Here is a 118,084-nt window from a genome sequence, read left to right on the forward strand (position 1 = left end):
ATAAAATGCGAGTCCCAAATCGTTTGACTCCGCAAACGGCCAGTGCCAGATTAAGATATTTTGATGCCCTAAGCATTTCTAGACCATGGTGCCCCCTAGGGTCATCAAGTTTACATTGAATTTTTTTGGTAAATTGAGTGACGTTGATTGCCGCATTACAGCTGAGAATGGAAATCAGTCACATCATTTTATCACGAAAATTTACAGTGCTGCAGCAGTAACGTTGCAACAGAGTACCTAATGCTGCTGCAGTCGCCATATCTTAGAATGTAATTGAAAACGCGAGTGAAGCGAGCGCGAAATTATTTCGATATAAAAACGCATTTTGATAGACAGTTGTACATTTTTACTTTTAGTATGGAAATCAGTCACATAATTTTATCACGAAAATTGACAGTGCTGTAGCAGTAACGTAGCAACAGAGTAATGGTGCTGCAGTCGCCACCTGAATGTCACCTTCATCATATGTTAGAAAGTGATTGAAAACGCGAGCGAAGCGAGCGCGAAAATTTTTCGATAAAAAAAATGCAATTTGATAGACAGTTGTAGATTTTTACTTTTAGTATGGAAATCAGTTACATCATTTTATCACGAAAATTGACAGTGCTGCAGCAGTTACGTTACAACAGAGTAATGCTGCTGCATTCACCACCCGAATGGCACCTTTATCAGACCTTATAAAGTTATTAAAACGCGAGCGAAGCGAGCGCGAAAATTTTTCGATATAAAAAACACAATTTTATAGACAGTTGTACATTTTTACTTTTAGTCCCAATCAGGCGCGAATCCAGGACTTCATACAGATAAGGGATGGGACAGTTTTTTATTGGCTCGATATTTAAGGGTCTCAGCGAGGTTGTTTGATGCAAGAGAGGTGAAAAGATGCAAGAAAGCAGAGCTTGGAGTTGACCAAGTGAATTGAATTGGCGAAGTATGAGCAAGGCAGAAGGCCCAGCTGCGAAAGAGGAAAGCTTGGATTTGGATCCACGCCCAAGTGTAATTAAAGCAGGAGATCAACTTTGCCGTAAAGTAGAAGGCCTCGCATAAGACCTAACGCCGAACTGCAAAAGAGTGGCTTATAATCACGTCTCTTCTACTGCTCGCTCTTTGGCTTCACTCGAAAGCGCTACTCGTTTAATTTTGTTGTATTATTCAACATAATTATTCAATTTGTTGATATACGTACACTATGCGTACCCTCTCTTCTAAACTTAGAGTTAATTTGGCAAAATCCTTCCTCGGTGGCTTATTCATGACAAAACGTATTAAATTCAGCGCCATCTGTTAGTTTACCAGGGTACTCTATAGTGGTAGCACATATTTGAAAAAAGTTTGCCCCTCCTTCCTAAGTAGCGCCATAAGATTCAGGGGCAAACTTAAGTCAATCAAGTGTTTTGGCTACCCCCCCCTTTTAGGGGTTGAATTTTTATAGCCTAAAACCTGGCCGGGGATTTTCTCGACAGATTAGTAAAGTTTCCATCAAAATCCATTCAGCCGTTTTCACGTGATGCGCGTTCAAATAAACAGACAAACAGATAAACAGATAAACAGATAAACAGATAAACAGACAAACAGACAAAAATTCTAAAAACTTTTGGAACGTGTTCTGTTATCGATTCTAAGTATCCCCAGCCAACTTTTTTTCAAATATCTTCCATGTACAGACTTTCGACCGTCTTCAGCTTTATTATATGTATAGAAGATAGATTCAGGATGTATACCGTGTAATATTGAGCAGTTGGTTTATAATATACATATTATGATATTAACCTTGAATAGGACAGGACATGACAATAGGAACCAGAAATAGGTATAGTTGGTCAAACCATTTGTCAGTAAATAAAAACAAAAAACTATATTCATCCTTTTCCTTGGGTGCTAGTACTAGTGTAAGTCAAAGATAGTATGATGATTCTCTCTGTCTATGTTTGAAATGAGACATTCCTTTGACAAACTATGTACAGTAAAAAATAGTTGTGAATATCTTGTACATTTTTATTACAATATTAGTCAAGATAATGAAATATAGCTGGTCAAGCAAATCTTGTCATTAAAAAAAGGCGCGAAACACAAATTTTCTATGGGACGATATCCCTTCGCGCCTACATTTTTCAAATTTGCCGCCTCTTTCTACTGCCAAGATCTGATTGACCAGCTGTAGGTATTTTTACGTAATAAGATATTTTAATTTCACGTAATGTCCGCATCTAATTTATATATGTGCACGGTAAACAAACAAATGAATGATAAGAAAAGACAGACAGTGTTACTGAGCGGGAGGTGGGGCGAGGGGCGAAGTATAGGTAGGCTATGATAGGCTCTCGAGCGCCGCGCCGGCGACTGACGGACCAGCGCGGCGTATGTATGAATTTCGCGCCTTTTTAACTAGATTTTACTATTACAATGCAAGCTACACGCAGAAATTTCTTACTTTCCATAATATGGCTGCGTATATTATTTTATAGTAATAGACTTATTTTTACAGACTCTAATTCAATATTAGATCTTATAGGACAAAAAACGCATATTAATTCTAGAGCATATATCTTATTCTTCTAGCTTTTTAGCTTGCCTATTAACTTAAAAAATGAGATATGTTGTTGTGGATTTTTTAAACTTTAATTCAATATCGACAAAATAATAAGCTAATTTGTAGTTTGACAAAGAAGCACGTTAAAAAAATTTCTAATAATTTTACATTATAAAGCGTCATACATATTATAAACAATGGAACTTAAACATTGCACTTTAATTCAATATTAAAAAATCATTACTAAAAATATATAAATACCTAATTTATATCTAACGCTCGTTCTAACTTTTCATCATATATTGCAAATATGCTTAAAAATATGTCCCATATCAGATAAGTATCACTTTTTCAACTTTAGAATTATCAAAACTTATAGTGCAAAAATCCGGTCCCACTATTGAGCTATTACTCACGAGGAGGTCCGCTCATTCAAATAAAAAAATTGTATTATGTAAATATTAAAAAAAAAAAGTTACATGTAACCTTAGTTTGTAAACTTTAGTTAGTAATGAGTTGGAATAAAAGGCTTTTTTATTTTTATTTTATCGTTCGAGAAATAGGGCCCTGTAGTGATAAAGTGATAAGACTCTAATAGGTATCTGTTCTTTTAACAATTTGTTTTCAGATATTGTCAAATTATTTATGTCTATACCTACAGCACAAGGGGAGGAATGTTTCAGACAGAAGTTACATTTAAAATAAAAATCGGTCAAGTGCGTGTCAGACTCGTGTTTTAGGGTTCCTGAGGAACATCACAGCCATCAGTTCATCACACACGTTTGACCAACCATTGCAACTGTTGGTCAGTGGGGAGATACTTCCCCTCATAAAAACTTTGTTTTTTTTTCCTTTAGCTCCCAAGAGTGTTTAAAATAAAATGTATTTGTTGACGTTACATGTCAGTCTTTGGGTCACAGACTTACAATAAAGTTGGTCAAGCAAATCTTGTCAGTAGAAAAAGGCGACAAATCTAAAAAATGTAGGCGCAACACTTTATAATAGTTTTATAGAGTTAGACCAAGAATAGTCTGCAGCGGATTCGATAGCCCACGCAGTGAAAGTGTTATTATAAACGCCAAACTTCTAAGAAATTATGACGTATAAATGACACTTGCACTGCGTGGGCTATCAAATCCGCTGCAGACTTTTTTCGGACCGACTCTAACAGTTTGTATATGTCGGCGGCCGATCGTAATGTTCCTGTGTAATGATTTGACGATAGTCACAATAAACCAATATATAGGTAGGATAGGTTCGTTAGGTTGCTTCAGATGCCCGAAGGGCAAGCTGTCCAGAAATGGGAGCCCTCAGTCGAGCCAGGGAACGAGTCAAAGGTTTTCACGTCTCACGATATGCCTAGGAATTTCACGATATGCCTGATCTTACGATGCTATGGTTTACTAGAGTACAGGAGCTAGTGCTGCACTCTGGCGGCAGAACATTGCAGTAATAACCCCTATTGGAAAATATTTCTTTTTTTTTCTTAGCTTAGCCTCACTGCTGGGCAAAGGCACAAAATCCGGAGTTATGGAGAACCAGGGGAAAATATGTTATAAAAATATTATATTGAAGAGAAAGACAAATTCGTACCTACTTCGAATTTGATAATTCGCGTGCTTTGAATTTGAGCTGATGGAGATGGCGCTGTAGGTAAAACGCCGTACAATCTGCTGTGGCTTTATATCAAAGAATAAAGTAATTATACTTGGTCAAGCAGATCTTGTCAGTAGAAAAAGGCGGCAAATTTGAATTTCGCGCCTTTTTCTACTGGCAAGATTTGCTTGACCATCTATATATAAATATCTCTAATGAAAGTAACGTAAGCCGTTAGGACTGAATGACTGTGTACTAGAATACTGTGGAGGGAAAAGTGCATGGACCATCGGCCTTTAGTAGGGTAGTCTGCAAACAGACAGCAGCATTCAGAAAGGCACCTGGTGACACACATATGTGGCGCATTGCTTTGACTTACGAGGAAATTAATACATTTTGTATATGGGGACTGTGAACGTGTTTAACATCGGAGGGACCTGAGGGCCTACGCGAACCACTTTCGACTTGTTGCCTCCTTGTCACACTCATGTACGAATTTACAAGGGCGACAGAGAGGCAACACGTCGAACGTGGTTCGCGGTAGGCGCCCTGATGCGATCGAACTGAAGTGTTCAATCGTCAAATACAGGTATTTGAATAGGCACAGGTCCCGTGGCTAATCGACCAAATTCCGTTCCGGCCAGAGGCGTCCCCGGCCCTAACGCGTGACGATTTTGAGTCGACACTCCACGGTGGCGTGGCCACCGTCATATTACAAGCTTTCATTTGTACTGCCGGCTTAGCCAAGGTTACAATCGCCTTCGCTTCGACAGCGAAAAGCATTATGCCTCTCTATCACTCTTCCATATAAATGCGACAGTGACAGTTGCGTTTCGATCGCTACGGAGCGTAAGCGATTGGCATCCTGGCTACGCGGCCTGGCCGCGTAGCCAAGATGCCAATCGCTTACGCTCCGTAGCGATCGAAACGCAACTGTCACTGTCACACTAATATGGAAGAGTGATAGAGAGACATAATGCTTTTCGTTGTCGAAGCGATAGCGATTGTAACCTTGGCTAGGCCGGCTGTTTAGATTTCGAGAGGTTTCATTGTTACTCCTAGACGTCCTAGTTGGGATATTCTTTACAATTTACAAGTAATTGGACAGAAACATACCTATATTGTGCACAGATTTTAATTACTAAATGGTGTCAATACGATAGAGATCGGCAGAAGACGATGAATGCCATAATCACCACGCTTGGCAGGCGGGTTGGCGATCGCAGTCGAGTACACCGAATTTGAGGGACGCTGCTGCCCGTCCACCGGTGGTCTTGGACGTGGTTTTTAAGGACATACCCGGTTAAAGTATGTACTTTCATAACTCAGGTCTTCTTCGTTCATTCCCGGCATTTTGCCAGGGCTCATGGAAGCCTGGTCAGGCGTGGCTCACTCCGCGATTTCGTCGCTTTGCATCCGTACATCCATTAAAAGTACATCCCTTCCACCCCAATTTTGGGGAAAGCCATAAGCCGCGAGTGGCGCTGTCGCCACCTAGCGGCCATATCTGTGCTGATCGTAACAGACGCGTTTTGTTAGAGAGTGAGTCTTCTGTACCTAGTATACTATTATTTATTCTGTGGCCTGGTGCTCTGCTTGGCAGCTAATGCCATGATTCAACGTAGGCACTAGTTTTTACGAAAGCGACTGCCATCTGAACTGTCAACCCAGAGGAGAAACTTGGCCTTATTGGGATAAGTCCGGTTTTCTCACAATGTTTTCCTTCACCAAAAAGCAACTGATAAATATCGAATGATATTTCGTACATAAGTTCTGAAAAACTCATTGGTACAAACCGGGGCTTGAACCCGCGACCACCGGATTGAAAGTCGCACGTCGCACCGCACCGCTCTTACCTCTAGGCCACCAGCGCTTTTAGGGATAAGTAAAAGCTACAGTGCCTAGCTAATTAAAAGGGGTAGTAATAAATGGTCATTTTAAGAAACATGATTCTTTTTTAATAACAGATGAGATGACAGACATCAATCAGATGATAGAGTCGAAAAGTGGCAGACCACTTTCTTGGCTGACTGTACCTAACGTAAACAAATGAATGTTACCTAAACATGGGGGCCACTTTTTGGGGGTAAATAAGAAAGTTAAAAAACATTTTTTACTATACTTATCGTGTTAAATTATCAAATAAAAAAGCTTTACTTTATCTCCGAAACTACTGGGTCTAAAATTTTGAAAAGAAATAGCTCTTTACCTATAGATGACATCAGGAAAACCTATTAGAAATGTGCAGTTAAGCGTGAGTCGGACTTAATTTACGGAATACGGAACCCTTGGAACGCGAGTCCGACTCGCACTTGGCCGGTTTTTTTATTTGCCAAACTTGTTAGGTAATTGTTAGGTAATTTGTTACTTGATGTTAGATGTTACATTTTAATTAAGTAGGTACTTACTAGAGTTATGGATTTAGTACTTGTGGGAATACAATTCAATAAGAACATAGATAGGTACAGTCAGTGTAAAAATATGGGTGTAGACAATTTACTCAGAAATATGTCTCATCTATAGGGGACATATTTTTGAGTATGATTCGTGCACCCATATTTTTATACATGACTGTACACCTATGCACATTACAGAATCTAAACTAACGAAAGACAAAGAATGAAACGTAACCCGTCGATTGTTCGAATCTTACATGACACAACTCTACATATGTACTTATTTGTAGATCCCTTAATAAGAGCGCGTCAGATATTTTTGGGCATATTGTGATAGGCGAGATAATATTGAAGTTCACCTACTGCACCAGTTTGCATAATGTTCAGAAGATGTTAAATCAAATAAGAGCTGCGTCCAATTAGCACATCGGCGGTTCGACGAATTAGATACCAAGAAGAGGAGATAGTAGGTGTATGTTGCAGTCAGCAGAGTCGTAAATATTAGAAGATTTATTCTTGGTGCAACTTAAAAGACATGTTGCGGGTTGAGTGGTAATTCTAAGCGTTTTTTTACCTTATACCTAGTTAATTTTTGAGCTTGGTTTGAGCGTGTCAATCATGATCATGACAAAGTCGCACCTATTCTATCAGTAACTGTTGTCAGCTTGTCAAGATAATAATAAATACTTAATTAAATATTGAGAGGCACTTGACTGCCAAGTTTGCCGTCAACAGTCATTAAAGCACCCCTCGTGAATGAGTGAACGAAAACAAATGCACGCTGATAAAGGTGCACAATGCACAATAACCGCGTAACACCCCGGCCCGGTTCAATGACACACGGTCTCGGTTATTCAACGCAACACCTAGCGCCATCTAGCTGCGCGCCAGCAAAATAATAATTAATATTAGCCACTACTCACGTGAAACTCAAAGATTACGTGACACCTCCTTATTATCCTTTTAGATTGCACATGCACAGGGGAATGAAAGGTTTTGTTGATAAACAGATGGTGAGCATGCGACAGCGTAGGCACGCGGTCCTACGCAAGGGCCCGGGACCGACTGTCCGTTCCGTACGAGCGCGACGCTCCTGCGGTCCCTTTCGTGCTTAGGGCACACGCTCGCGCGCCGTCGACATTGGTTGCACTGCGGGCCAATAGCATCGCGTGCTCCGCCACTTCGCCACTGGCTGGCAATGTTGTGGCGGAAAAAGCGGAGGGGAAAACTACGTATGAATTCGCCTGCGTTGGCCTTCGCTCTCCGTCCTGCCATTCTATTCGTTTCAGCAGTAAATTGACGAGCAAGGCCACACCGCCCATGTCCAGGCACCAATGGGGGTTGCTACACCTCTTGATGGTGAGATCGCGCTCGCTATAGCGGTCCTTGTTAACACTGTGACGTGACTCAAAAACTTAAAAGAAAATATAGCTGGTGTAAGTATTAAGTAAGTAGATTATCTACCTATACCTAATATATTACAATTTATAAGAGTCCATTTAATTAGAGTTCAAAGTTAGGGTAACTCAATGATTTCAGTTACAATATTTCTTATGGAATGGATTCTATTCGGACGTCGCTCCGATGTTTGAGTGAGACAACGCTATGCGGGTATTATAGCGGCATCCCGCTCGCACATCAGAGCGACGTGCGAATCAGATCCAGCAGGCTTAAGCCCCTTGGGACGCCGACGCCAAGACGTATCCAGCGATGGTCTGTCGCCGTTCCCTACCGTAGATAGATAGATCATAGATCTCTGCTGCGTGACGATGATCAGTCTGTTAACCGTGGTTGGTGCAACCGGCCGATAACATTAAATGTTTCATGAACATTCAAGTAACTTTATCTGGAGGAGGTTTTAACAATAAAGTCACGTCTAGGGTTATCAGATGTCAGGAATTTTGGCCACTTGTCAGGAATGCGGCCGGAATACGAAAATGTCAGGAATCATAATGATTAACAGACTTTTCTATTATGTACCACAAAAGCTAGCAACTTCTGCTGCTCACTGTACCTAATATTTATAAATTGTACCTATGTAATAAAGAAACTAGAGCGAGTTTAAGAAACGAAAACTAGTACCACACAGATAAAATGGTACAATGTTCATGCCAAGTTTGATGTAATTTGTTACAACAATTTCGTTTAAAAATGAAAGCGTTACTCATATTGCATGGGAGTGGCGGCGAGTTCTAGTCACTCTTAATGTTAAAGAATAGGTCAAGCTCCTATACACTCAGGCAGACCCCAAAACGTGTGTGAAGGCTTTCATAGATTTAGAATCCATCCGATTCGCGTAAGTCATACATACAGCATACATACATTAGACCAACTATCAGTGGCGGATTTGCAGTGTAGGCCGCCCTAGACCCCTGGCCCTGTAGTATAACATCTAGCCGCCCCTTTCTCCGTACCCGTAGACTGATGCCTGCTTCCGCCCCTAATATCTTGTCGCTCTAGGCCCGGGCCTACTGCCAGTAGGCTACTGGGCTTTATGGCAAATCCGCCACTGTCTACTGTTTCGAACAAAACGAACTACGAATTCACCCTCGCTTCTCTAACGGATATTTGTCACCTGCAGTGACCTGCATAGATGACGCCATGCATTGGTAGTTACATAGTAGTAGGTAAGTTATCACATCGCCGATAATTCTCGGGCTTCTATTCACATGTTGTGTTAATTTGATCCAGGAGTATCATCTAGCATCAATTCTGACACTTTGTACCCATCATAGTGATTTAATTCCCTTTGTACCTACCCATCTACGTGCATTACGTAAATGTAATAGAAGTTGACATTAGACAAACAGGTAAATACCTATCTAAAAAATGAATATAGGTTTAGGTAAATAGGTGTTCACTAAAATCTAAACACGCCCTTACTCTCGCTCGGCGTGCTACAACTGATTTCTTTGAGCAATTTAGTAGCACTAAAAGCAAGCTTAATGTTAATAAGTATTATTAATAATTAACTTATTTTGCTCTACAAAGTCTACTCATAGGTATATGGCGCTAAAATACGTTGACGTGCCCACCCATATGTACTCAACCGCTCGTATACAGTATTTCAAACGCTGTCTACTCCGCCCCTGGTAATCCGTCTCAGTGAAAAAACCGGCCAAGTGCGAGTCGGACTCGCATTCCAAGGGTTCCGTATATTACACAATTATTAACAATGTATTTTTTATGTGAAACGTGAGTGAAATCTCTGTAAAAAATCCGTAGAGGTCGGATCAAAAACTGTAATGAAGTCCGACTCACGCTTGACTGTACATTTCTAATAGATTTTCCTGTCATCTATAGGTATAGACCTATTTTATGTATTTTTTTCAAAATTTTAGACCTAGTAGTTTCGGAGATAAAGGGGGGGAATGGTCATATTTTCCCTATTTTCTTGAATAACTTCTAAACTGTTTATTCGAAAATTATAAAAAATATATATTTGAGATCCTTGCAATAAGCTCTTTCATTTGATATGTAACATGATATAGTTTGAAAATTTTTATTTTTTAATTTTTTCATTTACCTCCCAAAAGTGGCCCCCATGTTTAAAATTCATTTATTTTCGTTACATGTCCGTATTTGGGTCACAAACTTACATATGTGTACCAAATTTCAACTTGATTGGTCCAGTAGTTCCGGAGATCATCGACTGTGACAGACGGACAGACAGACAGACAGACGCACGAGTGATCCTATAAGGGTTCCGTTTTTTCCTTTTGAAGTACGGAACCCTAAAAATGAGAGAAAAGGACTTTAAATATATATAACCACCATAATATATTTACCTGCATAATACCCTCGTGCATTCGCATAATGTTGTTATCTAACCACTCGGACGCTACTTTACCTTTTACATACATAAAGTACTTATTAATTACCTGTATCACGACGGAAGGAAAAGAAATCCATACTGTAGTTCTGTGAAAAGAGCGGTTTCATATTCAACATATAGGTTGTAATTGAAAGCCAATACACGGTGTCAAGACATTGTAACTCAATCACATGACTGTCATGTATGAGTAAGCTTTTCGTAAGGTACACCTAACACTTAGGTATTAATTATTATGAATTCAGCATATTAATGCAAGTATAGGTAGTTAGAAAGTACAATTTGGCATAAATATACAAGTGGACTTCATCTGGGATGTAAAAACGGGACTAATAATGTCGGAATGGGAGCCAGGTTGCTTGAAAAAGATCAAGATAGATACTACCTAGATGTAGGCTTGTTTTAATAAGTTAGTATTTTACTTAAGAGATAAATTTAATATAACTATAATGACTTTGCAGACTATAGCCATGTTTAATTCGCTTTATTGTTATGGATCTCTATGTAAATGAAACAGTTTCACGTAGGCGCTCGACTGCTTAATAGATACTAGGTATAGCTTGGTTTACATACTCCTCACATAAACGGCAGAACGTCTTCCTTGGATCCGGCGTCCTCGTCGCAGACGCACTTCATCTTGCGGCGCTCGGCGCGGTCGACGGCGGCGCCGGCGGTGTGGTTCAGCTCCCACCAGATGGCGCCGCCCAGCACGTTGCGGAAGTACGGCGGCACGCTGCCTTCGCGCAGCAGTTGTCTAGGCACAGAAGGATATTTAGCTGAGTACATACGAGTAGGTACTTACTACTTAGGTCACTCGATAAGTTTTGGGATACAGATAAACTATTCAAGATATTAGCACTATTTATTATATATTTTTTCAAAATACTCTCTTTCATTCTTTGTACAATTCAAGTTCCATTCGTCTAAACCAACTTTGAAAACATTTTTGGCAGTCTTGATCCAATAGGGCAGAATTCGCTAATTCATCGGTTTGTTAGAGCAAACGCGGGATCTAACGACAACAGAGCTTCCTCACTCGAAGATGCTGATGTATAGGATAATATGAACGCTGACCCGAAGTAGGATCCCTAGGATCTTTTCAATGTTTGTATATGTAATTCGTGGGATTTCTCGTACCAACATTTCAGTAGTCGATACGTTTTCTGGAGTTACTGCTGTTTGCGGGCGACCGCTTCATTGGTCACCTTCGAGGTTAGTTTTACACTGTTGCTCGGCATGAAACATAGTCCCGTAATGCTGATTGTAATCGTTACAAACTTAGTTGTTTGGTTAAACCAGATTTAAAATCATAAAATACAATATACCATGTAAATGTTCAGGTTCAGTTCCAACTTACATCTTTTCAAAGAACCGAGGAAAGAACGGTCATAGTAAAATACTTTTTTTAGGGTTCCGTACCCAAAGGGTAAAACGGGACCCTATTACTAAGACTTCGCTGTCCGTCCGTCCGTCTGTCTGTCACCAGGCTGTATCTCACGAACCGTGATAGCTAGACAGTTGAAATTTTCACAGATGATGTATTTCTGTTGCCGCTATAACAACAAATACTAAAAACAGAATAAAATAAAGATTTAAATGGGGCTCCCATACAACAAACGTGATTTTTGACCAAAGTTAAGCAACGTCGGGAGTGGTTCAGTACTTGGATGGGTGACCGTTTTTTTTTGCTTTTTTTTTGTTTTTTTTTTTTGCATTATCGTACGGAAACCTTCGTGCGCGAGTCCGACTCGCACTTGCCCGGTTTTTTTAGATAATTGGCCACTTGTGATGTATTGTTTCAGGTCAATTTTTAATTTTCGTGATGCATCTCAAAACTCATCGAGTGACCTACATATTAGTGCGCAACCCCAGATGTGCATAACAGGAGCAAGGACGATCCTCCTTGATAGATGTGTTTAAACTTATACTACCTATTTGCTCGTTAATTAGTAGGTACCAATAGGTAATATACTCGTACGTGCGACATATCAACTTACACATTTTCCTATCGGTTGTCATGTATATCCGAGGCCTGATAGGTTAAGGCTAATTAATTATAGGTAAATAACCTACCAACAAAACGCCCAGATTGATGTTAGACATAATATCTATCGGGAAAATGAGTATCTAGTTATCCGATGTTTTAAGTCGAAGCTTCTAAAATTTCTGAAACCTGTCATATTTTTGCATATTCATTTTCATTTTCACAATGAAACTTTCCTTAGTTTCCTGTGAAAATTTCTAGAACATTTTCAGCTTTTTGGTAAGTCTCTGCAACTTTGCACATCTTTAGTCTGACAATTAATATCAACCCTTTAGTGGCAACATACTTAATTGCCACCATAATTAAATCAAAAACGCATCAGCCACCCTAGCCAAGGTTACAATCGCTATCGCTTCGATAACGAAAAGCATTATGTCTCTCTATCACTCTTTCATATTAGTGCGACAGTGACAGTTGCGTTTCGATCGCTACGGAACGTAAGCGATCGGCATCTTGGCTACGCGGCCTGTTCTATAAGAATTACGGTTCTAAATCGAATGACTAGAAAGGAATGTCAAATGGTTAAACGGTTAATCTGCGTAGAATTGGTTTACTTACAAATAGAATTGCTCTTCTTTGTTTTCTTCTTCGCGGCGGCGCCAGTATCGTTGCAGTAGCGGGCCCATTTCTACTACCTGCGTTTCTTGAATCAAACTCTCACGTGCCTCCTCGAATTTCTTCACGGAGTCATCCACATCTAAAGCCCAACAGTCAAAACTATAAACACGGTAATGTAAGATACCTATTACTTATAATTTTAACGCATATCTGTCAATCTTACCTGTCCATATGTATAATTTAATATTATACTTAATAGGTATTACCTAGAGTCTGGCTACTGAAATTTTACCTAAAGATTTGGCGGGAAATTCAAAAAATGTTGGACTGGTCACACTTTGTGTAGTAGGAATTATAGTTTTGATACTAGACAATATTTTGATATTATGTGCTCAAGTAAGGTACCTAAGGAAATAAGTTAAATAAACGTTTACGTGCACTCAAAGTCAGCTCACATAATTTCTACCACAATTTAAAGTACAGTCAATGACAAACACATATGTTTACGTTCAAATATTAAGATTTTATAGATATTTTTCAGAACTTTTAGTTTATCCGTTTCTTTATACACTTGTCCTATTTATGAGATTCAGGCATTAATAAATTCACTTACTTAATCAAAGTAATAGGCAAATGTTAGAACTAGTACTTAAAGTATCAAAATATTTATAGAGCACCAACCTCCAAATTTGTTACGTTTGGTTAGGAGTTGTAAACATTGCAGTTTTTCGTTATACAACGCTACACGTCGACTTCGCAGACTGTCGTAATTATTTACGAGCTTAAATAATAGTTGCCGAACCACACTCAGTATAGAACTTATTAATTTTATTTAAAATAAACCCCCTATAAACCGCAAACAATTTGAATGAATGACATCAATTGACAACTGACTTTTAGCTTTTTTTTAAATCATAGACAATTGGTGATACAACAACGAAATATCTGTCAACAATTTTTGGCTAGCCAGACTCTAATCATCCGCCATGTCGATGATGTGTTGAATCTAATGACAGTATAGCTATATCAAACGTGCGACGTTATAGGTACGTACGTAATTTAATTTGCTGCTGTTTTGCTACTCTGTTATCTTAGTACTTCGATAACAAGGACGGCTGAAAGTACCTTCTTCCTGTTCCATTTCATCGAAGTAATCCTTATGCGGCATTGGTTTAGTGGTAATGTCGGCCTTGGCGTTTTTCGCTATCTCAGCCTCCAACTTTTCTTTCAGCTCCATGTATACTCTAGCGGAATGTCATAGTACATAAGTAAATTAAACATAATTTTTAAGAAAAAAAAACCGACTTCTATGGGGGCCGGTGAAAGATTATTGTAGATGGTATACCTACTATGTAGAAAAGGAGGTAAAACCACCCACGTTTCTAGTTCTACTAGCATTTCGCTTCTGTAAGGGTCGTAGTTCTAGCCTAACCTAACCCACTTCTCTGATAGCAGTTCGGTTCTGTGAGGATCGCAGTTCAAACCTAACCTAACCCACTTAACGGCGCATGCGTTGCGGTGTACGGGGGTTTAAGCGGGAGGGGCTAGTAAGATTGGCATCATCATACTTATATACTTACACATTTTATGGTAGGTAATCATAGTGGTTTATTTAGTTAAGGTATCATAGTGGTTTTCCGGGTCAACGTCCGGGTCCGAGTCCGGGTCTGAGTCCGGGTCCGAGTCCGGGTCCGAGCCCGGGTCCGAGTCCAGGTCCGGGTCCGGGTCCGAACCGGATCCGGGTATGAGTCCGGTTCTGGGTCCGAGTCCGGGACCCAGTCCAAGTCAAAATCGAAATTCGTAATCACCAAATGTGTACTATGCGTTGTTGAAGAGTTCTATTCTGGTCATCATCAGCAGTTCCATTTCATCAAATGTGACAGTTTTTAAAGTAAATGCTTGATTTTATGATGAAAATACAAAAAAATCTATGCGTATGCCTTTAATATTTGAGGAGTTCCCTCGATTCCTTATGGTTCCCATCATGAGAACTCGAGCTTGACAAAAATGTGGCTTAAAAACTTAACTTGCTTAACAAACATAACGAAGAGGAAAAATCGCCAAACGTGAACTATGCGTCGTTGAAGAGTTCTGTTCTGATCATCATCAGCAGTTCCACTTCATCAAATGCGACAGTTTTTAATGAAAATGCTTAATTTCCTGATGTAAACACAAAAATCTCTATACGCATGCCTTCAATATTTGAGGAGTTCCCTCGATTTCTTATGGATCCCATCATCAGAACTCGAGCTTGACAAAAATGTGCATTAAAAACTTAACTTGCTTAACAAACATAACGAAGAGGAAAAATCGCGAAACGTGAAGTATGCGTCGTTGAAGAGTTCTGTTCTGATCATCATCAGCAGTTCCACTTCATCAAATGCGACAGTCTTTAATGAAAATGCTTGATTTTTTGATGTAATTACAAAAATCTCTATACGCATGCCTTTAAGATTTGAGGAGTTCTCTCGATTCCTCATGGATCCCATCATCAGAACTCGAGCTTGACAAAAATGTAGCTTAAAAACTGAACTTGCTTAACAAACATAACGAAGAGGACAAATCGCCAACCGTGAACTATGCGTCGTTGAGGAGTTCCGTTCTGGTCATCATCAGCAGTTCCACTTCATCAAATGTCACTTTTTTGGATGTATATGCTTGATTTGATGATAAAAACCCAAAAATCACTATATGTATGCCTTTAAGATTTGAGGAGTTCCCTCGATTCCTCATGGAACCCATCATCAGAACTGGGTTTTAATAGAAACGGGACCAATCTGTATGCATATACATTCAATCAAAAAAAGAATTTTCAAAATCGGTCCAGTAATGACGGATATATGGAGTAACAAACATAAAAAAAAAATAAAAAAAAAAAAAAAAAAAAACATACAACCGAATTGATAACCTCCTCCTTTGGGATTTGGAAGTCGGTTAAAAAGCTAACTAAAATCAGAACGAACAATAAAATCTACGTTAACTGCGGAAGGCACTTCAACGACTTCTAAAGGAACGAAGTCACGGCAGAGGCTAGTACCTATCAGTAAATATATCTATTTAATAATAGTATGAATACCAACAAAAAATACCTCTATTGCTTGTTTAAGTATACTGTATAGATGGTCAAGTAAATCTTGTCAGTAGAAAAAAAGTCAAATTTTCTATGAGACGATATCCCTTCGCGCCTTCATTTTTAAATTTGCCGCCTTTTTCCATTGACAAGACCTGCTTGACGAACATAGTACATATTTATTAATAACTATAGCTGGTGCCCTCAAATTCGACGCGTAGATTTGTATGTTGGTTTTGTGGTAAGTTAAATTCTACATGAGCATCGAACATTAATAATTACCTACATTATGCAGCAAAATATACACGGAGAAAAAAATATTTTACAATATTACCAGATTGTATAGTAGTTATGATTCTGGTGTAGGAAAACAGATTTCAGCCATGTTTAATAGACTCGTATTTTAGACAATATTAGAATATTCTAGTTAAAATATTCTAGTACACTAAAACTCTGATATCGTTTTGGTAACAAACTAATAGTAACAGAGTAAAATATGCATTTAGCATACAACACTTTACAATAATTGCGATGTTTACAATATTTATTAATTCGGTTCACTATCATCTAGTTTAACACACCAATAATAAAAGTGTGTATTACAAAATCTTTGTTTAAGGTCCACCTTATGTAATTAATTTATAGGTACTAGATTTTCTCGTACCTGTTAGCGGATTTTTAATACCCATTACTTACTCGAAATTTCTTGATTACTATGAATATTTTTACTCATAACTAGATACGTTCTCTGTTGTCTAACATACTCTTTTTAATGATAACAATAAAGAGTGGTTCCAGCAACAATAAAAATTGTTGGCATTACAATATTATTGCACACTAAACAAAATATTATTTGCCTGTAAGGAAAAACTGTTCGGTCCACGACATGAGCTAACTGCGGCCCCCCGCACCCCTGCGCCGCCGCACGCAGCGCCCAGAACATTCTGTCATTTTCACCGAAGTCCGGACAGAGTTCATTTCAAGTGTCACCAATAATAAATGAATCAGGTTGCATTCCTGTTTAGATCACCGGTTTTAGCAAAAAAAAGTGTCTGTGTGTAGTGAACAAGTGCGGACGAAGCGAATTGCGGTTTAATTGAAAATTTATACATATGTTGCTAATAGTGATAAGGTTATATTGGAGTGTTCTGTTTGTGTGTTGTGTTTGCTACCAAAATGATCTCTGTGTTAAATTTATGTTATGTACTACTAAAAATAAAACGAATTTAAAAAGAAAAGTTTGTTTTTACTTTACTCATAGTAATTATTAGGATTGAGATTTTTCTGTTTATGTTTCAGGCCACCACACCTATACCACAAACATCATTATTGCGGACTAAGCCAATGTAGGTACTTACTGCCGAGTTAAACAGAATAATGTTAAACACCTTAGGTAAGTCTTCGTCGCAACAAAAGCATGTTAAAGCGAAGACTCACCTAAGATATTTAACCTAATTCTGTTTCACTCGACAGTATATTACAATTTCAGTCCGCAATAATGATTTACTAAACACAAATATAAAACCCGTTAAACTCTACAATATAAATAGTAAACAGAACATACTGTTTATTTCATGCCACAACAATTATATTTAACACAAACATAAATCTGGTATTCTCCAATACTGCATATAGTAATCAGAAATTGTTGATTATTTCAGTCCGCAGTAATGATATTGAACACTAATGAAATATCTGATAAACTCTACCCTGTCCTATAATGATGGCTACAGATAGGTTTTGTATACTACACAAAATTTATTTTCTACGATACTAGGTAAGTGGGTAATAGGAACTAGAAATGATGTTGTAAAGAACCAGAATTTTCTATTATTGTGTAAAAAAAGTCTAGTTGTCACATATAATACAATAAAATCAAGTTAAATTTACAATATTCTGGTAAAGAACACTAGATTTTTTTCTCCGTGTAGCATTAGGGACGGTTAATAATATTTTAATAATTAGGTACACAATGCATGAGATTTCTCTGTCACAACCTACGAAATTTCAAGCTCCAAACTGAAAAAAATTGTTATGTATATATATATATATATATATATACTAGCTGTTGCCCGCGACTTCGTCCGCGTGGAATCTTATCTTCAACATTTTACATCTTTAGTACCTATAATTTTCATATCCAAGCAATGTTGAAATTAAGTACTTTTCTCAAACATGCAATGAAATATTGATGTTATGTTCCTTATAATAGGCTGCGAAGTATGACGTTTCAGGTGCGGCTAGGACAAAAGGTCGTTAATGGAATTTCATAGACATCTTGCAGGCCTAGGCCGGCAAAGTCCTCTTTTTTAATTTTCATTTCACAGATATTTGTGACACAGCATCGTGGCATTCATCCATTAAAAAAAAACTAGAGGCAGTATTTGCTTTATGGTTCGTAATGACACTCTGCCACTACGCCTATAAAAAAAAACAAATAACAATGTTTGCTATAATTTGCAGTTTTATTTGTATAAAATCAACATGAACTTAATAAATAATACATTATATAATTTTAAATTATAAATTAAACTACACAAATAAAAACATTTAAAATATATATTTCATCTAAACGTTAGCGGTAAAAAGGTCTACTCAAACACGCGTAGTTATATTTTTTAAATTGTTATGGAGGTAAAGTTGAAAAATATTCATTCTGTTTTATTGGATTTATGGTGCGTTGTGGATTTTTTGGCTTTAATATGAGTTCCGACGAAATAATGAAATTAATATTAATTGTAATCGTAGGTGTTGGAATTGACAGCGTAAGCAGAATTGATAACTTGCTGCCTCTGCCGCCAAGTAAAAGACGAAGTATGTATAATGGTTGCTTATGGCAATTTTATTATTTGAGAAACTAAGAAAAATGGCTTACAGTTTATTAGAAACAGTTTTGTGGCATATTTTAAATGAATGTAACTACAAATTCGTCAACACTGTGGAAATTATACTTATTTACTCCATGCATAAAGCAACGATGTATGTGAAACATGATATCAACATGAAAGACTATGTAAACTTATGTGACGAAAACGACCGTCAGACGGATACAAGGCGAAAAAAATCAAAGATACATGAAAATATACGGGTAGTAAAAATACACGACTCGTGTAAAACATACGCGTGATAATGATATCGGTACGTGTTGGTTATATTTTGGGTGTAGTTTACTTTTAGTTTTTTCTATAAATAAAACTTGGGTTTCGTGGATTTTTTATTTTATTTATTTCATTGCATGTTTGAGAAAAGCACTATATACTTGGTCAAGCAGATCTTGTCAGTAGAAAAAGGCGGCAAATTTGAAAAATGTAGGCGCGAAGGGATAGCGTCTCGTAGAAAATTTGAATTTCGCGCCTTTTTCTACTGACAAGATTTGCTTGACCATCTATATATACCTCGGCGGGAAATGGGGTTGCCCGCGCTCAGACCTATCCTATATGTCTATATGTCTTCGGCCGGCAACCCCTTTCGTCCCGGCCTCTGTAGTAATGTACTATTTCTTTTTTAGCAAGTTGTATGAAGTTTTAAGTCAAGTGGATTTTGATGTTGGTTGCTGAAATTTTTCTTGTATTCTCATAATAGGTACCTATTTCGCACTTACAAAATTATATATATTTGTAGATTCAAATTCCGCATTCCGCACTTACAAAATATCTGATCTCCATACAAACTTTCAACCCCTTTCTCACCACCTTGGGGGATGATTTTCAAAAATGCTTGAATTAGTTTTCATGTTTTTTTAATTAATTACCTTTTTTCCAAAAAGTTAAAGTTCCTAGCTTAAAATTAAATTTACACCCCAAGACGAATTTTCATCCCCTTTTTAGCCCCCTTAGGGATTGAATTTCCAAGAACGTTGCAATTACTTTTTTTTGTAATCGGCTATTATGCCTTTCTAAGAATTTTCAAAGCATTTGTAATGGATTTAAACTTTGAAACCCATTTTAACCCTGTTAGGATGAATATGAATTTTACAAAACGCTGAAATTACTTTTATTGCATGTCTTCTAATAGTATCCCCAAATACAAAGATTCAAGTCTCGCGCTCGAAAAAATGTTTGATATCTATACAAACTTTCAACCCCTTTTTCACCACCTTAGGGGATGAATATTCAAAAACACTGAAATTAGTTTTCTTGTCTTTTAATAATATATCTTTTGCCGAAGTTTCAAATTCCTAGCTTAAAAGAAAACTTTAACCCCATACAAACTTTCATCCCCTTTTTAACCCCCTTAGGGGTTGAATTTCTCAAAATCGCTTCTTATCTCTTGTACACTTTATAAATGCAATCTGGTGTGCAAATTTCAACTTTCTGGCTTTTGTAGTTTCGGCTCTGCGTTGATGAATCAGTCAGTCAGTCAGTCAGTCAGGACACTTGCATTTATATAGATAGATATAGATAGATATAGATATATATACATATATATATATATATATATATATATATATATATATATATATATGTCTCAACCACCTCAGAAGATTTTCAAAATAATGTTCGGTCCGGATGCAAACTTTCAAGCCTTTTTTTATAACATTTAAACCCCATACAAAACTATCAATCCCTTTTTAACCCTTTTAGGTTTTAGGGACTGAATTTTTAAAACGCTGTAATCGCTTTTCTTGTAATCACTCTTCTTGTCTGCAACGATTTTGATAGCACACGCAGTACAAGTGTTATATTTATATCTAAGTCATAATTTCATAGAAGTTAGACGTTTAAAATAACACTTCCACTGCGCGTGCTATCAATCGTTGCAGACTTATCTTGGTCTAACTTTTAGTTACTAAGCTGTGGGTACGCGAGAACAAGTCAACGAAGAACGTAACGCAACGTAGGTACCAATGAAGTACTCGGACTCCATGACTCGCCGGTAATGCAGCACCGCCCTCCCTCTACTCTACCTGTGTCCCAGCGCCTGCGCGACGTCGTGCACGCGGCACTCGCTCTCCGAGCGCCAGTCGATCACCGGCACGCGCAAGATGTTCTCGCAGTCGGACTCCATGACTCGCCGGTAATATGCAGCGCCGGTCTCCCTCTACTCTACCTGTGTCCCAGCGCCTGCACGACGTCGTGCACGCGGCGCTCGCTCTCCGAGCGCCAGTCGATCACCGGCACGCGCAAGATGTTCTCGCAGTCGGACTCCATGACTCGCCGGTAATGCAGCACCGCTCTCCCTCTACTCTACCTGTGTCCCAGCGCCTGCACGACGTCGTGCACGCGGCGCTCGCTCTCCGAGCGCCAGTCGATCACCGGCGCGCGCAAGATGTTCTCGCAGTCGGACTCCATGACACGCCGATACTTCAGCACCGCCCGCAACAGCTCTCTAGCGCCTTTAAACTGCTTCCGATCACGTTCTCCCCATTGCTTTTCTAAAATTCTAAAAAATAAGCGAATACACAATGTTGTATTTCCGAAATAAAACATTTGTATTTGTAGGACCATCCGACTATATCTCGGCACCCTAGCTTATGAGGTTGCTCCACACAACAAAGTATAATCTTAAATAGAAACAATGTTTTGTACGGAACACTAAAAACCGACTTCTCAACCGAACCGGATCAAGGTGCGGGTCCGGGTCCAGAATCAGGTCGAGGTCTAGGTCCTGGTCTAGGTCCAGGACCAGGTCACGGGTTCAGGTTCAGATAAGAGCCCGGATCAGGGACAGGTCCGACTCCGGGTTTGAGTCCGCCGGGCCCGAGTCATGGGTCCGGGTCCCAGCCCCAGTCCCATCAGTCCAAGTCGAAATCGCCAAACGTGTAGGTACTATGCGTCGTTGAAGAGTTCTGTTCTGATCATCACCTGCAGTTCCACTTTATAGGTCAGGAAATGAATGCTCAAAAAACGTTGTAGAGATTAGGAACACAATTTTTGACTCCGTAACTTTGTTTGGACTAGTTAGGAGGTGAACATATCAAAAGTCCCCGGCTGTAGCCCCGGTGCTGGGGGGTAGAGGGGGGTAAGAAGGTCGAATTTTTCGGTTTTTCATTGATATCTTGGAAACTTTGCGTCTTAGCGACATGACTACTAAGACAAACCGAAAGCTGATAAAATTAGTTACAATTAAGTTTTATCCAGTCAAGTTTATCGATATCTTGAATAGTTTTTGAGATACCCGCTCTTGAAAGTTTATTTAGGGATTTTATTTTATCTTGATATCTACATCAGTGAAGCTGATGGGCCATGTTTGGAGTAGAAAGTATTCCCCGATTCTGGCCCCGCCTCTCAGTGGTCCCCGATCCTGACCCCAAGGCCGAGCCACCGCCCCTGCTGAACCTTAAAAAAAAAAAAAAAAAAAAAAAAAAAAAAAAAAAAAAAAAAAAAAAAAAAAAAAAAAAAAAAAAAAAAAAAAAAAAAAAAAAAAAAAACAATAGGCTTATCGACCCTTTTCTATTGTTCGATCTCGACTCGCGCGCGCTATTGTGTTACCGGGCATACTACCTGCCTGGACCCTTTCCTTAACCCACCGACGTCTCCATTCATGCCTTCTTTATGTGTGTATACTGTAGGTGTTTGTGATAGGTATTTTGCAATAGGTATTAGCGATAGCTATTTGCAATAGGTATTAGCGATAGGTACTTATTTGTGATGCATAGGTACTCTAACTATCAACTCTAATAACCCGCATTATCTTATTACCTCTTGGAGCTATTTCGATTTATAAGGAATACAGTTCTAACCTTCTTCTGACGTAGAATTTACACTAGTAATCCTTTGGCAGCCTAAACTAACCTTAACCTTTTACCAAACCTAACTTATTCTCCGAAAACCTAACCTAAACCTAACTTGACCAAACCTAACTAAAATCAACCTAACTCATTTCAAACTAACCTGCTTTCACCTAGTCTTAAAGTAAACTCGTAGTTACTTGTTTCTTTCTATTATTTAAAAAAATAACGAGGCGTGTGAGGCATTTCTTGTGCACTTGTGTTCATTGTTATAATAGCTTAATTGTTTTATTGATAGACGTCTATTATATTTTATACTGACAATGGATTTATTGTTTCCTATACCTATTCTTTTATAATTTGGGTTTGAGTAAAGAGAACGTCTGTTTAGATGAACTTGTTGATACATGTTACTTTGTGTGATTTAAAAAAAAGAACGAGACATGTCAACTGGTTTCAACATGATTTAGTCTAATACATCAACATTTCTTGTGCGTTGCTATTCATTGTTATAACAGCATAATTGCTTTATTAATAGACGTCTATTATATTTTATGCTGACAATGGATTTATTGTTTCCTATACCTATTCTTTTATAATTTGGGTTTGAGTAAAGAGAACGTCTGTTTAGATGAACTTGTTGAGACATGTTACTTTGTGTGATTAAAAAAAGGAACGAGACGTGTCAACTGGTTTCAACATGATTTAGTCTAATACGTCAACATTTCTTGTGCGTTGCTATTCATTGTTATAACAGCATAATTGCTTTATTGGTAGACATCTATTATATTTTATACCGACAATGGATTTATTGTTTCCTATTATGCTTTTGAATTTGGGTTTTAGTAAAGAGAGCGTATGTATTAGATGAACTTGTTGAGACATGATTTTAACGGTACTGTACCCTGGTCATAGTGACACAGTATAAAAGCCGAAGAGAAATGAGTTTGAGTAAGTATTACCGTCGTGGCAGTCCACTGTATCAGAGCTCCTTGTATCTATTGCAGTATATAGAAATATAGTGTTAATTCAACAGTGAAGTGTTTAAGTGTTTATAGAAAGACCCAACAATGGATGTAAGTATGTCTTTTATTACCGTAACTTACTTTGTTTTGTTTTCACTTGTGTTCTTTGTGTTTTAATTATCAAGATTGTAGACAGTGTGTAAATTATTGTTTTATATTGTTTCAGTTCACTGAAAATACTTTCAAGAACTATTACTACCCGGATAATAATAAAGACGAATCAAGCGATGAAGAGGGTACGCTTGGTTTCAAAGTTAAACAAGCCATCGCAAAGAAACGTTCAGGAAACAATATCGATAGTTTCTTTGAACGACCTAAAAAGCAACCCAAAATTGTGAAACGGTCTTCGAATGTGAGCAAAAGTTCACCAGACGGTGTTGCAAACTTATCATCCGGACAAGACGACGGGGCGTATGCATCACATTTGATTAAAATCGAGATATATGATATGCAAACAATTAAAAACGTCCCACCCATGGAACACTGGAAGCATGCGGACTTCAGATTGAAATATTTTGCGTTGGAAGACGATTTGGAGCTACAAAATACGCGAAATATTATTTATAACATAACAAAGCAATTAGCTTCTAAGGACAGTAGTGTGAAATATTTTATAGATAATAAGAAACAGTGATAGTTATAATTATTAATGATAGTAGTAGCTTAATGATTGTGTTAACGTATTTCTCATTTTTTACCTCTCCTTAAGTACATTTTCCATGTAACAGATTTTTTTGTGTCGTCTCGTTTTTAAGTAACAAAGAATGTTAAGAAATATTTTGTAAATAATAAAATTTAAAAAAAAAAGTATAGTTTAGAATGGTCTTTGTATTATATGAAAAAATAAAAAATCTTATTTAAGTACACGTATTATTTTATTTCACAAAAAATGTTTTAAACATATTCCTTAATATAAGGTCATTACATACAGAATTATCAGAAAACAAACTTAGCATATCTTTCATAGTTTTTCCATGATATTTAAAATACAAATAAACTAAACAATATTCACCACAAACTGAAGTAAAATGGTTTTGAAGAGGTTTATTGTTATAAAACCACTGTCTGGTGTTTCTTTTTAAAAATAAGTTATGGTAACCTGAAGGCTTCTTTCCGAAGGAATCAAAATATTCTCCTATACCAGTAACATCAATGTGTATGGCAACCCAGTGGGAGCCTGGTTTCGTGTCAGGGTCCAAATTACTAACAATAAAGACAGGTAGATCGACCCAAATAGGTATTTTGTTAGCAGCAAAAACATTTGTTTCAAAAAGTGGGTTTAATTTCTTCATACAAAATTGTATCTCATTAGTATCCATAATTACTTAATTAATAACAATTTTGTCTTGATGATGCTGCAAACAATGTCTACAACAAAATAAAGTAAACGAAAGAAAACATTGTATTTATATAATTATGTTTTTCAACTATTATAATCTACAGATACATCACGGTTTTTGTTTATTTCAATAATGTTATCAAATTCTGCATAAACGATACAATTAATGGTGCTAGTTAGAGCCGAATCAAAGCGTACTTCTATCCGAACACTTCCATGTCTAACAAGATTCCAATGTGAAGTTGAACTAGCAGATAAATCTGGGGTTAAATCAAAACATAACAAACAATAACCTCCACCATAATCTGTTCTACTTATTCCATTACCTTCGTTGTGAAAATGAATACCAGTTCCGGAAAATAAGGTGTGATATGCCGCCGCTATTAAACCAGAACTAAATGACGGTTGTAATGTTTTAGAAGGAATTTCATGACCATCTACAAACAAACTAAATGAATTCATATTATAGTTTTGAAAATTAAATGGATTCAAAGCTAAATTTCCATTAAAACCTGAATTTGATACAAATCCAATAATACACCGTTTAGGAATTTGTCCGAGAAATATATTATCCAATGTTTTACCCTGGACCCCTGATGGTATTGTGAGAACCTTAACTTCTGCTCTCGTAATGGGGTACTTCGCAGTCGTTGTTGCCAATACTTTTTGATGGGCTAACAAAACGCTAGGATTAATTTTTGTTCTTCTAACAATGAGACTAGCATCTGTTATTTGTACTTTAAATTTTTTATCTTGATGACATATTAAATTAAACGATTCTTTTGATCGGACTAACTTAATACGCAATTCAACGCCATTTATCAAGAATTTCTCTTGGTTAAATATATCGCCATGCAAATGTCCAATCATTTCCACTTGCTTACTCTCTTTGATAAATTCTAGTCTTTTCTGAAATCCTTTGTTGTTGGCGTCAACGGTATCCATAAAATCTGGGGTATCCTCATACCATAACCCACAAGTAAGATGGGTTTTTTTGGCTGCCGGTCCATAGTTGAGAAGATTTTCCATATAAGCACGGTAAGCATATGTATTGTTTGGGGGTGATATGAGTTTTTGATTTAAATATACATCAAGTTGGTTGAAAAGGGAATGTAGCCAGTTATTGGTGGGTCCAACTCCGGCATCTGCTTTTAATTTTGTCCCATCTTGATTCAACACTTTAGCAGTAATATGTAACATTGTGTGTGATAGATCAATGTAGTCATCTCCTGATCCAGGTACTTGAAATTCAATGGGGCCATCATCACTTAAAGATGAAATTGGTTTGTAATGAATCCAATGTCCGCTTTCAATACTTGTTTGAGTTGATGGAAGGGCAAATATATCTAATTCTGATTTTGCACATTCACATGAATGACTGTGTAGAAATGACATTATTTAACTTGAAAATATATCGTTATTTTTATTATTATTTTTACTTCCTCTTCGTCGCGATGCTTTTCGAGTAATGAGCGGTTCTCTTCTTTTATTCGACATTTTATACCCAGATCCTGACATGAGAGAATCAATTTTTTCATCAGCCTTTCTTTTTAGGTTAGCGCTCGCTTCCTTAAATCGTGATCGAATGGAACTATCCATAGGACGAGAATTTACCATATCAGATAACAGACCAACCCCTGCCCCTAAGGTTTCTTTTCCAATGGTTTTTAAACCGCTAGATAACAAAGGGAGCACTGATCTAAATAGTCCACCCAAAAAACTGCCTATACCATGTCCTCGTTGGTATGGAACTCCCTTATAGACAATACCTATCCCAGAGCCGGCTTGGTGTGAATAATAATGTTCGTAAGGACAAGAGACTGACGATCTGTTGTAAATCATTTTACTCGTTGAAAGTGTAGCTTCACGCAAGAAGATCCAAATTGAAATGGTACTCTGACACCAGTCGTTGTTCTTATATCTATTTCAATTGTATCGAACTCTCTTCGTAAAACTGGTACATAATGAGCGGGTGAGAAGATGTGAGTTTTATAAGCTCCATAAATGAACTTAGTTGGATCTAAAGGTATTATTCTGAGTAATGAAGTAATAACATCTCCGACTACTTGTGGATGTATTATATCAGTATAAACAAATATTTGAGATGGTAAACCTAAATATAAATTTGCGGGGTTTTTTCCTAATGTATTTTGTTTTAAATTTGTTCTCGGTTTAAAACCCAATTGCAGACTTAGTATCGGAGTTGTTATGATAGATGTTATTTCTTTATTTGTTGTTGCTATTCCAACCAGTTTTGTTAATCCATCATATCGAAATTTTACGTTATTTTTTAACTGTGGGTTTTCATTAAACGCTTGAAGAAAATGATCTATATTATCATATGTAGTGGCTGGTATATGAGTTTTTATATCCACTATTTTTGTAGTTTTATCGGTGGGTGATAACACCGTTTTCTTTAAATAAATGATGTTTTCGTGCTCTTGAACATTATACATGGAACAAGGGTATTGAAATTCCACCAACCCAACTACCCATTCTCCATCCAATTTAATGGTCTTTGGTAATTTAGTTAAGAAATGTGCAGTCGTGTTATCCGTGTAGTAATCTGATGAACTATTACTTAACAAAGTTAGATAAAAACTATTTTCACTCATATTTTCTTTAAGTTTGATTCAGGTATCCAAGAATTAAATTTATTAGGATAACCTTGCCACTTAACTAGTATTTCCTTTCTGCCAGCAACTCGACGCGAGCGTATTATTTTATCAATTTTATACTCGTTGGAGGGGAGGTAAGTTACTTTTTGTAATTCTTTAGAATAAAATGTACCAATGATGGGTTCACCTTCTAAATCCTTTATTGTATAAACAACTCGTGGCGATCTGTTAATAATCGAATCAATAATAAATATTTCATCACTCCAATTACTTTCATAACCTTTTTGAAACACATGCTTATATTTAGTGATTCTAACATGATCACCTACATTTAGTTTTTTAGTTTCTGATGAAATTTGCCTATCTTTTTTGCGATCATATAAATTACACCAAACAGTCATAATATTATTAGAGCTAACATCAACTGGGCGCATTTTAATGCTAGAATGATAGCTATGGTTGTAAGAATGTAAAAGATCTTGTAATATATTTGTGTAGTTATATGTATTCTTATGAGTGAAGTAACGCCACATTTTCATTTTAAGTGTTCTTTGAAACCTTTCTACTATACTTGCTTTAATGTCGGGGTTATTAGTGGTATAATAATTAATATTTTTGCTCTTAAAGTAATCTCTAACCGCCCTTGAAACAAATTCTGTACCTTTATCAGATTGGATGTGACGGGGAACAGAGTTGGCTTCAGTAAATATGCTTTCAAAACATTGTTTAACAGTTGCTGAATCCTTCTTCTTCATGGCTCTTGCAAAAGCATATTTACTGAATACATCAATAACACAAAGAATATATTTGTACCCATCATTATATTGACTATAAGTACTCATATCACTTAAATCGGCTTGCCAAAGTTCATTAAAGTTCGAGAGAATGTATTTATTTCTAGTAAATCGTCTATGAGTAGGTTTATGCAGCGTGTACGTATCTTGAGATTGTAACCATTTTTTCACTTCCTCTTTGTTCATTTGACCTTTCATTTCCTTTGATAAATTATTTAAACTGCTATAGCCAGCTGGATTAGAGACATCATAGTAGATTCTGTTAATGTCTAATAAGGAGTCCATCTTTCCCACTCTATTTTCTTTCCGGATCTCTTTTGCTCCCGTGTAGCAAGAGGTGTAGAAGTATTATTATCTTTATCTGTTGAGGCTCTCGTCTTCACAGATGTGGAGGGGGTAAAGGGTTCAATCAAAGGAGTACCTTTAATAAATGCTAAATTTGTGGGATTACCTATGCATGACCTAGGAACTTCGATATCTTTTAAAAGTAAAGCAAACACTTCCCATCCAATTGGCTTAGGACGTTTAAGACATCTAACGGTGTCGCTTACCAAATCAGTAATATTACTATTTTGAATGGTTTGGTTATTTATAACAACTTCACCAGTCTGTTTCCACCAAATTTTCGGTTTACTTGAAACAATGTAATCTAACAACGTTCGAGCTTTTCTTTCATAAGATTTAGGTAATATGTTTATAATTTTTGATGGACTGATTGGCATTAGTTCTTGATTTATTTCACCAGGTGGTGTATTAAACGATGACGGTGTGGCTGCTTCAGTTATATTATCTGTAACTGACTCATTATTTTCATTCTCCTCCTTTTTGTTCACTTTTGTTTTTATAATATCATTACTTTCGTTGATGACTTGATCTAGCCCCTCCATCACGATGGGTATTCTAAACGGTTTTCGATCTGTTTCAATAAAATGTAGAAATCTTTGTAATGCTTGAGAATATAACGTCCACTTTTCGCGATCATTCATTTTACTTTTAAGGATCTTTTGCATCTCTCCATCTAGCCGAGATGAGGAATTTTCGGGTGGACTCTCATTCCGTTTCAGTCTTTCAATAAAATCTGATTCTACTAATAACATTTTTTTTGTGTTTTCCATTTTGCTTATGATAAAGAGTTCACTAAAGCACTTAAAACTGCACCTAAAATAATAGGTAGAAATGCGCCTCCTTTTTGAACTATAACAGTTTTTCTTATTTTATGTTTCCCTTTCGAAACTAATTTTCTTAAAATATCTTTATATTTTTTTAGTTTCGTCTTTTCTTTTTTTTCTAATGGAATTTTCCCATTTAGGACGTTATAAATACACTCACAAATAATGTTGATCTCTTCATCGTCACAAGATTTAAGTAACGCAGTACGATATTTGGGTTTAAGCAACTGCAATGCTTCAAGTAAATGTTTATATGTGTTTACTCTTGCATGCATCATGTAGAACTGACTAAAATATGCTGATTTTTATCATATTTAAACCCCTTTTTAGGTACATACACTGTGCAATGCCCATCGAACGGAAATATTTTTGTTTTGAAACGGCATATGTCATTTGTATTTTGTTTCAGATCAATCATGAGGTAACCATGAGCCTCCTTTGTAGCATCTTTGTAGGCTTCGTCCACAAACTTTGAGTTTTCTGGGTAAACTTGTCGTGACAGGTAGCGTATTTGAGTTTTATCCCTGGGATTTTTAAAAAATACAATGTAGCTTGTATTCAATGAAATATCACGTTGACCTCGACCTTGATGAAATATGTTTTGTGTAATATAAAAAACACTTAAGTTTCTATGATGACTACCTTTCGTAAAAATGTCAACGATTCGTCCATCTGATTCTCTCATCAAATCATCTATAATAAGAAGTTTAGGTTTCTTCCCATCAAAAATTGAAAAATCTGGTATTCCTTGACTATAATTTACATTTTCCAGATTGTAGAGAGGTTGCATTTCATCATAACACCAAATAATTTCATCAAATTCAACATTACATATCTCTTTGGAGTTATTCAAAAAGTTTGTGACAAATTGAGTTTTACCACAGCCACTAGGGCCTGCGACAATGGTGGTGAAAGGATGATAAAAGTGAATCATTATTAAATATCGTAATCTATGTGTATGTGTGTGTGTGTGGGTGAGTGTTGATATGTTAACGGATGGACTTTAAATGGTAATATTCAGAAAGAAGATTACTATTTAAACAACTCAGATATAGTAGAAAAAAACAAAAGGATTACGTAAAAAAATAAATTTATTATATATGATCACACTTTCAACATTAATTTTTTTGTTTCTTATTTACAAAACTTCCTTAAAAGATATAATAAAATAAAATTCATACATTTTTTTTTTTTACATGTTTACAAGTAATATCTTAAAAATATACAATGTACAAACAATAATTTGGAATTCGAATGTTCTGTGTGATTCAATTACAACTTAAAAAACTTTTTAATTATTGCGGTATTTTATAATGACCCCACGCAAGAGTGTCAGAAGAGTTTTCTAATAAGTATCGTTTTGTATCTTCATGCGATAATGATATTTTATTTATTTTTTGAGTGAATATTATATGTTTTATAGACTTAAATCTTAGCATTTGAGCGCGTTGCAAATTTTTATTAAATAAACACGTTTTGTAATTGTCAAGAGTAAATTTTTTTGTAACACATTTATTGACTCCTTTGGCTTTTGATAAAACACCGTATTTTTCAGTTTTCTCATCATTCTCGTCATATTTTTCAACATCTAAGGTATACATTTTAGATCTCAGACCTACGAATTCTTTTAAAATTCTACCATTATTTTCATCTTTGAAAAACCCTAATCGCTTTTTATTAATTAACGGCAAATCATATTTATTGTTAGGAGGATAGTCAGATGTATCAAAATATAAATTAAGGTCTGATTTTATATCTGCGTAATAATTTTCCGTGAAAATTTGATATACTAAGCTATCAGTATCTGTATAAAGAAGCTTAAGATTGTCTGGATATTTGGTTTTCATGTAGCTGTAGTGAAAGTCATACATCAAAGTTTTTGATATATCTAATACGCAAAATCCCAAATAAATCGGTTTATTATAAAATATTCTAGTTTTATTCAACTGAACGGCCACTAAATTCTCAGAGAATATAGATAAACTATGGAACTCGGGTTTCGCTATCAAAGATTGAACCCCCTGCGTTTTTCCTCGATTTTCCCAGTTATTTAATAATTTGACATTTACACGTTTTGCAACATTTTCCATGGTCTTACCGAACACTGAATTATTCATTAGTTTAAAGAAATCTTTTTCAAAATCGGATGATGCCTGTGATCGCATGTGGGTGTTCAAATCTATGTAACTTTTTAACCACATAGACTGCTGAAATTTAAGAATGCGATGGATTTTACTCAATTTCAAACCATTTTTTAAACACTGTTTTAGATTTCTATAGTGAATGACATAATTCGTTTTTTTATTTAAATTAGGAATTAATTTTTTTTCTTTGGAATTACCCAAACAAACGTTTTCAGGACAGAATGGCAAATCTGAATGAGAGTCATGCAACTCGTTAGGGTATTCGAGATCAACTTCTAAAATTAAACCATGATCAGCGTCATCAGATATATTAAAGTCAGTATCTGTATTTACCCATTCAAATTTACCGGTAGGAAGACATTGAGACATAGCCCACCCGTAAAGGTTATTTGCATCAAAGTACATAAGAAATGACGATGGGATATTTTGATTATAATCTGACAAAAAAATATTATTAGCCTTCGCATATCTATTACTACATTGTGATATGCCACCTCGAATATTTTTCGCTATAAAAGCTATTTTATCGATATCAGTTAGGAGTTCTAGTTTTATTTTTGTAGTTCTTAACATTGCATCCCAACTTAATCCCGGAGCAGTATAATAATGAGCGGGGTCTAATCCATACGTCTTAAGACAAAGGTTTCTAAAATTTTCAAATATATCAGTTAGTAATAAAACATCAGTTTTTAAATATAAATCAGAATAATCACCCATATTTTTGCATTGAAAATGAGACCAAACATCTTTTGCGTGATCATAATCCTCCTCTGAGATGTGACTATCAGACAAGGAACTAAAGAAATCATCTTTAGAGGGAAGAGCTGTTAAGTTTAAAGAATCGTATGATGACATGTGTTCATAGGGATATACACCCTTTCGTAATAAGCGTTTAAAATCCTCCTCGCATGAAAAATTCAATTTTAATTCATGAAATTGTTCAGGCAACAAGTTTTTTGCCAATTTGTCAAGACTACTGGACATAAATTTAAGTGAATCAACAAATCTCAATTTAACTGTGCGATTATTTATTTGCAAGTTCTTAGAAAATGAAATGTATTTCTCTTTGTTCTCTGGAATCAGTTCAATGTCGCCTTCCATCAAACCAAGCCCATGCACTATAAAATGACTATCATAGTTACACAAATTATGGAAAAATACAGGTACAAAATTAGGTGCCCTGTATTTTTCAGAACAAAATTTATGTGCCACTCCTTCATAAAGACCAGTATGGTAATTATAGGAAATGACTGAATCCTCGTTTAAATTTTTATCACAAATATAACATGTACTACTCTGAGAAATATGCACATTATTTGCATTAGATAAAGGCAATGGAGTTTTTACAAAAGTATTTCTCCTACAAATGGCCTTTAAGTCTTGTTCCATATACTTCATAAATTCCTGGGTGCAATTTTTGCCTTTATATGTTCTGTACACTGACAATTTATCATTATAAGAACATTTAATATAGTATCCAAAACTATATACCTCATGTTTTTGTATATTTGTTGTTGAGGATGTAGTAGGATTAATTTTACCTGTTTGAATCGGGTTTAGAAAGGCCTCGAAATCAGCATAAATAACAAAAGGTACCCTTAATTTACGTTCATAATTATCGAAAGTAAGTATATTGGAGGAAACGTTTTCATTGAACCAGTTTTTCTTTTTATCCTGTTCTGAAGGTAAATGTGTACAAACATGGAAACAATCGTTTCTTTGATGATTCATTAAATTGTCACGAGTTGTAAAGTTCGACAAACAACCATCACAAATATGTGCGGCATGCTGTGTATTTGATAATTGTTTGGATACTAACCTAGATAAATTTTTGATATAGCAATAATGCCCCTTACTGTCTTTGGATATGTACAATAAGTTCAAGTGGGTAGCTTTTTTGCACTTTGTTAAGTGTAATGGGCCTACTACATCATGTATTTTACTTTTCGAATTGTATTCAAGACCAAAAACGTTTATACTTATATCATTCATTTTTTCAAATTTCTGAATATCTCCAACTTTAAGTGGGAAAGTTAAATTTCCAAAATTTAATTTATTTTTATGCGCTATATACGATTTCGTAGTGTTTGAACGATGACTTGTAGGTGGATACAAGCCTGACAATACAGCCCATCTAAAACATTCATGATCACTATTTTTTACATTAATAACTGCTTTTCTGTTCTGAATATCACGTGGTAATTCGATATAGGAAGAACCACGCAATGGATTAAATTTGTTTACATTGACATCTAGATAGTTAAATTTTACTAAACTCCATCCACTATCTTTTCTCTCAAAGTTAAATAATTTTGTTAATATATCTTTAACAACTGACTCGAAAATCTCATCTTTGTCGCTGCTAACATCAACTACATTGTTACATAATTGGAAATCAAATGTATTATTTACTTGTTTGCTCTCTTGAGTAAAATCCGCATTTAAAATAAAGTTTACTTTTAAAGCATGGTGATCAGTGAGGGAACGATCCAATAATGCAAAGATTTTATCTTTATTTCCTAGTAAAATAGATTCGGGAGTAAATGGTTGGTGAACATTTTCATTTAATAGTATTCTGTAAGTGGCCACCCTATTCTTAAAAGCATTTTCAATTAACTGAACATTAACCCATTCAATGTCAGCCCTTAAAACATTATTTTTGTGAAGATTACTATTTAAATGATTTTTAAAATATCTTTTAGAGACAAACTTATTACACACAGAACATTCAATTTCATGATTATTATTTGTACTCACAATGACATCGGGAACTGGTTCGGGTGATGTTGATGTGACAGGTTCAGCAGCTGCTGGACGGTTTTTCTTCAACAAGAATTCTTCAGTCTCCAAAACTGCAGCTGTCCTTTTTACTCCCCGTCCTATTTGAGAAGATCTATAACAATACAAAATAAACATAAATATCTTAATGTGAGATAAAATAAAAATAATTACTAAAATGGTTGGTTGTATATACTAACGTAAGTCTTTTCGACACTGCTGACAATAGGCCTGCATCATCAAAACTCCATCAATCACATCTGATGACTCAGTATTCCCCTTGGAATTTTTTATATGCCCATCACATGGTGTATAATACGGTATAATATCAGAATCTTCCAGTAACGTGTGAGGTAATTTGTTTGAAATGTACCACATTCGAATATTTCTATGAAAATATGATACAATAAATTCTTTACTTAATTCCTCAATCTTATCACGAGGTAAGGTGAGACCAATATGATAATAAGTAAACACCATTATGGAAAAGGATATCACAATACAAGCACGGCACCAAAACACTGAATGATATGAACTCGAGATACCCCGCTTATATAACCAGTCCTCTCCCACCCCACGTTTATCCTAACAATTAGTTCAGGTCACAACAAGTTACGGACCCATCCTTTGTTAAACAGGTACCGGTTAAGAGTTATAAACATGTATGAACAGGAATATTTTTACTTACGCCTCTCGATGAAGTTGGCTCACAAGACGGGCAGCCTCGCATAGATCTTCATTTTCTTCTATTTCTTCACAGAGTCTGATAAGTTCAAGATCGTAGACATCACAGCTCAAAGAGTCCATTATGAAATGAGAAATCATACAGTGCTTTCTTTCATTTAAATAGTTGACTACACGTATAAGATTTCTAAGAGTGGGGACTGTGACCTTTACAAGTGAGAAGTTTAAATTAAAACTTGTTGTAATGTTATACAATAAAAATAATCTGTTACATGGAAAATGTACTTAAGGAGAGGTAAAAAATGAGAAATACTAACACAATCATTAAGCTACTACTATCATTAATAATTATAACTATCACTGTTTCTTATTATCTATAAAATATTTCACACTACTGTCCTTAGAAGCTAATTGCTTTGTTATGTTATAAATAATATTTCGCGTATTTTGTAGCTCCAAATCGTCTTCCAACGCAAAATATTTCAATCTGAAGTCCGCATGCTTCCAGTGTTCCATGGGTGGGACGTTTTTAATTGTTTGCATATCATATATCTCGATTTTAATCAAATGTGATGCATACGCCCCGTCGTCTTGTCCGGATGATAAGTTTGCAACACCGTCTGGTGAACTTTTGCTCACATTCGAAGACCGTTTCACAATTTTGGGTTGCTTTTTAGGTCGTTCAAAGAAACTATCGATATTGTTTCCTGAACGTTTCTTTGCGATGGCTTGTTTAACTTTGAAACCAAGCGTACCCTCTTCATCGCTTGATTCGTCTTTATTATTATCCGGGTAGTAATAGTTCTTGAAAGTATTTTCAGTGAACTGAAACAATATAAAACAATAATTTACACACTGTCTACAATCTTGATAATTAAAACACAAAGAACACAAGTGAAAACAAAACAAAGTAAGTTACGGTAATAAAAGACATACTTACATCCATTGTTGGGTCTTTCTATAAACACTTAAACACTTCACTGTTGAATTAACACTATATTTCTATATACTGCAATAGATACAAGGAGCTCTGATACAGTGGACTGCCACGACGGTAATACTTACTCAAACTCATTTCTCTTCGGCTTTTATACTGTGTCACTATGACCAGGGTACAGTACCGTTAAAATCATGTCTCAACAAGTTCATCTAATACATACGCTCTCTTTACTAAAACCCAAATTCAAAAGCATAATAGGAAACAATAAATCCATTGTCGGTATAAAATATAATAGATGTCTACCAATAAAGCAATTATGCTGTTATAACAATGAATAGCAACGCACAAGAAATGTTGACGTATTAGACTAAATCATGTTGAAACCAGTTGACACGTCTCGTTCCTTTTTTTAATCACACAAAGTAACATGTCTCAACAAGTTCATCTAAACAGACGTTCTCTTTACTCAAACCCAAATTATAAAAGAATAGGTATAGGAAACAATAAATCCATTGTCAGCATAAAATATAATAGACGTCTATTAATAAAGCAATTATGCTGTTATAACAATGAATAGCAACGCACAAGAAATGTTGATGTATTAGACTAAATCATGTTGAAACCAGTTGACATGTCTCGTTCTTTTTTTTAAATCACACAAAGTAACATGTATCAACAAGTTCATCTAAACAGACGTTCTCTTTACTCAAACCCAAATTATAAAAGAATAGGTATAGGAAACAATAAATCCATTGTCAGTATAAAATATAATAGACGTCTATCAATAAAACAATTAAGCTATTATAACAATGAACACAAGTGCACAAGAAATGCCTCACACGCCTCGTTATTTTTTTAAATAATAGAAAGAAACAAGTAACTACGAGTTTACTTTAAGACTAGGTGAAAGCAGGTTAGTTTGAAATGAGTTAGGTTGATTTTAGTTAGGTTTGGTCAAGTTAGGTTTAGGTTAGGTTTTCGAAGAATAAGTTAGGTTTGGTAAAAGGTTAAGGTTAGTTTAGGCTGCCAAAGGATTACTAGTGTAAATTCTACGTCAGAAGAAGGTTAGAACTGTATTCCTTATAAATCGAAATAGCTCCAAGAGGTAATAAGATAATGCGGGTTATTAGAGTTGATAGTTAGAGTACCTATGCATCACAAATAAGTACCTATCGCTAATACCTATTGCAAATAGCTATCGCTAATACCTATTGCAAAATACCTATCACAAACACCTACAGTATACACACATAAAGAAGGCATGAATGGAGACGTCGGTGGGTTAAGGAAAGGGTCCAGGCAGGTAGTATGCCCGGTAACACAATAGCGCGCCCGAGTCGAGATCGAACAATAGAAAAGGGTCGATAAGCCTATTGTTACCGTGGTGAACAAGGTGTATTGTTTAATTAGCGTATTTCGTAAGTCCCTGAAGGAGGCGCCGGGCAATGCTGAGACCTAGCGCAATCAATTCAAATGGGGGGCTATTTGTTTTTTTTTTTTTTTTTTTTTTTTTTTTTTCTTTTTTTTTAGGTTCAGCAGGGGCGGTGGCTCGGCCTTGGGGTCAGGATCGGGGACCACTGAGAGGCGGGGCCAGAATCGGGGAATACTTTCTACTGTTTGGTATTATTTTCGTATAAATGGTGGTGCTGAATTCATTTATGGTACCACATTGACATTATTTCGAAATTTCTATACCAAATTTCAACGAAATTGGTTCAGCGGTTTAAACGTGAAGAGGGATTTAAAAAAATATTTTTTTTGTATTTGGGTTTTACTTCGGAATTTCCGAGAAATAGTTTCAGTTTCGACACAGGACATAGGATAGTTTTTATAACCAAAAGCATCTTGAGGGTGTGAAAAGTGGGGTGGAAGTTTGGATGGGGAGTCAATAACCGCTGAACCGGTTTAGATAAAATTTAGGATGGTATACATCTGTGATTTAGATGAAAATGATACCAAACATGACTTCAAACCTTACCTTAAGCAGTATTAACCTCAGGAATTCAGTTTCGTCGACAAAGTTGAATTCCCCCTATACTCCATTTCACAATTTTAAAGGATGATTATTGAGATAAAAAGTATCTTATGTCCTGTCTTGGGACTCGAAATATCTGTATACCAAATTTCAATTAAATCGGTTGAGCGGTTTAAGCGTGAAGAGGAATTTAAAAAAAAAGCTATTTGTTTAAAGTTTATATGTTTTTTCTTAGGAATGGTGTCAATGTGATACCAAAAATGAATTCAGCTTCAATAATGTAGATACTTATCAAGATAAAATTGAAAGCCCTAAATAAACTTTCAAGAGCGGATATCTCAAAAACTATTCAAGATATCAAAAAACTTGACTGAATAAAACTTGTAACAAATTTTATCAGCTTTTGGTTTGTATTAGTAGTCATGTCGCTAAGCCGCAAAGTTTCCAAGTTATAAGTGAAAAACCGAAAAATGAGACCTTCTTTCCCCTTCTACCCCCCAGCACCGGGGCTACGGCCGGGGACTTTTGATATGTTCACCACCTAACTAGTCCAAACAAAGTTACGGGGTCAACAATTGTGTTCCTAGCATTTCCCTCTATACCTTCTTATTGCTTGGCCAATTATCAAATGCGACAGTTTTTAATGCTTGGTATTCTGATGAGAATACTTACATAAATCTCTATACGCATGCCTTTAAGATTTGAGGCGTTCCTTCGATTCCTCGTGGATTCCATCATCAGAACTCGAGTTTGACAAAAATGTGGCTTAATTATGGTGGAATAAAGAAACTCACATAAGTAAATAAATATATATGTCGCAGTCGGATCGTATAATCCGCCGTATTACATTACGGCTAGCCGTTTTCAAAAACAGGGGCGTTTTGAAATGCGGCGGTTTAACGATTAGCCGTATTGAATGCGGCTGAATGAGAATCCGCCGGAATGTATTCGGCGCCATACGTTCTTCAACATGGCTAGCCGTAATGTAATACAGCGAGTCATTAGGCGCCGCTTTGACAGTTTTTAGTTCCCATTTTTAACACTCGTGGCGCTGCCTGACAAACGCTGGGGTGTCCATCAAATCTGGAGGTTGTCGGACTGTTTCTTTTAAAAAAAAAATTTCCTTCGCAACTTAACTAGACGGAGCCCCGCTTCGCGGGGCTCCTATTTCTGAGCGGTTTGCCCTTCGGGCATCTGAAGCTACCTAACGAACCTAACCTACCTACCTATTGATTAAGTGAGACGTCCGTGAAAACATTACATTTTGGGGAAAAAAGCGTAGGTAGGTAATTAGATTAGGTTCGTTAGGTAACTTCAGATGCCCGAAGGGCAAACCGCCCAGAAATAGGAGCCCCGCTTGCGGGGATCCGTCTATTTAAGTTGTGAAGGAAATGTTTTGGAAAGGAAACACATGTAGTGCGGTGGGACCATGGTAGACATAAATTAAATTGCAAACATTGTCAAACTCCGGTTACGTAGGCGACCGAAAGAACTGGTCACTCTATAATGTACGATGCGGCTAAACGTGGGCCGCCTTATTGAAGAACGTATCGCAGTGACAATCCGGCTAATCGTCGAACCGCCGCATTTCAAAACGCCCCTGTTTTTGAAAACGGCTAGCCGTAATGTAATACGGCGGATTATACGATCTGACTACGACATATACATACAAACATGAACGCTGAACACAATACATTCTTTTTGTTAGGGCAGTCGTGTAAAAACTGACCTTGCTTAACAAACATAACGAAGAGGACAAATCGCCAAACGTGAACTATGCGTCGTTGAAGAGTCCCGTACTTTCCCTTTTTTAACCGACTTCCATTTCATAGAAGGAGGAGGTTCTGTATTCGGTTGTGGCTATTTTTTTTTTCTATGTACGTTCACCGATTACTCCGACATCCGTAGTCCGATTTGAGTAATTCTTTTTTGTTTGAAAGGAGCTACCTCCGAGTTGGTCCCATTTTAATTTGGTTCTGTTCTGATGATGGGATCCATGAGGAATTGAGGGAACTCCTCAATTTTTAAAGGCACATGCATGGTGATTTGGGTGTTTTCTTAAGCAACTCGAGCATTTTCTCCCGAAAACCACCACTTTGATGAAGTAGACCTGATGATGATGATTGTTTTGATGATAATGATGATGATTTTTTAAATGTAGTATGTTCAGCGATTACTCCGGCACCTGTGATCCGATTTGAGTAATTATTTTTTTGTTTGGAAGGATTTACCTCCACGGTGTTTCCGTATTATTTTTGGTTCTGGTCTGATGATGGAATCCATGAGGAATTGAGGGAACTCCTCAATTTTTAAAGGCACATGCATGTTGATTTGGGTGTTTTCTTAAGCAACTCGAGCATTTTCTCCCGAAAACCACCACTTTGATGAAGTAGACCTGATGATGATGATTGTTTTGATGATAATGATGATGATTTTTTAAATGTAGTATGTTCAGCAATTACTCCGGCACCTGTGATCCGATTTGAGTAATTCTTTTTTTGTTTGGAAGGAGTTACCTCCAAGGTGTTTCCGTATTATTTTTGGTTCTGGTCTGATGATGGAATCCACGAGGAATTGAGGGAACTCCTCAGTTTTTAAAGGCACGTGTAAAGTGATTTCGGTGTTTTCTAAAGTAACTCGAGCATTTGCTTCCGAAAACCGCCAATTTGATGTAGTGCAAGTGTAGCCAAGTGTAGCCTTACCACGAGTTTGACATTGACATATTCGCTAAGTTAGCGACGCTAACGTCTTCGTAACTTACTATTTATGCATCTCGCTCGCACTAATATACCAGTACGAGCGAGATGCAAAGAAAGTAAGTTACACACACGCTAGCGAATAAATCAATGTCAAACTCTTGGTAAGCTGGTAAGGCTACTGATCGGGGGTTAGGGTTAGGAGTTAAGGCGAAGCGAAGTTAAGGGAATGGCGGTTGAAGGGCTGCTGGTTCAGGGTCGAGGGGTTCATGGATCAGGGGTTGATGCGCTGTGAGGTAGAGTGATCGGGGAGTTGAGGGATTGGGTCAGCGGCGGGGCGGAGGATGGATTTAGTGTAGTGTCAGGAATTATAATTTCCCAGACGGACTCGAAAAAATTCCTGATTAAGTACATATTTATTAAAGTAGGTACACGAATTTAGTGTTAATCATGATGTTGTTTTTCATTCATGCGTCGCGCACTTTTTAACAATGCGTTAAAAACTAAAAATGGAAAAATAAAAACTTTTTACAAAAAAAAGAAAACCGACTTCAAAAAGGATGAAATAAAATATTATCCTTTTTAAGTCTATGCGTTACCAACTGATATGTTTGAAGTCGGTGCCAAGCCAAGTAGTAACAATACCCGTCAAAAATAATCAGCTTTATGACTATAAATCCCATTAGAACTGTACTAATAACTAATTATAAATGTGTAAGTAATTCTGTCTGCCTCTTTGTCGCCTTTTCATGGCTAAACAACTGAACCGCTTTAGGTGAAATTTGGCAAGAAAGTAAATTCCTTGAATTGTTTTATATTTTGAAATGTAGTCCTCTGAATAAGGGACGGGAAATAACTCAGTCCCAATCCCACGCTTGCGTGCCGACAAACATGGTACGGACTGTACCAAGAAGATTTGATCGTGTGTTCTTAGGTACAGTCGACGTCAAAGATATGTTTACACTTTTGCACCGTACTCCTTTGTAATATGTAATATAAGACGAAAAGTGTAAACATATTTTTAACGACGACTGTACCTACAGAAAGTACGTTCATTGTCGTCGTGTAAGGCAATCCAACGTAAATCATTATAGAATCGCACCAAAATCATGGTATGCTTCAAAAGTTGGCTTGGCACCGACTTCAAACATATCAGTTGGTAACGCATAGACTTAAAAAGGATAATATTTTATTTCATCCTTTTTGAAGTCGGTTTTCTTTTTTTTGTAAAAAGTTTTTATTGAATGTATATGCTTGATTTGTACATAAAAACACAAAAATCACTATATGTATGCCTTTAAGATTTGAGGAGTTCCCTTGATTCCTCATGGATCCCATCATCAGAACTGGGTTTTGACAAACGGGACCAATTTATATACATATACATACATCTAAAAACCGGCCAAGTGCGAGTCGGACTCGCGGTCCAAGGGTTCCGTATCCGTACATTACTAAATTTTTAACAATATATTTTTTTATATATGTGAAACGCGAGTTAATTGAATCCGTAGGGAACGGATCAAAAACTAAGTAATTGGTCCCACTCACGTTTGACTACATATTTCTAATAGGTTTTCCTGTCATCTATAGGTAAAGACCTATTTTATGTATTTTTTTTCAAAATTTTAGACCTAGTAGTTTCGGAGATAAAGGGGGGGGGATGGTCATTTTTTGCCTATTTTCTTGAATTACATACTTCTAAACTGTTTATTCTAATATTATAAAAATAATTAGTTTCAGATTCTCACATTGAGCTCTTTCATTTGATATGTAACACGATTTAGTTTAAAAAACTTTATTTATTGATTTTCTCATTTACCCCCCAAAAGTGGCCCCCATGTTTAAAATTCATTTGTTTACGTTACATGTCCGTCTTTGGGTCACAAACTTACATATGTGTACCAAATTTCAACTTAATTGGTCCAGTAGTTTCGGAGAAAATAGGCTGTGACAGACGGACAGACAGGCAGACGCACGAGTGATCCTATAAGGGTTCCGTTTTTTTCCTTGTGAGGTACGGAACCCAAAAAAATATCAAAAACAGTTCAATTACAAAAACAGAGATTTGGAAGTCGGTTAAAAAACATACCTACAACCGAATTGATAGCCTCCTTCTTTTGAGATTTGGAAGTCGGTTAAAAATCAACAGACAAACCTATACTTATAGAATCGATTATACTACACCTCAATATGAATGCTCTGGGTAGCCTCGGCGTATATCCTTCATTCATTTGAGACTGGGGCTTGAAACGTTCGTACGGTCTCATCCAGTGGTAGAATCCTTTTCCACAGTCTCTCTTCAGATCTTTGTACCTCAGAAAATTGGCCTTGCTTGACAAAGGAGATTTCATAACCCATTTCTACATTAGAAAATTTAAAATTCTAATATTCTTCTTAACTCTTCTAAACCTACCTATTAGTTACTCCAACAAAAGTCTGCAGCGACTTTGATAGCCAGTGCAAGTGTTATTTACACATCATAATTTCATAAAAGTTTGACGTTTAAAATAACACTTGCAATGCGTGCGTGTGCTATCAAAATCGTTGCAGACTTCTCTCTTGGTCTAGATACTTGTACAATTTTGACAGCGAGATGTAACAGGACTGGACTAGGCGTATCTGCCATACTTATGCTGGATAACCTGTGAACTAAATCAAGAAAAGTGATATGATTTTGAGCATAGGTAGGTACTTATCTTATTTTAGGTAGTGGTAGACAAATATGATAGAGGTGGCCGAGTCTGTATATTAGGTACTTACCGTGTGTATCACATTCCAGCCATTCTGACGTCTGTGTATATATATACCTATTAGGTGCTTCTAGTGCACGGAAACTTTCCCTGGTGCTGTTACTAAGTATATGTAGGGAGTTTAGTTTTTAGTTTCGTCCCTTATGTTTTCGACATGTCCGTCTGTCCGTCCGACCGCGGCTTCGGTCCGTGATCGCTAGTGCTAGAAAGCTGCAATTTGGCATGGATTAGGTACCTACATACCTCGATGGAAACACGCATTTTCTGACTCGGCCCTTCGACCACAAGCAAAAATTCCTTTCTTTCCATCCCTCGGCAGTAATGTCCCATATAGGGTGACTACTATAGTTATTGGCCTCTTCCAGGCCTCTTCATAGTAATTGGCCACTCTTAACAATAAGACTTAAATTCAATTGCCTTGTTTCTTTCTGACTTTTATGGATGGCCAATAACTATTAAATAGCAGTCACCCTATCACGATTTTGCTGAAAATAAATTTCTTTAGTGTCCTGTCAAAAATTTGTTGGGTATGTACCTACTTCATCCACTTTATCTATCAATCAATATGGATAGTTAGGTCAAACCAATTGAAACCTCAGATTCGGTAAGTGCCACCGGCGTCATCATTGCAAGGAGACTGCGACGGTCGCCGAATGTATCGTATTCTTTGATAGAGCACCAGGGCTGGAAACGACAATCCTTTATGTCTTCCTCCAGCTGAATTCGATTCACCAACTCAGAACAAGTCAAGTCACTGGAAATGCATAAGTCACGTTATGTTTTGAAAAACGACAAAGGGTCTAGCCGCAATCCTATATTGAAACTGCCCCAGGCTAAAAATATTTATTATTATTTTTTCATATACTTTTTTAATTTTTCCTGAAAAATTCTTAAAAAAAGTAATATTTTTTTACTCAATAACTTATAAATCATATTTACTGAAAACAACTACTTATATAAAAATCTTTAAAAAATATAATTTGTTTATTTTTGGATTTCATACAACGTTGAAAATTTTCAAAGTGGTTGAGCACCCCCTTGTAGTTGAGATAAAGTTACAAAACTTGGTATACATTATCAGCATGATAAATAGAGGGCGGAGTACCGGTGGCAAATTTCACACAAAAGGTATGGAGTCGTTTTTATAATTATTATTTTAGGCTTGAATAATAAAATTATTCATTTACCTAATGTACTTAGTATGGTACCTACTCGTAAATTGGAAGTAAGTACTTAACACTATGCACTCAAATTCCGATAGAAGAAAGTTTTCTGGTAATAGATATAGTTAGGACTATTTTAAGCCTCCACGGAAGTGAAACCGTGCGAAATAAACTCGAATTGGTTCTAGATAGAAACCCAGATGCTGACGAATTAAGGAATATGATTACAATGGAAAATTATAAACAAGTCCTTAAACATGCAACCATGACATCGGTAGATGTAGAGCGATCGTTTTCCACTCATAAATGGATCTTCAATAAATTAAGAAATCGATTCACTCCGACAAACCAGGAACATGTGGCCATAGTCCAGTCATTTTATAACATGGATACGCACTTAAGTGTAGATTGTGAGGAGGACCTCGAACACATAATTCCAGTCCTCAATTGTAATTGAATGGTCTTGAAAATAATATATCGTTTGGCAGGTATAACTTCTTAGTCTAGTATTTAGTACCTAATGATAATGTTTTGATAAGAAAACATATTATTAAGTATTATAGATATTAACAACATATTACATTATATTTGTATGCTCGTAAGATAATTTCTATAAGTTCCTAAAAATTATTATGCAAAATTAATTATTTATTCGTTATTTATTAAATCATAAGAATACTTAGGCGACTCCATACATTTAGTGTGAAATTTGCCACCGGTACTCCGCCCTCTAATGATAAGTGTAATCAAATAAGGGGGTGCTGCTTCTTCTAGCTAGTGTTTGAATTTTTCCCATACAAACGTGAACCACCCTAAAGTACCTAAGAAGGACGGCCTGTGTGCAATAGTAAGAGATTTTTACCTTGTTGCCACAAATGGATTTTTTTACAAAAAATATATTTTATGCAATAGTATATTCTGCGTTAAATAACAAAAAAATTGAGGTTGTCGCTATCTCACAAGTATTAAAAAAAAGTTTGAAAAGTTAAAAATTAAGCCTTTATAAACAAGTTACAATCTTGATTTTTTTTTAAATGAACTACCTATTAGGTGCATATAACATCCAAATATCAAAACAATAGAACCACTAGTTTAGCTACAAAAAAAAAATAAAAACAATTAAAAAAAATGTTTTTGCCAAACCAAGGGGATTCTAGGTTTGAAATTTGGTAAAACGATATCTTATAATAAGACAAATAAACGCGCCTAAGAAACATTTCAGCCAGGGGCAGTTTCACTATAGGATTGCGGCTAGACCCTTTAGTTGTGTTTGCTCAGAGCAAAAAAAGGTCAACCACGGCGTTGCATGAACAAGAGATTTCATTTAGCAGGATTGGTCCGTAGGACCCAAGGATGGATTTAAGAAGTGGAGCCAACCATATTTTTGATGCAGGTGGGGGGTGGGGAGGGTTTTTAAGCGTCTGCGACGTCTGATGTTAATAATTCTTTAAGTTTAGGTTCTAAGTCAAGTTTAGTATCATTTTCAACTAAATCAAAGATGTAGACATAGATTTCATCGAAATCGGTTCAGCGTTTTTTGATTTCCCATACAACCTTACCTTTCATTTTTAACCGACTTCAATTTCATAGAAGGAGGAGGTTCTGTATTCGGTTGTGGCTGTTATTTTTTTAAGGTATTTTTTTGGAATAAAAAGTATCCTATGTTCTTCCCTGGGACTCAAACTATCTCTACACCAAATTTTATCTAAATCGGTTCAGCGGTTATTGAATCCCCATACAAATTTCCTCCTCCCTTTTCACACCCTTAAGGGATGATTATTGAGATTAAAAGTATGCTATGTTATTCCCTGGGACTCAAACTATCTCTGTACCAAATTGTAACTAAATTGGTTCAGGAGTTTAAGCGTGAAGAGGAATAAAAAAAAAGTATTTTTTACATATTTTATGTGTTTTTACTTCGGAATGGTGTCATTATGATATACCCCCGATTTATACGGAAACGATACCAAACTTGACCTAGTAGCTTAAATAATACAGATATCAAGATCAAGTTGAGAGCCCACCCTCCCTAAAAATTTACATCAAAAATCTCGGTGGCTCCACTTCTTGAATGCATCCCTGGGTCCTAAGACCAATCCTGCCAAAGGAAATCTCTTGTTCATGCAACGCCGTATGTTAGGCCCAGCGCCATCCGCTACTTTAGAAACATTACACAAAGAATCACTCACCGTCGAAGAATAAAGAATCTCATTTCTTTTGCACTATACATCTTTCTGCACTTTCCATGCTCCACCGTGCTCGTATTTGATGGTACTCGATCATCCGGTTTGAGCTCAGTCTCTTCGAGTTGTACAACGGATGCTGGAGTTTGGGCTTGTGTTTCCAGGGACGTATTAAGCTGTATATTATTCTCATCTAACAAAATAGCGCCTTCGTCGTTCACCACTATTCTTTCACCAAAAGAATCTTCCATTTGTAACCAACTTTCCTGTGTTTTACCCAAAGAGTTCGTTTCATCTTGACATATATTAATTTTACACGTTGTTTTTGAATTGCACTCAGTACATCCCGAATAGTTAATAGTTAAATCTTGACCATTGAAAGTTGCTACCGTTAATTGATCTAAGTTGATTTCATACTGGTTATTAGTATTCAAAGTTACATTGGTATCATTAGGCGAGTTTACTGTAACTTCTCCATTTGCTGTATTGACTGTGACAGAAGTATAGTTTTCGTGTTCAATGGTATAGCAGATTCGGACAGAAATATATCCGTCGGTTCTCTTTGCTTGTTTACGCTCTGATATGGAGCTCTGATAACTCTGAAGACGGGATAATTTGGAAAAATGACTAGAACTACTTATTGGTGAAACTGAATGTCTCGACTTGACTGATAAATTACCAGATTCCAATACATCGAAGTAATAGGCCTCGTCTTCAGTCCATTCCGGATATATCTCTTCATCTTCCACAATCAGTCTTGATATAATCTTAGTATGATTTGGAAATGTTACTATCTGAACTCCGTCCATGTTCAGTAAGATTTGCATTCCATTAATTCTGCGAGAAAACACCTCGCCTAAGCAATAATCAGTGGCAGTTCGTATAAGCATCATTTCTATATCATATGACTGATCTCCTACCCACTGTTGTCGAAGGCCGTTAGTTTCGATGATTTCAAATTCATCTATAAATAGTTCGTATTTTTGCACCGGTACAGTTACCATGTCCGGTTCCAACTTTACATGTTTTGACGATTTTGATGTTTTACTTCCAACTTCCTGCGCTTTAGCAGGCACTGGTGAAGTATTTAGGTCTTTTGATCTTTGTCCATATTTCGTAATTTTTATGTACGTACCATCACAACGGAGAACCTCAATAACACCAGAAATATTGAAAATGATAACTTCACCTTTTAAGCTGATACATCTCATTTCCTCGTCAGGTACCGGCCCTGGCACTGAATAAAATTGCTTTATGTGAGACAGAGTAGAGGAATTATGTTCATGAACTGATTCAGTAATTAACCCATTTGGCCAAGTAACACAAAGAGAATGAAATGTCTTCAATTCGAACGAGGCGGCCATTTCTGTTTCAGAAGGTATTTTGGGTACATTATCTTTTGTTTTGAGCTGAATGTGATCATGCAATGACGATTCTGACGCTATTGGGATCGGATGGTGATAAAATTCTTTTTTTAAATTATATGCTACTTGATCTTTACTGGATATCCTAAAAGATTCGCATGCATTCGCGACCTCTAGCGACACAGATTCTCCTAAAGACCTGTGCACCCAAAATTCGTTAGGACCATTACCCAGGACTACGCTGAGACTAACATTTTCAAGGTTCATTGGTATAATATAACTATACCGACTAGATACCCGAGTCCCGTCTTTTGAATAAAAAGTATCATCTTTTCCAAAAACTTCAAGTCTCCTCTCACTTAGATCATAGCCATGAAATGGTTTATGTGGAATTAAGATATCAGTGTTTGAATCATGAAGAGACATTGTACGGGAGGAATAAACAGTGGTCTTTGATTTTTTACTACTTTTTGAATCACCTATCCTTGACGTTGCGATTGTCGACGCACCATCGCCACTTTTTACACGCGTCGATGAAATTCGTGTAAATTGTTCTTCCGCTACTACCTCTTTATCTAGAATTTCTTGAAATTTGAGAGAACCTTCAATTAGCATTTCCGCTGCCACGTCTTGTTGCTCTACACAGGATTTTAAAGCAAGAGGGTCGACTGCTGAACTCTGAGATTGAAAATCGTGAGCATGTTTTTGCTCGTAAAGATTTTCCTCATTCTGTATCCAATCATAGTTTTCTGCGAATACAAAGTCAAAAAAATCTTGTAGACAGACAGGTGTTGGTAAATGACTTCGCCATTCTTCTCGAGCTATACCGTCACGATCATGACTGTTAAAAAACATTAAATTGAAAGTATCAGTTACCTCACAATACTTATAATCCAGACAGTTAAAATTAGTAAACGCTTCTAGCAAAACTTGAAAAGCTCGTGTTTCAGAAAAATCTTCAAATATTTCGAAGTCGTCAATAAGGTGATCTTTTGGGGCATTGTTTGCTATTTCAGAAGCAGAAACTAATTCACTTATATCCGGACATTCGAACAGAAATTCTATCTTTTGCTCTCCCGAGTCGCTTGGCACCGATGAACTATTCTCCATTTTAGTTATAGATGGAAAGGAATGCCGGGTTGTGCTACTCGAAACTATTAAAGGTGAAATTTTAGGCAGTGGCTCAGCAAGCGCGCTGCGTCGTAAATAAAGTTTCTTAAAGTCTGATATTGTTATCGATGTCAGGTGATCCTTTTTGAGGGAGCTTCTATTGTCATATAATTTCCTACACGCCAAAATGTGTAGGAGTCTGTTAAGTTCGGCAGTCTCTACATCAGACCGATCAAAACATGATAAGAGAACATTAACATGAAAGTTAATTTTGGCTTCTAATTCATCTTGTGGTCGTTCTTGTCCGTACCATAGACGATTGATAGGCATTCCCAATAACATAGAAAAAATTTTACTATCTAAATTAACGTTGCCAAGGTGAAATATCTGACATTTTGCATAATCTCCGAAATTAATGACAATAGGGTCTTTATAATTTTCAGACTCCTCCCCATATGTTAAGCGGTAAGACTTTTTATTTGAATTGGTTGCATTCAGGATACTAAAAACGTCGTTGATTAGGGTTTCGGCTTTTTTCAACTTTATTTCTTCACTTGTAATTGGTTGTTGATTTAACAGTAAATCATCTGAAAGAGACGTCGTAGTATTACCTTTGCTCGTCAATTCCTGTTTTAAACAAACAGTTTCCAGTATACTGTCTAAAACTGAGTATATGGTACAACATTCAAGAGGCAAACCTTCGATATGCTTTTGGTAGTAATTTTCATAAGTAATATCTTTCGGTTCGAGGGGAATGTTAATAATATCCATATTTGCTATGTAATGATTGTGCTGTCGAGTTAGATCTTGTATATCGTACATAAGGAAACACAATTCGTCATATATTTTGTTGACTTCTCCACTCAAATCATCTGCATCCCAGTAAGGTGGTGAAAAAATTACAAAAGCTGTGTTCTTGTAGTCATCTGCAGTGGAGTTGTCTATGCGCAATTGTTGTAAATCTTGCCAGAAGCTCAGTGATTGCTCCGTTAAGACATCAGTTTGACTTTGCCCCCTTTTTGTCGGCCGTGACAAACTAGCAGGGATGGGCTGCGATGTAAGATCTATTCTAATTTGAATAATACCAGTCAAAGGCACACCGATTTTTAAAAGACATCCCGCCAACTCCGGTTCCTGAAATCCTGATACGGCGACGTAAAGATTGGGCCCGTCTATAGGGAAATCATCCACGTATACTTTGTCCCTCCACTCTTCTCCTCTGACTCTTAATAAAGTATTATACTTTTTGCCTTCCTCCGGTTCGTCAACAACCACCGGTACGGCTTCGCCTTTTTTACCTTTTCCCTGTTGTTGCGGCGGAGGTGTAGCCGGCTCCGAAGGAGGCACGCACACCGTACCCCTCACTTCAACTCTGTCAACCATGGTTGCAGATTCTCTACGCATACCGTCGCGCACGTGCAGTTGTTGTTTTTGAATAAACAGATAATCATCTTTCATCTTTAGTATAAGATGTTTCACGACCAACGCCTGTATATCTGGAGGAATATCCTTCTTCTCCTTTAAGTAGGCCTGGCTAACTTCAAATACACGGAGGGTCTCGTCTCTTACCTTTTTTTCACCACCTAGCTGATTAATCATAAACATTGTCTCCGATTTGCAAATACTCTTTATTACAAATCTTTTCTCCTGGGCAGCAAACACCTCGAATTTATTCAAATAACTACGATCTTGATCGCTGCCAGCTACTTCCAGCATGACTACTTGTACTGACCAGGAATCGTCGTTTAGAGGAGTATTTTCAATGTGTACACGCCATGCATTCTCATTTATTACGGGCTCAATCTTCTTAGGCCCCATTTTGCATCAAAAGTCTATTATTCATATAGGTACCTAAGTATACCTTCCTAATGCAATTCAATCACAAATTCTAATATTTTGACAAAGGTGACATTTCACGCACAAGAGACAAAATTATGAAAGTGACATGTTTATTTTTAAGTTAGGTTAGGTATCTACTATATTACCCGCCCGAATAAAGCATTTACAAAAAGTTTCTATATAGGTAATACAAGCGACCCGCCCCGGTTTCGCACGGGTTACACAAAACCTTAACAATTTATACACCTAAACCTTCCCCACGAGCCACTCTATTGATAGGTGAAAACCGCATACCTAATAATCACCGCGTTTAATAGGTTTTGAGTTTACCGCAATCCGTTTATTTAATAGTTTTTTTAATTTATCGCGAACACACGAGACACAACACAAACAGACAGACAGCCGTATTCGAACAATGAGATACGTCAAATACTAGATATTGAAACGATATAGATTAGATATGTCAGTGTCAAACAAGTGTCAAAAGTGAAGTTTTTGTTTGAATAAATGTCAATTTTGGCTGTCAGCAGGGTGACCCTCTCGGGCCAGCAATTTTTAGTTTGGCTATAAATCCAATTATCAAAAATTTAAAATCAAAATTCAATGTGTGGTACTTAGATGACGGAACCCTAGGAGGTGACGTGAATACTGTGCTCTCTGATTTGTCGTTTATTAAGAGTAGTTTCGATAATATTGGTTTAGAACTGAACTTCAGTAAATGCGAACTCTTTATTCAAAAATCTTCCTGTACTTTGACCGACTTACAACGTGAGTATTATATTCTTTGCTTACAACCCAAATTTGATGATCTGACTCCCAATATCAAATCAGTAGACAAGTATTCTCTTTGCCTCCTGGGTTCTCCTATATTCGAAGAATCTTTTCCCGATTATATTTCTAACTCCATAACTAAATTCAAAAGTCACACCGATCGTTTACTCCAAATTAGCCCTCATTAATGCTCTTGTGATTCTTAAATTCTGCCTTTTTGTCCCTAAATTTACGTATGTGCTCCGCTGTTGTCCTTTTTGGAAACATCCAAATTTATTGTCGCCTTTTTCTAGATGATTTGATCAAAATTAGTTTAGAGACGATTCTAAACATTCAACTAAGTGAGCCTTCCTGGTCTCAAGCGTCCCTCCCTATTCGGTTTGGAGGTTTAGGAATTCGCAAAATTTCCAGTGTGGCTTCCCCAGCCTTTTTGGCGTCCACTCATAGCACGTCTGGTCTCATAGGAAATATCTTAAGGGCTTTGCCCACAAACTGTGAGATCGCGGGCTTTGAGGACGCCAAAAATGCTTTTAAAATTGCTTGCCCAGGCAAACAATTTCCAGACAACCCAAATTCACAAAGGAGTTGGGATAATGTTTACTGTGATTTAACCTACAATACTCTCCTAAACAACTATACAGGTCCAGACCGCGCGAGGCTTTTGGCGGTCGGAACCCGGGAAGCCGGTTACTGGCTACATGCCCATCCTTCGCCCAATACTGGTACTTTCTTGGATCCGGCCTCCCTTAGACTGGCGACTGGGTTGCGACTCGGGGTTTCGGTGTGTACGCCACACATATGCCCTTGTGGCACAGACGTGGACCGACTGGGACACCACGGATTATCTTGTCAAAAAAGTGCAGGCCGTTTTTCGAGACACGCGTCGCTTAATGACATAATCCGTCGGTGTCTTGCCACCATCAATGTGCCTGCTCTTCTTGAGCCGACTGGCATTATCAGAGATGATGGCAAGAGGCCCGACGGGGTGTCTTTAGTTCCTTGGAGCTTGGGACGGATGCTGGTGTGGGATGCTACCTGTGTAGACACGCTGGCACCGTCCCACCTCCAACGGACTACTGTAAGAGCGGGCGGGCGGCGGAAAGCGCCGAAAGTCTAAAACGTAACAAATATAAGAGCCTCGGTAGAGAGTACCATTTTGTACCATTTGGAGTTGAAACTCTAGGTCCATGGGGTCCCAGCGCGCTTAAGTTGTTCGCAGAAATCGCGAAGCGTCTGGTTGACGTAACTGGTGACCGAAGAGCTGGCGGCTACCTCGCACAACGTATCAGTATTGCGATACAGCGGGGAAATGCCGCCAGCATCCTTGGTACAATGCCTCAGGGGCCTATTTTAGATTTAAGCTAGTTATTAATTTCGTTTAGTTGTACCACTGTATATATATTGTATGTAAATAAATGATTTATTCCCTTATTTTGACACTGACATATCTAATCCATATCGTTTCAATATCTAGTATTTGACGTATCTCATTGTTCGAATACGGCTGAGACTGTCGGATTCGAACGTTAAGATATGTCAATTAATAGATCTGCAAACGATATGGATTAGATATGTCAGTATCAAAAGTGACGTATTTGTTTGAAGAAACGTCACATTTGACACTGACATTTCTAATCCATATCGTTTCCAGATCTATTAATTGACGTATCTTAAAGTTAGAATCGGGCCGAGACGCGACGGTGGACTTTCTTTTAATAAAATAAGGTGTAGGTATTGATGATATGATTGATAATGATATGTCTACAATGAAAAAATAACATTGTTTAAACATAATATTTTAATATTTACAACTATTTGGTCTATCCGTCTCAAAATCCATAAGTACATACTTTTTAAAAAGTTTATTGGTATTATTCTAGTCTTACATCGAATGTATAGTTTCTAAATATGCTTAAATTTTTTTATATGTATAATATCACTATCAAACATCAGGCAGATGTTTCTCAATGAAATCTCGTATGAGATTCAGTCCCCGTTTATTGATTTGATGCCCCAGCCTCTCCAACACGTGAAACTGTATAGGAGCTCCGAGTGTTTTCAATTCGTTGTAAGTAGTTTTGCCCCACTCCATTGGCACCACGTCGTCGTTGTCACCATGGCATTGTAGCAGAGGTGGTACTGAAATTAATAAGCACAACTATACTTTTATATATCGTGTGGCTTTAAAAAAAGTATAAAAACGACATTACTTATACAATATATACTAACCGAAGGTATTCATGAATTTACAGTACGTAACTTTATGTCTATTTAAATGAAGTGTCGTGTTACTTGATGTTCACAGAATAAGAGGCGACTATTAGATACCGATCTGTTTCTATTTACTAGCCTAGATGTTATCAACTTAAAGCTGGGATTTTGCCAAGCCTTACCTGCAGTGGCGGATTAGCGCCAAGGCCAAGTAGGCCCGGGCCTAGGGCGGAAAGATATTAAAGGAGGCGGCAAATTATGACGCAAAATTGATGATAACAAGAAATAACTCAAAAAGGAAGTCAATATGATGGGCGCTGAGAAAGCGCAGCTACAGGGCCTGGGGCCTAGGGCGGCAAAGACTACAAATCCGCCACTGCTCCCAGGTAAGCAGCAAGCATATGAAAATGATATATAACTTGCCCTAGTTGTTAAGTGCAGGAAGAAATATAGCATAGATTGCGCCTGGGGAACCGACCATTTCCCCCCCTTTTTTGGGGAGCAGGCACGGTACGATCTCGTGGCTACAAATCAGCTTTGTTTGACCTTAGAAACAATTGTGCCAAGCGGCATCGCCTGAGACGAAAGTGCATACTCACTGCACTTACTAAGTAAGCCTACGAATACGAGTTCGAAAAAAATTATAAAATTTGAAAGGCTTTATCTCGGAAACTATTAGATGTACAGAGACAAATTTAGCATCGTACTGTAGCCAATTTAGTCCACTTTAAAAATGCCCTAAAAAGGTACTGTCAAAAATGAGTCTTTTAGGGTTATAATAGCCCAAGTCAAGAGATAACCGAAATTTTCGCTGGTTTTTCGATTTTTGACTAAGTTGCGTTCGGCGCTCGAGGCTACAAACTTGGATTATTCATTGGGCCAACATCATAAATAAGTCTGCAAAAAATCAGAACTACCGGATTTGACGCAAAAGAGCCAGGTTACAAAATTTGGCAAAGATCCTGGATTATAATGTCTTATGTACATAAAATGGGTAAGAATGTGAAGGATAAAAAATCATATTATCTTGCAGACTACTTTGAAAACAAATAACCCCCTTATTGTTAAAACTTCACAATGTCATAAACTTACCTTTGTTTAATGTTGTCTCTTTCTAACAGACAGAAATCTCAAACTGACAGACAATTTATGTATGTATGTATGTATAAACTCTTTATTGTACAAAACACAAAACACAAATTTATCAGTGAAATCTGACAGACTTTTACAAAAAGTATTGTATTGTATTACTGTATGAATTATGAATAAATAATGTCATCATTAGCCTCCACTTAAAAAGAGTTCTTATAACAGCAATCATATCTAATAAAAAAATATGGTCAAAAGACTAATAAATGTACTCACATGTAGAGCTGGATGCATTTTTTAGCTCTTGGTACACAACTGAGCCATTATTGAGAAAAGAGCTGAACACAAAGGCTCCGGCAATATTCCTGTCCCACCTATAAGCCGCATGGAATGACAGTGAGCCACCCATTGAAAATCCACCTACAAAACAATACTGTTCAATAGGGTATTTGACTACTAGTCAAATCAGTTTCTTTTGTCGAACTGTTAAAACAATTTGCTATTATGGAATTTATATGAAACACTAGCATGTAAAATCACAATTAAAGTGCCTACTCTTTATAGTTTTATTCAGGTTTTAAAATAGAAATTGTGTCTAAAATAACTGCTTCTATGTTTCTCTATTACCTAATCTTCTGGTGCTTTATTTCTCACATGGTGTAAAATAGGCCCTAAGACAGAATTAGCCGCATTAATCTTAATAAGATGAAAAGCATACCTATAATTATTCTGTTGCTAGGTATTCCTAATTTATTTTCTCCTTGGATGAGATCCTTAACCTCCACCTCTATTTTGGATATTGAATCAAGTTTTTCAGGAGCATCAATAGATATATTAGCACGGTCAAACCAAACATTGCTCATGGCACCTCCATTGGGAGTGTAAGGTTGCAGCGGGGCAGTTGGGAACATAACCTTGATGTGTGGAAATGTAAAATTTCGTGCCATTATATTCACCCACTCCTTCATATTTCCACCTGTATCGCCTGCAGAATAGACCTTGTTTATAATGTAAATAATAACATTTTGTAAATAAATTAGACAATAAACAAATTAGAAGCAAGGTAAAGAAATGTGGCAAGCAGTGGCATGACTACAAGGTATACTATATTACGGCCTTTGGCTTGAAGGCCACAAACACAAGAGCAACATTTATTGTAAAACTGAGAAGGGTACCATACAAAGAACAAGCCATGGACCTCAGTCGGTCTAGCATGAGTTGCATTCTCGCGTGCGACACCATAAGCCCCCTCCAGACTATGCGCGTGAATCGCGGGCGAAGCCGCGAACGCGAGTGTGGAGTCGATTTTCGCAGACAGCGAGTCTGGAGGGGGCTATACATCGTGCGCAAGAACGCAAGTTACCCCGGCTACAAACGTAACGATAAATCGTAGCGATAAAACTGTGCAGTCCGAACTGCGCAGTTTTATCTGCCATGCCATCTTCTGCGATTTGTCATACACACGGCAGATAAAACTGCGCAGTTCGGACTGCACAGTTTTATCGTTACGTGTGTAGCCGGGGTTATACTATACTGCCAGTTGTTACAGTTACGCAAACAACGCTAAAAAGATTTTTTGTTAAAAAGTGATCAAGAGTAAGACATTAGCGCGCGGGAATGATGAAAACCATTTCATCATCGTCATCAATATAAAATTCTTACCAGATCCATGAAAAAATATTACTGTTGCCGTATGCTTGGGGCCTGTGGGTTTAGTCAAATGCAAAGCACCAAGTCGAGACATATTTTTTATTAATTCTAATAAATTGTTTTGTACAAGTCTGAGTTATAAACTGAGAATTAAAATACAATATAGGTAGATTAAATTTTATGTTTATTTTCACCGATTCTAACCTTAAAGAATTTCAATTTCATTGACATTTGGACTTGACAGTTAATAAGCCCGCTCCACACTCGTGCGTGAATGGCGGCTCGAATCCGCGAACGCGAGTGAGGAGTCGAGATCACAGAACTGCGCAGCGAAATCGACTCCACCCTCGCGTGCGTGAATATATTATACGCAACCAAATTTTTTGAAAATGGCCTGGATGCGAGTCCTTTAATAGCCGTTTACATTCGCGGCTCGTGGCTCGGCTCGTGGCTCGTCTCGTGTCGAATTAATTGAAAGAACCCTCAAAAATTATATAAAAATGCATACTTTATCATGTTTAAAAAAAAACATGTAATTTACTTTCCTCGTATTTGAAATAAAAAGTAGATTGTTTAACCCTTAACTTAGCAAGGGTCAAAATATCTTAAATATAAACATTTTTTTAGTTTTTTGTCACCTATTGAGCATACTAGACTATTAAAAAATAAGGAAAAAATCCAGGATTTTCCAGTTTCGGAAAATCATATGTATCATATTTGATACAATACCAATAACTCGACAAAATAGTTACCTACTTCTTAGAAGAAAAATGAAGATTTTAATAAAAATAAAACATGTAATGCAACAGAAATTAGCATTTACTGCTAATTAAACGCAATCTAAAGTTGCTAACACACTATCGCACCGCACCAAGGTCATTGTGGGACGCACCCATAAGTAAGAGGGAGAAAGAGATATCGCTTTCTCCCTTTTACTTATGGGTGCGTCCCACAATGACCTTGGTGCGGTGCGATAGTGTGTTAGCAACTTAAAGCATCAGATGACTATTAAACCTGTAAAAATAAATTATATCTACGAATACCTAATCATATGGGCGGAAAATTTGATCCCGTAAAGTTTCAAAAAAGTCGTCAGCAAAAAGTTGAGTAAAATATGGAAAGTAAACAAATAATTAAAAGTAAAAAAAAAATGTTTTTTTACTTTGGGGCCATTTTTTGCCCTACACATATTTTTCCGTGCTACGGGCTACGGCCAGAGATGTGACTTATTTGAAATACTTGTATTTAAAATGCAAATACAAAATGCAAAATACCTATTTTGCATTTTGTATTTAAATACCTTTTGAAGAAAACTATTTTGTATTTTATTTGAAATAGTTTTTGGGACCTATTTTCTATTTTCAAAATACAAAATACTTTATAGTAGGTAGGTAATGTAGGTAGAAGTTACAATCTCTTCTGATGTTACAATCCTGGCAACACTGTCATTCTTTTAACATGGAACGGTTGAATCTGTTTAGTAACGTCGCACATGACCACAAGCGTAGCAAGTGCTTAAAAAAGTTGAATCTTGAGTGTTGGGAGGGTTTCAAGGCACGAGAGGAGAACAAACTTTTCTGCCCTGGTGAAACACAAACGAGACATTTTCGTCACACTAACGAGAGGCTAACTAGCTGTGAAACATTACAAATTAATGCTTTAAAAGTTGGCCGATAAAAACCATCATCCATACCTACAATCCTACCGGTTAATATGAAAAACTAGAAATTTGCACTTTAGATAGAGGATTGATTTCAAAGAATAAAGAGAGTCTGTTCAACTCGGAAATTCCGAGTAATACTTTTTAATGCAGACTAGGTATTCACTACTCAGAGTACCTTTTATCAAAAAGTATTTGTATTTTAAAAAAGTATTTTGAAAATACCTATTTCGTATTTTGTATTTAAATGCAAATTCAAAAACTATTTTGTATTTTGCATTTGAAATAGTATTATCAAGGAAGTATTTGTATTTTGTATTTAAATACTTTTTATAAAGTATTTTTCGCATCTCTGGCTACGGCGTAGCAATAATGCTACAGCGTACGAATATATAGTTAAATAACATCTAGTACTTAAAAACAAAGTTTAATAACTAAATAATACGACAACTAATATTAAATAATTGAAGCATGTTTTGTAACCCCACAAAAATAAAAAAAATAAAAAATCATGTAAAACTATTTTGAGGATAACTTGGCAATGTATTAAATCTAATACAATCCTTTCGATATGTACATTTCTGAATTCTTGGCAGTGTATCAAATATAATACATAACAGTTTCATGTAAGGTTCTGTGTATTAAATGTTTTTAAATTCGAAGGTATTGTAAATATGTATGCACTAAGAGACAGTAAAGATATCAAAATGTAGATTATGGAAAGATATATACTAACATAAAAAATAAATGCAAAACTTCCAGTACGAACCGAAATGTATTGTTTCCGCAGCGCCATGTTAATTATTACTAATTAATTTACAATGACACTCGTGTCAATTATTTTTTTCTATAAGTAAGGAGGGTAGCTCGACATATTGATGGCAGAATTATTCTGTTAGGTAGTAAAGTGAACCTGCTAGATTTTTTTAAGTTCCATGTATCACGGGTGTTACGATGCCAAGATAAGGGTTAACTCGGGTGAAAGGCATCATTTCAGCCTCGGACTATTGGCGTTCTCACTGCGTTCGAGCGCCTAACTACCTCGGCAGAAATTAGTGCCTTTCATCCCTTGGTTAACAATCTATTATTTTCAGTTACACAGGCATAGGCATTTGATGCTTATATAAAAAGAACCGTAATATTTTTTTCTTGTCTAATATATGTTTTGTTAGAGTATCATATTTCTTTTCCGGGGGTGGCAAAGAAGATACTTCATTTATTGCTTCTTCACACAATGCGATGCATTGATTCATAAGCAAAGTTTCTTTTTCTTTTAAAGTTAATACTTTCCGTTCAGGGGCAATCCCACTAAATTTATACTGGTTTTCGATATTATGCTTCAATTTTAGATTGTAAGTATCTAAAATAGTCTCAATGCCACCCCCTACATTATATGCGCACGGAGCCGGAGTCTCAAATGAAGGTGTGCGGAAACGTGGAGCTCGACAGAGGGGCCCTCGCTTTACTGCTGGATAACATTTGGCTTTTTCTGCATTGTAGTAACCCGGACCACGCGTGGCTATTTTTCCATATACAGGAATAAAATTGTACCACGGTTGAAAACGACCATCCGATGAACAAAATGGGGAAAGATATTGCAGATGCAACGGTCGTTTTGATTTCAGTTCCATTGGCATAAAATCTGCAGGGCTCGGTTCATTCCAACTTTTAAAGAGTGGTTTCATGCGCACAGTTTTTGATTTAAATTCCCACGTATGATGAGGGCAAGGATCGATATCTTCTAATTTTCCAGCCTGCAGTTGATCACAATAATTTACATCGATTTCAGTCTCATCGGTTTCGTCTAATCTGATAGTTCTAAATCTTTTTGTATTTGATCCAAAAGGTGCTGTTGAACATGTTTGAATCAGATATGGTTTATATTTTGCACAGTAACTAGCTGGACCAGGGCCTTCTTCTTTGCGTGGCTTAAATCTGTGGGCTTTTACATTAAAACAAGCAGGTTCAGGTAAAACTGCATGACAGGGTGTAACTAATTTTGGTGGTGGATCAAAATCCCTTTTAAGATTATGATCGCCTGGACCAGGGAAAACTTCATGTTTTGGTGAGGTAAACCTGTCAGCTTTTGATCCTATTTCTTGTAAATCGGTACCTTTCGGCAACATCGGAGAATAAGTTGCCGGTCCAGGTTGATTTTCTAGGATATTTCTCCTTTGAACCATCTCTATGTATCGGTATTGTTTTGCTTCTTTACGTTTCAGAAATCTACATTTTTCAGCATATTTTTCGAATTCAGTAAGCTTTTTCTCCAATGTGTAATCTGCTGGTCCAGGACTTTGCTCTAAAGCCTTTGTTGCTCTAGTGCCAGTCCACTTACTCCATTTACATCCTTGATAAAACATTGTTGTTTCTATTACTCTTGCATCATAAAATGGAGGAGACTCGTCTGAAACTTTCTCCTTTAATCTCGTTTGAAAACCATCTCTTCGTACTTCGAACCCATAGTCACCCTTAGATGGTGCTGATAGGCCGCTGTCACCACCCGTTCGAGGTGGAGCTCCTTTTATAATATGTTTTGGCACTTTACCTTGACAAACGATATTCGGTTTTGGTTTATCTTCTTCTTCTATAGGACATCGACAACATGTTGGGTACCCACATTTGCAAAGGACTTCTTCTAGATCTTCCATACTGAAAGCCTCATAAGGAAAACGTGGAATTTTAGACATCATTGAAGTACAGTTCGGAATTTTAGATGGAATATCAGCGTCATAAATAGCATGTGTCCATATTGGTCTGGTACTAAAAGTCTTACGTGATGTTTTGGTAAGAAATGGGGCGTGAGCTGGCTTTGTTTTACACCTCTCATCGTGCTGGTATGCACCTGGGTCGTAAATTCTGTAGTTTTTGGAGTCCCGGGAGAACCTTTCGCTCAAACTGTATGCTGCCATTATTTTTAAATTTGAGAAAAAGAAATCAAAATTCTAGTTAATAGTGTATAACATATTACAAAATTTGTAAATTGTGTCTCAATGTTAAATTTAAAAAACCATAATATGAAAACCTATGATTATCCTATGATATAAAATTCACTGTATCCGTGACAATCTATGAGGTGACCATAGAGATACAATAATAGACATGACAAATAAAGTCGTATGGATATGGAAGGTAGAGGTTACTTCTACACTCCATATGTATGGACTATTGACGTAACGTAAAAATGGGGCGTGGGGTTAAAAGAGACACACCCAGTATCAACTGTATCAAGTAATCACCTCGGTAACCGTTATCATCATAGGGTTCAAAGTCATAAACGAGATATCCTAGGTATTGTATGCTGCTCCTCTAGAAAGTGCCCGGTACAGCGATGCACAACTTGACGAGCTATTTATTGTTATTGCATGGAATGGATAGGTAGGTAAGTAGAAAGGGATTATTGATAGCAGTATCATATTGGTGTTAAAAGTAGGCGAAGGCCAGACGCGTCTAACGTCCACATATACAATGACAATAATGTCGTGTGCTCAACGTCTGCGTCAGCACTGCGCCAGTACATAACGTAAGCCTGTAGTATTTTTGAACGTTTAGGGGGCTCTATTATCACTATTAATCTAAAATTGGTGATTAAATTGGAGATTGACGGCAATTTCATTTCTGATCAAATCGGTCGATTTGATCACCCCGTTTGGATACCGCATAAAAGGCCTGTGCACACCGGCTGCGTTTGCGTGACGTGCAGTTGCGCGTGCGGCGTTGTAGTATGCAGAGGGGCTACCGCGAAAACCGAAATTCGGAGATCTTTCTCTTTTACTCCAATGAAGGCGTAATTAGAGTGACAAAGAAAGATGCCCGCAATTTGCGAATTTCGATTTTCGTGGTTATAGCCCAGATCCTGATGAGAGACGAGACGGCGTGTGCGGCTCCAACATTTTAGCGCACGCACACGCGCACGTCACGCAAACGCAAGCCGGTGTGGCTCGGCCTTAAGGAGTTCAACGAAGATTTTTTAATGTAAGAAAAATACGTCTTGTTCTTATTGGCAAGAAAAACACAGTTGTAAGTTGTCATTGCTAATTCCAATGTGTATCTATGTATATGTCTATATCTTTAAAAAATGTCATGTTTGAGTGGATGTTCCCATCTTACGAAGTGGCTTTATAAATATTTTATAATGATATGATTGTAATATTAAATCTCGTAATAATTTGTTGATGTTATATTTGCTTTAGGGATTTAACGGTAGTGCCACCAATATTATAATAAATGGAGCAAACCAATTATTGTCACTTTTTATAGTAAAATGAAACAGTGCATTTTTTTGGGTTTTGTGGCCGTGTCTTTATGTACCGGTGAAGGTACAATCGATGAGAACACATCGTGTAACGCGACAGGCTCATCTCGAGTCGACTATGAATATAGTTCGCAAGTTGTTGGTAGTGAGCATATTATTACATTCAAAGGATATTTCCCAAGAAGCACCCGCGAGAACTACGTATCAGCCGCATTACGAAATGCCGGGGTAAGCAGTTAGTTTTGGTATTTTGTACAATTATTAAGCAGAATTCAAAAGCAGCCTTTACATGATACACATACCATGCAGTAGCCAAACTATGAGGTTTCAACAATAAGAAACACTAGGTATATTTTATTTTCTTATTTTGATGTTGAAAGTGGGTATGTACTTTTCCAGTTGTGTGTACAGTTGGTATCAAATAGAAATTGATAGCCAAAGTAGCCCAACATGCAACAATACTTTGTTACAGCAATCTTTAAACATATGCAACTAAATTAACATTGCTAAAATATAATTGGCAAATATATTTTTGACGACCAGTCTGGTCTAGTGGGTACTGACCCTGCCTGTGAAACCGATGGTCCTGGGTCCGAATCCCAGTAAGGGCATTTATTTGTGTGATGACACAGATATTTGTTCCTGAGTCATGGTTGTTTTCTATGTATTTAAGTACATATTTATATATTATATATATCATTGTCTGAGTACCCACAACACAAGCCTTCTTGAGCTTATTGTGGGACTTAGTCAATCTGTGTAAGAATCACATTATATATTTTTAAATCACTTAATTTTTGGTGTAAATGAGATTATTTATTGCATTGCCTAAATATGAAAATGTGTGATATGTAGTTATTTGTTATACTAGAGGGCAATGTTGTTTTTTAACTCCTCATGCTAATAATATTAAGCAGTCGAATAGGTTGATCCTTTGTGTTTTCTGGCCAAAAACTATTAAGACCTAGAGTATGCCGGCAAGCACCCATTGACGAAGAAATCACAGTTGGGTTGAGCTGGAGTGAGGACAGAAGGGTAGCTGAAGATAGGAAGGGGGGGCGTGAGCTTGTGAAGGCCCTTTGCACCACTGGGGTGCCGTAGAACAGCAACAACACCAACATGAGGATTTGAGGAAATGTCAAAAGCATCAAATGACTTTGCCAGTCGTGTGAATACAATGCAACTTTCTCTTTAGGTTTTGAAGAATAAAGAAAGCCATTATATGGGCTGATATGGTTATAAAAAAAAATGTATTTTAAATCTTATTCCTAGGCAAAGGCCTGCCACCTGAATAACTACTTCATTACTTTTTCAAGTTAAATATCTTTGTAGCAGGGATGTTGCGAATGCAGATTTTTTGACATCCGCGGATGCGGATGCGGATATTTGAACCCTCACATCCAACGGGATGTCAAGGTTTGGTACTTAAAAAACATCAAATATTACATTTTTAACATTTTTTATTTAATAAAAATGAAACGTTTAGTATTTGAGTAAGAATATAGGTGCGTTTTATTCAATAAACAGTAACTTCGCCGACTTTTCGGGATCTAGACGATTTAGTTATAGGTAATGACGAAATTACCTAGCACTTACGCCGCCGGCGCCGCCGCTAATACGTTTCTGTTACCAACTTGGTCGACATCTGCATCATACGGATGCTCCGCATCGATTTTATCCGGATGCGGATGCAGATGCGGATGTTGAAAATAATGCGGATGTTCCGCGGATGCGGATGCGGATATTCGCAACATCCCTGCTTTGTAGTCACTGTTATGAATTGTAGTTGTCAATGTTAAGTAATTTAATTTAATGTGTTTTTGTAAACAGTACAAACTAACTTTTCTCTTGCTTAAAGTGAATTTATTTATTGTTTATTTACCTAAAAGTTGTACCTATAACCATAAGCGAGCGCTTCATTTATTTTTTTGCCATTTTTAAGAATTGTGAGTTTTTTTGCCACTTTTGTGTTATTTCTACTCAGGATCACGAGCTCTTTCGATCCTAATGGGATAAAAAATGTCCCAGAGTTATTTTCCTTTTGTGTTACCATTTTACCATATACTTTGTATGGCGGTAACAAAAAGGAAAGTATGAAAAATGTATTTTAGGACACTTTTTTTCTCCTATAATGATGAAAAGGGCTCGCGATCCTGACTAGAAATAACACAAGTGGCAAAAAAGTTCACAATATATAAAATGGCAAAAAATAAAAGACACTCAAGCACTCTTCAATTCATGTAAGAAAATAATATATATTAAGAGATGAATGTGTTTTCAGGTGGTTAACTGGACTATTACCCAGAGAAACAACCCAGCCAAAGAGTACCCCAGCGACTTTGACGTGATATTATTGGAGGAAGGAGACAGACGAGCTCTCGACGCGCTGCGCGATCATCCGGCGGTGCGGCGAGTCACTGCCCAGAGGCAAGTGCAGAGGACCATCAAATATGTGCAAGAGGTATGTACGGCTAGCATTGTAAAATTTTATCCATTTCATTTTTTCAAGAAAAATATCACGAATAATCACGATGGCGAGAGGGGGACCGAGAAGATATCAAGTGTAATCTTTTTGCTTATTTACTTATTTGATAAAGAACAATCTCAAATTTAACTACTGATAAAGTATAACCAGAAATACTCTGTCGTTCAAGTGTAACAGCTCAGGTGTCGGTCTATACTACTCTATACCAACACCCAACACCACACTACTCTGAAATTACATTTTTTTAAAGGAAAGCTCTATAAAAATATGATGTTTGTGTGATACCTTGCACTTTGTCATGTCAAAATAGGTTCAGAGTTGGCTCTGTCGAGGTTTACTTTGTACACAATAATTTACATTTAATATTGTTATTATAATCAATAACAATCATAAGTAATACAGGCAAAGGGTTAGGTAAGACATATGTAGGTGGGGTAGAAGAGGGATTTCAGTCGATGTGTGGAAGGGCGGCACCGTCGTCGAACACAAGCCACCTGGCGGTGGACTTAAACCGGTGGCTTGTGCCTCGGATGCACATGCTGGTGGCGCGTATAACGGCGATACAGATCCTGCATCTCAGCCAGCCCAGTATGGTGCTTAGAGAACGGTTCCACCGTTGAGATATGGTTTCTGTCATATGTTTTATAAAGGAGGACATTTGGGGTGCATAGACGCTGTCAACTGTTTACTTTGTATGTTTGTATTGTTTTAGGAGGAGTGTGGGCCCGCCGGGTGCCTCTACGCCGGCTGGCGCAGCCACCGCGCGCGCGCGCTCCGTTCACTGCGGCTACCACGGGAGGTGCGACTCTCAAACAATTAACATAGTAGCAAAATACTTCCCTAGAAAAATGCACGTCTTATATATCTGTGAAAACCGAATGTATGATTGAATGATATTATAAAATAATAATAACATTACAGTTGTGAGTAGTGTAATGCTCTATCAGCTATTGACCTCGCGAACCCCCCAAGGGTATGACATTTTGAAAAACAAAATAAACAGTTCTGTAAAATTTATTGAACATGTTCACAACACAATGATTACAATTTCACGCGAATCGGCCGAGAAATGCAGTCTGTACAGAACAGCTGGACAGACACAATTAACTATTTTTATCCTTCACTCATACTTTCACAAAAAACTTTAAAAATTATATGGATATGACAATTGAAGGAATTATATGGATATGACATATTTGGCTACATAAATTCTATGACTTTGGTTGATTGACAAATAACGAATAAGTACGTGATTTATTTTAATGAATAAATTAATCAAAACAAATCGCGGTTTGTACCTATTTCGTTGTCAGCCAAAAGGCTCTATCCTACTGAGTCCCAGAGGCCCTTATAAAAGCTTTATTAAAAAATATTTTTTTAAATAAGGCAAGGTTCTAAATTCAAAAACGAAAATAAAGCTGCTGGGCCTTTATTTTCGCTGTTCGCTTTATTAAAATGACTTATTATAGTGATTATACAATTGAATAGGAGGCTATTGGGTTTGCTGCTAATATAATAAGCCATTTTCCTTATAACTACAGATGATATATAATTAAAAATACAGTAAATCTTTTGGGTAAGACGTTTAAATGGTGCTTTTATTTTCAGAATGGGTTTACCTCCAGGAAACTCCTGCGAACCGTGCCGCGACAGATAACGTCCGTACTGAAGGCTGATTTACTCTGGTCTCTCGGTGTTACTGGTAAATTTCTTATTTTCTAAATGTGTAGGCTGAATCGATATTGTTCTTCGTATCTTGGGCCAACATATTAATATATTTACTTGTGTTTTGTTTGTTTTCCTTTTTTTATAAACCAACCTAAACGTTCAAGCTTCGTCACATTGCATTGTACCCCCTTCGGCGCATTACACATTCCTGCCCCTTCGTATGCGAGACGATCCTGCTGCACTGTGACAAAGACTTCATACTAATCAGTTTCACTTAGCAGTGATGAACTATAAAACCTCCCATATATGTTAGTCAGTTGCAGCGAAAAAGTTCCCTCCTTGCATAGAAGTTTGTATGCAGAGAGGGTACCTTACCGTACAATACAATTTAGCAAACGTTTTAACGGTGACTGACGGCTTGTTGCCGCTAACCCTATTAAGTAAATGCAACTGCTATGCCTTCAGGTGAGGGCATAAAAGTGGCCGTATTCGACACGGGACTGGCGCGCCACCACCCGCACTTCGGGCGTGTGCGCGAGCGTACGGACTGGACCGGCGAGAACACGCTCGACGACGCGCTCGGCCACGGCACCTTCGTGGCCGGAGTAATAGCGTCGCGCGCCGACTGTCTGGGGTTCGCGCCCGACGCGGACCTGCACATATTCAGGGTGTTCACCGACAACCAGGTACTGTATAAATGGGCGGTTTTTTTTAATAACGAGCGAGAATAGGCTGGACGACGCGCTCGGCCGCGGCATCTTTGTGGCCAGTGTCATCGACACGCGCGCCTACTGCCTATACTTCACGCCCGATGTAGACCTGCACAAATTCAGGATGTTCACCGACAACCAGGTACTGACGTATTTAGTAATGTACACTTAGGTAAACTGATGGAATCTAAAGAGACGAGATCGCAAAACAATCTTTTTAATTATCTTGTTCTTGGAATATAAAAGAGTATTGTATTGTATTGAATTGTATTGTATAAACATCAATTGTCTGGCAAACCAATTTGTCAGTAGAAAAACGCGCGAAATTCAAATTTTGTGTGGGAAATCGGACATGCGCCTACTTTTTACAAATTTTCTTCAGTCTAAATTGGTTTGCCAGACTATAATATGAAGATGGCTTAGAAAGGTATATCCAAATAACTATAGTGGTAATGGAATATTGTAGGTATCATACACGTCGTGGTTCCTGGACGCGTTCAACTACGCGATCATGCGCAAGATCGACGTGCTCAACCTCAGCATCGGCGGCCCCGACTTCATGGACCACCCTTTCGTGGACAAAGTGTGGGAGCTCAGTGCTAATAAGGTAAGACATCGTTCTAAGTAATAACACTATTTTATAGTAATGTAAATGTGTTACCGCTCTAAGCGCCTCCTACACTAGCGTATCCCGACCGTCTAGTCCACTCTATGGCTGCTGCTCGACGCAATGTTGACGCAACTGCGCCGTAACGCCACTTTCCATAACGCTGTCTAGACGCCGATGCTAAAAAAACGCTAGTGTGGGGTGGCCATAAACTGACCACAATTGTCAACATGCCCTACCCCTTTAGGCGCTTTTCTGACTTGGCGGACGCAAAAAATTTACACTTGCCAGTATCGCTACATGACAGGCGCCATTCTAGCATAACGTAATGTAGGAGCCATTGCCCATTACTAAGAGAGTAATGACCTTAAGCTAGTGCGTGACAAGGTCTTGCCGGCGTAACCCTGTCAAATTGTATTTTATAGCATTGCGAAATGGACCATTATACTGTTTCCGAATTTCGTTCTGCTTTATGGGTAATCCGTTGTCGGGGACGGTGTTAAAATTACAGAAGACAAGAAAAGCCTAAAAATGCCCCTCTTGTGGCATAGTGCAAGATCATGACTGCTGTGCGAATTATACCTACGTCAAGCGTTCATGCGTTCAGAGAAGCTATTCTTTTGTTGTAATGTTTTTGTAAAATCGAATGCAAGCGTCGCCTTCTAGAATTGTAAGTACCTACCTACTGTCAGAAATAAATGCGCTCCGAAAGATTTTGGTCTTAAAATTTAGGTGTTAAATTAACCTTGTCTTTTCTTTCTTGCAATAAAAATAACCCGTAAAACGCTTTCTAAGTCAAAATTTCTTCTGCTTTGTGTTTCATGAAATGACACTTTTTTAGCATTAGAAAGAAGGTAAGCGATCTTGACAAGTCTTTTAATAGAAAAACGTTTTAAAAATCAGTACCTGGTCTAACTATTACTTATGAAATCAAAAGAATGTAAATAATCGTATATGATTCATAATTGTTACATATCTGCCGTGACTTATTTTTAAAACGTGTTTTTCAATTAACCTTTTGGACGCCAATGACTGATATATCAGCACCGTAGGTCCAACGCCAAATACCGATTAATCGGTCACAGACCACAGAGCAACACCGATCTACGTGCATATGCATAAAGTCAATTTCAGTTTTGACAAATCGGTGACGTGGCGTCCGACTGATAGCTTTTGTTTTTGACATGGTATTGAAAAGGTTAAAAGACAGTTCAAGATTGTTTACCGTATTTATAATGCTATACAGCCGTACCTATTAGGGTTTCGTACGCAAAGGGTAAAACGGGACCCTACATATTACTAAGACTCTGCTGTCCGTCCGTCCATCCGTCCGTCCGTCCGTCCGTTCGTCTGTCACCAGGCTGTATCTCATGAACCGTGATAGCTAGACAGTTGAAATGTTCACAAATGATGTATTTATGTTGCCGCTATAACAACAAATACTAAAAACAGAATAAAATAAAGATTTAAGTGGGGCTCCCATACAACAAACGTGATTTTTGACCGAAGTTAAGCAACGTCGGGCGGGGTCAGTACTTGGATGGGTGACCGTTTTTTTTGCCTTTTTTTGCACGGAACCCTTCGTGCGCGAGTCCGACTCGTACTTGCCCAGTTTTTTTTATTTTGGAGCTTGTACGCAACGTATTCGGCAGGTGATAATGGTGTCGGCGATCGGCAACGACGGGCCGCTGTACGGCACGCTGAACAACCCCGCCGACCAGATGGACGTGATCGGCGTCGGCGGCATCGGCTTCGACGACCGCATCGCCAAGTTCTCCTCGCGAGGGATGACTACGTGGGAGTTGCCTCATGTAATTATCCTACCTTACCTTTAAACGACCAATTAATTACACATATTAATATAGAATAGAATAATACCTTTATACGAGCAATTCTTATATATTTATTTATTTATAATATATTTATTTATTTAATTATTTATGTTTTGGAGATCCAACAGCTATCTATACAGAGTGTCCTAAATTAATAAGAGATGGAAAGCCAATTATAGGATCACACATATATGTGTGTATATATGTATGTATATATGTATGTATTTATATATTTCGGGATCTCGGAAACGGCTCTAACGATTTCGATGAAATTTGGTATATGAGGGTTTTTGGGGGCTAAAAATCGATCTAGCTAGGTCTTATCTCTCGGAAAACTGAGTTTTTATATATTTTACGAGCAAAACTCGGTCTCCCAGATATTTGTCAATAAATTTTATTTCGATGGAATCTGCAGTGTTATCATATCATTATCAATCCCAAGACTGCGAGAAGCATCCCGTACAACCGTGTTATTCTAGATAAGATTGTATAATTAAATTGCTTGCAGGGTTACGGTCGCATGAAGCCCGACATCGTGACGTACGGCAGTGGAGTTCGAGGCTCCAGCGTCTCAGGCGGGTGCCGCTCGCTCAGCGGTCAGTATTCATCACCTCTTTGTGTTGCCCCTTTGTAGAAAACTATCAAAGGTTTGCATAGATGGCGCCATCATAGCTTGCCCCTTTTTCTATAAGATTTGGCTTAAAGGGCTGGCATCCAGGGCATACAATTCCGTAAAAAAATTTACACAATTCTAGGTATTGACAGCTTACCAGCTGCTGGCGCCATCTGCTTAATACTTGGACCGGCCAATCCCATTACGTGGAGGTCTAACTTAGCATTGTGTCAGGTATGCCTATACTAACGGAGTCTGATACCCGACCTGGCTGGTGCACCGACAAGCACATAAGGCCCACTTGCACTAACCCGAGTTAACCGGTTAAACCTGGAGTTACCATGATTACCGGTACAATTTCGTATAAGGTTAACGGTTTAACCGGTTAACTCCGGGTTAGAGGAATGGTGCAAGTGTGCCTAGTTGACTAAAATCTGCTTTGATCTTAAGGCACGTCTGTGGCGTCGCCCGTGGTGGCCGGCGCTATAGCGCTGCTGGCAAGCGGCGTGCCCAGGCAGAGCCTGACGCCGGCGGCGGTGAAGCAGGCGCTGTGCATCACGGCGCGGCGGCTGCCCGGCGCCAACATGTTCGAGCAGGGCCACGGCAAGCTCGACCTCATCAGCGCGTACCAAGTACACTCACATTACATTTTTCTTATTTGACGCTGTACGCTGCCTGTGTGCAACGGAAATTGACCCTTGTAGTTTTTCCTATGATTAATAGCCTTATTCATAAACGCGCCTCAATAAACCTCAATTAGTTAATATTCGTTTGCCTTGGTCTGTAATTTTGACTTATGTATTGGTAAGAATATAACTAATAAGGGTTAGTATCTAGTCGTTTCAACTTTTCTTATATCCTAAAGAAAACTTTTTTGCCCACGCGAAAAAATGCTGTGTTTATTTGAATTTGTTTTTAATTCATGTGTATATTCTTAATACTGCAGTTCTTGAGGGAGTACGAGCCGCAGGCGAGCCTCAGCCCGCCATACATCGACCTGACGGAGTGCCAGTACATGTGGCCGTACTGCACGCAGCCGCTGTACTACAGCGCGCAGCCGACCATCGCCAACGTGACCGTGATCAACGGGCTCGGCGTCTCCGGCCACGTGGTATGTAGCCTCAGCCCGCCATACATCGACCTGACGGAGTGCCAGTAGATGTGGCCGTACTGCACGCAGCCGCTGTACTACAGCGCGCAGCCGACCATCGCCAACGTGACCTTGATCAACGGGCTCGGCGTCTCCGGCCACATGGTATATTGCCCTACCTTGACTTATATTATATGCATCGTGTTTGATAGAGGGATCCATAGACTATACACCCGCGCCATATGCGTGACTATAAAGCTAGTAAACGCGGGTTTATACAAATTACTTGCGTACGCTTGTGCGCGCGTGTGTAAAGATCAGTTTTCCTAGGATAGCGGCCGTCTCCTTACGAAATAATACGGCTAAATATGGATGTCGTAGTATTTGTATGGAGACGGCCGCTATATGACGGCACCGCTATCCTAGGAAACCAGAGCATAACTGGCATTTACCTTGACCTTGCCCATATTGCTTGCACAGATGGGTGGGCTCGTTTGCTCCACCCAGCACCATTATTTATAGTATACTTTAAGTTACAAAGCGCGCCTCAAAGCCACATATAGAAGCCTAGTTTTCTTACCGGCAATGTTATTTTATTTCGTTGACAAATGTGTATTCTCAATGGCGGATATACAGTCTTTACCGCCCTAGGTCCCAGGCCCTGTAGCCGCCCCTTTCTCAGCATCAGATCAGGACCCATCATATTTACTATAGTCCGACCGCTTAAATGAGTCCTCGCCTACGCGGTACGGGGGCGACGTCACCGCACGTCGTCCTACCCCGTCGCCTCATTTAAGCGGTCGGCCTATACATTTTGAATGATTTCTTGTTAATATCTTGCCGCCCAGGCCTACTTGGCCTCGGCTAATCTGCAACTGTGTGTTCTGTGTTACAGACAGAAGTGAGCTGGCACCCGCACCTGCCGCACGGGCCGCTGCTGTCGGTGGCGGCCGACTACAGCGCCATCCTGTGGCCCTGGTCCGGCTGGCTGGCGCTCAGCTTCTCCGTGCTCGAGGGCGGCTCGGCCTTCGACGGGATCGTCGAGGTGGGTAGCGACTAGCGAGGCACAGTGTCACAGAATAAATAATAGTACTGGGTACAGAAGATTCACTCTCTAATAAAACGCGTCTGTTACGATTAGGACAGATATGACCGCTAGGTGGCGACAGTGCGACGCGCGGCTTATGGCTAGCCACCAACATTGGTGTGGGACGGATGTACTTGTTGCAAAGCGATGAAATCGCAGAGTGAGCCACGCCTGTCAAAATGTTTCAGACCATCAAATTTCTATAACAAATTAAATTACAAAGTAGATTTTATAAAGTGTTATATCACTATAGCTTGTCTTAGAATTTTATTTAGTAAATGTTTTTTCTATTGTGTTCACAGGGCCATGTGAATGTGACAATAGAAAGCCACGATGAGACTGGCGAGAGCGTCACGAGGAACGCCACGTTGATGCTGCCGATACGGTAATTTACTAAAGCCAAAGGACCCCGCAGCAAACATAGGGAAAAAGTGGTTTCAGATAAATCTCACGAAATTTTAGTATGGTGTTAATTTGGCTCTCCTAATTACTTTTTTGTATGGGCAGCTTTCTATTGTATTTCTGGTGGCAAAATGTATTATTGACCATTGTAAAAATAATAATATTATTGACGTGATAACGTTTTATAAATCAATGAACACCGGTATCATGCACGAAAGTGTCACGTTGTGGACGGATCTCCATGGTAACGTGAGGGCCACGTGTTTTCTTATGACGTTATCACACAATATTATCGTCCGTAAACCGACTTTACAGACAACCATTTTTTTATGTATTAAGGAGAAAGCACTCTATGCTTACCTATTTCTCTGTTTCTGCAGGACTACGTTCAATTTAGTTATTTGTCTCAATATTAAAGATCGTCTCTGTCCTGTGTGTCTGTAAGGGCTAATTTAGACGGCGCGCGAACTCACATGCGATTTTAGTTACATTGCGGACTGTTGGTTACATCCAATTCAACCGACCGATCAAAAACCGCAATGTTATAAAACTCGCATGCAAGTTCGCGCATCGTCTAAATGAGCCCTAACTGATGAAATGAAATATGAACTTGCAGAGCGCGAATAATCCCGGTCCCGGTGCGGTCCCGGCGGCTCCTCTGGGACCAGTACCACAGCCTGCGGTACCCGGGCGGGTACTTCCCGCGCGACGACCTGCGCGCCAAGCACGACCCTCTCGACTGGCACGCAGACCACCTGCACACCAACTTCCGCGACATGTACCGTCGGCTCCGCGACCACGGCTTCTACCTCGAGGTCATGGGTGAGTCTGCAGCGCGTACCTTTTTTGTGAGCGACGACCAACTTCCGACTTCTTTTCCTCATCCTGTTAGCCTCTGTTGGGGTGTAGGACTCGAATTATATTGTAATTATTACTACTACTATACCTTTTGCGTAGAATGATGGTCTCTATGACAGATACTTTTTTTTTATGCGAGATAGCTGTCACGTAAAATTTTATTTTAGTCATTTTATTTCGAAGCTAAGCACCTTAATTTATTGAGAAATGTAACATTTAAGTTATAATAATACGGAAAAACATATTTTATCGATTATTTTTTAATTGAGTCCACCCAAAAGACACTTGAAAAACTAGAGAGGGAAAGTCAGTCATAAAGTCTGTCACTAGTCTGTATCTCATGAACCGTGCTAGATAGGCAGTTGAAATTTTCACAGATGATGTAATTCTACTGTCGCTATAACAACAAATACTAAAAACAGAATATAGCAAATATTTAAGTGGGGCTCCCATGCAACAAAAGTGTTTTTTTGGCGTTTTTTTCGTAATGGTACGGAACCTTTCGTGCGCGAGTCTGACTAGCACTTGGCCGGTTTTTTACTATATGAACTTGTGCGCAGGAACTCCACTGACCTGCGTGGACACGTCACTGTACGGCGCCCTGTTGCTAGTGGACCCTGAAGACGAATACTTCCCCGAGGAGATGGCCGCGCTCAAGAAGTCCGTCGACGCGGGGCTCTCGCTCGTCGTGTTCGCCGACTGGTACAACGCCTCCCTGCTGCGGCACGTCAAGTTCTACGACGAGAACACGCGCCAATGGTGAGTGGCACCAACTACCGGTGATAATTCCCTATAGGATGTATACTTTCCGGATGAGATGGCCTCGCTCAAGAAGCCTGTCGACGCGGGGCTCTCGCTCGTCGTGTTCGCCGACTGGTACAACGCTTCCCTGCTGCAGCACGTCAGGTTCTACGACGAGAACACGCGCCAATGGTGAGTGGTACCAAATACCGGTGATAATTCCCTATAGGATGTATACTTTCCGGATGAAATGGCCGCGGTCAAGAAGTCTGTCGACGCGGGGCTCTCGCTCGTCGTGTTCGCCGACTGATACAACGCCTCCCTGCTGCGGCACGTCAAGTTCTACGACGAGAACACGCGCCAATGGTGAGTGGCACCAACTACCGGTGATAATTCCCTATAGGATGTATACTTTCCGGATGAGATGGCCTCGCTCAAGAAGCCTGTCGACGCGGGGCTCTCGCTCGTCGTGTTCGCCGACTGGTACAACGCTTCCCTGCTGCAGCACGTCAGGTTCTACGACGAGAACACGCGCCAATGGTGAGTGGTACCAAATACTGGTGATAATTCCCTATAGCATGTATACTTTCCGGATGAGATGGCCGCGCTCAAGAAGTCTGTCGACGCGGGGCTCTCGCTCGTCGTGTTTGCCGACTGGTACAACGCTTCCCTGCTCCGGCACGTCAAGTTCTACGACGAGAACACACGCCAGTGGTGAGTGGCACCAACTACCGGTGATAATTCCCTATAGCATGTATACTTTCCGGATGAGATGGCCGCGCTCAAGAAGTCTGTCGACGCGGGGCTCTCGCTCGTCGTGTTCGCCAACTGGTATTATCATGCCGCGATCAGAAAGGGATTAGAAATGACAGATTTCCATACACTTACGTCTAAATCAATATGGATTGACAGCTATCTCAATCCCTTTTTAATTGCGATTCAGTAATACAACGCTTCCCCGCTCCGGCACGTCAAGTTCTACGACGAGAACACACGCCAATGGTGAATGGCACCAACTACCGGTGATAATTCCCTATAGCATGTATACTTTCCGGATGAGATGGCCGCGCTCAAGAAGTCTGTCGACGCGGGGCTCTCGCTCGTCGTGTTCGCCGACTGGTACAACGCTTCCCTGCTCCGGCACGTCAAGTTCTACGACGAGAACACACGCCAATGGTGAGTGGCACCAACTACCGGTGATAATTCCCTATAGCATGTATACTTTCCGAATGAGATGGCCGCGCTCAAGAAGTCTGTCGACGCGGGGCTCTCGCTCGTCGTGTTTGCCGACTGGTACAACGCTTCCCTGCTCCGGCACGTCAAGTTCTACGACGAGAACACACGCCAATGGTGAGTGGCACCAACTACCGGTGACTTAGTTGCTTATTTGGTTTATAAGCGAACAAACTTGTTGTTCAACCGCTCGTGCTAATATTGATACCCGAGCAAGCATAAGGTTCCAAAATTAAACCACGAGCGTAGCGAGTGGTTCGGAAAATGGTATCTTATTCATTAAACATTCTCTTTATTACAAAAATGGTTAGCATCATAAATGTTCGAGTTTTGGTTCAGAGGTGTGACACCATATGGCACAATGTACCTAACCATTATTATTTGTTATTAATTAAGCAGATAACATGCTTGTCCGCAGGTGGATACCCGAAACGGGAGGAGCTAACGTGCCAGCTTTGAACGATCTACTCAGCATGTATCAGGTAGGTCACAGATACTGAAACATTAATGTCCAATAGAAAATTGGCTTTTCTCTTCAAACTGAAATAGCAGTTTGACATTTTTGAGTGTTATAAATTTCATAGCGCTGTCATACCTACACATTCTCGCGGTAACCTTAACAAATTAGTATTCTGTAATTTCTGTATTCATAGTTAATCTACAAGACCCGCTGCTAAACAATTAAACATACAGGGTGGCTAAAAACTGCATTCCCGTTTCCATAGAGGTTTTGGGATTATACTGAGCTACTTTTACTATGGGACCAACCCCGAAATCGTGAAACAAAAACAGGCTGGTCCATTTTGCCGGTTGGACAGGGGTTGGTTTTAAAACCACGCTGGAAACGGAAATGCAGTTATTTTTTAACCACCGTGTATATGAAAATGTTGATACATTATTGCCAATTTAGTACCATACCAGGTGGTAGTCTCGCCGTGTGAGTTATACTCGTATCGTGTACAGGTGGCGCTGGGTGACCGCGTGTTCGAGGGCTCGTTCAAGCTGGGCGGGCACCCCATGTACTACGCGAGCGGCACGCACATCCACAGCTTCCCCGAGCACGGCGTGCTCGTCACGGCGCCGCTCACCGACCAGGGCCAGCAGGTGGGCCTCTTGTGTACAGGTGGCGCTAGGTATCCGCGTGTTCGAGGGCTCGTTCAAGCTGGGCACGCACATCCACAGCTTCCCCGAGCACGGCGTGCTCGTCACGGCGCCGCTCACCGACCAGGGCCAGCAGGTGGGCCTCTTGTGTACAGGTGGCGCTGGGTGACCGCGTGTTCGTGGGCTCGTTAAAGCTGGGCGGGCACCCCATGTACTACGCGAGCGGCACGCACATCCACAGCTTCCCCGAGCACGGCGTGCTCGTCACGGCGCCGCTCACCGACCAGGGCCAGCAGATGGGCCTCTTGTGTACAGGTGGCGCTGGGTGACCGCGTGTTCGAGGGCTCGTTAAAGCTGGGCGGGCACCCCATGTACTACGCGAGCGGCACGCACATCCACAGCTTCCCCGAGCACGGCGTGCTCGTCACGGCGCCGCTCACCGACCAGGGCCAGCAGATGGGCCTCTTGTGTACAGGTGGCGCTGGGTGACCGCGTGTTCGAGGGCTCGTTAAAGCTGGGCGGGCACCCCATGTACTACGCGAGCGGCAGGTAGGCCTCTTCCCCATTTAAGGGCTCATGTAGACCAGGGGTCTCCAAACTTTTTTACCCGAGGGCCATGTTGCCCCTCAGAACCTTGGCGCGGGCCACCGTTGGCGTTGAGGGGGGAGGGGGGGGGGGGGTGTTAGGGCGGATCCTTGTATCCTGGCTCCAGTGGGCGCATTGGAATGCTGTCGGGGCGGGCCGGGGTTCGGAGAGCCCTGGTTTAGACGATGCGAGTTTCATTACATTGCGGGTTTTGATCGGTCGGTTGAATTGGACGAAACCAACAGGCCGCAATGTAACTAAAATCGCATGCGAGTTCGCGCGCCGTCTAAATGGGCCCCTAAGGGTGGTATTCCACCAGTCCAATTTCTTTGTCCAATGTCAGTGCGTCTCACTCTCATTAAGTAAAATGTGAGATGCATTAAACATTGGACAATGAAATTGGATAGGTGAAATACCACCCTAAAGTATGGTTAACGTAACCAAATAGAATAGATTGTGTAATCCTCTGTACTGAATAGTTCCTTGTACCACTCCACGCCTTCGTTGACCAACTGACGAGATTATTGCGTAGGACAAGGACATGTAATCACAATGTAATTGAGTAACGGAAAGACTATTTATTTATCCTCCTAAAGCCCCAAGGTCCTACCTATAGTACCTCTTCAGTTCGATGAAATTGATATCCTATTTCATTGCAACAGAGTCGCTTTTGCTTTGTTTTGTTCAATTTTCCAACAACGAAAAGTCAACTCTATTTCCTTACAGTAGGTTCAAATTTCAGTGGCAAATTTTGTATCTTTCATTTGTATGGCTGATCTGTGTTCAATCTGAAACCAGTGGTATGTTATCAAACTACACAACGGGACTTAATCGCGTATTTAATAATCGATAACGATAATGTTTAATAATCGTGAAAGTTTAAACCAGTGGTATGTTTCCAGATAATGTCCGGCGACAAGCCGGGGGAGGGCGGGGCGGCGAGCGCGCGCACGGTGGACGTGCCCATCCTGGGCCTGCTGCAGACCGACGGCGCCACCAAGGACTACACCAACCACACCGTAGACAACATGCCCAAGGTGCGGTACACACTAAATTCCATGGGATTGTTTGATCCTTCTTCTTCTTAGGGTCGGTTGCACCAAACTGTTCGTATCGTTCAAGAGTTCGCTAAATTTTTATGTATGGAAAGTTTCATAGTAAAGCGCCGGGGCGCGCCGGCTGACGTTGATTAGTCAGTCAGTCTGTCAAATGTAGTTGGTGCAACTGGCCCTTAGTCGGATACTCTTGTCAGAGCAGTCGTGGGCATTGAGGTCGTTGTACGGCCATACGGTACGTTGTTTGATCCTGCTAGTCCGGTTGGACAGGGTTTTTTTATGTCATAGTCAGCAAACGAAGCGCTGGTAGCCTAGCGGTAAGAGCGTGCGACTTTCAATCCGGAGGTCTTACGTGTTCAAACCCCGGCTCGTACCAATGATTGTTCGGAACTTATATACGAAATATAATTTGATATTTACCAGTCGCTTTTGGGTGAAGGAAAACATCGCGAGGAAACCGGACTAATCTCAATAAAGCCTAGTTTATATACTCTCTGGGTTGGAAGGTCAGATGGCAGTCGCTTTAGCAAAAACTAGTGCTACGCCAATTCTTGGGATTAGTTGCCAAGCGGACCCCAGGCTTCCATGAGCCGAGGCAAAATGCCGGGACAACGTGAGAAAGATGATGATGAGTCAGCAAACGGGCAAACGAGTCGCCTGATGGGAAGTGGTCATCGTCGCCAATGGACATAAGCAACATCATAGGAGCTACTTAAGCGTTGTCGACCCTTGAGAACCCTAAATACCCGTTCTTGAAAAATCCCATGTCGTAGCGCAAAAGAAATACCTCAGGAGGCAACTCATTCCACATTCTAGGAAGAAACGAGCTAGATGCCCGCTTATTCTTGGTGCGACATGTATCTAAGAAGTGAGGATGAACTTTGCATCTTTGGCGGGAGCACTGCGGTGATAAAAACGAGACGATGGCACCAAATCAAACAGTTCTTCGGAGCATTCCCCATTGTACAGACGGTAGAACAGTGGGTTGGTTTTAGAATTGTAACTCTTTATTACATGGTACGGTAAGCGGCATGGTCGGTTTTTAAAATCGTTCGCCATAGATGTACTATGAAGTACTTGATTTTAGAAAAGCAGACAGACTATACTTATCAATGAAATTTTGGTGTAATTTGTAAGTTACGAACGTCTGATAACAAAAAAAAACAACTGTCTATTGTACAGTCGCCATCAGATATATCGGAGCGGCCAAGGCGCTCACAAATATCTGAGCACGCCTCTATTGTCAAGGCGTTAGAGCGCGTGTTCAGATAATGTGAACATCTAGGCTGCTCCGATATTACTGATGGCGTCTGTATGAGTGCTACAAGTTGTAATGTGTTGGCAGGCGGGTCGACTGGTGGTGTACGGGGACTCGTCGTGCCTGGAGGGCGGCGCGGCGCGCTCCTGCCACTGGCTGCTGCTGGCCGGGCTGCAGTACGCGCTGGCCGCGCACCTGCCCGCCGCGCTGCGGGACGCCGCCGCGCCGCGCGCGCGCCAGCGCGACGTGCACATAATACCATCCGGTGAGTCGACTAGTGGTGCACATAATACCCTACGGTGATAATACCTCGGCCATGAAACGCACGCTCCCATGGTCCTCGAGTGCTCGCGGCGGCTGCAACTCGTGCACTGATCGCGCCGCCCGCCTCGTCGCTCGTTGCGCGCGCGCTGACAGAGCGCGGGCGGGGGGCGCGGTGCACTCCAGTGCAACTCTCACTCTCAGTGCAAATGCAAACCTGTTAAACATGTCATTACTTTATACTAAAACCAAAGTAAAATAGACTTTTTTTAGGTTCCTGGTAGTCAGTCATTTCTAATTTTTGACCTCATTTGCAGATTTGCCAAAACGCGCGTCGGGCGGACGTCTGCACGCGTACTCGCGCGTGTTGGCCCCGGACGAGAGCGGGCCGCGGCCGGCGCCGGAGTGCCCGCGGCGCGAGCCGCTGCCCGCGCGCGCCGTGCACGCGCCGCCCGCCGCGCGCACGCTCGCGCCCCGCCACCCGCCCACCGACCCCAGGACTATTGGTACGTATGCGGCTGTGCACCATCGTTCGTAAGAGCGGTATTCCATCTGTCCAATATATTGGTGGTGGAGTGAGACCAATGCACATTGGACAAAGAAATTGAGGTGGAATACAACCCTAAGTGGAGGAAAGCGTAGGTACTTTCGTCAGAGTGAGCGCACTTTGAACTGACGATGCTCACTTGCGCCAAGATTCTTACCTGTCAAAGTGATGGCCATGGCCAAATAGATGTGACATCCGACTTTCAATCTGAATCCTGTCTCATACTGATGAGTTTTTTTTAACTTACGTATGGACTATTTAAAATGTAGTTGCTCAATGTACTATTATGGTATTAGCTGAAGTATATCACTTTTTTATATTCCATAAACAGTGGGCGGTTCAGAGACAGAGGGCACGGAGCCGGCGGCGCGCGCGTGGCGCGGCGCGGGCGCGGCGGCGGCGCGCGGCGGCACGGCGCCGGGAGCGCCCGCCGCGCCGACGCTCGCCAGCCGCGCGCTCACCCTGCTCGCCGTCGCGGCACTAGTCTACTGTCTCACCGCCGCCTGGAAACGCTGCGGCCGCAAGCTCCGCCGCCGGAGACTCATGTCCTTAGCCACCTAGCACAGGCACGACGATAAAACGCGGAACAGATTCACTGGACGACGTTCTAACTGACGGTGCTACCACACTCTCGATAAGAGAGACACGGGTAATGACGAGCCACACTCGTAACTAGTACTGATGCTAAAACGATGGATGTGTGCAGGTTTGAGATATGTGTACTTACAATCTGAACACGTGATGTATCTCGTGTACCTACATTATATTGGTCACTTCAATAAGTGAGACTAACATGATAGTAATGAATAAACGATGTCAATTATTATAGGTGACATCAAATTCTGTTGCAATAGAGGCTGCCACACCGCTACTAAGCTGGCGCCGCTGGCCTATTTGTCGGTGATACTGGATTGTCTTTCGTGATGGGACCAAACTTGGAGGAACTTTTATTGACGAGTGAGTTGTTAACGTTAGACTTCTGTGATTTTATAAGTGTCGGAACCCTTAAGGTGTAGATAGATAATTTTGTATAATATTTTTGCTGTGTATCGGTTAAAAGTTTATGAACTGTTGACGTTGTTGGTGTTGAAGTGTAAATATAGAAGATCATTAGACAATTTTAATACTTTTAATAGAAAATATTTATTGAAATATTAAAAATTTGTTTGCATACCACCATCATGAAATAGCTCACGTTAGTTAGCGTCACCTGGGGCCCATTTCCCGAACGGTATTAGACTAAATGATTTGGAAAATGCGTTTTTATGCGTGTTCCGATACGAGCTACGCTCGTTTTTCAATCCTACTTCTCGAAAGAAAAAGAAAATATTGGACAGTACTATTGTCAGCTGCAGAGAAAGAGTTGCATAGAAGTTTGTATGCAGAGAGGGTGCCTACATATGCGTTCAGGCGAAATACTATGATTCAGCCACTGACATTATTTCGTAAATGTATACAGTATGCCTGTAACCGAGTTGCCAGCAGCGAAGATTTAAAAAGAAGGCAAAACTACTGTTTTCTGTATAAGATTGACTAATTTTATTTATGATGACACTATATGTGCCACGTAAGTTATTTAACTCCACTCGATAATTTCAACTGCATACGAGTTCGAGCCTAATAGTGCAGCCTAACGCCATCACGCGCGATTGGTGGCATCTATAGTTCGTTTTTTTAGCATTAGAAAAAACTAAGTACGCGATCTTGACGTGTCTTTTAATTGAAAAACGTTCTTTAAAAATCAATAACTTTTAAGTACTTATTAAAGCAAAAGAATGTAAATAATCGTATATGATTCATAATACTTAGATAAATTATTATTGATGGTATCAATCGACCAGGTTTGTTTTAGGATCAAATGTTTTTTTATGGGACCCATTACATTAAAGCAATACAAAAGTCAGAAATATTAATCAAAGTCCGCAAGTCGTAGGTACTTACTTCCCTCGCGAAAAGCCCCTAACAAAACGATAAGTGAACGTGACGTCAAGGTCGCTGAGAGTTCATCTTGAAGTATGGATAAAGCACGAAAATTGCGTTTTTGGCGGTGAAATATTGCGTTTATGTATATGTAGTTGCTATAGAATCTTTTTTTGGATAAAATGTAAGGGATCGAATGGTAATCTTACTTACTTATTTCCTTTTTGAAAGTTAACAAAAAACTTTATTTTGAATCTTTCAGGATCTTTGTTTTTGTATTATTTCCATATATTATTTTAATATTTTCATTATTATGATAAATTTTTCTCGTGCTATCTATTTTACTAGATTTTCTTATAAAAATCAAACTTGTGTCTGCACCCCTATTGTTACATATTTGCCGTGCTTATTTTTCAAAAGTGTTGTTCAATTAAAAGACACGTCAAGATGGTTTACCTTTTTTCTAATGCTAAAAAACGATCTATAGTTGCGTTAGACTGCACGATTGGCTCGAATTCGTGAGTGACACCGCTGCAATATAGTTTGTTTTTTTTTTAGCATTAGAAAGAACATGCAAGAAGGTAAGCGAACTTGACATGTCTTTTAATTGAAAAACGCTTTTTAACTATTACTTATGAAAGCAGAAGAATATAAATGATCGTATTAGATTCATAACTGTTACATATTTGCCGTAACTTATTTTTAAAATGTGTTTTTCAATTAAAAGACACATCAAGATTGTTTACCTTATTTCTAATGCTAAAAAAAACGAACTAATAGTACCATCCTTAATGCCCGTCAGGCCCGTCCTTATATTTAATGTAAATGGGCAAAACCTTGTCAAAATTAATACAACTGAAATTATAATATTTAAATATTAAATTAGGTACTCTTCGTGGTTGAAACTAGAATGCTTCATAACACAAAAGTTTTTATTGTGATGTAATGTAAAGTAATCTAAAAATGTCCAGACAGAAATGACATACGAAGCGGCATAGAGTTATATATCACCTCCATATATTTCACGCAACTGAGCTACAGACAAGCCTACAACAACGCAAACTGACGCAATGACCCTAGGTATATGTTGTAACTTGTATACTCGTAGTATAACCAAAGATTAATTGATTGTATAAGGGCCACTTGCACCATCCTAATTGTAATAATTAAAAGCCGGTTTATTTCTGACTGACGTTTATTGTCAAACTATCTCGAATCTCAAGTGCCAGTATAGTAACAACCTTTTTACAATCGTAGCATCTCTCCCCCTTAAGCTAGCTACCCGGTATAATAAAATAAAATCTAATTAAACGATTTCCCATCATAGAACACAACCACAAACATAAACACAACTAGAACTACTTACTGACTAACGCTACACTTACTTAGCTAGACCTTTGGGCCCGCTTCCAAGCGCGCAACGCACGGGCGGAAGCATCGGGCGGTGGCGCGGCCGGAGCATCCACCGGTGGCGTCAGGACACCCGCGCTAGCGGGAAAGTGCTCCGTCTGAGGCTGCTCTGGTGCTGCCATAACTTCACCGTCCGATGCATCCTCAAACGCTTCGTCAGCACCCACTTCGGGCATATTAACACGCGCATTCAATTGTTCATCCGGATTACAAACACTTGCACGTGAAAGTGAAAATCGGTCTTTATTGGCCGGAATTATTTGATCAACATGCCTTCGCCATTCGATTCCCTGACCCATATCAACCGTATAAGAAACCGGACCAGTTTGCGACTTGATCCTACCTTCCGACCATTTCTCCCCTCTTAAAGTGTAGTCACGCGCGAAAACCACGTCCCCAACATTGACGGAGCGTGGTGTACCGCCAGCCGACGTCACCTGACGTTCCTGCGCGGCTTGCACGCCGGCGGCGCGGTCAGGGCGTAAGGCGTCCAGCCGCCCGCGCAGCCGACGCCGCATCAGGGCTACGGCCGGAGACACACCAGTAGTCGCATGCTCACAGTTACGATATTGGAAAAGAAACGTATTAATAGCGGTAGGTACGTCCGCACCTTCGTGCAGAGCTCTTTTGATAGCTTTTTTAATTGTTTTTACCGCATTTTCAGCGGCACCGTTGCCTTGTGGCCTGTATGGTGCTGACGTAACGTGTTTAATACAATTTTCTACACAAAATTTCTTAAACTCATTAGATAAGAATGGCGGACCATTGTCGGTCACGAGCTGCTCAGGAAAGCCAAACCGTGCAAATATGGCTCGGAATGCTAGAATAGTTGTACGAGCGTCCGTGTTTCTCATCAAAATAGCTTCTATCCACTTCGAATGTGAATCAACTACAATTAAGTATCGCTTTCCACCACAATCAGCAAAGTCCGCATGCAGTCTACTCCACGGATTCAACGGGTACTCCCATGGATGCAGCGGCGCGTGCGGTGGCGCGTCCCGTACCGCGCGACACGCGCTGCACGCGCGGCAAATCGCCTCAATATCTCCATCAATACCCGGCCAGTATACATAATGACGAGAAATGTTTTTCATCTTGTGTGTACCCAAGTGCCCTTCATGCAATTCATCTAACACCCGCTTTCGAATAACCTGTGGAATCACTATACGATACTTGTAAACCAAACAACCCATATCAGCGAACAAATCACTCTTCCTTGAAAAATAAGCCTTCTCTTCCTCACAGCTCGCGACAGACGGCCACCCAAACAGAACATAGCCAAAAATTCTATTTAACACGGAATCCTTCTGCGTTTCACTGGCCACCTCTTTGAAACTAACAGGTAATGAATCTTCAACTAATTGAACATAGCTTACAGCCTCCGAGGCGCGGGCGCGGCCCTCGCATGGCAGTGGCAGGCGGGAGAGAGCATCGGCCGGCCCATTATCTACGGAACGCACAAACTCTACTGAAAAATCGTAAGCCGCTAGGCGCGCAGCCCACCTCTGCAAGCGACTTGCAGCCGTCTGAGGAATTCCACTCTTCTTCCCAAAAATATAACTTAACGGCTTATGATCGGTTCTGAGTGTGAAGCGTCTTCCGAAAAGGTATTGGTGATGCTTTGTAATCCCGTAGTATATTGCCAAAGCCTCTTTGTCAAGTTGGCTGTAGTTCCGCTCATGTACATTAAGCGTCCGCGACGCACAGCTAACGGGCCGCTCGGTGCCATCATCATACCGGTGCGCCAGCACCGCGCCGAGGCCATAGGCGCTGCTATCAACCGCCAAAACGAGTTCACGTCCCTCTTCATAATGCGCCAAAACGCGCTTACCTAACAAAGCTTGTTTCGCCTCTACAAAGGCCTGCTTGCAAGCGGGATCCCATTTCCACTCAACTCCGGTTCTTAACAACGCATGCAACGGATGCAACAAAGTGCTTAAATTTGGTATAAATTTTCCGTAATAATTCAACATCCCGAGAAAACTTTTAAGTTGTGATACGTCTTTCGGTTCTGGAGCACTGGAAATGGCCTCTAGCTTTGTCGGATCTGGTCGTAAACCGTTTTTGTTAATAATGAAACCTAAATAATTCACTTTATCTTGTAAAAACTTACATTTGCTTAATTTTAAGGTCATTCCCATGATGCGTAAGCGTTCAAGTACAGCGCGCAAGTTTTGCATGTGAACCTGTTTATTAGGCCCGGTCACGCAAATGTCATCCAGGAAAACCACGCAATTAGGAATCCCGCGCAGAGTTTCCTCCATAAGCTTTTGGAACTTCTCCGGAATGCATGAAAGCCCATACGGTGTGCGGCGGTACACAAAAGTACCCACATGAGTGGTGATTGCAGTGTACGGCTGCGAGTCCTCCGTCAACAGACACTGTTCGTAAGCGTGACGTAAATCCAGTTTAGTGTATTGCTCCCCCCCGCTGAGATTAGCGAAGAGTTCCTCTATGCGAGGTAAAGGATAATAATCACGCTTAAGTTTAGGATTCACCGTCACCTTGTAATCACCACAAATGCGCAATTCCCCATTTTGTTTAACTACCGGTACTATTGGAGTTCCATAGTCAGAATGATCAACTCGGCACAGGGTTCCGTCGCGCTCCAGTCGTTCAAGTTCGCGTTCAATCCGTTCGCGCAACGCGAGCGGTACCGGCCTCGCACGAACATAAACAGGGTCGTGGTCTGTGAGCTGTAATTGAATGCTTTTTTTACAAGTACCTAATTTATCCGTGAATACCTCTGGGAACTCACTACACAGCTGGGTCACCAGTCTGTCCTCCTCTACTATCTCATTTATAGTTATCTGGTTGACCTTAAGAGCACGTAACCATTCACGACCCAAAAGGGGCCGCCCTCCATTTGGAATGACGTACAATGGCAAGTTAGTTGCTTTGATACCGTTTAGCGCAACGTCAACCGATAAGTATCCAAGGGCTTGGATTGGTGACCCAGAGTAGCCGCTAAAGAAACTATCATTAGGTTTAATTATTTTATGAGCAAACTTCTGCTTATAAAAGTCCTCATTAATAGCCGAAATACGACTACCCGTATCGATCTCACAAACAACATCTTGTCCGTCCACATTCAATGTAATAAAATAAGGTTTGTTACCTTGCGGTGAAACTTGAATGTTAAATAAATCCTCATCAGATTCTTCGTCCATGTAGTTTTGCCGACCGAACTGTCGACGAGCCTGATCGCGTCCTTTACCGCACATCACCTTCAAGTGACCGCGCGTGTTGCATTCATCACAATTGTAATGCATATATTTACACTTGTCCGGCCGGTGCGCCTTCCCGCACCGCCAGCACTGCGCCTGGTTGCCGCGCGCCGTGCCGCCCCGGGCCGCGGCCGCGCCGCCGCCGGCTCTGGGCCCGCGCCTGTCGCGCCGAGCACTCGCGTGATGCAAACCTTCACCAACATCGCCGCCGCCGCCGTCGCCGCCCGAGGTGCGCGCCGGCGCCACCAATGCGCCGCTCACCTCCGCGTGCTTCTCCGCGGCCTCTAGGGCGAGAGCCAGCTCCACCGCTTCTTTATATTGAATATTTTTTTCAGCGAATATCCGAGATCGCATCGCCTCGTTTGCCAGTCCCGACACGAACTGGTCGCGCAGATTTTCTTCGAGCTTGGTGCCGAAACTGCAAGTGCTCGCTAAATGCTTTAAGTTCTGCAAATATTCTGCGAGCGGCTCGCCGACTCGCTGTCGGCGCAGCCTAAAGACATGCCGCTCGGCGATCTCGGATCGCTGCGGTTCCAGATGATCGGTTAATAATTTTACCAGGTCTTCAAATGTTTTGGCCTCCGGAAGTGTCGGTGAACACAAATCGCACATAAGAGCATACGTGGCATGCCCGACAACTGTTATCAGCAGAGGCACCTTCAGTTCGGTCTTCACCTCATTTAATACAATGTACTGTTCCACTCTGCGGATATATGCCGGCCACTGTTTAGATGTCAAGTCAAACGGTTCCAACTTCCCGAAGGGCATTTTGAAATATTAAATAGCCCGATAAATTAACTGAAAACTCAAATAAAATCCGAAATCCTGTCGCCAATGTAATAATTAAAAGCCGGTTTATTTCTGACTGACGTTTATTGTCAAACTATCTCGAATCTCAAGTGCCAGTATAGTAACAACCTTTTTACAATCGTAGCACTAATAACCCGGGGTTAACCGGTTAAACCTGGAGTTACCATGGTTACCAGTACAATTTGACACTGAGTTAACGGTTTAACCGGTTAACCCCATTGCGATGGTGCAAGTGGCGCTAAGATGGGTAAAGACTTAATGGCGTTATTCACTAATTCGCGCTACGAGTCTGAACTAGTTATTAATCGTTTGTCTTAATCTGTCACTTTGACTTATGTATTTGCAAGAAAGGGATGGGATAAACCATAAATTCACGAATAACTTGTAAAGTTGTATGGATAAGGGAGGGGGTAAGAAAACATAGAGCCACCACTACCCTCAACTAATCAATCTATTTAAATTATTTAATATTGGTTCCTTGCTGTCATTGTTGTGTAAGGTAAATGTACGCTTCACCGAATGCTTAAGCCCTAAACTTACGTTTAATTTTTTTATTAGTTCTGATATTTTCTTACGAATATGTTCAATACTAAAATAGAAACATAGATAAATTTGTCCTCATTTAAACATACCTATAAATTACTGAAATGATTGGACGTGTATTAAAAACATTTTTAAAGTAATTTCTTCCAATTTCCTTGTTTGTACCGTTTACCGAACTAAGAAACGTGATTTGCACATTATACCGAATAGGGAGCCCGCATTACCGAACTAGGAAATAATTGTATGAAAATATGGTGTTGAGTGGTGCTCAAACTTCAGTAGTTCACTATTAAATCCCTACTATGCTTCGTTTTTTAGCATTATAAAGATGGTAAGCGATCTTGACGTGTCTTTTTTATTGAAAAATACTTTTGAAAAATAAGTCAGTAAGTAAGGTACGCAACAATTATAAAACATGTACGCATGTGTTTAAAAAAATTTGGCTGTTTCATAAATTTTGGCTCGTCCATTTTCTATGGAAGGGTAAATTTTTTTTCACGATTTCGGAGTTGGTCCCATAGTAAAAGTTGCTCAGTATAATCCCAAAACCTCCCTGGGAATGGGAATGTAGTTAATTTTTAGCCACCCTGTATGGGAACCCCGGAATTTCATAACAAAAGATAAAAGTTTAAAAAATCACAGTCGCCCACGACGAGAGGAATCTAAAAAAAATTTTTGGACATTTAGGTTCGGACCACCCTGTATAAAATATTATTGCTTCATTATTTTTATTATCCTATTCAGTTTTTTTGTCCACATTCCAAGACTATTATCAGGCGTCCAATAAGTATGTCTAAAGTTTGAAAAGCGCTGGCATTGAAATAATGGTCACAAAAAATAAACATATAAATATCGACCTAGCCGTTATCGTAATAAGGATTATATTCTCATGAACGTCGAATAGAAACATGGCCAACGCAAACATGAGTTCGGTAGCAGAGACCATGGGTACCATTTACCGAACGGCCGTTCGGTGAACGAAACATGGAAAATATGTGGAACCTATTTCGCGAACGGATTTTGAAAATAGTATTTAAATCGTAATCAATGTGGTATAACTACAAATCTATCATTAAATTTAATACTTGAATCCATTACAAAACCGTACATGTGTAAAGTTCTTGCTAATACTGACGTAAAATATCTAAAATTATTGTTTGATAATAGTCTTGCCAAAAACCTTATTTTGATGCCAAAAAGTCGTAAAACATGAACATTTCAAACGCAGTTTTATAATAATATATATAGGTTATTGTTGTTCGGCAATTGATCATAAAATTACAAATACATTAAGTTATTTGTGAAATTAAGTAGTTAATCTAAATAGTTCGTAATCAACCATTAAAAAAATAATTTCATAAACATACGCTTTCCCTGATTCCGGACGCTGTTCGATAATACCTTCCAATCAAATTGTCGGTGTACTCATCACCAAACTCACATTAAGCTTAATTTCTGATAATATGACTGCACTAAATTAATTAAATTGACTAAAATACACAAACTAATTAAGTAGTCACACTGAAAAACCATACTTTGAAACACAGAAATAAATTTAAAAGGTTTTATGACCTTAAGAAATATACGCAACTTCTTACCGATTTCTTTAAGGTTGCCCATACAAAGTGGCAATCGGCAGCAACGATCCGTTTCGATCAGTTGCCACGTCCCAACTGCGGGACAAATTGGCCGACTCTGAGGCATAGTGGAAGAGATAGGTATTTAACTCGTGGAAAAAAAATACGCAAGTAAATATCAGCTGTAAATAATCGACTTACAGCCTAAAATAGAAGAAATTCGGTAATACGGACGGATATTGAGCGTTCGATGGAGCGTACTTTTACCTTACAAGTTGACTTTAGCTTTACGACACGTGATCTATAAATTTATACATATATGTATGGGAATGAGTTATTTAACCCTATTACATTTGCAGCATTTTTATACATACATTTGAAATGTAATAAAGTAGTTTTATTTAGTCACCTGTCACCTACGTTGTACGTTGCACACCTGAAACCGTAGTATTAGTAAAGGAACTTTTCTATTATAATGTTTATAAACAACAGATGTAGCTCATAATTGTTTTCCTTCGTATTTTCACGGAAACTTACGAACGTTGCTGTTTCAGTCAGTCTCAGTACTAAAATAATGACTTTGAATCAAAGTCTTTGATTGAACAAGACTAGAGCGCCAACGATTTTTGCCAGGTTTCTCCCCTATGTAAAAATAAGCTGACGCCCTCCCCCCTATATTGGTTATATTACGTCAGAATCTAAGGGGTCATCCATTAATTCCATCACACGTTTAGGGGGAGGGAGGGGGTCAAGAAAATGTGACATATTGTGACATGGGGGAGGGGGCAACACAAACTTTGTGACGTCACTTTAACTTCATCAGTAACCGAAAATGTATTTGAATTATTTTATTCGCTGTACATTTAAATAACAAGTTTTTAAAACGATAATCGTTTTTATTCGTTTAATTTTCTTTCCTAAGCAGTTTTGGGTTATAAAATTACTAATATTTATATCGTCAAAAATATTTTGATAAAATATTAATAATACTCAGGTACTTACTTAATTCGATTTGGCGATTTCGTAGAAAAAATGTGACGTCACACTAGGGGGGAGGGGTTTGCCAAATGTGACCAAATGTGACAAGGAGGGGGGGAGGGGTCAAAAAAACCTAGAAATTCGTGTCACGTAATTAATGGATGACCCCTAAAGGGAAAAATTTAATAAGCGATTGGTTTGTTTTAGTGATTAATTTTACCAAAAATAATTTTTGACTCTGCAACGTGTTTGTTACTCATACTCATATTGTATTGATAATATAAATTACAGGTCAGGCTTACATGACTAAGCTACATTAAAGGTAGATTTATAAATATACAAGATTCATACATTTGAGAAAAGAAATATAGTAAATTAACAAGTCAATTATTGCGTTAGCATAGACTCATAGAGTGTGGAAGTATTATTTTAAACGTCACAATTTCATAGAAATGAAAACTCGTACGTTCGTTACGTGTTACGTAAGAACTATGAAAACCCCCTCTCTCCTCCTAGTCAGAAAAAATAAGATGGGTTCGGGAGAGGAGGGGGGGCGTCGAATATATCAATTGGCTTACGTAATACATAGATGAATGGCGCCTAGCGTGACAAATACGAACGATAGGTACCGAAAAAAATAGGTTTCCGTAACCAAAGGGTAAAAACGGGACCCCTATTACTAAGACTCCGCTGTCCGTTCGCCTGTCTGTCTGTCACCAGGCTGTATCTCATAACTATGATAGCTAGGCAGTTCAAATTTTCCCGTATGATGTATTTATGTTGCCGCTTTATCAGCAAATAGGTAGTAAAAACTGAATAAAATTAATATTTAAGTGGGGCTCCCATGATTGATTTTTTTGCTTAATGGTACGGAACCCTTCGAGCCTCGTGTGCGAACCTCGCACTTGGCTGGTTTCTTTTTAGCTTTAGAGAAACGGTAAATAATCTTGAAAAACACATAATAAAAATTAGTCTCAGCAATTTCTAGCATATAGCCATAGGTACGATCATTTAGATTCTTTTTAATTTCATAAATAAACGTTATAAACGTATATAACTATATTTTTTTAAACGTTTTTCAATAAACAGCCACGTCAAGATTGTTTACCCTTTATCTAATGGCCTGTTTTTATATTGATTAGTTTTTTTGGTGCGAGCTAGTACATACATATTTGCTACTTCAGCTACTTGCGTTTAGTAGCAAATGTATGTACTCGCACTTAACACTAAGTAGGTAATCAATGTCAAAACAGGTTCTCATGCTAAAACCGGCGAGGTTCGAGTCGGACTCTCACACCGAAGGTTCCGTACAAAGGAAAATTATAGAGTATCGAATATTGTGGTAAGCACCCCTAATGGTGTCTATGATTTTGCCTCAGCTTCTTATGTTTGATAGTTTCCGAATTACGTCATTTTTTTTAAGATTAATTAAAAATAATTATTAGGTATCTCACAAACGACCCCCACAATTTTTCTGAACAGACAGACGTAGACGCCGAGTGATCCTATAAGGCAGCGGTCGCCAACCTTTTAGCAGCCAATAGGGCCACATATATAGTAGTTAACGATGTTGACGCGGGCCGCACTTTGTTAATATTTATGACTTTATCAGACATTGTTATAAAATAGCCAGGGAGGCTCGTGGGCCGCTAGTGAGAGGTTCGCGGGCCGCAAGCGGCCCGCGGGCCGCGGGTTGCCGACCGCTGCTATAAGGGTTCCGCTTCCTTGGGGTTGGTGAAAATGGGCTGTGACAGGCGGACTAAGGTGAACACATTTTTGTTCATAAAGTTGTCTACTAAGTACCTACTTGCATAAGTTTCAACTTTTTGCACTTGGTACTTCATTGATACCTAGAAACTACAATTTCTATGTATACACCGTGTTTTTTTTATTTCCGTTACTTTCAAGGGTGCATTCCTGAGCTTAAATCAAGTAACTTTCCTAAAGACACCGATATTCTAATTAACTCCATTTCGGAGATAATAAATAATTATTTTTTTCCTATAAGGCCTCTACAAGCGTGTACACTTGCCTTAAGGCCGGTTTACATATTGGTTAGTGTTTAGAATGAGTTTATACATTTGCTACTAAACTTAAGTACAGTAAAGTTAAGTATAGTGAAGTATGTACATTTAATTACTTTTTAAATTTTTTTACAAGAAAATAAATCATTTTTTTTATTTAACTATGCCATTTAGTTGTCTTAAACGTACTTAACAATACCCCGAAGTTAACGGAATTCAATAAAAACACGGTGTATATGTACATGTAGGTAAACTGTACATTCTCATAAGATATTTTAATGACGTACGTAATTAGGGACTGAATACCGGTAGGTATATTTTTCATACAAATTAACCGGTAGGTATTCAATTTCGGTATCGCGGTTGTTTATGTATATTTTTGCATTTCATTTAGCTAAAGATATTTTATTTTTTAGATAAACCGGTAACGGTCCCTGATTATACGTACCTATAAAAAATAAGTGCTCTGTCATGCTCTGTCATTTCTTTTGAAAGATGAACATGTCATGATCATCCCGTTCGGTCATGATTTTATCACTACGTCGTTACATCGCCTTGCCAATTTCTTTTAATAATTAGTTCCTTAATAAGCTTGAAGTCAAAGTTCGCGCGCGGTATATCCCCGCGCACGCGAATTTCATGCGGAAGTCATGTACGACCTCTTTCACGAGCATAGTGAACTCGTCCAGTGTTGAGTGCGAGTCAAGGGCCCAACCTTTTCTGTTCTCTTTCACGACGCAGCAACTAGTATCATTTCTCTCACCTCGCTCTTTTAAAATGCCGTTTGTCAAAAAAGGACAACCATACTGTTGACAAGGTGGACTTCAAATCAAGTGTTGCCTTTCTTGATGCGCCCAGGCTGTGTATGTGTGCGTAAAAGCGTATATGTGTGCTCTTTTAGGGATGTGAAAAGTCGATTTTAATCATGTTATATATCGATAAACGCTACACAGCGGAACGAAATAGCGATTAATTGAAGCTTCAATATCTTCGTTAAACATAAACATAATTGAAATGCTAATGGATAATGAATATATTATAATATAATAATATAATTCAATTATTGCGGAACACCTATTTTAGGAGGTATTTATGTATTTTAATTAAATATCTGAACTTTCCCTTGGTTCCCTGCTGGGGAGTGACTATAAAATTGTGATCTGATAACCACAATAAAGAATAAAAGCGTTTTTGGTCATTTTAGGTATCGTTAAGCCTTTGAAGTAAAATTAAAATTGCAAGAAATGTCGATAGTTTATCGATATGACTTTATCGACATGGCTACAGCAACGTGGGCCACATTGTTAATCGTACACTAAACAAAAGTGGCAACAGTGACAGCTCGCTGAGACTACGTCTATATATATATTATGTCTATGGTGCGAGTGCTAAGTGCCAAACCAACATAACAGCCACAGAAGGTCGATACGCGTATGTACGCACACACTGAAACTTCACAGTAACGAACGTCAGACGTCAGTATTGTCAGTAACCGCGAGTTCCTCGTTGTGAATAGACACGCGTCTTCTTGTACGCGGCGATTACGAACGCAATCAGCCGCGATGTCGCGTGTTTACCAACCTACCGATTATGTTGTCGAAAAGTCGCTATTGCCGTCTTTTGAAAAATACAAAGAAATGCATAAACAATCATTAGATGATCCTGAAAAGTTTTGGTCTCAAATAGCGAGCGAATTCGATTGGCAGACTCCGGCTCAGCCCGGCAAATTCGTATCGTACAATTTCGACCTGAATAAAGGGAACATTTTTGTCAAATGGATGGAAGGGGCAGTCACTAATATTTGCTTCAATTTATTGGACCGCAATGTGAGGAATGGGCACGGGGACAAGATAGCTTATTACTGGTAAGTTAAGGATACTACTTTACGTATGAGTACCTATATGTATACAATCAATAGTCAGCTGAGCGAATGCACCACGGAGACGGCGCGAGAACTTATTGATTTTTCCTTACCTTACATCACTCCTCTTGGCCCAATTGCCTGTCTCTAAAGCCCCCTTAATATAATATTATGTAACTAACCCACAAAATACTGTCTAATTCATCTCGCATCCCGTCATGCTTAGCGAAGTAACAAAACACGTCTGTGGAAATGGGAGCCAAGTTCAAATAATAAATGAGCGTGGTTGTCGGCTTTACCGACAACATTATTGAGATATAAATGATTGCCAAGTTCTGTAGATAAATAAGCAGACAACTTAGGATAAATTGAAGGTTATGACTTGGCTAGTTTTTACCAACATACCAAAGAGTGGATAGTTATGATGACCTTACACTCCTTACAGTATAAAAACAGAAACTTGCGTATAACATGAAGGAGAATCATTTCTTAGCCAAAATTTCTTATTAACTTTCCAAGTCAAATCTTGAGGTTGAACTTTTCCTAAAGGCCTGTCCACACAGGATGATGAATTTCATCAGTGTCAGTAAAAAAAATACCTCAATCTCATTGAGCATCTCTACACATGGTCTACATCCGTAAGTACCTACTCGTATACCTACAAAATACTTTTGAGATTTTCTTGTACTTGTAGTGTAAAGCCATATTACTTAGGTACCAAATTTCATAGGTAAACGGGAAGTACCTTATAAATTTTGATTCCCTTGAGAGTGTCGAAATCTACGTTTTATACGGCATGAAACAATAAGCAATATTTCTTTTACGTTAACTTAGAAGTAAAAATTTTTTTACAGCTTGAAGGGACCGTAGACCTGAGTACGTGTATGGTTTTATTTTTAAACATTACCTCCACGCGTTCCCGAGATAAAGGGTCTTGAAAGACAGACGGACCGACAACAAAGTGAACCTATAAAAGACTATAAGTGAACCTATAAGGGCTCCGTTTTTTCCTTTTGAGGCAGGCCTACTGTCCACGAGGCGTAGCTGCATAGACGCTGCACGCATCGCCGTGCAGCATTCATGCAGCCCGGCGTACTGACGTTGCCCACGAAGCGTAGCGTAAGCGTATCGTAGCCTGCATTTTCTTTCATTCGTGATGATGTCGTCCAGTGATAAATACGTTATTTTGGCCTATTATTATCTTCGAAGTCGGCGACGACGCCGTTTATATTGGGCATATCCATATATAAAAAGAAACATACATTGTAGACTGTTCGAAGCTGCAAGAGAACTATCAGCAGATGACAACGTATTTCATTCATTTTATAGAATGAGTAAAAGGACATTTTTCACTATTTTACAAACTTTGCAGCCATTCCCGCCATGTTTTCTCACAAATACGCAACGTGCTGTCCGTGCGATGCAGCCCGGCGTATAACACGCAGTACGCCCGGCGGCATGAAGCTTGCATGCAGCGTCGCTGACGCGCCGTTGCCGCTCCGTGGACAGAGTTGTGCGGTTTTGTATGTAGGCTGCAAGCAAGCGTACACCAAGCGTACAATGACGAATACGCGTCTATGCAGCTACGCTTCCGTGGACAGTAGGCCGTACGGAACCCTGAAAACTAGCTAGCCAAAGTTTTTTTGCTGACAGAACGTTTCTTTGAACTGTGAACGTTAGTTCTCTTTAATTAATTAATTAATTCTCTTTAATTAGATTTAGCATCACGGGACTAGGTATTAACTGCCCCATACCCATAAAAAAATCCAGCCTGTATATCAAATAATAAACTTCACTGCTATTTATATTTGGTTATTATGCACGCGTAAAGTTGTGAAAGTCGTGGAAAGTTTGCAGTTAGGAAAAATTCTTAGAAATTTCAGGAAAGCTTCAAGGAAACTCTTAGTTTTGAAAACGAGGAACTTCGATTCTCTTTAATAATATGAAAATTTTCCCAAATTTCCACATATTAATGTGAAAATTTATCAATTTTGGTTAATTTATAATTTATAATAATTTACGAAGGCGCATCAGTAGGTAAGTCATGCAATTCCACAGCTGGACGCAATGATAGGATTGATAGATATTATAAGAAGTCCAAACGAAGAACAAGACGAAGAAATTGCTTCATCACTTCGTGTACCTATAAAACACACGGCTATTTACTGCGATGCGCAGTTCTTTTTTCTTGAACTTGGCTTCAAAGTTGAAACGCTGCCGTGGGCCGTGGGGCGAGTTGGGGCCATCAGAGATGACTCAAGGGCAAATTTGTAGCTTTGGTAAAGAGGCATCACTAGACTTTATCTAGACACGCGGCAGCGTGTCAAGCCAAGTTCAAGCAAAGGAACTGGCTAGCCAGCGCCGAGTGTAATATTACACGAACCACTTGGTGCCACTTTTGACCCTTCTATAACTCAAAACATCTTTGACGTAAACACATAAAACTACGTGTGTTTAATTATATCCATAAGGATATCTAGAAGCCCAAATTTCATGAAGCTAGCTCAAACGGTTATAAAGGTATGAAGGTCAAAAAGTCGTAAATTTTAAGACTGACTTATGACTTATAGTACCTAAACCTAACCTACTTCCAGATGACCTAGAAGGATAAAATTTGGAATCCAGCTTGGTTATTGTGTGTAACCGTAGGAAAAAATCTAAAAATAAAATAAAGTTAAAAAATAGGGGGGGTCCCCATACAAAAAAACCACTTTTTATTGGGACTGACATATAAGTACCTAAACCTAACCTACTTCCAGATGACCTAGAAGGATGAAATTTGGAATCCAGCTCGGTTATTGTATGTAAGCGTAGGGAAAAATCTAAAAATAAAAAAAAGTTAAAAAATAGGGGGTCCCCATACAAAAAAATATTTTTTTATTGTAGCGTTGGAACCGTTACAGTAAGCAGATATTTGAAACTACCCCAATATATGTATTATTATATTTGCTATATTAAAATAAAGTTAAGTCAAAAAATAAGTGGTGTCCCCATACAAAATAAACAAAGTTTTGTACGGAACACTAAAAACTTGTAATACCCTCTAAACAACCGGCCAACGGTGTGTCGTCGGCGGCGCGTGGCACCACATAATTATACAAAGAACAGAAGTAAAAACCATACAGCGGAAACACAAGAAAAAACATTAAATCTCAATACCTGCCTAGTTTTCTTTACAAAAAGTATTGATATCCCACCAAAAACATAAATGTAAAAAAGGAGAGCCAAGTTCAATACAAAAATTATGCTTGGCTGTGGGGCTCGCCGCAAAAAGAATGGAGATCTAAATGAGTGCCACTGCCAAGTTCTATGCAAAATCCAAATATGTATTTATAGGAACAAAATAACATTATAAACAAGTATTAAACTCTATTTCTTTGCTTTATTGGATACCTATAACAATTGCTGTTATTTAAAAAAATGTGAGATCTTAAAGTAGGTTAGATTTGGCTTGGCCATAAAGCAAAGAAATAGAGTTTAATACTTGTTTATAATGTTATTTTGTTCCTATAAATACATATTTGGATTTTGCATAGAACTTGGCAGTGGCACTCATTTAGATCTCCATTCTTTTTGCGGCGAGCCCCACAGCCAAGCATAATTTTTGTATTGAACTTGGCTCTCCTTTTTTACATTTATGTTTTTGGTGGGATTGGTAATAGCCAATCTACCCTCGACAAAGTGTAGCTCTAGCGACTCCATTCTGGATGTACGGCTAAGGGAGATAGAGGTCGGGGCTTCAGCTTTTGCTTCGGCACGTGCATGGTTACAAGGCAGTCAAGGCACGCTCCCACTTGGGACGCTCAGGCGATTAGGTAACATGGAATGAAATTGCTACTCAATCTGCCTTAAGTTGGCTGATTTGCACTGGTGAAATCCAGGTGGACAATGGGGCCACATCCCTAAGCCCAATATTATTATTATTTAACCACATGGAAACTAATAGGTAATGTCAGATATAGAGCGCTTGTACCCTAGCGGTAAGTGTGCGACTTTCATCAATCCGGGGGCTGCAGGTTCAAACCTCGACACAGTGTCAAAAATTTGTACACACTACCGTGTATGAGCAATCAATTCGTAGGTAGGTATCTAGGTATATAATTTTGGTGCTTTGTCCGTTTCGATATTAACCTTAACTGTACGATATTTGATATTTACCAATCGCTTTTCGGTGAAGGAAAGCATCGTGTGCAAACCGGACTAATCCCAATAATGTTTAGTTGAGCTCAGAGGGGGTTGAAGGGTCAGATGGCAATCCCGCGGGTTCGTAAAAACTAGCGCCTACACCAAATCTGTCAAGCGGAGTCTAGGCTCGGATGAACCGTGACCGTGGCAAAAAACCGTGACAACGCGAGGAAGACGGGATACTTATTTATGCACTTAAATGTATCCCGATGTAGCAGCATTTCTAGGAACGCTTCTTATCTCTGATAAGTTTGATCCCATCAAAAACATAAATGTGAAATGAGAGCCAAGTTGAATATTAAGAATATACGCCGGTGCTGAAGTCGCCGGAAAAATTATTGAGATCTATATGGGTGCCATGCAAGTTGTAGTTAGTTCGCTTGGGATTACATTAAAGTTGAGGATTTGACTTGACTAGTTTTTACGTAGCCTATTAAATCTGTCTAGGTACCTGTGTTATTTTTCTAAAACTTAGTTTCTTGGTACACAAACTACCAAAACAAATCATGAACTTTAGTTAGTCAATAATTCAGTGAAAAAATCCCAAATTTAGATGTATGTATCTTAATGATAAATATTTGATGTTCTAGTTAGCCTTAGGGTCTTATTAAATGAACCAAATTTCATATATAATACATATTAATATTAAATAGATTTTGAGTTACGTAGGTGTTAAAAGTGGCTCCAAATGGTTCGTGTAATATCATTAACTAGCGACCCGCCCCAGCTTCGCACGGGTTAACTAATAATTATACACTTACACCTTTCTAAAGAATCAAATAGGTGAAAACAGCATGAAAATCCGTTCAGTAATAGTCTTTGAGTTTATCGCGAACAAACATACAAACACACAAACAGACGCGGCGGGGGACTTTGTTTTATAAGGTGTAGTCATATAACACACGGCCGCTGTGTCGCCAGTCGCTAGTTATCTTCTTTTGAACTTGGCTTGTCACGTATACGCTGCCACGTGTCTAGATAAGCACGTGATACGAGATGACAATCTGTATGTTTCTCTCGGCTGTTAGTTATTTGACTTACTTATCTCTATTGTACAGGATCGGCAACTTAGAGTGGTATTCCACCTGTCCAATTTCTTTGTACAATGCGTCGCACTCTAGTTAAAGCAAAATGTGGGATGCAATACACATTGGACAAATACATTGGATAGGTGGAATACCACCCTACTTATTTATATAACTTTTCTTGTCGCCATTTTGTATTGTCGGAAAATTTTACAGTTGTTGCATGAAAGTTATTTTATATTAAAGTAGATACGACAAATTAGTTAAGGATCGGGTTTCGCTTAAAGCTCAGGAGCTGTCAGGACTGACTTTTTGCTGTGGGTCTATCTAAAAGAACGATGCCGATGGTCCTAACGCCGGCCGTAACATTCGGTTCCGTTCCTGAATATATTATAGAGAACCTATACATAATACCAGTATGTATGTAAATGATGTAGTATATGTAACTGTAGGTACATAATTAGGCATTAAATGCTTTTATGAAACTCACGGTTTCGTTCATTTCATAAACCCACACTCCACACATGTATTTTAATGCCTTTTATTATGTAGCAGTCACATTAACTACTATTTTTATATTGCTGTGAAAATTGTAATGTTTATCAGTGCATGACTAGATTGGTAGTGCTTAAATCAACGGTCACCTTGCTTTCACTTGCATTTTTTGTTATGAAATTACGAGTAGGGTGCAAGCCTACTTACTTATTCAAGAAAGTGCTGGCTAGTGTTGTATTGTGATGTAGTAACACTATATGTCTGCTAGAAGCACCTACTTGTTCATAATTAAACAGGGAAATGTCGCATTCATCCGGATAATAAAGGTACAGTTTTATATTGACCCTGCGTAATACATAGTAATTACTTATTGATAATGGCCTTTGCGAAAACTCGTTCTGATACCATGACCATGAATCATACGATTCACGATCATGATTTAGATCGGTAAGGCACTGTTGCTATTCTAAGCAGTGCCTTGTGTTACCTCTATATTTACTTGCGCTCGAAAATTGAAACTGCCCACTTTGCTTTCTTTTGAGAAAATTTGAAAATGCATGGAATTTCCTTACGCTCCAATTTTGTAGAAGCCCCAAATAACTATGTACCTACATAACAACCAATTGGCACTAATTGATCTTTGACTTTTACATTACAATATTATGTACATAAAGTACGTAATTACGCCTGTCAATGCCTAAACATATGTGTCAGCTGGGCTATTTAAAGTTGTACCACTTTTTTATGTTATTCTACTCAGAATCATGACTATCATTTCATTAGAGAAAAAGTATCCTGAAATCATCATAAATATATTTTTCAATCCGTCCATTACGTTACAGTAGGTAATTAACTCAGTCAATTAATAAAAAAATGGCAATGGAAGCTTGTAGGCGACTGCAAGCGGACTGACGCGGAGAAGGGATATATACGGTGATAGATGTTGTGTTGTTAAGTAGTTAAACTAACAGCCGAATCTAAAAGGGTTCTAATAATGGGCTGACAGGTTTCTACTGCTTAACGGTCCACCTGTTGTGCTGATAAAGTTATCTACTTAACATTCATAGTGGCCTGATGGATCACCCGAAATTTTGTGGACCGCCAGCGGCCCACGTGGTGCTGAGAATGTAGTGGCAATCCGAATATGACGCCCCTGGAATTCAAGCGGTCATTACGCAATGCAACATCGCTTTTCGCCATGGTAAAAAAAATACAAAGCAAAACCATTTTTCAGGGAAGGAAACCACCCGGACGACTACAGCCGCATCACGTACAGGAAGCTGATGGACCTGGTGTGCCAGTTCTCCAACGCTCTGAAGGATAACGGCGTGGGGAAGGGAGACCGCGTGTCTCTCTACATGCCCATGATTCTGGAGACGGTGGTGTGCATGCTGGCGTGCGCGAGGATCGGTGCCATCCATTCCGTTGTGGTAAGTGAGCGTTTCTTTTATTATTTGCCATTTTTATTTATTGTGATTTTTTTGCCACTTTGGTGTTATTTCTACTCAGAATCACGAGCTCTTCCGATCCTAATGGGATAAAAAAATGTCCCATAGTTTTTTTCCTATTGTGTTACCATTTCCCCATACGCTTTGTATGGCGGTAACAATAAGGAAAGTTTGAAAAATGTATAGAAATTTTAGGACACTTTTTTCTCCTATAAGGATGAAAACGGCTCGCGACCCTGACTAGGTATATAGAAATAACACAAGAGTGCCAAAAAAGGCCACAAGATATAAAATGGCAAAATATAAAAGCAACGCTCAAGTTCTAAAGTTATCAGTCAGGCTCGATTTCACAAACTCTTTCGCCAACGAATGCGACGAGGCGAGTCATCTAAATATAACAGCCTCCCTTTGTTTGCGTCATGTAGGGGTTGACAAGGGGTTGAAAATAAAAGCAAACGTAAAAGTATCTACATTTTTAACGAAGTCTAGCACTGCCAAGAGCTGAAACAGACAATCCCCCAATTCCGCTGAGGCATTTATAGAGCTTTTCTCTAACAATCTAAAAAAGTAAATGTACACATACCAAACATAGCAATGAAACTATCTTACTCGAGCAACGAAAATGTACGTAAATAAAATAAGATAAGATACAAATTCATTTGGGACGTTTATTATACAAATATAACTGAACTAATAAATTACATAATAGTAGTTTTCGATATAAGTGCGAGAAGTATGTCATTTTGCACGAGTACCGAGGTTTCAAAGGTCCGTCCGTCCGTCTGTCACCAGGCTGTATCTCACGAACCGTGATAGCTAGACAGTTGAAATTTTCACAGATGATGTATTTCTGTTGCCGCTATAACAACAAATACTAAAAACAGAATAAAATAAAGATTTAAATGGGGCTCCCATACAACAAACGTGATTTTTGACCAAAGTTAAACAACGTCGGGAGGGGTCAGTACTTGGATGGGTGACCGTTTTTTTTTTGCTTTTTTTTGTTTTAGTTTTTTTTCATTATGGTACGGAACCCTTCGTGCGCGAGTCCGACTCGCACTTGCCCGGTTTTTTTTCAATGGGGATTCTGTTGTCACTGTTGTCAGCATTATGCCAATTGAAGAGAAATTGTATTATTATTTCAGAACATATAATTATGTAAAAAAACATGAATCTTTTTTTATTTCTTTATATTGATATACTATCTAATTAATTAAATTAAATTTATATTCTTAAGTGCAGTGTACGAACGACAGCTTCATTCAATCGCCCGTTGTTCGAGTAATACTATTGGGTCTCGATTAATACTCCTTTATGCCCAATCGCACGTTGTTCAGGTGGGTCATTTATAAGCGGGTCTCGAATAATACTCATTTATTTAAAAAGTATCAATCAGATTACTTTTTAGCACTAGTGTAAAAAAATCAAACTTTACGCACGATTTGCAGCTACAAAAACTAAACTTTTTGAGCAATTGTATTAAAAAACACTTTTATTTAACACTGAAAAGGTTTCCATTGATATACTCTTCCAATACTCCTTGACAACAAACTGTGTTGTCAAGGAGTATTGGATACCTCGACGGTGGTCTTCCCTACCAAAAGTGCGCAACTATGTTAACTAAGTATACAAATAAATAGGTAAATCTATATATGATAATAAAACTAAGTATAAGAGATACTACTACCAACAATACACTTCTATTAAACTTGTTTGCATGTTTTGTTTCTACCTGACACGCACCGCTTTTGTTAGATATAAAAATAAATTGTATTTTTACTACGTACATACTTACTAGCGCGGCACGATCATCATATTTATAAGTTTGCTCACTAATTTAATTAAATTTTTAATCGATTGTTGTATTTTCTCATATAAGTGAATAACTGTTATTCTTATGAGAAATAAAGATCTTTAAACCGAACAATATTTGAAATCTGGAATCAACCGCTAAAGATACTTAGGTAGGTATAGAAAGTCCAAATTATTGTTTATAAACATTTACCATACAACATGATCGCGCAAATGTTAATTCTACCAGTTAGCGTGAGAAAATAATTCGGATGCTCGTTGAATCTAGTATTTTGCCACTGTAGGATTTGCACGCTGATTTTTATCGGTATAGAGAGCTTCTTCGAGCTGGTGAGCTGGTTAAAATTTTCGGTATCTTCGAAGATGACAGATGTGTTGCCAAATTGTATGCTTCGGATGTAATTAATTTATGTAATAACATGGCCGTACAGTTCGCAGGGTTTTCTTCGGATTCGCTCGCGGAGAGGATGGCGAGCTGCAAGGCCAAGGTGCTGGTGACGGCGGACGGCGGGTGGCGCGGCGAGAAGCTGCTAGTGCTCAAGAACACTTGCGACGAGGCCATGCAGAAGGCGAAGGCCAAATACAACCACAAGGTCGACAAGTGCATCGTCGTGTCGCACCTCCAGAGAGTCACGCCCTGTGGGAAACTGCCCGATGATGTCTCGTCTTTGGTAAGAATGAGTTTGAGTCTAGAATATCCCTCACTTCGTACTTTAACCCCTTCGCTGAAACAATGCCGGAATAGAGCACTGGCACATTATCAGCCACACAGGAGAAGTTAAGATATCTTTGTCCCACTACCAAAAATGTCTGGTGAGTGGGGCAAAGCGAGGTAAGGTACCTTCGCTACTTCTATTTTGCAGCGCAAGGAACTTAAGAAACATCACATCTTCTGCTCAAAATTGGTCGCGATCCGGCACCGTTCCCCTTTTCAAATTAAAATCACTCAGTCCCCGCAGCTAGGCCTAAAAAGTCGTGCATATAAGCTAGGTTGTAAACTATAACTTTATGTGGGTGAAATGATAAATCAAAAGCGTTATTTTACAGTACAAATGGACGGAAGACAGAGACGTGTGGTGGCATGACATAATGGAGGGCCAATCCACCTTCTGCCCGCCAGAATGGATGGGTGCAGAGGAACCGCTGTTCATGCTCTATACCAGGTATGTACCTATTACCTAATTATAATTTCTGTTTGTATTTGTCCGCGAAAGAAGGCGCCCAGATGACTTCCGAAAAACTCATAAAAAGTGCAATTCAAGCTTGATTTTTTTTTGTAGCGGATCCACCGGCAAGCCGAAAGGCGTGTTGCACACCACCGCCGGCTATCTGCTGTACGCCGCCACCACCTTCCGCTACGTGTTCGACTACAGAGACAAGGACGTGTACTGGTGCACCGCCGACGTCGGCTGGATCACGGGCCACACCTACGTCGTGTACGCACCGCTCGCCAACGCCGCCACCTCTGTCCTCGTAAGTAATGTACAATGCCACCTTACGGTTCGGCTACGACAACTCGCGACTGGCGACCGGAGAGGCAGCAACTATAGGTGGAAACGAAAGGTCCGATCACTGTGTCTCGTTCCAGCCTATGCCCTATGGTTGCCACCGCCGGCGTCGCCAGTCGCGCAATGTCGTGGCGGAGTCGTTACGCTACATGTCCGACTACCGGGACAAGGCTGTCTCCTGGTGCAACGCCGATGTCGACTCGATCAGCACCCCAAGCACATGATTGGCGCGACAGTATCTCGCGGCGAGATAGACTTATTAGATTATTTTCTAAATGGCGGAACCATACATTTATTCAGTTTTCACTTATGCTCGCGAGGTCTATGAGGGCGAGGTCACAGAACCACTGGCATAGTACCTATAGTTAGTTACGAGTACAATGTGACTTATTTCTTTACGGGTGGTACATAATATTTAGGTAATTTTGTTCAGCCACCTTAGAGAATATAACCAAACGGAGTGGTCATTAACAGGCGTTCCCCTCTGCCGAAAATAGGAGGCCAATGGTCAACTACATGTCAACCACATGTCTGGACTGACGTTTATCTGACATGGCTATGTTTACGTTACGTATACATTTGATGTGCCCCTCCCCCGCAAAACACAGCAGACTATTTTGTACCGAAAATTATAGACATGGCGTCTCCGTTGGTTATATCCTCTAAGCCAGCCACTTACAACCCACAGCAAGTTTTAAGCAATAGATTCATTTTTGGTACAAGCTTGGACTGTACTTTTCTTTCTACGTGCAATTAAGACTCATCGAGACAATTGTAACAACCCCAAACACAATTAGTTTGCGTTGTTTTATCACAGAGTTCCCATGGCCACCTCCTGTTTCCATTATCAATAGTTCCATTGTCATCATAATATTGAATTGTCATGTATGTAGGTTTACTTACTTAGTCCACTCCCAAAAAGAATATCTACGAGTTGGTACTTATAATTATGTAGCTTAACATTGTCGTGTGAATGCCGCAGTTAGTAAACTAAGTAAAGGATATATTGATAAAATAAACATAATCACGTGTACCTACATCTGCCATATCTCGGCACGAGTGACGAACATCAGTAATATCTATTATACTAACTTTCCACAGTTGACATATTATTTTGCAATATCGATAATAGGCTGGCGTTAAGGCATCTGTAAACAAATGTAATAGAGGTCATTGAAGACACTTGTTACAATGACAAGTGCCTTTAGACCGCTATCCCAAGACGAGCGTATCTAAAGCCGGCCACTGACGAGCCTTCCAAATGGATGCCGTTACAATGGATTCATCCAAATGGACGGCATCCTAATATTAAACATTGTACGTTTTTGACATTCACGGATCCATTTTGGATTGCAGTCACGCTATTTGGACTGTTAGAAGGCTCGTCAGTGGCCACCTTAAGTTGCTCGACTGACCTGACTACGAAGGGTCCCCGCCGCTGAGCTGAGAACATAGTAATGCAAATTATTATACTAAAACCTGTGCCTAGTGCCTAGTTGCTTCCTTAAACATATATGAATGATTTCCGATTCTATCGCACGAGCATACTCACCGTGCTACTCATCTGATTATTTTCTTCTTGTTTTGATTGTCTCGTATAGATATGTAAGTACTATGTTTTGGAGACTACGTAGTTCTTTGGCATTGGGTTCTCTATAATTTACATTTTGAAATGGAAAATTATACTTCTGTTAGTGTGTATGATTCTGTCGCGGAATGTTTTGTTATTTACTAGGACAAGCCATACTTGATAGTAACTCGAAACTGGGCTATAACCGCGTAAATCGAAGTTCGCAAATTGCAAATTTCGTTGGAGTAAAAGAGAAAGATTTGCGAATTTTGTTTTTCGCGGTAGCCGCTCTGACAATGTCATGGATAATAATAGTACTAGAACATTCTGATATATGATACAAACTAGCGTCTAATACTCATTACTGCCGTATTCGAACTTCAAGATATTCACAAGAGACGACACGTACTAGATCCATTCTAGATACGTTATAGTTTAGATATCAACTAGTTCTCTTTTGCAGCGCAATTCGGGCAACCAATGTCACTTTTACGTTAGATAGAGTAAGATATCTATTAGATGTGAATTGGATCTCTAAGTCATATCCTGTGGAAATCGTTCAAGAGTATCTCCAGAATCGAGCAAATGTCAAATCTGACAGGTTAGATCTTAAACATATCGTTATCGTATCATGGTGATGTCTAAAAGATGTCTATTTCAAAATCCGAATAGGGCTCATAGTCACTAGTGTTACACACTTAGCGTACACAACCATGTTAAAGCAAAAAGCATCCATAGTTTGTAACTATCTCATCCAAAATCTAAATCTGAAAATTAATTCCTACGATCTACGAGTACCGGCACTGGGGCATCGTAATTATAATATAACATATATGTATATTGCTTATATTTCATTGCCATAAATAGGTTAAACTATTTAAAATCATTTATTTTATCATAAAAATGGTTTGTTAATCACAAAAACCAGCCAAGTGCGTGTCGGGCCGCAGATACGGAACCCTCCATATCGCATAAACCATACGCTTTTACGGGGCGGGGAGGGATTAGCTGATAAATTCTATTGGAGGCTCGAAGCATTTATTTTCAGAAGTACAGTGAAACCTGGTTAATTGGCACCTGGATAAATGGAAAACCTCAATAATTGCAATCAAAAGTCCGGTCCCGGTCCCTTGAGACCAAAAGGCCTCTATAATTGAAATTTTGGAACCTCTATAATTGCAATTTAGATTTTAGTACTTTTCGTAATTTTGCCTCTGTAATTGACCACATCGCAACTTAAGACCTCTATAATTGACACTGTGCTAAAAAAACCGTTATTTTTGCTCTTGTTTTTACCTCTATTATTGAAACGAGTCTTACTTATTACCTCTGTAATTGAAATAATGTAGTTGTAGACAGTAGAAACAATATTTTAATAGCAATTATCATTTTATTTATATCTTCACCCAGAATTTAATTTATTTATTGGGTATCTATCACAGCCTGTAGTAGGTGAAATAGTTTTGATCATTAAAAAACAAAGTATGCTTTTCACATTCTAATAAAACTTTCTTCTACAATTCAAGGGATTTTTTTAAACCCAAATGATAAGAAAATAAAGTGGTAATTAATGTAGTATAAAAGTGCAAGTATAGACAGAAGCAATATATAGACCAGAAATCTAGAACGTAAGCGTGTAAATCTACATTAAATGATTATTTGCACCTCCATAAAATAAATTTGTCAGAACGCAACCTCTATTAATGAAAACCTCTATAATTGACACAACGATTTTTTGAACCTCGTTAATTGACACGACCTGCTTAAATGAAAAACCTGGTTAATTGACAAAAACTGGCCGGTCCCTTGAGATTGCAATTATCCAGGTTCCACTGTATTTGCTTCATCATAAAAAAATTTGTAGTCAGTAGCAGGTACTCCAACACGTAGAATAGTCGTACATGCTTACTGAATATTTTTTTCATTTAGGTACTTTTAGATACATACATGTATAAAGTGCCCCCTAGAAATTTTTAATTTAAGCACAAAAAACTCCTCTTCCTAATTTTGTCAAAATGTAGCTTGTAATTATCGAGTTAAATACTGTAAGATTCTGACAGACAGACGGACGGACATGACGAAACCTAACCGATTTCGCCATTTTGGCTACATAACCCTAAAAACCGTTTGGCCCGGCTTAATTAGAGTGTTTAGTCTACATACAGATAACTTTCAAAGGAGTATCATATAACTCGGATGTGGTAATGTGTCTACGGTAAAGAACTCGCGTGTAGGTAAAATGTCTTGAATTTTGAACCTAAAAACGATGTAATAAGCATGACTCGGATTTTTGGGTGCGTAAATGTTTTACACTAGCCATAAAATATAGGTAAGTATATAGATTGTAATAACAGAAACTATTTTAACATTTCTAAGTAAATTTGGAGCTACCTATTTTTAATTATAGTTGGGTAACTATTTTACAATAAACAAAGTTATAAATTACACAAAAATCATTTCCGCACCCAAAATGCCGGGGTAGGGTATGGACTAATAAGATTCGTGTTGGCATGTATGCTGAAAGCTTTGTACTCCATGTAGGTACGGGGGAAGGTATTAATTTAAGACCCATTTCATACCTTGCCACAGTGACAATTAATATGAAAGTAGAGACCTCATACTATTGTGACTGTGACAAGGTACAAAATGGGTCATAAAAAAACATAACTGAATCTAAACTGAGTACTGAGGCTGACCCGGATAACTCATGCTCGTGACAATTTTATCAGAAGGAATGGAAGTTCGGCCGGCTTCCTGACGACTCTAGCTTAGCCTTCACCTTGGGTGGAACCTTGATATTGTAACGGCAGTCGGAAGTATTAGTATAGGTATAACATTACAATGTAATCGAAAGACTACTTATATGTATTACGGTCCAGAGACTCACGAGATTCACGAGTAATGATAATTATGACATTGACATTACCCACTTTTAGAGAGTGTAGTGAGAGTGTAATAAGTGTAATAACAAGCGCTGGTGGCCTAGCGGTAAGAGCGTGCGACTTGCAATCCGGAGGTCGCTGGTTCAAACCCCGGCTCGTACCAATGAGTTTTTCGGAACTTATGTACGAAATATCATTTGATATTTACTAGTCGCTTTTCGGTGAAGGAAAACATCGTGAGGAACCCGGACTAATCCCAATAAGGCCTAGTTTCTCCTCTGGGTTGGAAGGTCAGATGGCAGTCACTTTCGTAAAAACTAAGTGCCTACGTCAAATCATGGGATTAGTTGTCAAGCGGACCCCAGGCTCCTATGTGAGCCGTGGCAAAATGCCGGGATAACGCGAGGAAGAAGAAGAAGAAGTGAGTGTGTAGTGATTGGAATGATGGATTGAAGAATGACGGAAGACATTGAAGTTATTTAAGTACCTATTTAAAAATGTGTGGTCCAATGTAATATGAACCCTTCCTTGAAAATAAATTATAATAAATGGTCTACAAAAAATGAGAGCAACAGGCACTAAGTATTATTTTGTATGTAGTTCGAGGGCACCCCGTTCTACCCAGACCACGACCGCTACTGGGCCGTGGTGGAGAAGTGCAAGGTGTCGCAGTTCTACACCGCGCCCACCGCCATCAGAACCCTCACCAAGTTTGGCGAGGAGCCCGTTAAAAGGTAAGTTTGGTTTAATGCTCTGAGTGCTTTGTGCATAATGTAGTGCTAATGCTTTGGTTTAAGGCAGGGGTTTCCTGCGAAAGCCTGCTCCTGTCTGCTTGAGGGCATCAGCTAACTTGACTCAATTTTCAGTATTACAAATTTTTACTTTCAAATTGTTGAATAGGTAAGTACTAAATGTGCCTATTTATCTTTTCTGTCCTTGTTGGGTTAAACCAAAAGACAAAAAATGATTTGATTTACGTTTATATGTATACTACGTTTATTATTTACTCTTCTAGTACTTGGTAACATTAATAAGTTCAATAACGAATTAAAGTGTTTATATTTCTCTGAAAATGTCTGCCTAAGAATAGCCTGGGCAAGAATGATATTATAGTACCCATTTCTCATTTGTAACTTACTTATAGAAATTTAAAATGACGTAAAAATATAAAGTACCAACAAGTAGTAGGTATCAGTTTACATAAGAACACTAATGACATTGAATATTCGCGTTATGAATATTAGGTATTGTTTCTATTTCTATAATTGCAATACAGAAGATAATTTCATCGATTGCGTGCACCCTGCAGGCGTGCATCCAGCATTTAATAGTGCCAGTAAAATTTTAATTAAGGCCGTTTAGTATACGTAACTTTTCACATCTTATTTTTGTTTTACTTTTAAAACTTCTACCCGTCTTCAATCTGTGGTCAGTCAATACTTTTTATAGTTTTTATAATTATTGTTCTCTATAAAACTCGTAAATGCGTATTATCGACGGCTGTCGCTTGCTTGTTAGCGTAAGTTTGTTCGCGCTTACTCTTCATTTATATGTATGTACGTAATATTACCAGGATGTCTGTTTCACTATTATCAGGCACGATTTAATGTCGCTGCGGGTGCTGGGCAGCGTGGGCGAGCCGATCAACCCCGAGGCGTGGCTGTGGTACTACAACCTGGTGGGCAACGGTCGCTGCTCCATAGCCGACACCTTCTGGCAGACCGAGACCGGTGGCCACGTCATCACCAGCCTGCCGGGAGCCACGCCGATGAAGCCCGGCGCTGCGGTACGCGCTATTTCACTACCTTTAACATGACTTAGCATGAGTTTACCACGTACACGATGGCCAAAAAATAAGTGCAATCCCGTTGCCAGGGAGGTTTTGGGATTATACTGAGCCACTTTTACTATGGCATCAACTCGAAAAAAAAATTGACTGTTTCATTCATTTTGCCTGGTCCATTTTCTATGGGAGAAGCAAAAAGTTATAAAAAATGAAGCGATCTATAAGTAGTCACACCAAATAAAGTCTGCGGCGGATTTGATAGCCCACGCAGTGTAAGTGTTATGTAAACGTCATAATCTCATTGAAGTTTGACGTTTAAAATGACACTTGCACTGCGTGGGCTATCAAAATCGCTGCAGACTTTTTACGGTCTGACTATAGACATTAGACATGCGATCCGACGTCATAGTTTTAACAATTTAGGCACTACGAGTAGTCTTAACTGTTCTACTTATTGTACCTAATGTTTTGGGCTTATCTACTGATAAGCCCAAAACATTCACAACAAACACTACTGTGTTATGTGTTTATACCAGAGGTTGGTCGTTTCAGGGCTTCCCGTTCTTCGGCGTGGAGCCGACGCTTCTGGACGAGAGCGGCGCCGTGATCGAGGGCCCCGGCGAGGGCTACCTGGTGTTCGCGCGGCCCTGGCCCGGCGTCATGCGCACGCTGTGGGCCGACCACGACCGCTACGAGCAGGTCTACTTCTCCAAGTTCCCTGGCTACTACTGCACTGGCGATGGTAACTCACCATTATCTGTCGTTCTACTAAAACTTAACGAGGTGGTCTCGGTTCCAAACATTACGAGGGCCGCCGCCGGCCCTTTGCTCTCTTGCTTTCTTTTCGGGGTCTGGATTGTGTCGCCTTTGACTCATATCATATGTATTTTGGCCTATTTTTACTTAAGTGTTCGTACGAAAGGGATAAGAGGCGTGGAAAGTTGTATGAATAAGGGGCTAAGAACATATTTATCTAGAGTGACACGTGATGTTGTAGTATTTTGGTGCAGGTGCTCGTCGCGACGAGGACGGGTTCCTGTGGGTGACAGGGCGCATCGACGACATGCTCAACGTGTCGGGCCACCTGATGTCGACGTCCGAGGTGGAGGGCGTGCTCACGGAGCACCCGCACGTGGCCGAGGCGGCCGTCGTGTCCAAGCCGCACCCCATCAAGGGTGAGTCGCTATACTGTTTCGTGGTGCTGGTCGACGGCGTGCAGCTGGACGCGGTGATGCTGGACGCGCTGCGCAAGCTGGTGCGCGCGCGGATCGGCGCGTTCGGCGTGCCCGACACCGTGCAGTACGCGCCCGGGCTGCCCAAGACGCGCTCCGGCAAGATCATGCGCCGCGTGCTGCGCAAGGTGGCCGTCGGCGACCGCGACGTCGGCGACGTCTCCACGCTCGCCGAGCCCGCCGTCGTCGAACAACTCTTTAACAACAGGCCTTAGACACTTCCGTTACATGTTATGTTACGCTTTGTTTCCTAATTGAATCGATAAGAAATAATTTGTAGGTTTTCCCTAAGTCTACATGCTACGGGTTGCTATCCGCTTCCATCCTTGTTTAGACATATTAAGTTTATGTTTTGACTGCACATAATGCAGACTTGTTAGCAACTATTTTTTGACATCATCATTAATCATGTAAATTTGCCTAAATTTACAACATTATACCTACTAACGGAACCAACTTTAGAAAAGGGAGCTTGGCGGTGTTATCGTTAACAAGCTGAGCTGTGCCCAACAATATGGTTTATCATTTATATATTACGCTTACCTAATTGAATTAAGAAATGAGACAGGAATATAATACCTACTACCGATATACTGACTCATCAAACCCATACACAACTATAAGTGAGCTTTGTTAATTGTATAAATGTTTATTATATTATAAAAATGTTATTATCGAATATGTAAACAAGTGATTATTCAAACATCTTCTGTAAGGTAAGATGTGCTTAAAGTGTTAATAGTAATTCTATAAGAGGGGTAGAGTACGTATAAGTAAAACTAACAAGTTATTTACGGCAATATAATAACATTAATAACCCCGCGACCCTCATATTGCGCGGCAATCGCGTGCGATATTCTGTGTAGGTACAAACCGTACAAAGTCGTTCCTGATTACTTTCTCTGTTTTAAAGTGTAAGCAAAAATATAGTCTTTCAATAAAGGTAATAATAATTATTGAACTAATTGTCGCTACCTTAACAGTTAGGGACTGTTGTTATTATTTTCATTTGATAACCTTGGGACAAGTAGATGTGTTTACTTTGTGATTATTTGATATTTTATGCCATTAGATATATCGGAGCGGCCAAGGCGTTCACAAATATCGCTCTGCTATATATTAGAGTGTGTTTTAAGGTATTTTGGAACACCTCGGCCGGTCTGATATATCTGACGTCGACCGTACTTTTTGGTACATGTGATTGGTTGTTTTGGTAAATGTGTATTTGTGTAGGAGTGAGTGGGTGTAATATAATATAATATTAAGCCTTATAGGTACATTGTAATTTGTAAACACGGGCCGTTTTATTTGGAAAGTAAGTATTTGTTCTGATGATAGGTACCTATAGTGTTATGAAGATACAAGTTGTCATTTGTTTGTACGAACAGTAAAACTGTTGTATTAAAAATGATGAGTCATTCCACGATTTTTCTGTAAGTACCTAATATTTATACTTAATTTAAGAAGAAAATGTTTAGTAGACTTATTATTTATATTAGTTTCTAATATCTTTGTCTGGTCATACCAATACATTGTACAAAGCTAATTATTTTAAGTAGCTCTGTCCGTTTGTCCATCAGCCAAATACGAGTGTAGAATACTGCAGCGCATTGTGTACCTAATCCTATGCAAATAATGTACATATATGTAACGTTAGACGACCGCCACGCCGACAATGAAATGCTTACCTCCTGACATGTAACAAAAAATTATAATAATACAAAATATAGCTGTAAACTTAATTGTAGATTTATATTTTAAGTATCATTATTTTATTATGGAAAATAGGTAGACACCTACGTTTTGATAAACATACACATTTGATTTACATTTTTTCTTCATTATGTTTTTTGTATTCGTTTTTATTCTTTTAATAATGTAGATCTTATAATTTATAGGTTGTGATATTGTTAGTTTGCCATTGATACATGTTGGTTCCTGTATTGTGCACAAAATAAATGATTCAGGGTCACACTGCTGAATGTTATCGTTGAATTGAAGTTGTCAGTGCGCGGCGCGCGTAGATATAGATACCCTAATCCTGATGTGGCCAGAAGCAGCGCCATCAATATTTAACATGGTATCATTATGTAGCAAGAATGTGGCCACCGCGTAGCAAATTTAGAAGAAATCACGTCATCAGCAATATATTACTCGAAGAGTGATGAAAACTGCCAATTTTCCACACAAAGATACCTGTTTTCATTGAACCAGAGACTTATGACTAAGTACACCAAATAAATTATTTTAGTACAGAGTTGCAGTATGTAATTGTAGATATGCAACGTGTTTTCTATAGGGCTTTTATAGAGGTTGTCTACCGTCTATTATACAGCCAGTTATAGTACGTGGATTTAACTAGATCAGACATAATTTAAATCCGGTAACCAGCCAGGGCCAATAAGTTATGACTTGTTTTTTTTTTTAATTTATTGACCTCAAAGCCATCGCGGGGAATAATCTTCCGAGTTATTGACGTCGTCAAAATAGCTGCCACTTCGATACGGAGTGTGAAAATTGCGTCCAAACAGAGCCCTAAGTACCTACGCAGTTTTTCTATCATGGAACTCATGCCGTGGTATTTTAGTAAGTTTAACTAATAAGTAAATAACGTAACACATACCTACTTAGTAGTTGGTGCTGGTTTCCGGATCCAAACTATGTATAAGGGAGGGGTGACTAATAGTAGCTAATAGAATAATGTAGCTCGAATAATATGAGCGTCCGCAGAAAGTGTGCTGCGGATGTATGTATAGTATGAAATAATCATACCTACCATCCTTCCAGTCTGTTAATCCTTACGAGTTAGATCGACTATAATCTCGAAGGAGCGAGAGCTCTCCACAACTTTGCTGAATTAATTCAGCATGTTGCGATGGCACTATTGTAGAAATGACTGAAGGTAGTTGTGCCACGAATGCTCTCTTAATAACCCCGTTCTTAAATAAGAATTACAGAATTATCATTTTCTTATGGAAAGCACCACAGTTATTATTAAGTTTATTTAACATTAAATATCTTCTCGCGTCGAATGATGAACCCTGTAAGTTTCTCGCAAGTCGCTTAATGCATAGGCTAAATTTAGAAAATAATTGTAGAAATATGGTTTTACCGTGTTTTTATTACTTAAATGATACATTTCCTAATAAATTACTTAATGAGCTATTTATATTTCCAAAAAAATTACGTGTCAGCAGCTCCATATAAAATTGAACTGTCATAGGATCATTATTGAACGCGCGAGGTATAGTTACTTATCCGTCATGCTACCCTGAGGGGCACAACATTTGTGTAATGCCAGTAGTATGCTGCCTATGAATGTCGCTGAAGGTCCCGATTTCGAAGTAGTAAGGGCATTTATTTGTGCGTTTATTGCGATATTTTGTTCTTGAGTTGTGGATGTTTTCTAAGTAGGTAGGTACCTACGTGTGTTGCTTAATTTGGGGCTACGTATGGTAGATCGTGCAAGATTCATTTTTGGCAAGTTGGACTCACCGTTCTTAGATCTTGACTGTGTTAACCGTACAATCATGTAACCGCGTAGTATTGCACTAAATCTCGGCTTGGTCTAACTAGGTATTATTCTGAATTCAGCTATGTTTTCTGTTTTGGCCATGTTAATACATATTGTTCGTACATAAATAGGTAGGTACATAGCCAGGAACATAGGTTCGTCCTATTATATTAGCTCGATTTCTTAACTACCTACAAAGATTAGTGTAATACCTATAGGTTGATGAATATTTTATTTAGCTACTTTCTAATTTGAATAATATCTTCTTTCACGACTGGTTCGTTGCCTGGGGCGCGCACAGTTAGCTATGTTTGAAGGGGGAAGTGAAATTACAATAATTTGTTATTATTTTTTATGTCACACAAATTGTATTCATTCATATTGTTTCATACTTAGGTATACATGCGTGAACATCAATGGTCAAGTAGCATTCCTCCCTAAACCCTATTAGGGTTTCTTCTCTTCTGAGCTGAGCTATCAGCTTTGCTACTCGTTACTGGTTATTCTAATAATGTTTCGACAGTGAAAAAGCTATCTTGTAGGTGCCGTGATTAACTGTGCTAACTTACACATCTATAACTTACACACTTAAAATATATCAAATTAATGAATCTGAATGTTGTTGCTGTGTTTAGGTATTAAATATTAAGTCACCACGAACGACACCGCGTAAATAAGTTGGATTATACCTAATTAAAATGTTTTAATTCCATTCTCTAGTCGACGTAGTGAACCATAACTTATTTTGATAGCATATGGTGTTAGAGTTAACTAGGTTAATTGGTATATGATACACTTTAGGCATGTGTTGAAGTGAAACGGAATACTTTAAATCAACTTTAAATTCATATATAGCATAGTAGAGCAGGGATCATGCGTGCAAGTCATTGAGTACGAAGTATAAAAATGTAGGTACTTAACAGTATAAGTCATATATTTCACTTAATGTAAAATCAATACCTTAAAAGTTTTCACAAATACAATTAAAATACTTTGCCTGATAACTATGAAAAACTTATACCAAGAAGGCGCAAATACTTGGGCGCTTGGACTTGTAGCAGTACCTAGGTACCTATGTAGGTACCTTTTTTTTTGTACCTCGTATAATTCCATACGTCACTCCCGCAAGGGGCTGTCCATAAATTACGTCATCTATTTTTGACGATTTTTACCCCCCCAAAATTATCCAAAAATTATGCTTCGAATGACACCGTTTCCTCCTACGTCATGCTACCATCATC

General features: G+C 39.0%; 7 protein-coding genes and 1 long non-coding RNA gene across 8 annotated transcripts; 2 read left to right on the forward strand and 6 right to left on the reverse strand.

The window, feature by feature from the left end:
* Positions 1–10,918: 10,918 nt before the first annotated feature.
* LOC134678381 (uncharacterized) lies at positions 10,919–51,246 on the reverse strand. Its single transcript, XM_063536934.1, has 7 exons — positions 46,961–51,246; positions 44,203–44,362; positions 43,043–43,218; positions 21,217–21,408; positions 14,082–14,200; positions 12,957–13,095; positions 10,919–11,108 (listed from the first exon to the last, which is right to left on the reverse strand). Exons 1-7 carry the CDS (start codon positions 51,244–51,246, stop codon positions 10,931–10,933), a joined length of 5,250 nt encoding a protein of 1,749 aa, XP_063393004.1. The 3' UTR covers positions 10,919–10,930.
* LOC134678260 (uncharacterized) lies at positions 30,930–35,545 on the reverse strand. Its single transcript, XM_063536742.1, has 2 exons — positions 35,252–35,545; positions 30,930–34,678 (listed from the first exon to the last, which is right to left on the reverse strand). Exons 1-2 carry the CDS (start codon positions 35,386–35,388, stop codon positions 30,937–30,939), a joined length of 3,879 nt encoding a protein of 1,292 aa, XP_063392812.1. The 5' UTR covers positions 35,389–35,545; the 3' UTR covers positions 30,930–30,936.
* Positions 40,059–42,131, reverse strand: LOC134678601 (uncharacterized). The gene is made up of 2 exons (XR_010100210.1): positions 40,679–42,131; positions 40,059–40,109 (listed from the first exon to the last, which is right to left on the reverse strand). It is a non-coding gene; the product is annotated as an uncharacterized LOC134678601 (long non-coding RNA).
* Positions 51,247–53,855: 2,609 nt separating the features above from the next.
* On the reverse strand, positions 53,856–57,194 carry LOC134678217 (lysophospholipase-like protein 1). The gene is made up of 4 exons (XM_063536687.1): positions 57,001–57,194; positions 56,057–56,323; positions 55,615–55,758; positions 53,856–54,177 (listed from the first exon to the last, which is right to left on the reverse strand). The coding sequence occupies exons 1-4, from the start codon at positions 57,080–57,082 to the stop codon at positions 53,981–53,983; spliced, it is 690 nt and encodes a 229-aa protein (XP_063392757.1). The 5' UTR covers positions 57,083–57,194; the 3' UTR covers positions 53,856–53,980.
* A 2,547-nt stretch (positions 57,195–59,741) lies between these two features.
* LOC134678216 (sperm-tail PG-rich repeat-containing protein 2-like) lies at positions 59,742–61,637 on the reverse strand. The gene has a single exon (XM_063536686.1). It carries the CDS (start codon positions 61,558–61,560, stop codon positions 59,743–59,745), a length of 1,818 nt encoding a protein of 605 aa, XP_063392756.1. The 5' UTR covers positions 61,561–61,637; the 3' UTR covers position 59,742.
* A 1,099-nt stretch (positions 61,638–62,736) lies between these two features.
* On the forward strand, positions 62,737–82,212 carry LOC134679207 (membrane-bound transcription factor site-1 protease). Its single transcript, XM_063538085.1, has 20 exons — positions 62,737–63,131; positions 65,185–65,364; positions 66,101–66,187; positions 66,997–67,090; positions 67,522–67,742; positions 68,233–68,373; positions 70,026–70,184; positions 70,714–70,801; positions 71,269–71,450; positions 71,765–71,929; positions 72,804–72,953; positions 73,298–73,380; positions 74,014–74,219; positions 74,816–75,014; positions 76,648–76,711; positions 77,193–77,333; positions 78,818–78,952; positions 80,316–80,493; positions 80,807–80,995; positions 81,368–82,212. The coding sequence occupies exons 1-20, from the start codon at positions 62,913–62,915 to the stop codon at positions 81,595–81,597; spliced, it is 3,111 nt and encodes a 1,036-aa protein (XP_063394155.1). The 5' UTR covers positions 62,737–62,912; the 3' UTR covers positions 81,598–82,212.
* Positions 82,213–84,341: 2,129 nt separating this feature from the next.
* On the reverse strand, positions 84,342–88,361 carry LOC134679349 (uncharacterized protein K02A2.6-like). Its single transcript, XM_063538251.1, has one exon. It carries the CDS (start codon positions 88,359–88,361, stop codon positions 84,342–84,344), a length of 4,020 nt encoding a protein of 1,339 aa, XP_063394321.1.
* Positions 88,362–94,993: 6,632 nt separating this feature from the next.
* On the forward strand, positions 94,994–115,324 carry LOC134679445 (acetyl-coenzyme A synthetase). Its single transcript, XM_063538359.1, has 9 exons — positions 94,994–95,389; positions 102,326–102,521; positions 104,783–105,022; positions 105,399–105,514; positions 105,632–105,824; positions 110,912–111,045; positions 111,908–112,097; positions 112,650–112,839; positions 113,108–115,324. Exons 1-9 carry the CDS (start codon positions 95,088–95,090, stop codon positions 113,542–113,544), a joined length of 1,998 nt encoding a protein of 665 aa, XP_063394429.1. The 5' UTR covers positions 94,994–95,087; the 3' UTR covers positions 113,545–115,324.
* The last annotated feature ends 2,760 nt before the right edge of the window (positions 115,325–118,084 follow it).

Source organism: Cydia fagiglandana, chromosome Z, assembly GCF_963556715.1.
Source record: "Cydia fagiglandana chromosome Z, ilCydFagi1.1, whole genome shotgun sequence".
NCBI lineage: Eukaryota > Metazoa > Arthropoda > Insecta > Lepidoptera > Tortricidae > Cydia > Cydia fagiglandana.

Coding starts and splice junctions, on each gene's coding strand:
- LOC134679445 (XM_063538359.1), top strand. CDS start 95,088: ATGTCGCGTGTTTACCAACCTACCGATTATGTTGTCGAAAAGTCGCTA. Junction 102,522..104,782: donor GTGCCATCCATTCCGTTGTG/GTAAGTGAGCGT, acceptor ATGGCCGTACAG/TTCGCAGGGTTTTCTTCGGA. Junction 105,825..110,911: donor ACGCCGCCACCTCTGTCCTC/GTAAGTAATGTA, acceptor TTTTGTATGTAG/TTCGAGGGCACCCCGTTCTA.
- LOC134679207 (XM_063538085.1), top strand. CDS start 62,913: ATGAAACAGTGCATTTTTTTGGGTTTTGTGGCCGTGTCTTTATGTACC. Junction 66,188..66,996: donor CACTGCGGCTACCACGGGAG/GTGCGACTCTCA, acceptor TTTTATTTTCAG/AATGGGTTTACCTCCAGGAA. Junction 71,451..71,764: donor ACCTCATCAGCGCGTACCAA/GTACACTCACAT, acceptor TTAATACTGCAG/TTCTTGAGGGAGTACGAGCC.
- LOC134679349 (XM_063538251.1), bottom strand. CDS start 88,361: ATGCCCTTCGGGAAGTTGGAACCGTTTGACTTGACATCTAAACAGTGG.
- LOC134678381 (XM_063536934.1), bottom strand. CDS start 51,246: ATGGGGCCTAAGAAGATTGAGCCCGTAATAAATGAGAATGCATGGCGT. Junction 43,219..44,202: donor TGGCACTTACCGAATCTGAG/GTTTCAATTGGT, acceptor TTTCTAATGTAG/AAATGGGTTATGAAATCTCC. Junction 13,096..14,081: donor TGAAATGGAACAGGAAGAAG/GTACTTTCAGCC, acceptor GTTGGGCTTTAG/ATGTGGATGACTCCGTGAAG.
- LOC134678260 (XM_063536742.1), bottom strand. CDS start 35,388: ATGATTTCTCATTTCATAATGGACTCTTTGAGCTGTGATGTCTACGAT. Junction 34,679..35,251: donor AGCCAACTTCATCGAGAGGC/GTAAGTAAAAAT, acceptor GTATTGTTATAG/ATCTTCTCAAATAGGACGGG.
- LOC134678217 (XM_063536687.1), bottom strand. CDS start 57,082: ATGTCTCGACTTGGTGCTTTGCATTTGACTAAACCCACAGGCCCCAAG. Junction 55,759..56,056: donor TAGCAACAGAATAATTATAG/GTATGCTTTTCA, acceptor ATTGTTTTGTAG/GTGGATTTTCAATGGGTGGC. Junction 54,178..55,614: donor AAATGCATCCAGCTCTACAT/GTGAGTACATTT, acceptor TATTAATTTCAG/TACCACCTCTGCTACAATGC.
- LOC134678216 (XM_063536686.1), bottom strand. CDS start 61,560: ATGGCAGCATACAGTTTGAGCGAAAGGTTCTCCCGGGACTCCAAAAAC.